The 121,987-nt window shown below is 39.8% G+C and overlaps 2 protein-coding genes across 2 annotated transcripts; both read right to left on the bottom strand.

Annotated features, from left to right (window-relative positions):
• Positions 1–9,274: 9,274 nt before the first annotated feature.
• Positions 9,275–11,430, bottom strand: C4H4orf19 (chromosome 4 C4orf19 homolog). The gene is made up of 2 exons (XM_050896712.1): positions 11,333–11,430; positions 9,275–10,226 (listed from the first exon to the last, which is right to left on the bottom strand). The coding sequence occupies exons 1-2, from the start codon at positions 11,428–11,430 to the stop codon at positions 9,275–9,277; spliced, it is 1,050 nt and encodes a 349-aa protein (XP_050752669.1).
• A 48,007-nt stretch (positions 11,431–59,437) lies between these two features.
• Positions 59,438–117,269, bottom strand: NWD2 (NACHT and WD repeat domain containing 2). The gene is made up of 7 exons (XM_050896360.1): positions 117,119–117,269; positions 94,056–94,144; positions 89,012–89,128; positions 68,580–68,783; positions 66,019–66,163; positions 65,124–65,713; positions 59,438–63,505 (listed from the first exon to the last, which is right to left on the bottom strand). Exons 1-7 carry the CDS (start codon positions 117,267–117,269, stop codon positions 59,570–59,572), a joined length of 5,232 nt encoding a protein of 1,743 aa, XP_050752317.1. The 3' UTR covers positions 59,438–59,569.
• Positions 117,270–121,987: the final 4,718 nt, after the last annotated feature.

Here is a 121,987-nt window from a genome sequence, read left to right as displayed (position 1 = left end):
CAGTGTTATTTCAGCCAGCTGGTCTCATTTTTAAAAAAAAAAAAAAAAAAAAAAAGCTGAAGCACAAGTGTTTTCCTGTGTACTTCAAGTCTGTGGATAGATGTCGCATCTATGTGCTTTCTGTAGAAATGAACCCAGGCTCCAGTGTTCCTGAAGAGTGTGTGTGTACAGCTCGGAGCGGGGGGCTCTCTTCAGCCTGCTGGAGAGAGATGGCTGCTCCTGGTGCTGTGTAGCAGAGCCAAACTGAAAGACACAGAAGGATGGAGATGGGCACTAAAAGCATGATAGGAAAAGACGGAAAAAAGGGTGTCAGATAAGTTTGGGGTTTGGTTGTTTGGGTTTGGTTTTTTTTTTTCCCTACAAATGAATTGAGCTTGTACTTACTGCATACTAATACAAAATGATGTGGGTTAAAAAGTGCCTTCTTATGAGATTATTCATCTCTTGATAGGAGGACATACGGTCTGTTCTGGTTTGGTAATGCTGAAAGCCTACTGTCTTGGAACATGAGACTGTCTCTCCTAAGGAATTAAGTTTCCCACCTATGCCCCAGATGTAGTTTGAAGTGTGAATCAATTTGTATCAATTAAACTAGGTTTCTGTGCACTTTAGGCCTGTTCTTTCCTTTTTCCTGCTAAGTGTGTAATACTACTGCTAATGAATAAACAAGAAAACAGAGTGGTTAAGCCTTGGCTATCTAATGTTAATGAACAACATGTAAGACTTGGACAGATAAAGATTGATTTAGATTTAATTTCTTTTCTCAGTGTTTTGTGAAGTCCTGTATTTCGGAATTTTGTTTGAGGGAAGTTTGCGGTTAGGCTGAAAGTACTGGCAGGTGCTGGATGCAATTTCCATTTCTCTCTTGTTTTCTGTATCCTTGTTGATTTTAAAATTTTTTTTCCTCTCCAGTTGTAGGGGGTGTGCAATAAGGTGCTGCTGGTCTGTTTACTCTTGCCATAATTTGATTGTATCTCTTGCTCTGGATGCACCATTTCTTCTCCTCTACACCACCTGTGGCAGGGCTGGCTGATATTTGAACTACCACTGTGCAGACCTGCAAGGCACCCAGTCAGCCTCGGAGCTGCGTTCCTGGCAGGTTAAGATCATCTGGTGAGGCAAAACTAATAAAAGGATATGTAAGGCTGGAGCAAGATGAGGAAAAGGAAGCTGAGCAGTTTGGGAAAGTAGGAGCCTGTTCCTCTAACTCTCAGACAAAAGGAGGTGGGAGAGATGCCAGGCCTGTAGTGCTGGAAGCATGAAAATGGTGGAAGCCTGTGAAGAGACATACCAGCAAGGTCTGAAAGCTGTCTGTGCTGTTAAAGTGAGTGACCTGTGAATTGTCTGTGACCGGGGGGGGGGGGATGAGTGGGTTGGTGGTATATTTTGCTAGTAACTTTATGTAAGAAGAGATACGAAGTCACCTGTGACATGGATGGGCCTTAGTCCAGAGCCTGTTATGTGCGTAGTGCTTGGCCATCTCTTTCTGGACATGCAGGCAAGCTAGCTTTGTCTTGGTCTGTGTAAAGTCTTTGCAGCGTAGGCCTGTTGTATCTTAACTGAAACATCTCTTCTTAAATTATATCTGTGCAGCCCCTAGTGCTGTAGAGATGCAATGGCATCAAGTTTAGCTACAATGTAGCTGTCTTGTACAAAGGAGGATGTATTGGCAAATGTATTTTTCTATCAATGTAACCTCTCACTTTTATACTGTAAACCGTCTGATCCCCCCCCCCCCCCTTCCCTTGTTAGCTGTCATTTCCTTGCCTGTTTTCAGTTAGTGATCCCAGTCTTGTTTCTTGTGGGCTGCAGAGTTGTTAGGTGTGCAGCAGTGGTGGATGGGAGGCACTTGTGCTTGTACTGCACGGTTGTGTTGATGGTCTTGAAATGGTGGTCATGGGGAATAGAAAGCATTTGCTTCAGTAAACTTTTCATAGCTGTCAGCATGCTCTAAAGCAGCCATTTTGCTGTTGCAAAACAGCAACAGCAAAACAACTAACAAACCTAGCTGATACCTGCTGGCACTGGTGGCAGAGGGGCAGGTATGGAGAGGAGGCAGCGACGGGAGTGTGAAAGACTTGGGAAGATTGGAGGAAGACTGAAATATAGTAGTGATAGTAAAGGCGGCAGCAGTTTGAGACAAACTCTTGTCTCTTAACTGTCCTAAAAAATTAGCCATTGCTCCATGGGTGTCGCTGTATGTCCAGCTAGATACCCAGGTAATATGGTGTGATTTTTTGCATTGAATAAGATACTATTTTGAAATTAGCATATGAAAATAGTATTTAACTACTGGCCTTCAGTATTTTGATTTACAGTCAAAATGATTATCCTTTAAAAGCAGCAATCTTAGGAGAGTGTTAAATTAAAATACCCATAGTATTTCCCAAATCTTATTTTTCAAGGATTCTACATACCTGTATGTGTACACACATACACACATGTATATGCTTAGAGAGAAAGAGAGAATGGGACGTTTTGTCCGCTGCGAGCAGGTTTTACACAGAGCAGCTGAAATATATTTTTGCTGGCAGCAGAGGGAGCTATTGAAGCTTTTATCGATCATTCAAAAAACTTTGGGAGCGTGCCAGTGTAAAAATAAATACATAAATAAAAATTTTTAAAAAGCCCTAATTTAATCGGAGATCTGAGGTGCCTCACTGTTTCTCTGCGATAGCGTTTTGCTGCCCTGGGGGTGAGTGGCAGGGCCTCCTGCGCCCCAGGAAAGGACAGGGTGAGGTAGGGGCGGCGGCGGCAGCCGGGCCGGCGCTGCCGGGGCTGGGGCAGAGCTGGGCCCGGCCGGCGGCTCGGCTCGGCTCGGCTCCTCTCCTGCCCGGCGCCCGGCCCGCGGCCTGCGAGTAGCTGCTGCAGTCATTACAAGGAACAACGCAAGCTTCTCCCGAAGCCAATTTTTTAATCGAAGCCATGAGGAAGAACAGGGTCTGTGTGGCGTATGTCAAAACAATAGCGGCGTGCGTCGGCTGGTAATGAACACTCGTGCATGACTCTGGAAAAGTAATTCCCAGTCAGGGTGGAGTCGGCTGGTAATGAACACTCATGCATGACTCTGGAAAAGTAATTCCCAGTCAGGGTGGAGTAAGTGTGCTATTTTGTAGGGCTTTTGATAATTTGTCTTGATTTTGATTAATGTTGGATCTTTAGTACAGTTCTTTTTTTGCAGATGCTGACTGGATGAGTTTCATATGTAAGTCTGCATAAACAGGAGATGAAAAATTAATGACAACCAAAATCAGACAGCGGCATTGTTCTGGCAAAGTATGCTGTATACTTGTTAGATTAACCCCTGTGTTGCTTTTATCTACCAAACTGAAATTTGTGGGGTTAAAAAAATCTGTAATATTTCCCCAGCTCTGGAGATGGATTCTGGAGAAACTCGTACCACTTTTGGCAACAGTAAAGTCTCTTCGTATAACACTCCTTGTATTGGAAATTTGCATGATCTTATTTTTTTCTGAAGATTGTATGGAAAAACTAATCTAAGGAATGTCCCTAAATTCATTTGATATCATCTTGTTTCTGGAAGAGGTTCTCAAATGAGAACTAAAGGAAAGTAAAGCTTTATTAAAATACCAACCTTTGGACATGAGATGGAAACAACCTAGGTTATTCATTCTTGGCCAGATCCCTACAGTTTGTTCTCATTAACAGTATTTTAATCTCATTCATACATTCATTTTGCTCTGTAGTCATCTTGCCTTTGTCACTTACCTTCCTTTCCTTTTGTGTAAGTCTAGGTAAGTTACTTGCTATGACTTGGTATAACTCCAAGTGTTAAGAGCAGGGGATAGCATGTATGATCACAGATTATTGAAAATCTGGCCATGCTTGAGGTTAAGGTGAATAGCTGAGGTGGTTGCCTTGCTCCTTTCTGCTTCTGCACCCTCATAAAAAATCAAGTTAATCTCTAGCTCAGAGTAAATAGAAGGGAGCTCAATGAGCAAACAAATTAAACTGCAGTCTTCATGTGACATGGTTTTATTGTGGGGTTGGTTCAGTACTTAAGTCACCTGCAACCTGACATAATATTGGGATGCTGTATTTCCTGAAAGACTTGGTTTTTTTCTGTTGCGCTACAGAATAAAGTGTTTTTTCAGTTGGTAATGTACAGTAATTGAATTATGAAGTACAGCAAAAACCTGTTAAGTCCTGTTTAATCCATAATAATTTCAATCAAGATTCAGAGCAGGGAATGGTGTAACCTCCACAGTTTTGTTCATGATGGTTGTGAGATGACTGCTTGGGATCTGTACTTCAACAATTGGATTAAAACCAAAAATCAAGACAGCCATTGTCTTTCCTGCTTCATTGAGAGAATCCTGTTCTCTGAATTAAGTTGTACAAGGGAATATTGCTTTTCTCTGGCTAAAGGAGGAAGAGGTGTGGGCTGGGGGAGTAAGTCTGTTTAATAAAGTTCTGTTGTGAAATTGGGTTAAACCATGTTAACAAAGTTAAAATTGTAAATTGTAAATTGTCTCTAGCTGTGTATGTTAATGCATGAAATTTGGAAAGCCTGGCCAGGGAAGGAGCTGAGGAGTTTCTGGTTTGATTTCATGATAGTAAGAAAAAAAATTGTCTTTGCCAAGGGCAATTCCTGTTGTAAAGACCAATGAAAAAGTCTTAATCTGCTTCTAACAATTACTCTTAAACATTGTGTGATATAGGTGTTCTAAAACCTAGAAAGACACAGTGTCTGAAACAATTCTGTTGCTAAAACTTCCTTTAAAAATAAATAAGTTTTTAATGTAGAACAACTTCGATAAATTTACTTTCTTGTGTATTCAGCATGTTAAAGAGGTTCTAATGTGTTTAATTTTGAAGTGATGCTCTTGCACAATTTAGATGGATCCCAATTTCCATCTACATGCAAGGAGAGATATCACAATTCAAGATAAAGAATCTATTAAGATTCATTGTTTCAATGTGATTAAAATGTACAATATAGGCATTTGAATAAATGTATGAAATACCATATACACAGGCCTTAATATATGGTGAGATAAATATTCTCATTTAGCAAAATTTGATACGTCGGGAAGAATTGATCTTTTGGAAAATTAAATCACATTTAGGAAACTGAAACTACAAATACAGCGTAAGGTCAAGATTAATTTTTTTATTTTTAAGTCAGTGTTTCTTGTTTCATGATTTAAATGTTGATTAAAAAAAGGTATTTTTAGATCACTTTAAAGCAATCAAATCTGAAGTATCTTTGAGAAAATAATAGACTTTCTATTTCTGGATTTTAATTTTTAATGGGAAGTCTCCATAGCAACACTTGCCCAACTGATTGCCTTTGTTGTTTAAAAGGAAAAAAAAAAAAAAATCCATGTAGAATTTATCTATTTCCGGGTTCCTGCTTTCTTGTTAGTTTTGCTTGCTGAACTGAAGAATTCTGCAGTATCAAATTTCAAGTTCTTCTGTTGCTCTGTAAACAAACTTCCCCCATAATGTTTTCTCTAGGAAATAATTCACTTCCTTGAGTTGGGTGGACTGGGCTGTCTTCCACTCCTGTTGTCGTATCTGGAATCTCTGCAGTAATCTGAATTTTTTTTTTTTTTCATAATCCAGTGGTGACCCACTGCTAAATGAGAAGGTGCTAAGCTTACTCTTACTTAATGTCTCTTTGCTTATATGCAGAAAGATTACCATTTCCCTTTAAGCTGTGTTACTGGTTTTGGAGAATAACGAGTAAAACATGAGCTTCCAAGATGCAAAATCTTTCATAGAAATACCAGCTCTTATAATAGTTTCCCATCCTGTTGCTTGTTCTTTATTGCTACATATGTCTTCACACTCACCTATATAGAATTACATCAAATATAGAAACATGAAAAATAGATATTGGCCAACCAGCTCCCTCTAATTCCTTTTGTATCAAAGGAAAACTGAAACATTTAAGCTCTACTTCATAAGTGAGCCCTCTGAATATAGGAAACATAATTGATTGGTATCTGAAGTTAATGGTGTTTGGGGTAAAGAGGAAGAGGTGTCTTAAAAGCTGTGTAGTTTTTGAGAGAAGTGTAAAAATACACAGTTCACTCTCGATTCCAGTAACTTTTTTCCTGTGACTTTCTCTGTTTTCTCAAGATACTAAATTTTATTCTCACAATTGTCTGAGCAAAATGGATTGTTCAAGCTGGCAGTGTTTGTGTTTCTTTGCATCAACATCTGAGGGAACTGAGTAAGACTTGGTTCTCACATAATTATTTAAAAGCTGATTTTTATGGAGGAAATTGTGTGTGATATCTAAAAATTATTGCTGAAATAATTGATTCTCTTTCACATTTGTTGGGAAAAGTGTACTGCAGTCTGAGAAATGGCTATGAATTCCTGACACTCAGCTGTGACATGGTAGAGCTGAAGGGAAATAAACACAGATATAAATATAAAAACCATATATCTATTTAAAAAAAAAAAAAAGGGCACAGTGCACTTTTAGATAGCAGATAAGAGAAGTCTGAATGTTGGTGATACCTCATAGGTTTATTTTCTGGAAGCTTTCCGTATCCTGCAGATTTGAGGTATGCATATGCGTGACTTTTTTTTTTTTGGTTAAGAGAAGCGTTGACAAGTATATTCACTGTATTGGAAATAACTAGCTTTATGCTGTTTTTTGCCTTTCTTATATTTAAGACAATGAAAACTTGGGCTGCAAGAAATGCGATGTTTGTGCCCCAGCTGATCTCTTGCAAAGGCTTTAAGTCTGGTGGTCCGCGATTGTGGGCAGTTGCCTGAAGAAGAGATGCCTGGTTTGGAGCGTCCAGGACGTCAGCTGGGTTTAACCATGCGTTCTCCTCTAGTGTATTTTAATTCTTGGGGAGCAAGATGAAAACTTGCTGTGATTTGCACTCGAAGTTCAGGTTGGAGTTCAGGTTAGAAAAATCTGATCGAGTGGGTATCGAAAAATCAGATAAGTTTCCTGGGGTGTTCGTTGCATTTCTTTCTTTAACTTTTTTTTTTACTCAAATCATTTTTCATGGTTCATGTCATGGTGCAGCAGGGGCTGGCGGCTCCCTGGGGCTGGGATGTGGGGAGCAGTGGAGGCTCCCCTGGGGGTGGCAGGGCTGGACCTCACAGCCAGGGCCTCTCCCACCGCCCCGGGCAGGCTGGGGGGCACCGGGGCAATGGCAGCCCCAGGCAGCAGGCACCTCTGGTGGGGCCAGGCTGAGGCTGGGCTGTCAGCCTGCAGGTAGGCCCAGCTCGGTGGGGCCTGTGGCCAGGCTGGGCAGGGCTGTGGGGAGCTGGGGCAGGGTCTGATGCCCCTGGGGGGGCTGACATGGGGTCTTGGGCCCTGGGCAGGGCAGGGGGAGCTCTGGGGGGTGGGCAGGGACAGTCAGGCCTAGTGATGCCATCAGGGCCCTCACAATATAAAAGCAGACATATGCTGTGTCCTGTCATAACCTTAACTAGTAATATGCAATGTGCAAGTAGTCTTTCACTGCCATTCAGTATTATAGTAAACTTTGATACAGAAATGTGCACATAAAACTTGTATGCACTTATGAAAATGCTTAGAAGGGCCTATTAAAGTAGGAAAGTGGTAGAGAAATCAACACTACTACAATACTTTAAAAACATATAAAGCTTTTTTATTTTACAGATACAATGTGGTGACTTTCATCTGTAGCTGAATATAGTTCTCTTGAAGCTGAGACTTTAGGTTTTTTTAATTGCTCCTAGGGGTATCACTAATGTTTTGAGAAATTGAAATCTTGATTTGGTTGTGCAGTATTTGAAGGAAAAGAGGGAACCTGCATTTAAACAAAAATAATTTAAATGTCTACATGTTACTTAAAACCCACCTCCTAATATTCTGATCCTTACATATGTTAATGGTTAGACTAGGATTCAGCATATACTGTTGGCAAATAACAGTTGGTGCTTTTCATGTATCTAATGAGGGATATATCTTATGGTACTTCTTTTATGTAACTTATATAATCAGAAAATGCATAAAGCATGAAAGCCACCAGATGATTTTTTTATATGATTAAAAAAAATTTATTAAGAGTTTATAACAGAAACTCAGAAACCACAAAATTTCAGTATAAAATGTCAAGCACTTTCTGTTTCAACCATTAAGATCCAACTTTTGATGAATTGGCAGCACCAAGTTGGTCTCTACCTCCTTTTTCTTCCCCACAAGAAAGGTTAACATACTAGTCTGAAGATCAGAGGAAGGGTAAACACTCCAGGAATGCAGCTGATATTTTCAGGTCTTATGCTTAATTCAACTTGGAAGCTCGATCCCTTTCCTGCTGTAAGTTTAAGGACTGCAGCAGACCCAGGGAGGGGTCCACACTGGCTCTTGCTGTTTGTATATAAACAAAACACATCTTGCTGGGGATGTTTGAGACACAACCTGTTTGCAAACTGTATTGTTAAGGCAAGTGATGTGTGCCTGGCAAATTTAGCAGAGTTGAGAGGTCTCAGTCTGTAGTTTTACAACAGTTTTAGTCTATCCAAACTGGTAGGACTGAGTTTTGATCCCTCTCCAGCACCTCTGATAGTGTGTGTGCAATTCTTACGTGAGCTACTTCAGCTCGTTAAACCAACAGAAAGTTACCCACTCTCTTGGATTTGGCTAGGCTCCTGCTGTTTTAATGAACTGAAGCAGGTCACTTGGGGTATCAAACAAAGTCCAGGGGAGGTGTAAGGGAAGAGATGAGGTTATCGTCCTAACACCAGCTGCACATGCACAGATTTAGGCTTAATCTGGAATGGAACCGTAACCACAGTGAAGTGCGAGCCAAGCTGCCTTCACTATTTCATACTTCATTATATCATAGAACTTTAGGTCAATTTTATTTTTTTGTGCTAACACAATGAAAATCTGTGGTTTCTAACTCCATGGCTTCTGTAGTTCTGTTTTAAATAATGGAAGTTTTCTGAACCTGGAACATGCGGTGTGCACAGACCCTCTTGAGGGTCAAAACCAAAGGAAATGTTTGCGTGAGTCCAGGTGAGGTGGGTATACAGCAGAGTATCCTGTGTGGAAGAAACGATGCTTTGCCGTCCTGGTTGGCCCCATGGAGAAGAGTGGTAGTATTACCATTAGCCAAGGGAGCACATCTGTACCTCAGGCAATAGAAGTTAAAAGGCTGTATAAAACAGCTGAAGGGACAGAGGTTTAGTCCCAACTCCTTTTATATATGCTGTTCGTAACAGCTGTCCACATGTGCTGTACATATGTTCATACAGATCCAGAAATAAAATCTGGATCTTACCCAGTGTATTAGAAAGAAACCTTCATCTAGTACTCATCATCATCTTCCAGGTCTTCCCCTGCAGTTGCAGCTTCCAGTGCAGCCAGAGCTGCTGCAACTTCTGCATCTTCCTCCTCAATTTCTCCATTGATGTCTTTATGGTGGGGGTCTGTGGGTGCCTGTGCTACTTTGGTAACAGCCACGGCAGTGATACCACCAGTAATGCTCTCTCTCAAACTTGTGGAGTCAGTTTTAAAAGGTTCAATACTGCTTTCCTTCATAGGCAAAGATGGGGTTACACAAAGGTCCTGGTCCTGTATTGCTGAAGGCCCAGTGTTTTGGTGTGAATGTGCACAATTGTCTGAAAAGCTATCTTTTTCAGCATAGTTCCTGGTTTGATTGCCATTTTGGGGATAATCAGTATCTGGCAGTTGTATGGCATTGTTTTGTGTCTCCAGTATTGCACTTCCTTTGAGAAAGATGCTGTCTTCTGCAGACCAGGAGTTCTCATCTTGAATACTGTTTGGCTCATTGCAGGCTGCCTTCCTCTGACTGCCTGCCTTTAGGTCAAATTCTTGGCCAGACCTATTTGATTTGGTGTAAAAGTCTGTATTGCTGGCTGAAGAAGCCTCTGACTGGCTGGAGGTTCCCTGTTCACTGGCTTCTTTCACTGGGTTTGTGTTGGGATTGAGCATGGAGTGCACTCCAGCACAGGAGTTGCCACCATTGACTGCAACATCAAGATTTGCAACACAATTCATAAGGCCATCCTCTTGAAAATCATTGCCTCCATGGTTCCAGAGAGTTTCTTTTGTGCTATTTACCTGATTTTTATTTTCTGTTCTGTTTAGCTCATCCTTCTGGAGTTCATTTTTATGTTCTTGAATTTCACTGTTCTCTTTGAATTTGGATTTATTGCTGCCTTGCTCATTGCGTTTATAGCTGTTTACTTCATGAATGCATCCAGGCGATTGTACTTCTTCTGGATCAAAAATATAGCTGGAGTAAGGAAAATTTGTAGAGGAAATGTTAATTATGCTGTTAATCAATATAATTAGAAAAAGGATTAAGCTTAATTTTTAAGCTGGGGATCTTGAGGAGCTGGTGTCACTGAACTTTACCTGGGGTCCTGAGAATGAGCTAAACTGAATGGAAATGCTAAACTGTGCTGTAGGCTGCTGTCTCCTGGGACTGATCGTAACTAACCCCTGTACTGAGGTTCACCAGGAGCATAAGGAGGATGTCACAGAACCTTGTGCTGGATGTTGCATGTTTCCAGCTTTATTTTTTATTTTCTCTGGGGGGGTTGATTAGCCAATGAGTAGTCATCACATACATTGTTAATTAATATGTCCTCATGTAGTTGCTAAAATCTCTCCCTTTTTTTTCCCTGGTGTTCTTCCTTTCAAGTCTTCTCTTTTTGTCCTTTTCTTTTTTATTTTTGTCCCCTCCTTTTTCCTTTCTTAAGTTTTCCTCTCCCTCCATATTTTCCTTGACTTATTTCTTCCAGAGCCTCTCTCCTTTCTTTATCTCCTCTCTTTCTCTTATAGCACCAGTTTTCTTTCCCACTTCCTTACCTGTTCGAGAGATGTGGCCAAGGGAAGGAGTAACTGTCAAGTGGAGCTGAAGTGTTGTCTTTCTAAAACTAACTAGTCTTCCTCTCCAGGGAGTATTTTAATGTAGGAATTGTTCCCACAATTAACTACACTTAAAAGCTATGACGGAAGCAAGGATCTGTAGTTCACTTTCATTGCTTAGGAGAGAGGAAGGATCTGACAAAATCTGTGCTCCTCGTTCTACTGAATTGAGGGAAGCTCATGCTACCTAAACGAGAAAAAGCTTTGCTAAAGATGAGTTTTCAACGCCACACAATTTTTCTGTGGGATAGGAATTATAGAAATGGACCTCAATTACAGTAAATCAAAAGGACATTCACAGGAAATCAGTATACCTATGCTCTGGCGTGACTTTAAAGATACTGTAAACTTTGGGAAAACTCCAACTTTGTAAATAGGTTTAATTTAAGCAACAGGTGTAGGGGAGCACAGACACATGTTTTAATGCATTTCTTTTATTCAGTCTAAGCAACTCTTGTTCTGTTGTACCTTTGTATCATTTTGCAGCACCTGCACCCCATCTGGATTTTCTTTAATCTGAAAAGAGAGAGAGGGAAGGCAAGGGAGAGGGGAAGTGAGTAAAGCATTATGAAATTAATGTATGGGCAATTGCATTGAAAATGATGCTCATGTTTAGAAGGGTTTTATTAGCTAAAAAGAAAGATGCCTACACAAGAATGGATACAGTACAGTTCAAGGTCTTTCTAGGTTGCTATCTTGCATTGGCAGTGGCCTTTAGTTGGGGAAAAATCTGGGGAAGAATTTAACACTTCTTAGACAGATACTGATGTTCTCTCAGAATATTTTCATAAGCATTTTATGACTTGGAGACTCCTAAGTCAGAGTAGTGGGGTGTTTTTGTTGGTGGTTTTTGTTTGAGAGGGGTTTTTTTGGCAGCTATTGATGGACTTCTCTTCCATGAATTTGTCCAGTTGTTTTCTGAACTCCAGTAAACTGCCAGCATCTACAGCATCCTTTACTTGGGAGTTTCACAGCCCAGCTTTGCCTGTGTGAAGAAGCACCTGCTTTGTTTGACTTGAACCTGGTTCTTACTAGCAGTATTTGATGCCTTCTAGTCCTTGTATTAGAACAGATGGTGAGCATCATGTCCTATTGTCACTATAGTACAGGTCCTGTACTGCCCCTTCAGTTCTGATATGCGGTCTGAAGAATCCTCATCTTTTTAAACGTTGCCCATACTGACGTTGTTTCATGCCTATAGATTGTCCTTGTTGTGGTTCTCTGGGTCTTTTGCATTTCAACATCCTTCTTAGATGAGGTGTGGGAACCACAAATGAAGAGTTCTCAAGGTGTGGGGAATCACAGATTTGTTCTTTCCTAATAACTCCTGTCCCCACTCAGTTGGCTCTGTGACAGCTACTGAGCACTGAGGTGACATTTTTGTGGAACCGTCTCTTAGTGAGACACAGACATATTGCTGGGATTGGCACTTTATTATATGCAGTGTGTTGCACCTGCATTTTACTACAGTAAATTCTTCAGAGTTTGACTAGAACTAGCAGAGTGTTTGTGTTTTGCTGCATCTCTGTATTTGTAAGCTTTTTGTGTATGTGTGTCATTGCCTGACTCGGTGAGATGCTGAGAGCCATCTATTACATGGTTCATATGCCAAAGTGTTTTATTACTGGAAGAAATAGTTTGCCAGTTTGGGCCCTTGAGAACTTTTATGTTCTGAACCTAAAGTGAAGACACAGATCTGAACATCCCGAAATCCTAGAAAAAACATTATTCTTTATAGGTTGGGGCTATCTTATTTCAAGTTAATCAAGTCAGGACAGGTTGTTAGTATGTTTTGTCCACTGTTATTCAGGCTCTTTCTTTTTCTTTTGATGTTCTACAACCTCACATACTTTTGCCATTGCCTAAGGACAGCAGCTCACTTCCTGTAAAACAGAAATTGATGATGCAAGGTCAGGGTATTTTCTAGAGTGATTTATTCACAAAACACCAAAGGAAAGTAGTATTGATTTATTCTTACCAGGCATGGCCTGAACTGCACACCAGTGATTATGCTAGCAGAAATTACAATCAAAACTCTCTGTTGTATGGGCTTATTGTCTCACTTTTTTTCCGCTAAAATCTGACTTCATCTGGTGTTAGCACTGAACAAAATGCCTGATGTCAAGCCCCTCATTCCTGGAGCCTCTAAGGGCCTACAATTGTTCAGCAGCTGGTTTTAGCTAGGGTATAGTTGCTCCTACCTATGCTTTTTGTCTTCGTCTGCACGTGAACTGTTTTGGAGCAGAAACTTCTATGGGGAGTAGCCAGAGTGCTGTAGCTCAGTTCCTGTTGGGATGGCTTGTAAGCCAGCTGCTTTGCTTCCTCTGTCTTGGTGCTGCTTCTCTCTCTTCCTTAAATGCACTCTTCCTTCCACATCTCTGCTGATCTCGTGCTGTGTGTTGTCATCCTCCACCCCTCAACAGCGTCATAGCAGGAATTCTGATACAGGGTTTTTCATCTGAAGAGGATGCAATAACTGGTGAGGTGGTCGTGTGTACTGACCCTCCTTATGTGAGGTGGTCGTGTGTACTGACCCTCCTTATGTGCAGTTGCTCTACAGTACAAAGGCATTTGGACAGGTTTGACTAGATATGGGTCTTATTTGAGCTGGATGATGTAGCCATCTTTTCCAGCCAAAGAAGAATTCTTAATACAATTTGCTTTGATCATGTTAAAAGCTGAATTAGCTGTAGCCCTTCTTTAGGTTAAGACTGATTTGAAACTAATTCATTTGAGCTAAGCCCTATGTGGACACTTGTTTTGGTTTGATTGACATCTTTAGTTTTAGCTTAAACCTGCTCATAAATTGAAAGAACAAAAACTGCATAAAATCTGACCAGCTGTTGATAGACTCAACCTTAAGTCTCAGTGGTTGGCAGGTTACCACGTGTTAGGTCACCATGTGAGCTCTGTTCATGGGAAAGGCAATGTAACTTGGCTTATGTTAAGCCTCTTTCTATACAGGCTCTTACCATCCCTCATGCTTGCCATGGGCTAAGAGTATGCAAATATTATTTCAACTCTGCTGAATCATGATAACTTCAATTGCTGTCAGTTGCCATGTGAGCCCACTGAAATGCCAACACGGCCTTTGGCTTGGCTTTAAAGTTTATAGGTTTGGTGAAACCAATCCCAGTTTGTATGTCGACTAGTTCTGAGAACAGATACTGCTTCTAGCTGGGTGTAGGCACTTCAGGTCAGGCTGCTTCTGTTTAAACTTTTATCTGACAAATTTCCTACTCAGTGCTTTTATTTATAACTTTTTGTGATTTTTTTTTTTTAAAGCACAAAGTCTTGCTTATAGGTTTTAGCAATTAGCACTTCCCAATGGTTGTCCTTTATTCTGTTGTAAAGATGCTTGTGATCATCATAGAAAGCAATTATAAATGGAAATTACTGTTGTTGTTTTCATAGGAAGCACTTTCCTGGTTGTTTTTTTAATTACAGTTACTGTTTGAATTATCTCTGCAGCTACTGCATTAAGCTTTTCCACTGATTAGTTACAACTAGATCTGTCCTCTGGCATGAATAAACTATTACACATGGAAAACACTTTATATTGTATTATCTTATAAATTATTTCACATCCCTGAAATAGGAATATGGTTTTACAATGTTACTGTCTGAACACTGGTTTGTTTTTCTCCCCTTGCCCTTTTCTTCCATATTTATAATAATCTTTCAAGTCAAGTTGGAAAATAATTCTGGGGAACAAATTGCTTTTATAGCATGAAAAGGCATGCTTTAATCCTACTTATCTTGTTTTAGGTACCTTGCTCTAAAGGTTTGTGTATTGTGTGATGTTCGTAGTTCCATTAACGGATAAGTAGTATTAATAAGCTCCTGTCTGGAGCAGTTTGAATGAAGCACATGCTACAGACTTGCAACAAAAAAGGGTTAGAGAGCTCAAGCAATGGATAATGATACTTTATCTGAGACTGAGTTTAGAAACATTGCATCCTTTTATGTTCAAACTTGTTTTGCCTTTTTAGAAGACGTTTATTCTGTTAGATATTCTGTGCTGCTAAATTGATTAGATAATTTCAGATGAAGATGACATGATGTGGAATGCTCCCTTGCAGAACACTTTGAGGGCGAGTTCTGCCCTCTCCCCCCCTCCCCCCCAAAAGGCTGCCTGTCTAAAGTGGCAGTAAAATGCTTGGCCTTAACATTTAGATCCTCAGAATTCAGATTGAACTGCCATTAATCCTAGACATCATTCTTTCTCAATCATGAAATTCCTGAAGGCCTGTAAATTTCTGTCACTGGTTATTATGCTGTCACTTAATCCTGAACACTAACACATCATCTGGCATTAAAGCTCTACTAAAATGGTAAGTACAGATTTTTTTTTTTTTTTTTAGACATGCACTGGAACACTTGGAGCACTTACAGGAAGGAGATGGAGCTGTTCAGGTGAGAGGAATGAAGAAGGCCTAGAATTAAATTTTTTTTACTCTGCTAAATTTTGAACTTTCACTTTCCAGCTTCGAGTAGCTGCTGAATATTCTAAAGTGTTTCTCTGAGGTTGAGCTTGTGCCAGTTTCTACAAAATAATCAGTCTTGCATCATGAGAGAGTAGGATAGCCTTGTGGTTTGCATATTCAGTGTCAGTGCTTGCTTCAGTTAGTTATGATACTTTCCTTCAGTGAAAGAGATGGAAGAGGCCCAGCGCTGTGTGTGTTTCTCCCAGGCACCCCAGCAGACCTTTAGTTGACCATGCAAAGGATAGTCTAGATACAATGTCCTTGCAATGTATTAAATGAGTGTTCACAGAGAGACCAGGAAGACCTGATATTATGAAAGAGTGACTTTCTTCCTTTAAAGGAAAATGATACAGAAGAGCAACAATTTTAAAATCAGTTGGAAAAAATCCTACTATGGAAGGAGGTAGTAATTAGACTTAATTTGAGGAGAGCAGAACACCAATCCCATCAGTAAAACAAATACTGAAAAAGGGGAGGCTGTTAAAATATTTTTATGGTGGCACCTGCTAAGAGAATGAAATGAGACTTTTCTTAGTGTGAGACCTTGCTGAGGATAAGAAGAATATTGTCTGACTCCAAAAACATAACCTGGCATTTCAAGCCACAATGTGCTTTAAGAGAAGTCTGCTTTGCTTTATCAGATTTGAGAAACACAACGTATCTGATTTTAAATTATGTAATAACATAGCTTCTATTGTCTATTTAAACTGTAGCTGTGTTATGAATAAACAAAAGACAAATGAAAGATAATGTCATGAAAAGGGAAGGAAAAATATTTTGGAGAAATAAAAATGGTTTGACAACCTTTCTCGATATTCTTGGAAGTTTACATAGAAACAGAAAAAGGCCAATCTTATTTTTGTTCATGGTGTGTTTTTTCTTCTGTCTTGAATTTTTTTTTTTTAATTTTTAAAACCCCTCCAGGAGCAGAGGCAGAAAGCTGAGGAGAAAGCATATTAAAATAGCTTTTCTAGTATGTCTTAAATTGATAAACTCTGGCTTGCTGACTTTCGATCTGGGTCATTCTTTTTAAGCCAGTTGGCTTTTTGTTTGTTTGGGTTTTTCCTCCCCCACACCGTGGTGCTTTATGAGCTTTTGCTGTTTCTTTGGCTTTTCTTTCTCCTCCATCCTTTCCCACTCCAGATTAAAAAGTAAGGAGTTTTTTCCTACGTGTGTATTATCTGGGCTGCTGAGCCTGAATGATGCATCTCCCAGGGGCCTGGGGCACCTCTTTCTGATGACTTTTTCCAGTGGAGGCATCTTTCAGACTAGACCCCACCGGGGTCTTCCCCATCAGTCTGCTGTGCTTTGCACTCCTTGGTGAAACCTGTCCATTCTCAGGGTACCAGCCTGAGCTACCAGTCTCTGCAATGGACAGAAACCCTCGCTCATCAATATTAAGCCTGGCTGCCTCACTACTAACACAAACACAATTTACTTAGTGGTTTTTTTTTTTTTTGCTAGTGAGGTCTCATATAGATGCCAAATGCTAACCAGCTAGGAGACATATTCACAGAAGCAAATGTGGGAAGAGAAAGTGTTGGCATAGAAATACGTACAGAGGGAATATAAAGAATTTGGGGTGGGAATAACCTTAGAGAGCTCTAGCACTTGGCAAGCTTCTGATGGGAGGTGCGGTTTGCCTTCTGTGCTGAGTTGGCATTCACACCTCTCAAAAGATTTCAGAGGCTGTCCTCAGCATGTGCCAAGGTCTGAGAAAGGGTCAGGTGTGTCTAGGTTGGAGGAGGGAAGTGCAATGTGTTACTGTGGGGTGGAGGCAGAGGAACAATTGATCTGGATGACAGATACTATAAAAGGCACAGAAAGATTGTGGGACAGATGGTAGAGCTGAGAAGAACTATATTTAGAAATTTAGCAAACTAGTAAACATACAGTAGAAAAAATCACCAGCCTGTGGTAGAGAGAGAGAGAGAGGATAACAGGGAAAAGGTTGTAAACGAAGAAAGAGCAGGGACATAACTTTGTTAGCCACACACTATGCAGGCTAATCACTACTATTGGATGAATATAATCTGTAAGAACTGTCTCACTTTGCTTAAAATACAGAGAACACTTCAAATCCTGTGGGTTTTTTCCCGACCTTAGTCACTATTCTGAGGCCAGAGGGCCTCCAAAGAGAGAGAGGGGAAAAAAAACCCCACAACATCCTGGGCCCAGAATAGTCTGAGCAACCTAATCTAGTTGAAGATGTCCCTACTCATTGCAGGGGGGTTGGACTAGACGACCTTGAAAGGTCCCTTCCAACCCAAACTATTCTATGATTCTATAATGCTCTGTGGAGACTAACACCACTGATAAAACCTTTGGAGCTGACAGATAAATGTCTTCTGAAAACTAATTACTTTCCTACAAAACTCCAGATCAGTTCTACTCCTGTACCTGAAAGTTACAGCCCAACTTGGCTGGAACAGTCACATTTAGCATATAGGTGAGAACCAAAAAAATTGTGAAAGTTAAAGTGGCATAGAATGCCTGATCTTTTTCATTGAGTCTCTAGAGTCTTTTGTAACTCTTGTCTTAGCGTAGTTGTTACGGAGGCAACAGTTTGATAACAAGTCTGTGCTTAATTCTGCATTGAGACCAATACTTAAAGCTGGACTGAAATCTATCTACTTTCATTTTTCCTGACTGAATCTTAGTCTGGAAATTTATTTTAAAAGTGCTTCAGGGAACAGCTGAATTGTCATATATAATCTGAAATAAATGAACTAACCTGAGGAAATATCATAATATGCTCCCTTATAGGAAGCTGGTCCCACCTCATGGGCTCTTTTTTTCTGTCTGTTTTTCTGTAGCTGAGTTGACTTCAGTCTCTTTGTTCACACGTTCTTAAGGTGCAGCACTGAAGTTTCATTTCTGTGCTTCAGCCATCTTGCAGTCCAGCCCTAGTGAGATACCTGGCTGTGCTGTCCTGCTGGCGGAGCATGACCTGCCGATTGACTTTGAGTCACCCTGCAGTCCCTGCTGTCTGCATTGCTCTGCAAGAAAAGGGAACTCTGCAAGTGCTTTTCCTGGTGCAGCTTGGTTTACCCTCCTGTTTTGAGGGAGGCAGGCTCTATATTTGGGAATAAAGAGTGTCAGAGTGTCTGCCAGAAAGAGCCTTATGCTCTCCTGCCAGCACAAGGTTATTGCCAAGGTTATCGTTGCCTGTCATCTTTTCATTTACTTTACAAACAAAGCTGGGGAGCTGCATAGGTCTACCAGCTACTTGTATTCTCCACTGAGGCCTTATTTGCCCACTGAACGGTTTGCATGCATCTCTAGTACAGCTAACCGTGAAGATAAGAGAAGTTGACACAGAGGGACCCATCAAAGACTGGTATAAAACTTCTTCAGCCACAGCCTAACTACAGTGGTGACTTACGGCAGTCAGCTTTGGATGTTTGACTCCCATTGCCACCCTTTGCGTGTTCCTTTTCAAATTGGATCCCCTGTTTTTCACAGATAAATGTCATCATTGCATGAATGCAAATAATCCTTACACTATCTTCAGTTGCTGAGAAGAATATTTCTGTATTTTTTTTGAAGATATTCTTTCCTTTTTTTCTCCCTGGCCAGGCTGCATCAAGCCCATGGATTGTATATTGTTTGAGGCAGTGGCCTGATTCTTTATGTGTTTTCGTGACTAAAGTGTCAAACTTCTGGGTGATATTACACACTGGCACTGTGTACAGACAATGGCTGTTTGTTTCAATGAGGGAAGAATTTGATGTATTCTGTGTGCTATTCAAGGCGTGAAGTTTGGGGTTCGTTTTGTGTGTCAGGACTTAGGGGTATAATTTATGCTTCTTCCCAATGAAGCCATGAAACTGATTTAGATTTGTAGTTTTTTCAAGGGAGAGAAGTGGCTTTAACCAGGGCAGGTATCAAAACCTGGAAGTTCTCATGCCTCAGAAGCATGTGTTGCTTGTTATCTGGGAATTTATAGAACTTGTTCAGTTATGGCTTCATAAATTTTGATGCTTTGTATTCTGACATAGAGTAGTTCTTTTGTTAGTGAGGCAGTAGCTCTGATATCACAACATGTTTTTGCTTCATCAAGGTAATGCATGACAGGATAACAGAATCCTTAAATGACAAAGGTATGCGAGCAGTCGTAGCAAGGGGAAAAGCAAACGAAGTGACACTTAAACAGAATTGTTTCTAATTAGCTGAATCCCACACTTTTCAGGAGATCACAGAGCAAAGTGATTTAATATCAAACACCCTAATAACAAACACTATGCTTTCCTGATGAACCATTAATACAGCATCAGCTAATAACCAAACTATGGCCTACTCACCAAATAACCCATGGGAGTAATGTTATCATGATTTTAACCTCTTATCTGTGTGGCGTCATCTGAAAATGTATGCATGTATTAAGTGTTTATCCAGGAAATGTGCAATAATAATAATTGACAAAAATTTGCACTTATGGTGCTCTTTGTCCCAGGATCACAACATTAGCAGTCAACACTAATTACTATGTACATGAAATAGTACAAACTGCATATTATATCTTTGGATTATTCATAACAGCATCCAAGGGAGAGTGCAGTCTCCTAGCTGAGAGGTGTGTCTACTGTGCAGGAGTCAATTAGGTCCTCTTAATTGTGGGTGTGTGCTGTGGCATTTCTCAACACTGGGGAAAAGCATCCTGCCAGTGTGATGTCCAGCTACAATCTGATGAGAAGCAACTCTGGCAGTCAGGATGCTCAGAGTAATGGAAATAGCTGCTTACATTCATATTCTCACTCAAGGAGCTGAGAAAAGGTCTGATTTAGCCTGATTCTACTGATATTAGAAAAATACGTGCTAATTATCTTACATATATGTAGTTATACTACCAAGAAGCTCTACCAGTATAGTTAGCAATGACAACACCTGCCAGTTGTTACATGCCAGTGTAAATACTACAGCTGGAATGGGGAGCATCTGAATTGATGCAAATGCAACATGAGAAACTGCTCCACTTCTTTACAGCTCCTCTCTCCCCATGCCCCCAGGCATCTAGCTATGTTTTTATCAGATCCTGATAGTATTTCTGCTCCTACCTTGCCCCTTCACCTTCTTGCTTTTTCATGCAGCTGTTTTGCACCAAACTAAGAGGCAGTGGTGGGGAGGTCTCAAGGCAGGGAAGCTTGAGCGTTGCCAGTGCAGCTTGAGCACACCTGCACTTGTTGTTTGCAGGTGTGCTGGCGGAAGGGGAAGGTAATGAAAAGTAGATGCTATCAGTTTTACAAAAGGTGTTTTGTTTTGGGTTGTAACTGTTGGTTATTGCCTAAGCTGATCTTCCAAAAAATGTAATAATATGCATAGCTATGTTAAGTCCTGCTAGCTCCTCCTCAAAGTGTCCTTTCCAAACCAGTAAGGTCAGCCAGATCTTCCACTTACCCCTACTGGCTTCCTGACAGTATTAGTCAGTATACGAAGTCCCATGTTTTATTCTCATCATAGATTCCTATTTCCACTCCGCCAACATTTTTTATTTTAAAGTAATTTTTGTACTATTTCATTCACTGACTAATCTCTCTGGTAGCTGTAGGCTTTTTTGTAAACACCTCTGAGAAAGTAAGGCCAGCTCACAGGGAAGGTGGACCTTTTTGTGAGGCCCTTATTATTGCAGTAGAAGTGCCCTAGAGGGCTACAACTTGGAGGTGATCTGAATGTGTCCTTTTTTCCGGTTACACTCTTTGCAATTGATTTTAAATATTTATAAGATACTTAAAAGGAAATGCATTCTCTCTGACTAGTTCCTCATCACTCACAGCACTAGGTCACAGAACATTTCCCTACCCCCATTATTTACCATACGAAATGTTTGTTTTATTTTTGATGATGAAAAGGAAGAGTGGGGCAAAGGGTAAAACTCTCACAATCATTAGCCAATTTGCACAAAGGAAAAACAAATACAGCTTGTAGCATAAAAACACTCATTTCCTCTTCAGCCAAGCTTATTCCCTACATTTGGTCTTCCCAAACTTACACCACTGTCTGGTGTTTACGTTACTGAAGTTTATACTTCCTGTCTTTTAAAATTGTTAATCCCATAAAATATAATAGCTTGTACTCTAGTGGGGCCTAAAACCCCGAATCATGTTTAGGGCCATATTGTGCAGAGGCAAACATAGAAATGCGCTCCTTCCCAAGGGATTCATTTCTAAATGTGTGACAAGGCAAAAAATGGATATGATAAGAAGATGGTCATGTATGTGTGAAAGAAGCAATCAGCAGAGAAACTATATTTGATTCAGTAATTGTGTTAGGCTAGGCCCAAGTGGGTATCTGTGTTTGGGAACACAGCTGGAGCCTCAAAATAGTTATAGCCAATTTTTATGTAACAAAGAGAGACCGTATCCAAAATCTCATCTGTCTCAGGAGGTTAAAGTGTCTCTTTGCAATCTTGTGCAACTTTGCACTTTGGAGAATGGATTCTTGGGTTACAACCTTTGGTCTGAAAAACCTTGGTTGTATCCAATGTCTTTTTAAAACACTTAACATAGAAACAGCTCTAGAATCAGGGGCTGAGATAGTGCTGCCGCAGGGCTACAATTCACAGGATCCTTTGCTTATGCTTTGCCTGGAACAGCTCCCTTCCCAGTGGCAGGCTTCAGCAGCTTTCTTCACAGCATGCCATCAAGGACGTGACTCTGATAGCTGTGAGACACAGCTTTGAGGCTGAGGGTCAAACTGAACCAGGGCTCCTAATTTATGAGGGAATTCTCTAACCCTTTGAATACTATATAAAATAATCACCGCCTCCTCTGTGATTTTGACTGGGAGTTGCTGTGGCTGCTGTGTTTTAGGTTGAACGTTGTGCTCTTAGTCTGTGTGAGATGTGGCCTTAATGCACCTGCCAGGCTTTGGAGCCTCAGCAACACCATGTGGTTTCAGGCCACAGGAAATCTGGTCTAGTCACACCCTAGGGCAAGGGGTTCATAAGCTCTCAGCAGACTTGGCTGGGTATCCAGCTGAAGTGCCTTGTCCCTCCTGGCATAGCTGCATGTGGATATTTGATTATAAATCCTTGCTCTTAACTTGGACTCCCTGTTCTATCATGTCTTTGGCTGGACAGCCTTTCCTGATTCCTAATACAAATAGTCTGCTTAACTTACAATTTCCAGATGAGCCTGGCAGGAGAAATTTTGCTGAGACCTGTCAAGATGGTAGGAGCTCTGGTATGTCCATCAAAACAGCTTTAGTCAGCTAGACACCTGGGCGGAAATGCAGTGTTTGTGGACTTCCAGAGAGTGCTGTGGATTTCAGTTTTGGGCTTGGGCACTTAAAATTCACCGAAGTGTCACCAGGACACTAAAAGTAGGAAATGGAATAAGAAATCTTTTAAAATGCCCTATTTCCCTGACTCAAAAGGCTCTATCCTGACCGGATGATATACATCTGTGCGATATACAATAGATTGGCCTGGGCTTAGTGAAATGGAAGCTTGAATAGGGTCTGAGAACAGGTTGTCCATAAGGATAACTTTTTTCTGCTATCTAGGCGTTACACCATAGCGAATCTGGGTCCCACTGGCATAGCAGTAGTACAGGTAGAAACAGCATTGGCAGCTGATTTGTGACTTTCCTCCCTGAGGACAGTGGAGACCTCATGTGTATCATATATGATGCAGTGAATCTTTTCAAGAGAAAAGCGTGACTCATTTGCCTCATTTGTCCAGTCTTGCAGGACAACTCAGATTCAGCTAGAGGAAGCGGCTTGTCGTCTTTATGCCATAATCTTTGTGATAAAGAAATGACATGGCAGGTGAGGTTGTAAGGTTGTATTTCTATACACATGTACCTCTCCTTAGGTGTCATACATGTATGTGTAGATAAATAAAAAGGTCTTAAACAGGGAATAGGTCCACAGTAGTCCAAGCAGTTTTCTCTTCCTGTTGGTACAATTGTCTCATTGTTTGCTCCCCAGCTTTGGAAACACAACTACTGAAGTCCCGGTTATAGATTTCAAAGGGTCATTGCTGTTACGCCTCAGGGACTTCTCAAGAGACTAGTAAGAAGACGTCATACAGAGAACTTGTTTGACTTGGTTGCATGAGGTTGCTGAAAGAAAAGTGCATGGTGATTGACATATGCCATAAATGTCCAAGTTCCAGTTTTTTGTGTTTATTTTAGAATATGAGGTAGCTTATAAAGATGTTGCAGTAAAAATAAAAGCTGTAATTTGGAAATTCTTTTCCATGTTCACATCATTTTAGTGTAGCTGTTAAAAGCTGTTATTTGCTCTTAATAATTTCTGAAATACTTGAATACTCCAAAATATTCCTCTGTTCCCTGTCTTCTCATATAGTTCCTGTTCTGTACTTTCAGAAGAGGCTGCTTCCTGGTTCTTGCTAGAAATATCTGTACTTTGAGGTGTTACCTAATGCCTCTCCTAGGTATTTCCCCTTGTCGTGTTAGCTGGAGGATCAAACCTAAGTTTGAACTGCTCTATCCTGCTTCAGTGATATTCTGTAATCTCGACCCTGTTCAGTGGCCTGGTCTGAGCATCCTGAAGACCACGAGCCTTTTACACTGGGTGCATCCATATTCTGTGTGCCTACTTGAGAAACAATCATATGCTGAAATCAGTGGAGGCATTTCAGTTTACTGCAAAAAAAATCTTGATGAGTCCCTCCATTGAGTGATTTCTGATTAGTCGTCTGTTTCACTGGGAACACTGAGGTTTTTATATACATATGTTTTTGTTGTTCTTTACACTTTCTTTTTACCCCTAATGGTTGAACCATTTCTCCTGGCATAAAAACTCCATACAATTCAAAATCTGGTGATTTTTTTTGTTTCCTCCAGTAGGTGTCTCAGACCTATCTTTAAAATATTAAGGAAATGAGAAAAACTAAAGGTCTTGCAATAGCTTTCTTACGGATGCTTCTAGTTCTGTCTACAGAGCTAGCTGAAGAAGTGAGATTTCAACCTTTGGATGAAAGATGAGGTAATGAAGAAGGACTTAACTTTACAGGACTCAATAAATTTAGGTCTCAAAGAGTAGAGAGAGAGGACAGAAGCATGCTGCTCGATCCATTGATATATTAAAGGCTTTGGTAAATTTTGAGGACTGAGAAAATTCAACAGTTGCTGAGAGGTCAAAGACATCTGTTAAAGATAGCAATAGTTGAAAAATGTTGCTGTCCCTGGTGAAAGATCAGATAGATTGAAATTTTAGCTGAATTTGAGGAAGGGCAGATGCTGAGGTCAGAAAGGTACATTTGAAGAAAACAACAATATGTCAGGGTCTGCAGTTGCATCCAGCCCTTGACAGATTTACGTTTGGCTATGTCCCTTTTTGGCTGCGTGTGAGATGCTGCTGAGCAAACTGATGAATCAGAGTGCCTGATGAGGCTTAGCTCGGGGATCTCAATACCTGTGTGTGACTTAAACATGAAGTAGCACTAAACTCAGGTACTGAGCTGAAAATCGGGGTATTGCTGTCACTCAGGTCACTGGCTTGAACTGGTATGGCGGTCCCTAAGATCCTGTAGCACTGCAGGATCCACGTGGCAATGTGAATACAAAGCAGATTCTCTCCTGGCCATGATGTGGCCTTAGTTTCCTGCACCCTCACTAGAGGGGACCAGGAGAATGCAAATAAGGACAGAATCTGCCTTTCAGAATATTTATTACTCTGGGGTTGAATGAGCCAGAAACTGCACAGTTCGATTTTTCTTTGCAGTACTGACAGGAATGCAAACAAATCCTTTAACTTGAATTTTGTATGTCAGCACAACTGGCTGTGGAGCTGCTTGTTTTCTGTCTTCTGGTTCAGAAGTCACTTTTCTTTAGACTTTCATTTGCAGAATCAGCTGAAGACTATGAGCCTGCTTAAATATAGAATTATTTTCTAGATGTGGATTGTTTCTCAACTGAATATATACTTATATATATAATATGAAGATATATAAAGGATATTTTTGTAGCCTCTTGGAATAATTTCATTTTTATTGTATCAGTTTTATGGATGCTGATGTCAATGAGAAATTCTACTTGGGACATTAGGAAAAGGGAAAGTATCAGACAGTGAGCATGAAGGCTACAGCCTACTGCCACGGGATTTAGTCTGTGAGAAAAACTTGGCAAGCCAGACTGGTTCCCAGCTATGTTATGTGATTATGCCATGTACACTGTCACATAGCTGCCACTAGCTTGCAGCATAGCAGCACACTGTACACTGCTATGAAATCAAGCTCTTTGTTGATCCTTCATCTGCTGGAACCTGTTGCCTCTTGTATTTGCCTGTGAGTTCTGCGCAGCAGTGAAAACCCAGAAACAATTTATTGGCCTTTTGCAGCAATTTGGGGGCTATAGATAGCAGAACCTTTAAAAAATTGCTGCTGAAAGACTTTGAATCTTTAGGTGATCAGGGAAACACTTTGTGAACAGAAGAAGATGGGAAAGGAGAGAAGGTGGAGACCTCATATGTTTTAGATGTCATAAAATTCTTGTAAGTTAAAATAAGAAAACAATAAAACCTATGAAAACAACAATTATGTATAAGTGCACTAAATAGTACAAGTTAACTCATGTAATTTTGGCATTCTGGCTTATTGAAAACTTCTTTTTTGTTTGCACATCAGTTTTGTGGATAGACTCAGGATAGACTCAGTGCTGCTTTGTTTCTCCCCCCTCCCCCCCCTTGAGTGTTTGGAAGTGGTCATGAAGAGACACTGCTGGAGTTCAGCAGGCCTTTATCCTTTAAGTATGCCATACATTTTCTTAAGGGAGCAATAGTCTGAAAGTAGGCTTGGATGTCTGTGGAGATTGCTTCAAATAGGTATTGGAGTTTTTTGCTTATGTGCCTTCAGGCAGGATTGAGACCAGGTAGGATATGTGATCTCAGCTGTGGTATTCAATTGTAGCTTTGCATCCCCCAAAATCATCTTGCCTTGAATATTTCAAATGCTTCTGATTTGTTTATATCATCTGAAATATTGCTAGTGGCAGGTATTGTGGTGGTGTACTGCTCAGAACATCAGCCTCTCTTAATACAGAGAAAATTGAATAAAGCCGTAAGGAGTTAGCATGAGTCAATGATTCTCTTCTGTAAAAAAAACAAACAAATGGATCAAGGAGCTTTCTTAGAATTGTCAGGATATTGTGTTTGATGACATAACCTGCAGCCTTTTGTAAGGGAACTGTTAGAAGTCAGCGTGCTCTCCCTCTCCAGCCAAATCAATCCTTATGTTTTCCAATTTGTTCTCCTTCCCCAAATCCCCCTTTTTCTTTCCCCCCTTGCCTTAGCTTGTTCTGCCCTTACCATTTGCCTGCATTTCCACATTTTGTCCTGCCATTTCTCACCTGTGTTAACTGACTTAGAATGAGTCAACTTTGTATTCCTGTATTTCTTTACAGTATCTTTTTCTAAACTTCAGAGTGGAAACTGGCAAGCTTTTATTTGTTACATCAGAAATATTAGGGGTTGGAAAGAAACACAGTTCAGAACCTGTTCTGTCACCAGTGCTTGTAGCAGCAAAGCATCATGATTAGAAAATATGGTGGAGTACTGCAGAGAGAAAAATAATCCAGTGATGTTCTCTGTTGTGAGTGCTGAAGTTACAATGGTGAATGGCCAGTAAGTTTTAAACTTACACAAGGAGAATAATAAAAAAAAAATCCTACCTTTCAGATTGTACTCCATCGACTGCTTGAAAGGTTTGGTTTAAACGTCTTGATCCTGCAACAGTAAAACAACACTTTGCGAGTGGTTTCTTCATGTGCTCACACAAGTAAGAGGGATACTCTGAGGTGTAGGCTGTCTACTGCAAACAATGTGGAAATATAACAACCTCCTCTTCATGCCATTGTGAATTTTTAATTTAGACAATGATCAAATCAGTTGAGTAGGTAGCTCATCCCCTTGAGCTGAACTGGAATGCTAACCTGCTTAAAGTGAGCATGAGCTTGCCTGCTACAGTGGATTAGGACTCATGTGAAGTGTTTATACTTTAAACAACAACAATAAAATTAGAAAACTTTCAAATATGCAGTATTATGAGATTTCTTTTTTTCTTTGCTGGGAGCCAGGATATTTATAGTATCAGCTAAAACTTTACCTTTACTGTATGCTTGTCAGAACTTTCTCCTTCAGATTTTCAGAAACTTTGCAACTTGAGAAATCCCTCTGGCATTGCAGTAATATTCTAGGTATCGGTAAAGCTATTGTTCTTTCAGATGTGTGTGCTCCAGGCTAAATGGAAAATTCAGCAAAATGTTTTCTATTAAGAATTTACAGAGAGACAGATAAATTAATGAGATAATGATAGAATTAGAATGAAACAATGCAGATGCTTTTTCTCCTTTAAAAATATTAATATTTTCTGTATTTCTTGTAGTGAGTGGAATGTGGGCATATGCTCATGTGGATCTGTGTGTGCATGCAAACCTGCAATGAATATTAATCACCAAGTCAAGCTCATTTCTGTGAAACGGGCAATGTATTTTGCTGTGGATTTTAGAATTTGGGCCATGTGCTTTCTTTCATTCTTGGCATCTCTCTGCTTGAGTGACAATGACTTGAAAAATCTCGGTGCCGCTTACATTACAAGCCACAAATCCAGATAGAGTTGTGCTTGCACCATTCTTGAAACCTGCAAGGCTTTTCTTGTAAGAAAGTGAGGTTTTTACTGTCCTTGAGATCCCTTTCAGCAGAACTCTCCTAGGATCTAAGCCAAGGCAGTTCATTCCTGAATTCAGTATCCATAGGGAATGGGGCTGGGGAGGGACAGTACAAGGCAATTTCATGGTCACTGCTGTTGCTGCTGTTTTTGCTACACTGTTTTTGCATATATATTCCTTGCAATTATACTTTCCAGAATTTATGGGTAAACTCTGAAAAGTTCTCATAAAATTTCACTGCTAGCTTTCAGGTTTGAAAGTACCCTTGGCTGTTAGGTAGTTTCATGGTTGCTGTTGGCCTACAAAATCAAGAAGACAACAATGCATAGTGTCTGACCTATAGGTGATATTTAGAAGATTTTGTATTAAAAGCCTGAAATATGACTGAAAACTAAATGCAAATTGAGGTGGCCCAGATATCTGATGTGACTCATTGCTAAGGAGAACCTGGGAACCTTTGATTCATTGTGTTGCTCTGTTGCCCTACAGCAAGTCACTTAACTTGTCTTGTATGCTACCATTTCATATCCTTCTCAGAGCTTAATGTTTGTGCAGCACTTTGGAGATTTATAGCCCTGTTCAATCTTATTATACTGTTGCAAAGGGTTGAGAATGTTTCTGTGCATCTGTTAAAGGTGCTGTCAGTACTTTAGGTGGAGTAAATAATAAAGCTTATGAAGAATGACTTATTGCATGTTCCTATTTTTATGCAACCTTTTACTGGGGTTGTCTTGTGTCTCTCTTTACCTTAATTCTATTCTTATTTGATATAGCTGTCATTATTAATTACCAAGTAGATTCTTCCATTTAATTTTTGTTTCAATCTAATTAATCTTTCTTACAGTATAATTCTGTCTTGATGTCCTTATTTGGTTTGTGTAAGCCATGGCCTGAACATTCATGCGTACAATGAAAGTAAAATGAAAAATAAAATCCATGGCCTCTTGCTCCATGTTGAAAGGACACAGATTTTATTTATAAATGTAAAAGATGTAGCCTGCTTAACTAAACCTTACAGTGCATTCTTATCTCCTGTGAATTGCTTTTGTCTGTTTTAACAAATTTTAAGTAGTAGGTTAGCTATAGGGTTTTCTTTTAATTTATAATTGGGTTTTGTTTGTTTATTTTAAATCTCCTAGGAAATATGTTTCTATAATTCCCTGGAAATTTAAAATGAAAATGCCAAAAAGGAGAGCTGATGGGAGTCATAGCTGTTGGTAAGTTGTAAGTTTACCCATTATATCATGTCAAGTGACAAATGATTTCACTGTGAACTTCTGTCTGATGCGGGTGACTGGCTTTTGACCCAAAAGTAGAGTGTGTTTTTTCTTTAAGGAAAAGGAAAAGCAATGAATTAGTGAACCTGTTTGCCTATAATGTTAAAATGAGTGCCAAAATCTCAGTCTCAAATGCTGGATAGTTAACAGAAGAATATGTGTAGAAGCTGGCTTTCAATTGAACCAATAGTTCATTTTCTCTGTGTCATACAGGATCAGGCATAAACCATTCTATATTTGTACTTAAACTTGAGTTAAAAATATCCCCTTTTCATTGTATTTGGAGCTTTTTCATCTTCTGCTTGGTGATAGTTTGGAACATAGCTGTTAGTCCTGCAAATTACACTCAGACATTCTTAATTAAATACTCTTTTTACCATCATCTTTGCTTAGCAACATCCCTTTTGAGATATTCTGGGAAACTTAATACTTGTCTGGTGTGTAAAACAGTGTTCGTAAATCAAGGAATGTTGCCACATCCTGCTTGCTTATGTTGTTTAATACTTTTTATATTACTCTTTTTGAGACAGAAACATGAAGCCTTACGCACCCAGTCACTCCAACTTATTGCACGACACAACTACAAGTGATTTGAGGCCCGATCTTTGGTATATGGCTTACCATGTTGGTGTAGATCATTAAAGAGAGTGAATAGTATCTACATGGTTGTCATGGATCCAAGTAGCAAGTACTTTTCACATTCCAAAATAACCTGGAATTTAAACAAAATCATTAGGCTCTCAGAAGCTCCTATTTGCATTTTCCATTTCATTTAGTTGCCGAAAAACATGCTATCTCAAAGTCATACAGTCAAAATCTAAATGCAATACCCTAAGCCTGCTTTGGCATAGACCATGGGTACGCTTCAGACCCTGGGTGTGTTTTGTGCCGGACAAAAGTAACCTTTTGGACACTGAGCAGTTATTTATTTCTGTATTTATCTTCTAGTGCTGCTGTTGAATCCCTTTCTAGGTTTTTGGGTTTTAAGGTTGTATTTGTCGTCCTCTCTAAGTGTGCATGGGATGCTGCTTTCTCTGCACGGGCTGGACAGTTGTCGCTCCGATCCACCTATTGTTCTCCTGTATTAGGACCTTCCACCCTGAAGTTTTCAAGTGCCATACACAGTTTCTCTGTTGTATAATGTGTGAAGTCGACTGACCAGCACTTTTCATAAGAGAAGAGCCTTGCTCACCCTAAGGATCAAAGAAAACTAACGTACGTTTTACTCAAACAATACAGGGTTTAACTCTTTCTTTCCAGAATTCATAACCTGGTCTTCCAAGCTGATCTGAAGATCAGTTGGTTGTAGACATTACTTGTTTTCCTTTGTTGGTCAAAAGTATTAGAACTCCATGCTGTCCCCGACAGTTTCAGAAAGTGTTCAGCTATCAACAGCAGTTTTAATTTATGCCCTGAGGTTTGCATTCCCCTCACAGTTTCCTTCCCTTCTCTAATAGCCTTAGCCTTGCCCCCTGTGTGTTTTTGTGGTATTGTTCAAATACTTTCTCTGCTGCAAACTCTGTTGTCCAATAGCTTTTTTGGGATCTTTTTGATCAGTCCAACTCTTCATCTCAATTCAAACTTCAGTGGAACAAACCTCTGATTTCCATGCATTCTTTGTGTTTCTGCCCATGTGTTTCACTATTATTGTTTACATATGGTTGTATTAATGTGCTCTTTGCGCAAGGCAAGCTGAGATGTGTTTTGTATGAGGGATACCCTATAAAATGTAGGCCCACTGCATACTGATGATAAAACTGTGATTGACCTTGCTAGGAGTGGAATCAAAGCCTTTAAGATTCTGTTGCAAGGTCATGAAAGGGAGAAGTTTTGTGGAATCAAAGCTGAATTTGAAAATCCTAAATTGTTTCTGTGAATGCTTGGAGTGAAGAAGTAATCTATCAGCTGTAACACTGCACACTTCTCCCCTAGGCTCTATAGGGATGAGAAGAAGTAAAAATGTAGGTAACTATAGCTGTCTTGGTTTACTGGAGGAATTGAGGAGGAAGAGAAATGAAGCCAGTTTTCTTTATGAAAAGTACCTAGGAAATGTATTACATTGAGGTTAGTTATTCTATCAATCTTTCTTAAATTCAAAAAGTTTTTCAAGACTTTTTATGTATTTATCAGTACGCTAGTTCTTGAATTCTGTCATTATGCTCCTTGTAAATATCAAACTTGTCACTAACAACATGAAGAACATAAGCAGTTAACTGAGATACCATGCACCGGTTAACATTTGAATGAACGCTGTTTAACAGTTCCTCCAGATCTGACCAATCTCCCCAATTTCTGGAGAGCCTGATCAGTAACTGAAAAGGCACGGGCTGTTTCCTGAGTAGTAAAAACAAGCTGGCAAAAGGAGAGATCTTGATCCACAGCTGAAAATAGGCAGTAATTGTCTGGAAGAGCTCTGTGGTCTTGCCAGTTCCTGGGTGCATGGACTGAACTTCCAGTTGCCACCTGTGTGAGCTGAGTTGTGCTCATTTTGCCATAAATTGAAAATGTCATAAACTGCTGGTGTGTTGGACTGTAAGATGTGGTATATTCAAATATGTACAAGAGATTTCTGGAGAATTACCACCTTTCCATTAGCTAAGGCAGCTTAGGATAGTGCTGTCTGTTTAGTTGGTCTTGCAGTCCATTATCATGTGCCCATTTGTGTCTAGATACAGGGTCTTAGCTATAGTTGTCTTTTAGTGAGGCCCCTTTGGGTCACTGACAGAAAGAGATATTTTTATGTTCTGTTTGTTCCACCACTTTTGTAGACCATGCTGGCTACTTTCTATTTCTTCCTGGCAACTAGTGATCATGAGCTGTTTTAGATGGTAGTATCCTTGTTCCTAGCAGGCTTTCAGCTGCCTGGACTATGAATCGCAACAAAATAAACTTGTCTTATGTTTTATGAAGTGTCATACAGAATCATAAAATAATCAATTGAAAGGGAGCTCCAGAGTTCATCTGGCCCAACCTTCCACTCTGTAGAGGTCAATATAGGTCTACAGCATGGTATGAGACATATAACACCCAGGTTTAGCTCATTAATGCATGGGAAGCTTTCATCTTTATTGGCAGTGTCTGCAGCAGCAGCATATGGCTCTGCTGGGCAGGTGATGCAGTGTCAATATACTCTGTCTATGTTTGTATAGTTTTTTAATTAGAAAAAATCTCCCAGAAGCCTAGGGTGAAAGTTCAGCATCCAAAATTTTCCACGTCTGTAACAGTTTCCTGTTCCTAGCTTGGGTGTTAAATGTGTTCTGATTGCTTACCTCCAGATTTCAGCCCAAAATGCTAGCAATCTGTCTCCTGTTCAAAGAACCTAGAAGAAAAGAACATACTGTTGTATTGCTGTATATTGCTATTTGCATATATCACTATGTGCTATGGCAATACAGAGACATTTACATTCCCTCTAGAAGAAGGTATTTGTGGCAATTTCCCTGAGTCTGTTGTTAAAAAGAGAATTTTTTGTTGCAGTAGATTACGCTGTTCCTCCGGTACCGCTTTCTCATTTTAAAGTTTTTGTTGTCAGGACAAGTAAAATAATGAGTAGATAAGAAATGTCTTATGAGTGGGACCTCTTACAGCTTCATCCTGCAAGTTGCTTGGGCACAGAGATGTTCACGTACCCAACTCCTGTAGACACTATTCAGCCAGTACTGAGAAACCATGACAATCTGACAGACAGTACTCTGCATGGAGCAGCTTCCTTTTCTTTGTTTGTAGAAATTGAGGACATGCAGCCTTTCGTATGATCACAATCTGAGAAATCAACCTACCCAGATGCTTAAAAATTAATTAAGGGGAGAGAGTGAGCAAAACCAACTCCTGGTTCCTGCAGCTGTCAGTGCCCATAAATCAGCTCTGTTTTTCCTTTTGAAGGAGGACAAGAGCATGAACATAATTAATGGGTTTGACTTGCTCTGGAAACACACAGTGGAGAAATCACCCTACCCACACCTTTTGCAGATGCTGTAAACATACAAATGTTATTGTGTATTTACTCATGAAAGCTTTCCAGCATCATTGTGCTAGATACAGTTGAATGCCTCAGGCAGGTGGCAAACCAATGACTGCAACAAATCCTTGTTCTTTGGACACCCAGATCAGAGCCACAAAGGAGCAGCAGGTTAGCTCCTGTTTTCTTGGTTCCACCCAAGTTCTGCTCAAGAAAGGCATTAATAATGGCTGCTACAGAAAACTCTAGGGGAAAACAAGAAGAGTGGTTTTTGTCTGTTTTCCATGATTGGGAAACTAATTATAATAGGAAAAAAAAAATCAAGTAGATTTATTCTGCCACTCTGTTTAAAAAAAAAAAAAAAAAAAAAAAAAAAAAGGCAAAAAGCTTATTCTTTTTAAAACTGTCCCTGCAATGGATCATCGGGAATATCTCTGCATTGTTTGATTTTTTTTTTGTGTGTGTGTGTATTTTTAATTCTACCTTATTATGCGTAAAGAGACACAGAAACTGTCAGGCTGGATCAGACCCCAGTTCAGTGCTGTAGTCAGCATCAAATACCTCAGAAGAAGTTGTGCAAACACCCCTTGGGGAGCTGGTATTATGCAACTTTTACATCACATCAAACATGGCTTAAGTCTCCGAGTTTGGAGACTTACATTCTCCTAAAACTTTTAACTTTTTAAAACTTATATTTGATTTTGTCATGTTCACTGTTGTGATGCTGGATAGTGTTTGTTGTTTTCTGTGGAAGCCTCATTACACTCTTTCCCTTGGTAACAAATTTATAGATAGCGATTGCCCAGACTAGTTATGCTGGAGGAAGAATTTTGTTTGCTCCATTCTGAAATAGTCCCTTTTTTGATCTGATTGAGTGTTCCCCAGTATTTATATTATATAACAAGATGGTTACACTTTCCTTTTAGTCTACAATGCAGTGTAGGGTTTCGCTGTCTAGACAGCTAGAGGACTTTGAAAAATGTATACTGAGAAATGCAGCTTTTTTAGAAGAAAGTGTTATTCAGAGCGTTATTTGAGCTCTTCTATATGGATGGGTCTTTTTGGTTAGCGTGGATGTCTCTGAGATGTGGAGTTAATCTCTAAGTAAATTGCAAAACATTGGTGCTTTATTCAAATACTTAAAAATAAGCTTGAAAACACCAAAAAAATGATTGAATGTTGCTTTATATTCCCTGTGTTGCCTACAGGTGTGAGAGCATTCTGGAAACTTTAGGTGCAGAATGGCATCCTCTCTCCTGTCATTGTTTGAACCCTGTGATGATGTACTAACAGTATCAGTTCTAGCTTTTTTTGTTGTGGTTGGTTTTTTTTTTTTTTTATTGCTTAGAGAGAGTTTTTGGGCAGGACCTATCTGGGTATTCAAGGAGAATCGGGCCTCTAAATTTCTGAACAACGTTACCAGACGTGTGGTGAGCGCATTTATGAATATCTATCTAGAACTTAAGATTCAGAGTGAGTGTTAAGAGTGCAAGCCACTGCACATTTTAAATCAGGCAGAATCCTCAGACCTCTCTTCCTTTCCCTGTCATGCTCATATCCTGACAAGACCCATGATCCTTGGTTTTTAAACACTTATGCCAAAACAAGAACATCTATAACAAATTTCAGTCAAAAAATACTTCTTCTTTTCTAAGTTTAAATATTTAAACACACTTATAGCTGTACTGGCCAGACACTGACACCAGTGATTCTGGGAAATGTTCACAAAGAGTGCCAGACACTGACTGACTGGTGCGCTAGATCTTTGTGTTTGTTATAAGAGAACATTTTTTCATTTAACTGTAGAATAAATATTTTAGCATTCTCATCTATATATAACAGCTTTAATCAAAAGACTTTAATAATTCCTTAAATTATTATTAAAGCTATACCTGGCAGCATTTTATGATGTAAAAAAGTCTTCATCAGCCTGATTTCATCAGCACAACTTCATGTAAAGGCTGTGTTGCATGCTCTGGGGTCTTACGTAGGGATGGCTGAAAAAGCACATCATCATCCCCAGCTGTTGGCCTCATCTCATTACTAGATAAGGCCATTTTCAGTGTAGGGAAGGTGGAAGAAGCTGCATTTCTTCTACTCCTTTTTACCAAGGTTCACAGCATGTATTAATGTGAACTGAAATTTATTGCAGTTTAGCCTTCATTGCTGCATGTTCTACCATGTCTTCTCCATGGCAGTGGGCCTTCCTCCAAGGGGAAGAAACTTGTGTGGTCCTTAAGCTTGGTAAAAGCTGGACTTGGGTGTTAGACTTAGCTCTGTGTTTCATTGCTTGATTGCTGAAGCATTTGACAAATTAAAGGCAGGGCCTTATCTGCAAGTCATGCCTTGCTTTTAGCTGTTCGACCTGTCTCTGCGTTGTGTCAGGAGCTTCATGGCGATGCACTGGGGGAAAGGCTTGTTTTCAGCCTTTTTGTGCTGTACTGGAAAACACTGAGGCTCAGTGCCTGGCTGTAATGCCGTGGTGTCACCTAACAGTAAGAGGTGATTTACAGCTGGGCAGAGCTAAGGACGTGCTGTAAGCCTGACCTCACACTGTTTCCCTGGTGCTCTGCTCCCTGCGGCCCCTCTCTGCAGACCTGCCGTGGATCTTTTCCTTGCTTGCACTTACTGGGGAGCTTGTGTTGTCTATATTCTTACAACAAATCATGTATTTACTGGTGGAGGGGAAGGGGAGATGTGTGTGCTGTGGATGTCTTTCTTCTCTTTCCACTAGCTTTTTCATTAAAACTGTCCGATGTGGCATGCACTACCTGATGCAAATGTATCCATGTGATTAGCCAGTCTTGCCAGCTTTTATCTGGGTTGCAGCTATCTTGTTTAGGACCTGGCTCTGTAAGCAGTATTCCCAGACACCCAGTCATCTCCCAGTCTCTGACTATTTTCAGGCAGTGGTGACAAAGCAACATCTAATTTAGCTACAAAAAATATGAAGGTTTCTGAAGAGTGTAACGCACTGTCATAAGCTCTTCTGTCAGCAAAGAGCCATGGGGAGCCACCTGTAGAAATGGGATTTCCCTCCATTCATGTTTTTGAGGATGTGGAAATGAATGACATTAAATCATGGGCTATAATTTAGACAGTGAGAAGATTGCAGACTGATTCTGTAAGTAGAAAAATCCCTTGAGGAAACACATTACGTCTATAATCCTGTCAGAAGATTAGAGCTTCAGTCAAAAACTAACTTATATAAATGGCTTAATAGTAAAGATTGTGCTAATACAGGTAAGAAATGTATTTTGCTGAAGGCTACAAACATTGGGGAACTTTGAGGAATGGTATTTCTTTTCTTCTTGAGTAGACGTAGTAGCAAAATGTTCTGAGCTATAATTAGTTGAATGTGACTCTTCTATTGCAACATTTGAAATAATTGTCATTACGTAGACTTGTGGTTGAAAGAATCCCAATGTGCTTAGCATTCACTTATATATTTGGATAACATGCAGCCTTTAAGGCCCCAACTTCAGAGTGGGACTTGTTCATTATAGTTCATAACTGTGTGAATATTACACTGACACAAAGAATGAACCATTGTGGAATAGAGGTGCTTCAGATGACATTGTGAATATTCAGTGCTAGCAAACACAGGCTTGGGAGCAGGTTTTTCCCATCACTTTAGTTACGTGCATATATATATATATATTCCTGCTTGCTGTGGTTAGTGTGTGGAAAGCCCTACAGTATCAAAGTTAGTTTTTAATAGTGTACATTCCTCTAGTTAAAAAGATAAGTGAGTCACAGTAGCTACTGCTTTCTCCTGATTTTGGTAGGATACATCCTCCTTTTGAAAATGAGTTTTTGTTGAGAGGGTGGAGCCAGGTTTCCTCTTGCTTAGGAAGTACGACATTGAGTGGAACAAACGATGGACCCTTATTTTATAGTTGGCCTACATTTATGTAGCTCATCTTACATCAGTAATCAAAATGACACATGTATTTGTTTTGCAATTTGTTATGAAATACTTGCAGTCACAGTGTGAACACCCCTGTCACATCTAGAGGATAGGGATCGTAGTCCAGGGGAGTTTGGCTGACAGCTTCCTGGCATCTGCATCTCTCCTGGAGCACCTAGTGCTGGACAGCCAAGGCTGAAGCTGGTGCCAGTGAGGTAAAGTGTTAGTACGAGGCTTACTTGAGGCTTAGTGCTTTTTCCTGAAGCTGCTCAACTTGTGTGAGGGAGGTGTAAAGCTGTCCCCAAAGGCTGGAGAGCCCCATTGCCAAAGTAGTCAACAGCTCTACCCTTTTCTCGTGCTTTCTACGCAGGCAGCATGCTGCATAAAGCAGACCAAGACCAGACTGCAGTAGGGTAGCTCCTCTGGCTGAGAAACTTAGGTGTTTTTCATAAACATTAATGTGCACATAAGGGCCTAAAAGGCACATAAAATCCTGCTGAAGCTAGCTTCTCCTGGTCCATTTGAAAGTTCTAGCTTTAGCGTTAGCAATTTTTTCATCCTCCAGCCAAATAAAAGCTCAGGAGGATATATCAGCAGTGAGTCTCTGAGCAAAGCAGGCAGTAGCAAAGATGAAGATTTTGAAAGTCTTCTAAGCAAAGCAGGCAGTAATGAAGAAGATTTTGAAAATGAAAACATTTCCCTAATGTGGTCTCTAACGCCCTTGCAAAGAGGGTAGCAAAGGGGTTTTTCAGACAAGCTACTGCAATTCAATTAGACTGACCTAATTTTTATTTCTTCTCTTTCTGCTACAGATTTCCACACTGATACAATTTAACTTTCTTAAGATCATGTTATGGCTTGAATGGGACTTGGGTTACAGCACCATTAATTGACAGTTTAAATATAGAAAATGTTCCCTGAATGGTTGCCTTGTGTGTATGCTCATCTGAGCTAAGAAAACTGAAAAAGGACTTTTTTGATTTGGGCAGATGAAACTTTTTAGAAGGAAAGTAAATGCTGTTGCAGCCCAGAGCAAATGCTACTGGGTATGACTTATGCAATTTATATACTTTTTTAATTAGAAGAAGTGGAGGTTATAGGCCCACTCTTCTATATTTATATCATTATCTTTGTGCTGACTGCTCACAGTGACACATTAAATGGCACAAAACTCTCACTAAACACCTATAAACTCAGTCATGTGCATCACATCCCACAGTTAGCAGAATTGGTTATGCATTTAAAGCAGCTTTATCTAGAAATAGAAATTCTTACTGAGCATTTCTTCAGCAGCATCTGTTTTCTTTATTTAACTTAATTAAAAGCTGCTTTAAAATGCATTGACGATATCAACATTTGGATAAGATTATGGAGTGATGGTTCTAGGTTCCAAGCCTTTGAAATAAATAAAAGTTCTTTTCAAAGCATGAAATTACTTTTTCTTGCAACTTATTCCTTAATTTAAAATTGCTAATCCTATGAGACTAACATTCCAAGCATCTACTTAAGACTGAAGCCTTGTTTGCCCACAGAAATGGCACTATTGTGAAGTAAGAGTAAACTAATAAAAATAAACTAATTCTAAATCAGTGCATCATTCTTACGTACAAAATTGCTTCAGTTTAACTATGCCAGTGCAACACCATACTTTTTTTAGAGCTGTGTGTGTAGTACACATTGGTCTTTCCATGAGCTGCTCTGAGCAATGGTTTTGCAGCTGAAGCAGTGCCACTGCAGCATTTAATACTGACTGGATTCTCACATCTCCTGTGCCAAGAGACCCCTGCAGTGCCCTGGTGTGAGACTGGCTGCCTTGGGGTTTGCCAGGTGTTGGTATTTACTTGCAATCTGCATATGCAGGATTGAAACCCAAGGGATAGTTTTAAATGGCGAGACACATCCTCACTGTTTGCAGTCTTTGATCACCTCATCTTTAAAGAAAGTCTCAAATTCAGGTATTTATTTTTCTGTTGTAGGTTTAACTTAACTAACTGGCGTGATTTGTATGTATTCCTGGAATTTTAAGCGAACAACACAAAGGTCATTGTTAATCAATATTCCTTTTGATTTTACACTAACAAATGCCATGTATCACATCTGGAATGAGCTTTACTTAAATTTTGGAGTTGCTGAGAATGGTTAAGTCTGTAGCAAAGACTTCCTTTTTCTGCAATGTAATCAGATATGACTGATATCAGTCCTTCAGTCATGTAATTTGATTCTTACAATGGATGGTTCCCCAGCTTTGACAAAACCTAGTTTTTTAATGTTAAAATCAGTTAAAATTAAAATCCTGGACCTCCATTATGCATCCCAAAGCCAATATTGACGCAGTGCTTTTCTTTTACAAATCGCCTTTAACTAGGGGCCTAAGTGATCTATGGGAACTAAAAATTAGTATTATCCCCAATAATAAGGACTTTTTTCCCTTCAGCTGTTTAAGTTGTTTCTCAGGTCCTAGTGGCAGGGACGTCTGTACGGACTGGGGACACTGGAGCCGGTAAGGGTATGTGCTGTCCCTTGCACTGCAGTGTTCTAGGTCTTTTGTTGTGGTGATTAACCATACACACTTCCCAACATTTTGACATCTAGAGACATTCACATTTATTGTATATATTTTTTGAAATGGCATGTGGTAATATGGATGAGTGGGGAATGGTAAGTCTGGTTTACAGAAGCCACAAAAAATGTAGCTTTGTTCTGGTTGAGAAAACACGCATTTTTGTTTGTCGTTTCTGTTTAAAATTCTCTGTGAAAAGACCATTTCCCCCTTAACTTTATAGGATGATCTTTGTGGTGGTCTTTCCCTATTTGAGAGAGTGTTGAGGTTCTTGTATCCCTGCAAAAAACATCAGGGCTTAGTTTTTGTGCTCCTTGTCAGGCTGCCAGTTTGATATCCAAAGACCGAGCTTCTTTCCTGGTTTGGATCACAGTGCTGGTAAGATAAGATGGTGAAGCAACAGGAAAGTGGTTGAGTTGCTGATGGAGACCCAGATAGCTGCTAGATTCTATCAAATCCTGCCTTGTTCATGTCAAGAAGACACCAGAGTTCATTTCAGCTAGGATGGACTGGCAAATCTGCATAAAAATGTGGTCGATGCTTTCCTAACCCTTCTGCTATCTGATCAAGCTTCAGTCTACATGGCTCATTGTGTTGAGGTGAGGAAGGGGTCTGAAGGAATAAGATATTTTTGTCCTTTACAGAAAAGAAGGCTTTTTCACACTGTGCTATCTGGCATATTATCTCTTGAAATCCTTTAAAGGTATCAAGCGTATATTTTTATTTTCTCTGTAGCAAAACTTTCTTCCAGCAAAAGTGACATGAGTGACTTGCAGTGTAGTTTTCTGTCACAACTAAATTTCTGTGATATTGAACTGCTGCTGAGAGATGGCCCTTTTCTCACCTATTCCTTGTGCTGTGTGTATGCAAAAGGAAAAAAGTGAATTTGAAGATTCACAATGAACAAAAGTCCTGAAAAAAAACCCAGTCTGCTTTGGCTAGAGCTTAATCTGAGCCCATAAAGTGAGAGCCTGTGAACCGGAGACCTCGACACCTGCTGAAACCATTGCATTGTCCTAAGACAGCTGGAGCTGAGGGTGTCTCAAAGGTGTCCCCTCGGGCACTGGCTCTGAGCACAACATCTCGTGGCCCCCAGCAATGAGGGGGAGAGGTTTTCCCCAGAGGTGAGAGGACAGGGAGGCAGCTCTTTGCCGATTTCCTCCTTTCTTCCTCTAACAAAGGAGTCTCCTTATTCAGGTGGTATTTAATAGTCAGAAACCAACGAGGGAGTTTGCAAAACAAGCCTGCTGTTTAATTGCAATGCCTGCGTGCTGCTGTGACATTGTCTTAAAACACCAGCCCTGCTGCAGCCTGCGTGGGGAGAGGGAAGTGGAAACTCTTCACTGTTGTTGCCTCTGGAAAGGAATACATTGCACATAATGCACAAAAGAAAGAAAGCTTGGCTAGCTCAAACTATTTTGAAAGATCCCCTGATATTGTATTTTTTCACTTATTACTTTTTCAGATAGTAGAAAGTTTTACAGGCGTGAAAGAAGTGTGGAAGCTTGGGTACTCAGGCTTAGGGAAAGGATGTCTCCATAGGCAAAGCCTAAGAAGGAGGAAACAGGTGGCAAACATTCATATTAGGGCAATTAGCTGCATGGTTTGGGTGGAGCAATGGTTGGGGGGGACAGCTTTGTGATTGAGGCCTGACTAACACCCAGCAGTCTGCTTGTGGCTTTCCTGCTGGTGCTGCCTGTCTGCGCTCTCGGTTGCCCCAGCGGTGGATGGGCTGCGGGAGTGGTCTGTGGGACACAGATCTGGCCCAGCTCCAGCAGTGGTGAAGTGCCACATCACAGCAGAACAATTCACAAAGGCTTCACCTAGCTGTGTGGGATATTAGTGCCTATTATGTATAAGATTTTGTCCTGAAAAATCTGTGTAGCTGTCTAAAGTCCTGTTACCGGGCTCGACAGCAGCACTCTTGTGGCGGGTACCCTTCTGTCTGAGCAAGGCGGCTTGACAGCCACATTGTCCAAATTAACTTAAGGTTCACAAACCTGGTGTTTCCTTGACGAGTCCCTACTGCTCTGGGTAAGCTCTGAGCCCACCTCATGCACAGGGCAGACACCAGAACCCACTGCTGTCAAAGCCACGTGAGGCAGTGGCCACCACACGTTGTGTAATAACCTCCTGATGTCACCCATCACTTCAGGTACCTGTGGTTAAGTGCCTCCTAAATCCAAAGGGATTAAAACCCAGAGCATTTATTTCTCAGGGATAGTGTATTCTTTACTTATAAGCAAGATAGGATTGGGTTATGCTTCCTTATTCTCCCTAAAGTAAGCAGGTGCCAGAAGTCTGGATCCAGTCTGGAACTGTCTAGGTAATCTATAAATGTTTCAATAGGGTATGTCTTATTAGGTGTCTCCATGACAGCCAGAGGAATGAGGCCTTTATTGCTTCTGGTGCCTATAGATGCTGCTGTAACACAAACAAAGAAATACTGCAAAAAACTGAAGGTAACTTAGAGGCAAAGCACCTACAGCTTCTTTATATGGGGAAATCCTGCAGGAAGGGAGGGGGCAAAAGCCCTGAAGTATAATGGGAGCTGGGTAATTGCATGCTGTGAATAACAAACACCTCAGAGTCTTCCAGGCATCTCACCTGGATGCTTCAAAAAGCCCATTCATGGAAAGCTTTGTGGCAATCAATTGCAATCTTTGCTTCCATAAAGCTATCTTCAGGCCTCCTGGAAAGCAAAAGAAATGCCTAGAGAAAGAATAAAGGTGAAGCCCAGGCTCTGTTTCAGGCATACTTTTGTTACCAGGTCTTTCAAAAGGGCTCATTGACAGGAGTGCTAAGTCTTGTTTGTGGTGTTTTTTGCTGGACTAGAAATACAGTGTTTCTTAGTGGGAGAAAAGTGTATTGGCTCAGTGAGGAGATTCTATCAAATTAGGATTTTCCAGGCTTTATGATGCTCTAGCCTTCATTTTTCACATAGATGTGTTATTTTTTCCATGGTAGGAAAGTAGCAAAAAATCTCTCTGTGTGGGAAGGTGGCATGGGAGGAGGGTGAAGCTAGTTCTGCAAACAGACTTGTTTCAAATACCACACTAGAGAGAGAGACTGCAGATTTTTGGAGACTGGGCTCCATGTGGTAGGTGGGAGGGGATTTCTGTGCTATTGATTAATTCCAAATTATGTGGGATTTTCTTGGCATAAATGAATAGAGTCTTTGCCAACTTAAGCTTAATTTTCATTATGTCAAATGAGCTGCGAGAGCTGTGTGATGAGGAAGTTTTGAGGATGAAGGACTCCGGAATCTGCAGGGCTAGATGGAGTTAACCTTTCCATTTGCTTGGGAGAGGGAGCGTGGCTTTTCCTCTGTGGTAGTATATTTACTCCTGTAGTTTCTTTTGCAAAGTTTCCAGAGCCTTATTCAGGAAACCCTGTATATCTCCTGGAGCACAAAAGGCTTTTTTATGATATCTTTGGATATTATGCTCCTTACCAGGGATGCCATGGAGATGAGGAAAACCAAAACAACCTGAATAAAGTACAAATCCTGCATGGTAACAATAAAGGCTTGCACAGATTGGGAAACAGAATGCCAAACCTAGAAAACAGGTGGCTCTTGATGGACTCAGTCCTTGGGTTAGAGAATTTGTGCCAGTATCTAGGTGAGCTGTTCAGCTGCATTAGCACTGCACTGCACAGTGAGCTCTGTGGACAGAAGAATATTGCAGGCTGTAGGAATGTGAGATAAAGTAGAATTGAACAGGCCAGGAAAAAATCTGTTTTACTGAACAAAGAAATCTCAGTCTATGATTAACTTTATTTCATGTCAAGAGTCGAACATACAAATCTAGGCTCTTTCGTAGCATGATACTGAACAATACAAGCCCTATAGCACAGAGAGCATACCACTGCTGGATTATCTGTCCTAAATGTACTTTAGAGAAACTGTCAGGTTTACTTTATCCTAACAAATACTCATTTAATGCAGCTGTTACAGCAGTGCAAACCACAGATTTGCAATAAGCCCTGCTTCTGGGGCTCATCTCAAATACTGGCCTTATGAAACAATTTTTTGCAGATTTGTCTTTTTGCATCAAGCTGGAATGATAGAGAGAATGGAAAATAATTTCATAAGATTAGAAAAATCAATGATTTAGAGACTTCAAAATCATGTGAAAAAGGCAATTTAACATGTGTGGCAGCTTAACAGTTTAAGGCAACTCAACAGGTTTGGGGGGAAAACATGAAACTTTAGGTCCTTGATGGGCAAACAGAACACACAGGGAAAAGAGTCGATGTTGGTTTTATTGTTTCAAAGGAAATTTAAGTAAATACAGGAAAAAAATTTTGTGTGGCTGTCAGACTGGAAAATCTTTTGGGAAGATTTCAAGTTATAACTGGATCTTCAAATTGGAATGTAAACAGAAGGAAAAGATACTGAAACCTGTTTATAAATAGCTTGAGTTTGCAAGAGTTACATCCTTGGTTTGTTACTGCCAGCCCAAAGTGAATCCTACACAGAGGAGTAGGTATGACCCACAAAGCACATGCTATAAATTCAGTGTTCAGACAAAACGTATATTTTCCTGGCAAGACTGAAAGAGAACACCATGAATTAACTCAGCCTCCTGCCCAAATTCACAGCTGCTAGCAGGTCTGAGAATCAGAAGGCTGTGCATAGGTTACAGCGTTTGGGCAAAGGCGTATACAGAAGAGGGGAGTGGGAGAAGTAAATGTAAAGCCTGGAGGACAATATACTTAGTGCAGATGAAAGATGGTTTGAAAGAAAAATTTGAATTTGCTCATCTTAAAAAACAAACAAACCTCAAACTCAAACTTTCATCATTATTCCTTATCCTTGTCGCTTTTTAATTGGATCACAACATGAAACCCAGATAAGTAATATAGCTTGTGTTGGGACACCTGAAGAAGATCCTTTCCTCAGCAGAAGAATTTGACATGTTGTGGGAGCAGAGTTGGTTTATTTTGTGAGCAAAATGGTAACATTGTTAATTATGTCAGATATTGGTGCTCCACAGTTTGGATGCATGCCTAGCGTGTAGGGGCACCAAATGTTTAGAATCAGGTATTTCAGTGAATGGTAAGGGTATGGTGGGCCTGGCTCAAGCAGTTATTTCTGAGATGATCTCGTAGCCTGTAAGTAGAACTGCTTAGACCCAGTCAGCTATGGGGATGTTTGAGAAGGATCAAATATATACACTAAAAATGGGAATCCTTCTAAAACAGTATAAGCCCTATAAATCAGTTTTTTTTAATCAGGATATATCTGTATCAGCTCTCAGATCAGATATAGCCTGAAAGATATTAATACACCTGATGATGCGTTTCTTTTTCCTTCACCCTTTTGGGTTTTTTTGGGGGGGGAGGAGTGGGGGGTGGGAGGGTGTCTTTCCCCCCAGTTTCATTGATAAAGATGCTCCCCCTACACAGTACTGCTTCTACATAACAAGCGTGGGAAACATACTAGGATGCATATTTTACCTCATTGTTCCTGAACATTTCACATAAAGAATGGTCAGCAGAGAGTAGAAAAGCAGAGGATTATTTGGGCCATAGTTAAAGTACTATGAAAATGGATAACAAACCTTTTAAAACAGAAAAATACAGAAAACACTAAAGTCACACTCAAAAATCTTCAAGAAAAGACTTTGATGCAATACCTTAATAAAGACCCTTTTATGTGATGTGACTTTTTCTCTTACATGAGTTCTTTTTGATTCAAGGGGTTTTTCTTTTCTTTTAATACAGCACTTAGATTAATGTGTAAAGCATAGAGATAATATAATCTAGAGCTGTTTAAAGTGTGGGTGAACTTTTCCATTTGGTTATTTTAAACCAATTTCCTTCACAGACATTGAGTGATGATGGGTGGCTAAGGGAATGATTAAACACAACGACTTTGTGAAGAAGAGAAAAGAGTTTTTATGTTATAATTACAATAATTATTTCTCAGAACAGGGCAGATCCAAAGTATTGACCACTGCATTAAAAAGGTCCAAATGTGGCTAAGACACAGTAATGGCGAGATAGCAGTGAAATAAAGCTGCATTTCTGTTGTATTATTGAATTGCTTATCTTGATTGCATTTGCAACCTTTTTCAGTCTCTCAGTAGAACAATACTTGAAAGCTATAGAAAAGTATTCATTGCCTTAAAAGACTTAGTGTTGTCTGGCAATCGAGCCAGCTTAGTAATCCTTTTGTTTTTTCTTCTTTTTTTTTTTTTTTTAAATCCCATGCAAAAGAATGGACTGTATTCACCAAAATTATCAATGAAAATTGCACTATTAGGTCTGACTTGCTGGACTGTGTTTTGGCGGTGAAGTTGCTCATGATGCTGTATGCTAACAACAGGCTGACATTTCCAGCACAACTCCTGGTTCCAAAGAGTTTATGCCATGACTATAAATGGTGTGTCTCAGGTAGCTCTATCATAAAGCAAATACCTGCTGCCTGTGTGTTAGAACTTTATTTATTGGCCAGCCTGACATATTGACCCATGACAAGAAAGTTACTGACACTGGGTTGGATTTTTAAAGGGTGTTAGTCTCTAGAGGCAGATTTGACTCTTAGAGTGTTTGGGAGACTTGGATTCAAATTCTGCCTCCTGCACAGAGCCACGGGGCTGATTTAGCTCCTTGCTTCTCAAACCTGGCTTTCATGCAAAATGTCGGTAACAGTATGTGCTCTGAGCTAAATAGGTACTCTCTCCAGGAGGCAAGTCCAGCCACATTGATTTCAGTGGTGCCACTGTAAAGCTTTATCATGGAAGGATGGCAGAGAAATGAAACAAAGCTAAGTCTGTAGTTTGATGAATGCTGTGTGCTGGTATTGGCTGTGAAAGCAGCAAGCTGACCCTCCCCTAGCATATAGCTCTTTGTCCTTGGCTTTGCTCTGTTTTCCTAAACTGTCTTTGGGGTTTTTTTAATCATCTGTGCATTAGCAAATCTGTATGTTTGTACTCTATAGAAACATAAAGTGAATGGAAACATTTTTATAGAAGGTAATTAATTGGATAATTGGACTTGGATAATTACACGGAGCATTAGTTTTTAATGTATATTGGTAAATATGGACTAGCCTTGTAGAAATCTGTGTGCATTCATCCAAAGCAATGGAAAATATTCCCAAGTGATTTTAATTTAAAAAGAGATGTTAAGGACAGAAATTGGACATTGTACATGGCTGTAGCTTCTCAGGCCCCTGGAGGCCTTCAGTTCAGGGCTAATGACTGTAGCTTTTGTTTCATTTACATTGCAAATGAAATCTTATGGTGTTTTTGGTCTTTATTCACATCGGCCTCTGAAACAGTGCCTGGCAGTTGAATCTGTATCTTTGCTGCACAGACATTGCCTATTCATTACTAATGTTCAGTGGAGACATACATGTACTCTGAAAACAGAAATACAGGGCTGATATCAAGCCGTGCAACATCTGCTAAATTCACATGGGGAAAGAGAATATGAAAACAAATACACAAAGGGCACAGCTACTGAGATGGTAAATATTGTTTTTTCCGTGCCACACCCAAACCAAAAATAGAGAGAGAGGGGCCCTTAACAAAGCCTTATTCAGGTTCCTGACAGCTGACAGTAATGGCTTGTTTTCCACTGAGCTGTAAGTGAACAAGACTGCCAGCTTACTGCAAAAGCCTGAATTTACCTGAGACTTATGCTTCTTTTATTATGAGTAGATCAGAAACAGATGAGAAGAATAGCTCGGTGGAAATTTGCAGTGTTCAAGTCATGCAAATGCGATTGCTATCAAGCTTGCAACGCCATAAGAGGAGCAGGAGCTAATAACACTTTCTTGGGGGGAAAGAAACTGCCTATAATGTGGAGCAGTGTGGATTTGCTAGCTGGGGAAGAGGAGCAGCAGGCAAGGGAGCCCCGGGGCTGGCTGCAGGCTGCAGCCCCGGAGCTGGGAGGTGCCCTGGCACGGCGGGCCTCGGGCAGGGCCCCCGCTGCACCCCTGCCGCTGTAGGAGGGAGCGCGCAGCCCAGGAGGGAGAGGAGGAAATTGCTGGGCGGCTGTCTCAGGGCATAGGTGGTGCTTTCTGCTTTTCTAGACCGTTGCACAAAGCTCAAGTGCTTAATGAGGTAGATAAAGCTGGGCACTCCCAAATCTACGGCTGATAAAATAGTGTTGCAAAGTGGCTGTGGGATGAAGGAGGAAGTGAGTGTAATAAATACAACCCAGTCAATAAATACAGTCATTGCAATAAGTACAGTGGGAAGGGTAGGCATTCAGAGGAGGAACAGAGCCGCAGCCTGACAGGTCCTCAGGCCTGTGGGAATGTGGCTCCATATGGCTCATTTGGGACAGTCCCCGCCACTCATGCCTGAAAGCTGCCTTCAGAGACTCTGCATCGCAGTGTATCATAAGAGGACATTAATGCCAACCTGCCTGGGCAAAGTGTCTTGACATCCAGATGCACCTGTCCTGAGTATGGGAGATGGGGCAGAAGTGAAATAAACTGTTTTGATACGGTCTGGAGCCCTTCTGTCCAGCACAGGCAAACCTGTACTGGTACCGTGCTGTTGTTTCTGCTGGCAGCAGTGTGCTGGGTAGCACCGGCACAGCTTGCATCGGCCTATTTCCTTCTCTCCAGGCCTCTGTTGACAGCATGAGGATTTGATACTATTCCCACTGCACCCAGTATGAAAAGTTCCCAGGGTGGACTTCAGGTTGAAAGGATTTTCAGTCATTGGGTGTGTGTTCTTCTTGACATGGGATACTCTTGTCCTTGTTACTCAGCTCTTTCAGAAAAGCAGATTGCCTGCTATAGCAAGGCATTGGACCTTGTTTACATAAAATCAGACAATTAACTGCTCTTTCATAGAAATACACAACTATATTAAATAGTTGGGAAATGATGCAAAGTTGAGCCAGGCCCAGTTGGTAACACCAAAACCAAGTAAGCCCCAAGGAGATGGCTTACTCCTTGCTATCCCAAATGGAAAAGTAACTTATGTGAATTAATAATAGAATATTCAACTAGAAATATTTTTCTAACCAGAAAGCATCTGTGGCTTTGCAGCAAACATCTGTGGTGGTTAAAGTGAAAAAATGGAAGTTAAATAAACTTGTATAAAAATTGCAGACAGAAAAATGTCACACAAAAAAGAAAAGTTGGGCCTTTTTTCCCTGCTTCCTGCTGTAAGTGATTAAATGTTTAGTTTCCAAACAATGTACTCGGCTCTTAATAAAATTTTAAAGTTCCTCCATATGTCTAAGTGAAAGTGACTCAGAGGAGAGCTCACAGGAAAATTGCTGCCTTTTTTTCCCCTTTCCAATAATCCCTTTTGACCTTTCTACCAAAACTCATTTATTTTGTCCATTTTGATATCAAACTTTCAATAAGTAAAACTACATTGTGTTTTATACCTATTCTCCTTAGCAATACATCCTGCTTGCCATAACTCTTCTGTAGCTCAGCAAAAATCAACGATTTCCATGCATCGTTGCTTGGGCATGAAGCTTTGATATTACTTCCCTAGTATGATCAGGTGCTAAGTGAGGTGCTCCTGGTTAAGGAGCAGTGGGGATTTGGCCTCCTGCTCTGCGTTAGCCGTGCCCTTCCCATGACAACTTCGTTGTGTGGAAATCACAGGCATACTCTGCTGACAGGTGACCATATATAATCCTCAGATAAATGGGGTCTGAAGGAGGAATTATATGTTCCAAACAAATATTTATTACCTGACTACATTTCATCATTTTTCAGCGGGTTGCGTGTGTTGAGTCCCCTCCGCCCCAAGTCTTTTGTGAAACGGTATCAGTGGAAGATGTAGACAATGCTGAGGCAGTGTTTAACTAGATGCTGTGCAAACACAGCAAAAGACCATCCCTTCCTGAAAGATGTGAAGAAAGCCTTTCCTTGGCTTTCATTCAGTAAAGCCTGAGAGCAAATACTTAAGTTTGTTTCTTTGAGATCAGGTACAAACAACTGTGTGGCTAGAGAAGGGCCTCAGCACTCACAAATGTTTACCTTGCACAGTGACCACTTTCAACTGGGCTTCCAAGGAAGCCGCAGTTCCCTTCGCTTTGCTCTGTCTTCCCACCTACCTAAAGCTGCGCAAAAATCATCAGGTTGATGATTTTCAGTATTTGCCTTAAATCTGGTGCAAGTTTCCTGAGATGTGCAAGCCTTTTGGAAGATCTGGATTGGCCTTTGACCAATGCTTGTCTTAGCTCTGGTTTTGTGGTAAAGAGAAAACTATTCCAAACTTCTGGTAGTGTTTCATTTTTTATGTTTGCTTGACTTCCCTCAAAATCCAAGTGAAAAAATCTCTCTGAGGTTTCCAATAATCTGTTTTCTTGTTTATGAGCAGGAATTATTTGATTTGTGTGTCCTCCCCATGAAACAACGCTACATTTGACTCTATATTGATGTGACAAAGCAAGACAATAGGTTGGATTATTTCATTAGGAAAAAAGGTAATAATTAAAGCAATTCAAATTCCTGTAATGAGTATAAAATTGTGGGTATAAAGAACATCTGAACTGCTAGAGAGCTAGACAGCAAATACCTCATTTGTATTCCTTTCTTTAGGAAAGGAGGTACTGCTCTCTCTCATTCAATGGCCAGTCTGTCTTTCTGGTCACAGAGTAACTTTAGTGTTTTTCCTACCTTCTACTCCACAAAGATACTTTGCGTAATTAACATTCAACAAATTTAACTACTGAGCTACTAAGTGCTGGTTTACCATGACACACCCAATTTGTACAAACGTTTCTTAAAAGAGACTGGCCATGGTAAGGCTGTTTCTAGAGTGTCAGGTGCAATGTTCCCCCTCAGTGAGAGCCTGTGTAATAGGATGGCTGTTTATTTGGGAACTGGTGCGTTCCTCTCACTCCTTTAAGATTTAAATTTAGCTTAGCAAATAAGGCCCTTATCTACAAGAGTTTCTAAATAGATTTTTGCAAATAATTTAAGTTCAGAGGTCAGGTATAGTAAATTTGGAATGGTTCTTTTGAAGTGTAGTGGCTTCTTGCTATATTCCCACCAGCGCAGTTGTGAGCTCCTCTGCTGGGAGGTTAGGGGTACAATTAGTTTGATAAAAAATGTTTTAATATCTCAGACTGAACATACTAGGCCATACTAGGGTCTCTTCTCAACGTTAGACCTACTGTGTTTTGAGATGGGCACCCTGAAAGTGAATAACAGTTTTCATTTTTTTTAAGCACTACTGGTAAACTTGTTGGGGCTCAAATTTTCTCAAATTTATGATGCAAATAAATAATACTGGTAATGATAAAATACTTTTTTTTTTTCAGAGAAAGTTGAGAGGTTATCTGAAGCAAGGTGCTGTAGGTATTATTATTCACCACTTCTTTTCAGTATCCCCTAGCGTTATGTGGGAAGAAGAAAAAGAGATGGGTTCTATGGAGTAAACTGAGGAAAAAATACATTGCTTGCAATCACCACCCAACCATTGTAGGAGTAAAACAATAAACACTGCTTGCTGCTTTTGTGCAGTGGGAATCCTCAGGGGGTGGAAATCTTACGATGCACTAGAGATCTTTCAGTAAATATGGATTCTGTAGCTCTATAGAATGTAGTCTCTAACTAAATTCTTATAAAGGGATTAAAATGCTGAGTATTTACAACACTGTCTGAAAAAAATTACAGTTTAAAGAAAAATTGTGATCAGAAAAAGATCTTTGTAATCAAAATGCTAATGCTGTACCCTGGAAAAATCCTTCAGCACAAGTAAAAAAAAAATGAACTCCTGCAATATTGCCAGCAATTGTCAGTGAAACTTTATCACTCCATGTGAAAATGGATATGCTTTAATGTAATTTAAATTCTTGATTAACTGGGTTTTAACTGACTTTCCTCTTACTCCCTATTTTGTAAATTTTTCTCCTTTTATGGAGCAGTGTAATACTCCCCATCTGCCTTTCATTTACTTTTGTAGGATTTTTTTTTTAAATGCACCAAATTCTAGGAGGAGAAATCAGAAATCGTGTAAGTTCAGTGAGGAAGCCACATCCGTTAAAATACACTTTGACTGAAGTAACTGAAACAATGTGCAATTCATGGTATAAGTAAAGTCAGAAGAATTTTAAATCCCTTTGTTTCAGACATCAAAGACATATTAACTCCCCCTTTGCCCCACATACTCTAACACGACCATTTCAATAACTAAGAAATCTTTAAAAATATTACTTTTTAAATAGATTTGGCTTAGAAAATTGTTTTGTTTGAATTTCCGCTGAGCCAACTGTGTTTCGGAGTATAAAACCAGTACTGACTCTACAACAGGTGGAACAAGTAAGGTCAGATATTTTCAGGATAAATCTATTAGACTATTCTGACAGCTAAAGAAGAAAAAGAGTGCAAAATATGCCCTGTAAACAGTTTCTCTTGAAAGCACAACGTTGCAAGTTTAAAGGAAGAGGAACTTTTCCTACCTGTAGCTTTTGTGCGGATCAGGAAGTGTAGCTTTTTCTGATTACAATCTTCCATGGCTTAGCTTGGCTTCTGCATTTGAATGTTAAATATGTAAGAATGCCTTGTTTAGCTTGGGAGTTTGCATGACCTCTTAATGAGACACTGGAGTTAGTGTCATTGGGTATTAAGGCATCATGTGACTGTAGATGAAAATAAAATCCTTTAAAGTTTGCATTTAATACTTCCTAGAATCTGTAACCCTTTACCTGCAAGCTGGATAAAAACCTGATAGAGCTCACTGTTTTCTGGTCAGGGTTAGAAAAAGGAGAAGAGGAAGAACACGTGCCAAATAATTCCTTTTCCTCCGGGACAGTCGCTTACAACGACCACAACAAAGTCTGAGCCCGTCAGTGTATGAATGATGTCATTTTCATATACTTAAAATTAAATCTCCCCATATCACAAACGGCGCTGGAGGGATTTGGCAGAAAGTCCCTCTGTTACATCAGGTAGTTTTGCCTAGCAATGACATTTAATCCCCACTGTTTTGGGTGATGCTCTGTGGAGGAACTCTGTTCTAAGGTATATTTGCAGGCACTGCATCACATTTACCTGTGAAAGTTGCTGACTTTCCTGGGATCATTTTGGTTTGGGTGTAGTGTTTCCAAAAGTGATATGAAAGATGTTCTGCTGCCACTATCCAGTTAGGAGAGTGTTCCCTGTGCAGAAGGAGAGATTTAACTTAGGCAATATCTGCAAGCAGCCGGGTCAGGTATTTCCCAGCTGTAATCTTTAACGTATATCGATGTACCTGGAAACTGTAAAAAAAAAAAACCTCCAGGAAAGAACTGGCACTAACACTGCATCATCTAATTGCATGTGTCACAGCTGGGGGGTCCAAAGCAGCGCTAACAGAGCCTACTCGATAGTACTTCGGAAATGTTCTACTAAATCCTTTGTTTGTTTGTTTGTGGTGGTAAGCCTCATGGAAGCAGTTATATGAGGTTCAGCTGCTGTACAAGTAGGTGTGCTGTTCTCACCCTAAATAATGGTGGATTTAGGGTTGCCTCCCTGCCTCGCGGGGATTGCATCCTTGCCCTCCCTGTGGAAGGAGCATGCTGGAGTCCTGCTTGCCTTTCTCATGCAAAGTATCCTCCTAAAATCCCACTTGAGCAGCGGGCAGGGTTTGCCCTGTTATGCTTCCCCTCGTATGCGCTGCAGTGAGCTAAAGATGAGACTGTCAAACTCATTTCAGCAGTGGGCTGAGGAGAGCAGGCGGGTCCCTGTGCCGGGGAGCAGAGACTCAACTGCGCCACCTAGCCCCAGCCTCCCTCGGCGGAGCCGCACACTCGAGCCTGAAACATTGGATGCCAGCAAACAAATTAATAAAAGCTGCTTTGGATATGCTTATTTTAAGCAGAGAGCTATGTCATAACGTAAAGGCCAAATATCATTTACAGTCTGTGAGCTAGCGAACTGCAAAGCTCTGCAACAGCTCTTTGGCAGATTTTAAATTTTTTTTCTCCTGCAAGCTTTTAGTGTTAGCTGAAAATGGACTTTGAGAGCCAGGAAATGTCTTATTACAAAACCTTCACTAAACTCTGCCGAAGGCTCTCTGGTCAGTAAGTAAAGAATTGGCAGGCTAACATATCCCCAAGTTGTTAGAGGAGCTGAGGAAGGCGGGAGATGCAAACAGCTAGGGGCTACCTCTGCAGCATGGAGCGTGATGCTGTGCGCAGACCCGTGCACAGCACGTGCTGTGTACCTGGCTTCCAGCCCTGCCAAGCCGAAGCCAGCCCCCGTGGGCCAGCTCTGCATCTGGTGGTATTTTGCCATTACCCTCATGGTGGTTGGGCTAATGAGCTGGGCTAATAGGCTGAGAAATGTCCCAGTCGAAAAGCTGTGCTGTAGGCCAGGAAGCCACTGGAAGTGACCTCGGGGAGGCTGCCTCCCCCTTTCTCCTGATACCGGGCCTTCTTGTCAGACCCTTTTCAGGGCTACTGTATTTTTGGCATTCCACAGACTATTCGTTCTTGCGGTTTCTTGAACCCACACCCAGTATTTCTGCAGTGGTAGAGAAGTTCTGCCCCAGCCCCTGCAGTCCGAAGTGTGCTGTGCTCCTATAGTACTGTTCCTGAAACCTAACATTTTCTATGAATATGTGCAAACTGCTGAGATCTTTTGAGGCTGATTGTTTGATCAGGTTTTCACAGATGTGTCCTGCAGGAAATGATCACTTGTCTCACCAATCCATAGTCCTTGTTCAAAAACACGGGTGTGACAACATTTTTTCAAAGGAAAAGTAGTTGAGACATTCAGCCTGCAGAAATCCTCTTTTTCCTCTAATCTCATTCTTGTACCTTAGTTGACTGTTTTGGCTGAGGTTTTCTGGAGAACATTCCTGCTGAGATGGAAGTCTGCCTTGAAAAATTACAGCCCAAAAGGTTAACTTTGTAACTTCAGATACTATTGTCAACATGGTATTACAGCGGGAAGTGGCGGGCAGTTTACTAACAGGCAATGGAATAATGGAGACAAAGAGCAGCAAATTATTCTGTTGCTTTTGGGATGTTCTGTTTTCATCTGTGCTACAGCATGTCCGGATTTTTGCATCACCTCTCACCTTGCAAGTGTGTGTATTTCACGTTAAATATGCTGAATAGACCTACTTTAGTCTAGAAGCTTTCTCACATGCACTGAAATACACGTGGAACCAGAGCTGTGGCATGAAAGCAGGGAGATGATTTTATTTCTCTCTGTTATATGCTACATAAAAGTAAGACCTGTGCTGGTGTGGCAGTATTGTGTGGTGAAAGCTGTGACTGTGGCAACATGTGAACGTGCCTTAAATCTGCTTTTGTACATTCCCTGCTGAGGCTGGAGAGGGGACCAGTGTGCTGCCAAAAGGGCAGGCACTGCAGGTGGAGAGTTACCATGGCTGGGAACACGTAAGGGGCTTTGCGGAGTTCGGATGGGAGCATCACCCACCCTGGTAAGCAGGAGCAGCACGGAGCTGGGATGATGGGGCAGCGGAGGCAGGGAGAAGAGCTTGCTAGGGGCAGATACTAACAGTCACCTTGGGAACCATTTGTGATTTTAAGAGCATGTTCTGCTGGACTGGACATCTTGAGAGAACGTTCCCTCACACTCTTCTGGTTATTGGCCTGTGTTTTCAAGTGAATTTCCTACCCTGGGAAGGATCGTGATGACTATTCCTTCAGCCTTTGATCTCCTCGTTGAAATTGAGAATTGAGACTATGATTTAGACCCACAATGAGAGCATCACTTCATGTCATGTAAGTCAGGAGACTACCTTCAGAATGAAGGGAATGGTGTTCAGTGACCAGGCTGGAAAGGGAAACCGCGGGAAAAATGTAGCTCATTACTCTCCCCGCAGCGACATGGTGTTCCAGGAAGAGATATTGAATAACGTCCTTAACAGGTACAAGAACTTTGAAGTAGGTCATATTTGTAGCATAAATGCTTGATAATGATTCTTAATAACAAATCCTTGGTAACCAAAACAATCCAAAGGCCTTAGTCCACATTTGGATGATTACATAATCAATTTTATGGTTACATAAAAAATAATATGTGAAAAAGTAAGATGTCTTTGGTTTTAGAATTAGAAGAAATAGATTTCAGGATTCTGTCCTTTTGCAGTCTTAATATTTATGCTAAAACAGGTATTTTTAAATCCTTAATCAACAAAATAAAACAATGCAGATGATTGTTGCTAATAGCCTAATGGTAATGACCCAAAGGACCCATTTTATGATGTATCATACAGACACACATAAGAAATTTTTGACAAAGGGCAAAATCTCAGGATTTTAAGCTGATCTGGGGCTGAAATAGTCCCCCCTTTATATGAATGCCATTTTAGTGATGGATTTTTGCTTTAAATTCCCTTTGCTAGATGGCTAAAACTTCTGTTTCCACAGGTTTATGTACAGGGCTTGAGTATGCAGCATGGAGAAATCAGGGCTGGGGAACCACTGAAACCTGAATGCCTTCTGAAGGCCTTTTCCAGGCTACATGTTAACTCACATTTTGATGTTATCTGATAATAATATGAAAAAAGTCGAATGGCCACAGGCCATATGAAATGAAGTCACGGGCCGTGCATTCCCCAGCTGTGGTGCAAAGGAAATGACTGATAAAAATATTTTTTCTAGCTGACCTCCGGCTTACCTTTGTCTGCCAAAGAATTTCCGGCTAATTCCCCTCTAAAGCTTTCTTGCAGCTACAGCCTATTCCTAGAATCTTCTGTGTCAGAAAATATGGACCCTATCTGAGCCTGTTTATTGATGCACTTTAGATAAAGAATAAATGAAAGCTTTGTTCTAGATATGCAAATAGTGCTCCCTAAAAGAAAGTAAATTGCTGTATTCCTCTGTAGGGATAGAACAGCACTTGGCATTTGGATAGCTCATTATTAGAGAAACTACTTTGTCCCTGTACCACTGCATAGATGTACTTGGGGACACATTTGTGAGGGGCTGTGGAGTGCTCACTTTTGCAGCAGCAAGTATTTGGACACTGAGCAGCCTAATGCCGTTCAGAAACCTGTGTCTGCTGCTTAGGCTCAGTGTGAGGAGTCTGACCCCTGAGAAATAGATTCAGAAAGCTGGAAAGCTGAATGAGATAGTTTATCTATTAAGACATCAATAAACTCTGAGGAGGGACAGGACTTAAACAGCATCTTTCAATGAAATTAGGAACCCAATACTTGGCTGAAAGGCTTAAGTGGATTAGGAGTCATGTTCATGTTCGTCTTCCTCATTGTTTTACAATTAAGAAAAATAGTAGTGCTGCCCCACTCTTGCTGTCCCTGGTTAGAACATAAAAGACTAAGGTTCAAAGCAGGACAAGAACACCCGTGCCTTTTTATATACAGCATCACTGCTTTCACGTGTCAGCCTATTGCTTTGACCAACTAGACAAGGCCTAAAATCAATCCCCTCTTTGGCCCGAGATGAAGGGAAGACTGCTCTCACTTTTAGGCCGATCCTCTGTTTTGCTGGGGACTATCTCCTGCCCCAAGGAGCCGTGCCACTGTGCAGAAGACCACAAAGTTCATTGAGCCAGAAAACAAGAGAAGCAAATCTGGGTACTCTATCCATAAGCCACGCAGCTGAGCTGGGACCAGCTGGGTTCTGGTAGTGCTTCCCAAAAAGGAAGAACATTTCTCTGTTTCTGTGTTTTGCTTTGTTTCTATGTTATAGTCCTTCACTACCCAAAAGTTAGCCACTCTCCTGGCAGATAGGAGATGTATTTTTACTCTTCCAAGATAATGAAGGAACTAACTTTCCAACATTATGCAGGTTATGCACAAGGAGTTCAAGGCTGAAATGCGTGAGTCATGTTCAGTGTTTGAAAGAAGGTGGAAGTTGCTTACCTTCAGGACAGGATCCCAGGAGGCATGGATCCCACAGCCCCTTCCCGTAGCTACACAGGTCTGAAGGGGAGTGGGATTTCAGGTGATCCTCTCTTTTCTGTGCGTTCTACTGGGTAGGTTACACAAGCCTTCGTGTCTGTTGACTTGCACACTGGCAGTATGCAATCTAGTCATAAGCAGCATCTAAGCATGCATTTTTTTGGTGAATCTCATTGTTTTTGAATGCTTGATATAGTTAACTGAAGTGGGAAAAATGTTGGAATTTTTCCTTATGAGTAGAGCCCTTAAAAATGATTCAAATACAGGCTAATAGGACCTGCAAATGCCTTGTGTCCCTCTGCCAGAGTGAAATTTCCGTGAAATTAAGGGACACACACAAGTTTGTTTCCATAGTTTATTAGTACAAACAATGCATACACAAGACTGTATATTGTTTGAAGACTGCAATAGGTTTCTAATTTAACAACTCTGTAACAAAATTTAACTAAATTTGACATTTATGAAAATATAAATCTCTGATCAGGTAGGTTTTCCCAACAATACAAAGTTTACATAAAAACATTCAATATGATCTATTAGTTGCAAACAAGTTAGGAAAAATCATTCAAGTCACTTAATATACTATATTGGCTTGTACATTGAACATTCACACACTACATTAAGTTCTAGCTTAGCATTCATTTCTTGGAAATTTGTGGCATGGAGTTCTGATTTTAAAAATAAAATTGTTTTGTTTAAATAATTTGAAAATATTTTCACAGGTGTGCCATCTTTAAGATATGTAAGGAGGGGAAAATCTTCTTATCCTTTCAGATGTTGTCCAGTTTTTTTTTTTTTTAACCTGGGCAAAATGTAATTTTTTTTAAAGCATTTGTCATTATTTCACAATTTCTGCCTTGAAACTGGTAAAACTGTACAAAAGGCTCAGAACAGTTCTAAAGCAGAAAGTGAAGCTTGTAAGTATGTGGAAGTAAGAAAAACCCATTACAAATTCGACCAATAAAGGACCTTTGGACAGCCTTTACATTTAGTGGAGTATTTCAGCACATATACAAGCAGTCCCAGAGTGTTTGGTCATCTGATCTGTATTTATCATGGGAAAGAACAGAAATGATAGTAAGGCAAATGTTATCAAGATAAATACATGGCATGTCTGAAAACATTCTATTATTTGGGGACACAGGAGATACTTTAGACTTTCTTACGACTAAATGAATAGCAACCTTTTAACATAAAGAAACTGATGTGTTTAACTGTTCATCTGTAACGCCCTTTCTCTTTGAAAAAGTTTTCATTACGACCTGTACTAACACACACTGCGAAGACGGAAAAATTCCCCAAACCAAAAATAAAACCCCAAACCCTATATTCCTTTTACAACCTAGGTTTTTATCATTTTTATCATAATACAGAAACCTGAAATCCCTGCATGCAATTAAAAAAAAAAATCTTTCAGTCCATTCATTGAGGTGTACAAATACTTATCACCTCAGATGTTGACATGTTTGCAGCTGACTGGCACCTACTCCTTTCAACCCAAAGATTAATCCCAATTAAAAGAAAAAAAAAGTAGGTATTTTTAAAATGATGATGGAATGTATCAAGTGTTCCAGGTTGGCAGGTGACATCTTGTCATTGCACCATCAAGCAGAAAACATATTTTTGCAAGTGGGTATAAAGTTGGCTGTTAGCTATAGACCCATCTAGGCGACTTGGTATATAAAATAGTGGTCTGACTCTTCTGACCAATCATGTGGAGCTTTAGTTCTAGTTAAAACAGTTTGTCAATCCCAGATAAGATCACCTAACTTCTGTAATAGCATAACAATTTTGATAGTATTGCTAGAAATTTTTAATCAAGGCCCTGGTGAAATCCTGGACTGAACCTTGTATTCCGAAATTTAAAAAACCCTGCAGCCCATTTGCTTTATGTTTGCTTTTATGTTTACATAAATGTAAGAATATTTGTCGAGGAAAAAAACAGCTGGTCTGCCCTCTGCTGTTTCTGTCTGTCTTCCAAGAAATGCACTGATTTTTACGTGAATTCAGAAGACAAATCTATGCATGTATACTATTATTCAGATAAGCTCGTCCAGATGGTTACTCAGTTGTCAGGAGCAAAACTGTGTCCTCTGCAGTCTATGGCTGAGCACACTTTCTCATAGCAATAGTTGTGTTTTTTGGTTGGTGTTGCTTCACTCACCTCAGGCTCTGTAACTGTAATGGGGCTATCCCTTGCAAATACTTCCGTTGATTCCCTCCAAATGCAGTCTGCAGTCACTTTGAAGCTATAATTGTGACATTTTGGCCTAATCACTTGTGTTGTGTTGTTGAAAATCTGACGGCTGTTTGAAGTAGCAATTTTGATTTTCAGTGCAGCGTCGACTCGATCCACTACAGTGTAAGTACCTATACTTCCGTCATCAAATCCAATAATAATATTTAAATGTCTCTGTGAGAGTGCAAGAAAAGTGGGAGTTTTATAAAGAGAACAGGCACCAATGTTTTTGCCATCCGCTAGCCTCATTACAATTAAGCTAGAGACCGCGCCATTATCATCATCTTCTTCACTACGAAAACAGATGTACACAAGATAGCGGCCATCACGAGAGAGCCTCTGCCGCCAGATGACACCCAGAGCGTGAACCACACGAAGTTTTCCGCTGTATAAATCAAGCACATTGATGTTCTCATCACCACGGGTTATAATTCCTAGCTTCCCATTTGGAGATATTTCAAAGTCTTCCAAATTTTTTAAGAAATTGGTAGGCAATTGTACACGTCTGCAGATGACTTCCTCTGTTAGGCTCCAGATGTTCACAGTTTCAGTAGATGTTATAAATACTATAATATCTGGGCAGTCTGGTATCAGCTTAATATCCACAATGCTTGCACCATCATCACAGCAAAACTTCTTGGTTATACTGCCTGTCCAGAGACTCACTGCCAACACTTTATTCTTTGCCATTCCGACTACGAATGTATTTGCAGTTGTTATAAATGCATTCTGTAAGGCAACTAAAATATTGCAAACCCTATGTCCTGTAGCCAGTCGCCAAACTCTGGATGCATTTTGCTCGCAGAGGGAGACTACAAATTGATCGTTATGAGTAATCATTAGCTCCGAGATTTTTTGTCCATTAATGCGAAAGATATTTTCACCACTAACCGTGTGCCATACGTACTGGCTGCATTTATCATCTGATGTAACCATTATCTCTCCAGAAGAGGTCAGCACACAGTTTTCAACAATACCTTCATGCTTGAACACAGCTTCAATAAATCCAGTGCTAAAGTTCCACTTATGGACAGAATCTGATCCATCCAATGTGTATATTAATTCACCTCTGGCTGGCAACACCAGTCTTTGGATAGGCTTGCCAGATTTGTCAATATTGGACATAGCAGTTATGATGTCTATATCCCAAATAGAAAGGACACCACTGGTGGATAAGGATAGCAGCATGTTATGATGATTTGATTTAATTAGCCTAACTATAGTTCCTGAGATTTCCTGTAAGCTTGCCATACACTGTCCCGTATCTCTTCTCCAAACAAAAATGGCTGAGGTATTTTCCATTGAAGCAATTATACAGTTGCCATTTTTGGACAACACGGCAGATATAAAGCGCTCATTGTGTTTAGCTCTAAACTTTTCGGCCACCTTCCACACACGAGTGTCAAGAAGTTCAATGCTGAGAGCCTTACAAATTAAAATTGCACTTTGGTCTTCAGAAAGCTCTATGCTGACAACTTCACTGTCTTCTCTCCTACAGTCAAAGTCATCCGTAAGCTGGGGATTTGTGATTTCCTCCGTATTCCAAACAGAGAGGCTACCCTCGTTGTCCACCATCACCATTTCTTGGGCTGTGTCCAGAATGAGAAGGAATTTCACAAATCCACCAGAAAATTCAGAGGTCACGGTGGCCAGCTTCTCTCCGCTGCCCAAGTGAAAAATGGTCACGGTGTTCAAATACTGTCCGCAGAACGCATAAACTCCGTCTGGAGAACACTGCACACAGGTCACTTCATACCAGCAGTGGAAGTGATAGAGGGGCCAACCGTAAAGCAGATCTATTACAGTAACATCTTTGCTGGCCTCCAGCCAAGCAAGCACATGGTTGACTGATAACGTAAATCCATTTATAAAACTGGAGCCCCCTGCAATTCCACAATGTTTTGACCCCTTAATTTCCACCTCAGACAGAAGACAGGAATTTATGTTATCGTATATCAAAAGAGTGTTTTTTGTTGTAGCCACTACAAGATACTTTTCATCACTAGTAAGCTTCATCCCTAAGATAACAGAAGGAGCTGTTGTAATCTGCCTTAGTAACTGGCGGGTCTCTACATCCCAAGTGCTGATGGAGCCATTTTCTAAAGCAGCAATAATTGTGCTGGGATTAAAAGTAGGCAAAATCTCAGTGACGTGCATGCAGCTGGATGACAGTGGCAGGCGCTCGGGGCTGTAAGTCACATCCATGGAGGAATGCAAAGGGACGATAGAGCAGTACTTGGGTCCATCCTTGTCACATTCTAAGAGGAGATGTCTGAGTTTGGGCAATGAACTTACTACTGGGAGAAGTCTCTGCTGCAATTCAGCGGAGAGCGAACCTGGGTATTTTACTACTTTGAACTTTATACTGCGGAGGGTACTGGCCAGAAATTTCAACTCCTTTTCTTGCGAGTAGGTGTAAGCCAGTTCTATGTCAGAAAGTGCTTTATCAAACTGCCCTATTCTAATCATGGTGTATAGCCAGCTGAAGTTCATAATGACTCCGTACAGAAGATCATCTGTTCTTCCACATCTTGTCAAGTGATGAATAAGCTCTGTCATTTTTCTGTGATTGATAAAAAAGATATCAGGCTCTAACGGATTACACTGAAAGACCCATGGCTGATCAGGTGCCTGCCTGTCAAAAGCAGTCTGATCCATGCAGTGCTTTTCATCCTCGTTCAGGCCTCTACTGTCACGGTCAGGACAACCATTCAGATACTGGTCATTGCTGTAAAAAGGTTTTCTTCGTCCACCTGACCAAACACCAAGGAAATACTCTGCCATGACTGTGTGCATTTCATGTAAATCTTCTTCATTGTGCAGGTACAATTTCTGGGCAATTAGTTGCAAGTGCCTATTTGCCCAAAGAAGCAGCGTTACATTTTTCACCTGTCGCTCTATCAAGTACCCCTGTAAGCCCTCCTTAAGCCTTGCAATGTATATATATGGAATTCTCAGTGGGTTACTTTCTCTGACACTCTCACTCAGTTCGTACATAACACTGTTGTCAAGGGCTAAAATATCTTCCAGTTCCATTTCACTCAGGCCAGATTTGGACATAGTGATGTAGCCAAGTGCTCTTGACAACAGTCTTGATCCACACTTGTTTTCCAGTGACCAAAACAGCTGCTCTATGCTTTCATGGACAGTGACACAGAGGGAGGACTCATCCACATCTTTGTGAGATCTCCAGTTCCTGACCTCTCTGAAGGTTAAGTTCACAAACATAGGCAGTGTGCACTTAGAGAATGCTTCATTGACGTAGATTTGTTGCCCTGATGTTACTTTTCTTTTAACTCGCAGCAGCTGATGTTTCAGTACTTGGCTACACATCTTTCTGTCCCTTGCAGTCAATTCAATGTAGTTGTCTTCTTCATGAATAAGGCACCTCAGTTTTTGCAGGATCCCATGCTTGTTTGGCAGTGTTGACAAAATTATCCGTACTGAACGGGGAAGGTGAATGGGAAGCCACCAGAGCTTCCTACCATCATCACTATCTGTTAGCTGTTCTAGGGCATCAAATATTATTACCAGCGGCCTGTGGAATGAAGACTCATTCAAGAGATTAATGAACAAGTCCCGAAGGTCATGAATCTTTTTTGGGTAACTTTGTACGAGGCAATGATAGTTGACTGCTAATTGTTCACAAATGCTTTGAAGTATATTCTTCAGATCTGTACTTGTTTCGGTGGATCCCAAAAATCTTATAACTACCACAGGGTCAGAATCTGGTCCCATCTCTTCTTGCAACCAGGAGTAGGACTAGAATATAGAGCATAATTTAGTTAATATCTAAATGAAGCACAGTAACAGATTTTATAAATAGTGATTGCCTATATATAAATAAACATTTTTAAATGTTACTGGTTGAATGGAAATGCTTTCACTGGCAGAGTTCAAGGCTGGTTTGATTTATGTGCACTGAATGAAATTCATATCATATATCATCTTTGTTTAGCACAGGTAATATCCCAAAACACTAAGACCCAGCTCCACAAAAAGGCTTACGTCTAAGGGGACATGAGTAGAATGTGGTCCATAAATCCCAGGGTATCCTTTGCAAAATCTGTGTCTCACTTCTGAAAGTCAGTAGGTAGATTCTCTTATTAATAAACTTGCTTAGACACTAAGCAATGTCATCCTTGGCCAGGTAGACCAGCTTGCCACCTAAACTTGTTTAACATCATTGATTCTCAGCTGAGTATAAATGCATGCCCTGACGGTTTTGGAGGACAAGGATCAGAGTACAGATTGCCCTTTACTAGCAGGTTACCTTAATTCCTGGACCACAGAAGTACACTCTGTCTTGGCTGGCCTGTGACTTTTGCTCTTACACACTGCCGCAAGGGGTAAAAAGTATCTTTTGCTGTTTTTTTGACTAGCATACTTTAAGCAAGTGAGGAATGTGGCTTTAAATCCTCTGTCTGTGCAGGCTAACACACTCAGTTCTCGTACTTGCTAAGTCTTTTCACATAACTTTAAGTCATTACAGAATATTTTAAAAGAAAAGCGTAACCAGAGTCTTTAGGTTAACTTATGTACTCAGATCTGAAATGAGATCTTGAGTTGCAAACCCCAATTTCATATACGCAACTAATGTGAATCTATAGGAAGTCACATTTGGGAAAGATATGGGATTTTAAACATTATTGGTCTCTTCTCCATTTTCTTCTGGCTGATACGGCTGTTTCCCAGCCCACTGTGCTAAATTCTCTGAGCACCCTGCAGGGAACTCAAAGTTGTGACTCCCAGCTGGAGAATTAGGCTTAGAGATGCCAGCTTGGTGTTTTTCTTTATCTGGTCCTGCCTTGCACAAAGTGTTTCACTCATCTCCCTGTACTACTCAGCTCAATGATTTTAACAGCATATGTCAGATAAATGAGTACAGGTATTTTTGCAGGTTATTACAGATAGATTTGTAGCAAGTGTATTTGTAGTAAGTGTATCAGACTAATTCCGGAATAATTTCTGATGAGAACATAAGATGGCATGACTTGGAAAGACATGTTGTATTTGTGAATAAGACTAAAACCAGCATATGATGTTTAGATGGTTCCAGATTCACAGGACCTCAGTGTAACAAGAGGGAAAGAGATCCTTCTAAAATACACGTTGTTAATTCAAAAATACATTGATTCCTGTTAGGTTTTTAAGAGCTCTGATAAAGTATTTTTGTTTGGCTAAGCACATGATACAGACACGTTATCATTGAAAGGTAAGTCTTTTTCTGAATATGCGTACAATAATATGCAGAATATACTTTTTATTATTTTTATTTTATATATTGAGGGCTGATACCAGATCTGTTGACAAAAGGAAGAATGAAAACTAAGTTGGCCCTTACACACTAATGCTCCTAACATCTAAAGTATTTATTTACCTTCTTCGCCACTTCGGCTAATAAAAGAGTCTTCCCTGTGCATGGTCCTCCGTATATGATAAGAGGGTTAATGTGTCCTATTTTGCTAGGTAGAACGTACTTGTGAACTATGTTTAATGCCTCACATCTGTATTCATAAAAAGTGGAGTACGTTTTACATAGCGATGAGTGTTGAAGAACTTCATCATACAGCAAGTCTGTCTCGGTGTCAAAATTCTGCTGCACTGTTGCTTGGATTATATCAATCATGTCTTCATAGAACTGTTTACCAAGTCCTTCGATGTAATGGTTCTCCACTTCTTGGGAGTAGCCCAGTTTCATGTCACAGTGAGTGACGGACGTGTACACTCTCAGATTGGACGATGCGACGATGGTAGGAATGAATTCATCCCTGAGCTTGATCAGTTTCTCATGGGCTTCGGGATCTCGTAGAAACTTCCCAGCTGTATGTACCACATCCATGTATTTTCCCATCTCTGGAATTTTAACAAAACGCTCGATGTTGGCAATTTTCCGAATGTAGCAAACACACTTCTTTAGGAAAGCTGGTGTTTGTTTACCCAAGGCAAAATCAAGTTCATCTTCAATAGCTGAGGATGAAAAGAGAACACAGAGTCTCTGTTATCTTTTCTTTATAAACAGTTCAAGAATATCCCCCACCCCCAACATGCAGACTCTTAAATGTTTGCATCTGTTTTCTGTAAAAAACAGAAAAAGCACAGAAAAATCCCTGGGTGCTTTTGTATGGGTTTTGGTCTCAAGCAAGCACAATGAACATTTTTTTTTCTCTTGAATTATATGAGAAATGCTGACAGAAATATATTTTCATGTTTGTGAAAAGGTTGATAGAAAAGATAATAAATTAATAAATAGAAATAGTTAGTCTGAATTTTACCAGAAGAAAGATATCTCTTTGCTTGGCTGTGTTTCATTTTTCCTTTCTCATACAGCAATTTCACAGCAGTCTTAAAAATCTTCTTAATCTCTTCTGATATATCTTGCCATTTGCTCTCATTCATAGAGTTTGAAGAAGATTCCATCTGTTAAAAATATCCATAGTTAAACAGTAGCTGTAATACACACATCTACAACTTCAGAAAGTAAAAGTCTAATATTCAAGGTCATAAATAACATGGTAACAGAGAAACACATACACTAAAAAGAAATAAATAAGAGTTCAACTTTTTATACTGCAGATAATCATAATGTATTCCATTTTAGAATTATAAAGTTAGCTACTTTGAGTATTTTCTGAACTCCTACTGTAGGCAGCTAATGCAATATTTTTCAAGAATAAGACCAATAACACCTGTATAGAAAAAGGGGTTTGAGAACCAAGCCTGAAATAATGATAATAAAGCAGCAGTAATACTGCTAAAATTATTGCTCCTTTAATGAGAAGTAATAATAATAATTTCAACTTGGATCTCAAAACTGAAAATGAGGTTCCCGGTACCTGTAATTAAGCCCCTCATATTAGCTACCATATTTGAAAAATACAGGATTATCTCTGACATTACTTTCATTCATTCATTGCTATAGTAACAGTAATCTTACTGTCATCAGAGATGGACTGTAATATAAAGTCACTAATCCTTTCAGATGGTATCTTGCAGATGCCACGATGGAGGTTTCTCTAAGGCAGCTGGTGGTCACTGCTGCATTACTTACTGCAGGTGAAGTGTTTAAGGGGGCTCCAGTTTTCCTGGAGGGTGTAATAGGAAAAAGAACAGCCTCCAGGACACGCTCCCTAGCAACTCTTTCTTGACACGTTCAGAGCTGTGTATCTTTTATTACTTTCTGTAAGTTTATGAGATGTAACTCTATGTTAGCTTTAAGTTATGAACATCTTTTTACTTACTCCTGTGTATCAGTAGCTTGAGGAAAGGTACAAAGTTTTAATAACAAAAAAGCCAAGCTTTATTCAAAGCGATACTGTGGGTATTAGCAAAACAATACAAAGTTACAAAACTTGCTTTCTCCCTTGTGATGAATACTTAAGAATTAGCCACATTATACTGTCTTCAACTCATTAAAACTCTTTCTGTGTCTATGTTTTTCATGTTTTCAATGTTTTTTCATGCAACAGAGAAAACATTCTGCTACACGACAAGTGAATGCAGTATAATGGTTTAATTTCATTTTCTGGTATAATACAGTATGCACTCAAAATTAAGTGATGTGCTGGTTTCAGCTGGGATAGAGTTAATTTTCTTCACAGTAGCTAGTATGAGGCTACGTTTTGGATTTGTGCTGGAAACAGTGTTGATAATACAGGGATGTTTTTCATTATTGCTGAGCAGTGCTTACACAGAGCCAAGGCCTTTTCTGCTCCTCACCCCACCCCACCAGCGAGTAGGCTGGGGGTGCACAAGAAGCTGGGAGGGGACACAGCTGGGACAGCTGACCCCAACTGACCAAAGGGATATTCCATACCATAGGACGTCATGCTCAGCATATAAAGCTGGGGGAAGAAGAAGGAAGGGGGGGACATTCGGAGTGATGGCATTTGTCTTCCCAAGTAACCGTTACGTGTGATGGAGCCCTGCTTTCCTGGAGATGGCTGAACACCTGCCTGCCGATGGGAAGTAGTGAATGAATTCCTTGTTTTGCTTTGCTTGCTGGCATGGCTTTTGCTTTACCTATTAAACTGTCTTTATCTCAACCCACGAGTTTTCTCACTTTTACCCTTCCGATTCTCTCCCCCATCCCACCAAGGGGGAGTGAGCGAGCGGCTGTGTGGTGCTTAGTTGCATGGCTGGGGTTAAACCACAACAAGTGAATACTCTATTAAGGACTTCACTTTTTGTACACTGAAATCTGTCCTTGGGTATATTGGATGTGTAGGAGGGTAGAACTGCGCCCTGGATAATATGCAGTTTTTATTCTCATCAATTAAAGACAAATGCCTGTTTTAAAAATTATAATTAACAGTGTTCAAAAATCTTCTGTTAGAATACAGTTAATAAGTTAAAAGTATGAGATCTGACTTGGGACAGCACTAAGCACTTGTTTGATGGTTAAAGAGCTTTCTTGTATGGGGACAGAAGGGAAAATGTGTATTTCCTCTGCAAATCCTGTTCATTGAACTCTAGCAAAAGCAAAATACCAGGGCAGGAGAGCCTGAGCTCTCCCTATTCCAACATCAGGGAAGGGAAGAGAAACCTGTACAACTGTCCCACTAGTCCCAACAGGTCATGAATGACTACAGTCCACTTCCTCTAGCTGTTATCAGAGAGCGCATCAACGCAGGAGCCATGACCCATCGTGTTCCTTGGTGCTTCGCAGCTGCTCCCTTCACCATGTATGGGAAAGGAGCATCACAGCACCAGTTGCTCAGGTGTGCACAGGGCTGTAGAAGCTAATTCAGAGACAGCAGCAAGTGCCTGGCCCTGGGGACTGCCCACCACTGTAACTGACAGAGAAGAATTTTGTAAGGAGGTGCCTATGACTTACCGTATTCTGGTAGTTCTTCAGCATTTCAGATTTTGGTCTGAGGTAATATGCTGGTGGCACCGCATTCTCATCCCTGCAGTACCACTCTTCTAAAATCCTTGTCTCTAGCTTGGCCTCTACAGCAGCATCCAGGATCATTTCAAATTCTGCTGACTCAACTTCCCCCGGTATTCGGATGTTCCCGTACTTCTCTCCCAATAGGCCCTGTGTATTTGCAGGAAAGTAGGGATTAAATTTTTCTTTTTAGTGATGCAAAAACCCTCCTCAGGATCTGAATTTCATAAAAGTCAGTGTGTTAATAGTTTAACGACTTTGAAATTACTAGGAAGGGAAACAGATACAGTATAAGATGAATTACTGTTGAGGGTACTGTACTGAGCTGCATCCTACTACGATGACTTGGTAAAATTTCAAGTAGATGCATTGTCTTTCTTAATATTAACTGGTAATAAAAATACAAAGGCATTCAAAAGAAGAAATTAAAAAATATCCAACATACTTTCTTAGCACAGTATTGACTCGTGTATTATTGATTCCCGTTAGTCACAGGTTGGCATTAATCTCACATGCAAAAGTGAATGTGGAAATCCTTTTCTCTGAACTCAGGATAAGGATGCATCTCTGGATTTCTTACCTCTTGGCTTTACTCTTAGTTTCCACAGTAATGGAACAGAAGATTTTATGTTCTGTTTGATGAAAATTCACATGATGTTATGTACAGCTCATATTGGTATTATTAAATATGTGGCTTAACCAGCAATACCAAGGATCAATGTTGCAGAACCACAAGCTGCTTTGCTGTGTCATATTCCTTTGTTGCAGAAGTGTTCAATGTCTTTGCCCCCGTAGCTGTCCACTGAATGAACAGTGGAGCAAGGGAAAACAGTTTTGATGAAATACCAAATAGAAATAGAAATTTTAGTACTTAAATGCACATATTTGGTATATAGGCAAAGGTTTGTGGAAGTCAGTGCTTAAACTGTGGCATAAGAGATTTTTCACCTTCAAAACTGAGGATTAAAATATTGGTTGCGATGCTCTGAATACATTTTTTTTAAATTTATTTCCATAGTTTGCAGTCCATAAATATTTATAAAAAAAGGATTGAGAAAAACTTTATAGAAGATAGAGTTGCAGGAAATTCCTGCATTCTTTCGACAAAATTTTTCAAATTTGTGATCATCAGCTTAATTCTGCATTCAAATCTTGGTGGACAGAAGTTAGTGAGAACTCTCACTTCCTTTAAAGTAGGATTTTTTATTTCTTTCCTCATTTAAGTGTATTCAGTAAAGATATTGAGTTATTGAGGAGTACTTAATGTGGACAGGAACTGACAGTATCAGCATCTTGATTTGAATCAGAAAGATCTCTTAGTAAAGTAATGCTAATGCAAATATAGTAGTACCCTAAAAATGTAAACGACCTTGTTTGTAAATAATTAAAACCTAAATATTCATTATTTTTAAAGCACTCATCATAATGAGAAGCTGTTTTAAACTTTTCCAGCTGTAACTAAACCCTGAAAATCAATAACTGATGATGAAGCCTGCGTCACTGATTATAAAAGCATGAAGCTGCAGACCCCTTTTCTGAATTCAGTTGTGTTGGCAGAAGGTACTCAAGTGGCTCATCATGCTAGATGATGTAGCCTCAGAGCAGAGACGTCAGAGCAGTGCATGTGAACACTTCCTAACCTCTTTCAGGCAAACCCACCTCAGTTAGCTCAGACCACAGTTCACACTGTGTAAACTAACGTGGCCGATTTTTACCTGGAGCAGATTAGGAAGAGCTCACATGAACTACAGTGCTGGCTCTGATAGTGAGCGGTTGACATCTTCCAACAGAGAAGTAGTGACAAAGAGCTGGTGGACAGGAACAAGTCAATGTCTGTCCACTGCTTACGAGAAATGAAGGAATGTAGGAATTGTGATAGTTCATACAGTCCAGGTTTCAGTCTCTGACAAGTCCCAGCACCCAAGTCCTTCAAGAAGCTGCTCCAATAGAGAGGCATCAGGGGAAAGATGGGTTTGCCTGGCTGCCCATTCATATCCCACAGTGGCTTCATTCAGGGTGCACATCAAGGAGTCAGGAGAAAGGAACAAATGTGTCCAGTAACTAGAATTAAATAATAATCACTTTAATGAAATGATCCAGTATTTTTATTACGTGAATTTTTTTTTTCTATGATGTGATCATTCTAACTACTAGCTCCCCACATAGAGAGCGCTACGTTGCTTCACATAATGAGACAACCGGGGAAAATTTCTAAGTTTTTACTGTTCTGATCTATTTATAGAGCCCTATAATTTTGGAATTCTGAAGCTGCAGAGGTTAAATGAAATATAATATTATTTTCCTTCTTTACTCAAGTGAGGTTAATAACTCATATCATGCTGAATTGCAAGCCTTTGCACATTCAGATTGATGCAGAAATCTCATAAATTTCTCTCAGAGGAGCTTTGCTACGCAAATTTTGCAATTACCTTGTATAGCAATTATTATTTGAAATTCATTAGGCTACACTTTTTCTGAATTTAAGTCCAGTGGATTCAATAGACAGTTGCCCAGGCAAAGATCAATAGCTGGGCCCTTCATTAACAATACTAAAATGTCAACATTAAAATGTCTGGTTTTAATGTACTGCATTTAATCAACTAAATTTGTTTTGGAATTATTCTGTGTACTTTTCTGCTTCTCTGGTACAGTTTGTGCTGTTCTCTCTCCACTGTACTATAGGTAAATAACAAAAGGCAGTACTTTAAAATGAAAAGATGGATGTTTTTTTCTTGTATCTTATCTGTCATTGCAACAGACATTATGTAAATAATCCTGTATTAAGGATCATCCTCCTGGGTACTAGAGCAAAACACAATAAAAAGGAACTTTGACGTGATCAGAATACTAGAATCACTGTGGATGACTGTATCACGAGCTTTTAAATAAAACGGGGGCCTATGCAAATACTATTTGAAAGCCTTCACATTTTTTAAAAACATGTTAACAGTAGAGGACATACATTTATCATGGTGTACCTTGCTGGTATAGATGGCATTGCTAATATTTTGCTAGAAGTCTAGCATTAGTTGAGGGAAGAATAGACATACATAGAAGAGGAATCACACAGACAAAAGAGTGTCGTCCATTTGGGATGATGGCAGTGAGCATCCATAAAGCTTAATAAACATCAAAATAAGCCTTGTATCATTTTGCTTTGAGGTATTTCTCCTCTTCTTATTTGGTTGTGGTTTATGGAGAATTTTTAAGGTTAATCTTAAAAGATGACACATGCATAGTGCTAGGCAGAAAAGGAATGAGGAAGTGTGGAGGAAAGAGAAGACTGAGCAAATATACATTGCACTGCAAGGTGGAAACTGAGTCTAGCTTGTTATCGTTGACATCGTGTTTAGGAGAGCCTGAAGCTAACAGCTGTACCAAGAAAGGAACACATCAGTTGAACATCATGTAAGGATCTAAATATGCTAAAGCATTTAGTTTTAGAACTTAAAAAGTGGACCATGGCAAAAAAGAAGCTGCAGAGGCCATGCCAGCACCCCACTGCCACGTGTTTTTTCCCTGAGAACTGCTCAGGGAACAGCAGGCAGCACGGTGCCAACTAGTCTTCTGTAACTATGCCCACTGCACACCTGAAAACTATGGTAGGGATTGTGGTAGAAGTCCTTCATACAAGCTGCATGAGTTGGCCAGGCTCAGAGCACACCTCTGAAACTTGGCTGTGTTTAACTCAGGAATGCTGCTTCACATGGCTGGTGTGAGCAAGGACTTCATGTTTTAGCCAAAACTTAGGCATTTCTGCAATTAAAGCAAAGTTGAGGAGCAGCTGAACAGAGATTCTGAGGACACTTGTGGCACCTACTTGGTGAACATGTGCATTTAGAAAGGCAATTAAATGAGTTAGTGTCTTTGATGTTCTAATACAGTAGAATTAACAAGTAAACAAAGAGAAATAGAAATAGGAACAGGATAGGGAATAAAAAGAGCAGCACTGGAATGAAGAAGGGAATTGATTACACAAGTAGAACCAGCAAATTGTAAATAGTGTGCTGAGCAGGTCTATCATTTAGAGCAGGGCAATCCTAGGCGCTGCACTGCAGCTGTGTTCCTCTTAGTCCCCCAACAGAAGTTAGCTGAGGTTCTGGTATTAGTACCTGACTCTATGTAGCCATTTGAAAAATATTCTGGTAAAAAATTTTATGTGGTAGAAAACTCTTCATGGAGTCATTCCAGTGCTTTCTCATAACTCCAGACTAGCCTCTGTCTACAGCCCAGTTTCACTGGCCATTTAACTGAGGTATTGAAACACAACTTCTTATCATTTTTCTGGAGAGGACAAAAGTAACTGACACTGTTTTTCTAAAGGACTGCGCTATCACACCCCAATGCTGGAAGCAGGAGGCACGCTGAGTAAATGCAGCTGTTCTCTACTGAGACACTGATGCTTGAATGCTGGGTTACGTCACATAAACACACCAGGTTCCTGGGGAACAGTTCTTCACCTAAACATACCTTCCTCCAGATGCACTGCATGTTTTCCATTAACAGTGGTCACTAATAATAATAAAAAAAAGACTAAGGACTATAAACAGACTATATGTGTTTGCTGGAATCTTAAACTACTTGTTTGTAAGGCTACATGACAGCCTTAGGATGGGTGCATTTGCATGCACAGGCTGTGAAAACTACATCTTCCCATGTTTAGACACAGAGGTGAGGCTTGGAAGTATCTCCTTCTAGCTTGTACCAGGGAACGGCCACCTCCCCTCCACTCTTTTGGTGTCATTATGGTTAAATTTATATCTGGCTGTATAAGTGTAGTCTATCAGGGTACCACAAAACCACTCAAACCTTTAGAGGCCTAAATGAGAAGCTCATAATTGCACTTTTCCTCCAGGGGCTTCAGTGTCTGAACTGCATCCATGCCAGAGGCTTGCAGCAGCCTCTGGAAATATCTGCCTCCCTCTCCATATTCCCTACACATTCAAGTAAATGCAAATTTCTTCATAGAAAAATGAAGAAAAATGAAACAACAGAATTGAAAGAAAATATAATTTCTCACAACCTTCATGCTGTTTCATACTAAGTCTGCAAATAAGAATACTGTTATTTCAGATGGTTATGAAAAATATCACAGTACTCTACAGTAATAACCTCAAACTTCAATTTGTGATAACAACATTGCAGCATTTTGATGACTATTATAGGAAATTATTTTTAAAGGGAACAGTAATGTTTACATTATGTTCAGTACCAAGAGACAGTTTTATATGCAGACTCGTGAATCAAAATCTCCCACCTGATGAGTCATTTTCCTTTAATAGTAAAACAACAAATTAAAGATTCATTAGATTGAAGGTGATTGAACTGTTTAAAGCTACCAGGCTAGCAAACATGTATAAAACCCTCAGTAACCATTTGTATCTAACAAAACTTCCTAGAATTAACACAGAGCAACCTCAGCAGTAGTCTTGTTAGCTTTGTTGAGCCCAAGGCTGAAGTTACTATTAAATGAAGATGAAAAAATTACTGTTTAGATCCAGATGGGAAATATCTTTCCCTCTGATATTCTTGGTGTGGAAAGATATTAAAATTATAGGCACAGTCACAACAATGACCAAAAGGAGGAAACTAACCAGATTTGGATTTGATCTTGATATGATGGATTCATAGTATATCTCATGTAATTAGTTCAGACATCATCACTAAAATGTTCATGAACCCTAATACCATACCTTTTATTAATACAGAACAAGTTGAAATTTTAGATACATTTAATTCCAACTGAGATATTTAGTGGTAATTCTAATAAAAACAGGCTGCCAAATAACAGCAAGTTATATTAATTACTGATTGGTTTCATTAATCTGTTTTTTTTTTAATTATTTGTTAATATCTGCAAACCAAGTCATTTGAAAAGTCAGATTTGTAATGTTTTGTGAAGTGATTTCAGATACTTGTCAACTGAAAAGCAACAATTTTTTTGCTGTTTTGCCAACACAGAAAGCTTCAGATTCATTGAAAATACAGTTTTGTAGCTGGTGAATGATCTGATCCAATGATCTTTTACTGGGCTTCATGGGATCAGTCCTACCACTTCTACTTCTTGGTCTTTGTGAAGTTCCACATGTGACACTGAAGTGCATACGTATATCCTCTCTGCCCCTTCTCAGAGCACCCCTGGATTGCCAACTTTTTGAAGAATAAGCATTCAATAAAACATCTTTGAAGGAATTAGATCTAACCACAATTAATTTTTTATAACCTATCATACCTCTGTGTGTCCAGATCTAAGCACCTCTTGAACAATTTGGTTTTGCAAGATCCATGAGGGATTAGGAAGTGTTATTGTCCCCATTCGACAAGTAGGTGCAGGGAATTAAGCCTGGGCAGGGATTCAGAGCTGTGACAGGTATGCAGTGGTTAGCTATAACTGGGTAGTGGAAGTTGTTGTTCCTAATTCTCAGCCCTGTCCTTCTTACAGAAACTGCTCACTACTGAAGGAGGAAAGCCTTGCCCACTCATGAATTATGTCTTGACTGACTCACATTTCAGCCTGCTAAATTAATGTAAGCTTAAACTGAGATCACTTCTTCAAAGTAGAAGAGCTCCATTAGGAGAAAGACAGTATCTCACATTATTGAAGATGCAGTGAATGCTTCGTGCTCTGGGCTGAAAATTGCCTGCAGGCACCCAACATCAGCATTCAGGTGCCACTGAGATGCACCAAGTGGTTCTTCAGCAGCCGCTTGACTTGTAGGGACTTAAGTGCTGTTAAAATGCCTTGGGATGTTATGTTGTTCATCTGTTGCCAAGGGTTGGGAAATGCTGCTCCCACTGATGTCCCAGAGGTGTCCTTCTGCCATCCTCAAGGGAACTGTGGATTGCAGTCTGGTAGACACTCGCGCCACGCCTCACCAGGAAGCCTCGGCCAGAAAACTGGTGAGGAGCAGGCTGTAGCTAGCGGGTCATAATCTAAAGCAAGGCAGGTAATGAGGGAGCTCACCCGTGGAGCAAGAGGCCTGTTTCAAAATCTCTCCTGAACTGGAAGAAGGACAAGTCTGTGGTCACCAGGTATGTACTCTACTCGTCAGGCTTCTGGGCATCAATGATGTGGTAACAGTAGCGTGTCAAAGCTCCTGCTAGCGCAGCTCCCCTCTGTATATGAAATTGCATAGCTTTGTATAAGTAATTGTAGCAGGAACATGAACCTTATCTTTCCACAGTTTGTGTGAGTGCCCTAATCAAGGGCTACAAAGTCAGTCCTCTGGATCCCTGTCTCTCCTGTGGTTGCTTGCTCTTCACTGCCTTCTGTGAATCCTGGGGTTAAAGACCTAACTCCCTGCTTCCTCAGCCTGTACTTCTAGACTTCCTTCCTCTTGTAGTTAAATCTTTCTTATCAAACAAAAACTTTTTTCCTCTTTAAAGCCATACATATCAGTCAAATAGCCATCTTACTCAGAGAAATGTGTTTTTTGCACAACTACTTACTGTGATGTTAAAATATCTATTAGCTGATAAAAAGTATGTTAGTAATAGATCAGACTGCTATAGACAAAAAAGACACATAAAGAAAAATACAAGTGAAAGATTGATGTATCTATTTAACTTTGGTTTTAAAAGACCTCCAATTTCTTATAAATGTTTTGTCTAAAAAGCATACTTATTATAATCAGATGCTAATATCCATCAATTTCTTTCAATTGATATATATGTATGTTCGAATTGAAGACAGAATCACTTCAGCATAACTACAAGAAATGCTCCATTGTTTTCAAACCTTACTTTTTATATGTATACTGGCTACATTCTATGTCCTGTCTTTCATATTGAATTTGAATGTGCTAACACAGTGCATTTGCATGTGCAAACCTGCCTAGGTGGCACATTCAAGTCAGGGAAGGCACGGAGAATTTGTAACATGTGGTGTATTTACCTTCCTGGTCTGCAGAAATGTGGACTTAACTGACATAACCAAATATACAGGTAAATCATGTCTGCAAAATCTGGAGCAAATGGTCAGGATACCAATTTTTAAGGGCCTTTTATTTAACATCCCATTCAAAGAAATTTAGTACAACTATAGGTCTTTTTGGTTTGTTGCCAGTATATTGTAACTCTATTGTAACAGTATCCTATAGAAATTACTTATGCGATATAAGATTTTCAGGCGCAGCCAGGGACATTTTGGGCAAAAAAAAAAAACCCAACAAAATAACAGGATTAGCTGGAAACTTGTTTCTGAGAAATAAATATGATTTCAATTGAAACTGAGAATTTACTACCAGAAACAAACAGAAAATAATGTCCTTTTTTTTTTTTATTCCTTAAGGCAACAATAGCCAATTCTTCTCAAACTCAAAGCAAAAATGCTAAGTTCTAAACAACAATCATCTGAACTGAAACTAGAAAAGTATATTTACTTAAATTTATTTTCAATGTACTAATGATTTCAGTAAGAAGAAAAACAAATATATGAATTAATTGAAAATCTCAATGGAGTATATGTGTTATGCTTGTTAGGGTAAACTCCAAGCCATTAAACTGAACTGAAGTGAACAACTGAAACCAAGATGGAGAAAGCTGTAGTAAGGCACTTCATCTAAACCAAGTTTTAGGAAGCTGGAGTTCCAGAGTAGCTGGTGCCCAAAAGATGTCTTGAAAACAGCTGCTTCTACTCCCTTTTTTCCTTCTAGCTGCAATGTGCTACAGTGTGAGGGCCTCCTGATACACGCACAGAGAGAATATTCTTCAGTTAAATACATTTGACTGCTTTTCTTGACCTATTCATGGTAGTGATCAAAGGACAAAAGTTACGTTGCATTGGAATTAAGTGTCCCCAAAATACCTCCATTAGAAATCAAAAATATGAAAAAAAGGCCAAAAAAGTTGTAACCTGCGATTTCTAGGATGTACAGGTCAAAGTGCCTTCAGAACAGCATTTTCTTCTACTGCCAACAGTTGTAGGGCAGTGCAACTTAGCAGACAGAGCTGGTGCAGAACTCTTAAATCTTCCTTCCACTTTTGCTTCATCTCAGTATGGAAACTGGTAACTTCCTGATGCTTTTGCCACTGCCTCAGATTGCCTATCTATAAAATGAGGCTAATGATAGCTTGCAAAATAAGCATTTCTATTTTGAGTGTTGATATGCAAAGGATCTTGTGTATTTATGTATCAGCAGGGATGTTGCTTTACATTGCTTGTGCTGTTTAGTTTTTAAGGGGAAAATGATACCATTGAGCAGTATCAAACATTTTCATTTGATTTTTCTCCATATCTAGGTGATAATAATAGTGTCCATACCTCAATCCTTTGGTTGAAGCTTATGGGTAAATAGATTTAGTTTTAGAACTTCAGCTGACTGTACAAAACATAAAATAAGAAATATAATTTTTAATTGAAATTATTGAAGTGAGTAGAAAACTGAAGGCATAATAAAGACATTTTTGTGCTGAGAAATAGATTTTTTTTTTTTTCCACCTGCCTGGATATGCATTTATGTTCCTTGGCTTGAGAAATGTTGCTATGCGTTGTTTCACAGAGCCATGCCCTAATTTCTCTCTTCCTTTTCTCCCTGGAGGTGCTCCAGAAGTACACTGGAGGGCTATAGGTATTTCAGAAACTTGAGACAGGTATTGGTTTCAGTTCCATGAAAAACAAAAAAGCGCTGTTGAACTACCTTGTAAGAAAACTGACTGGAATTGGGACTGGAAGGATGAGGTGCAAGTGCTGAAGTCTTTTGCTGTGAGTAATGTTCCTGACATAAGGTGTAAGAAGAAAATGATGGTGGAGTTACTTGATGCTTAACCTGTCTTTCAGAAAATTAAAGAAAGCAGCTGAATCTAGCTGTAAAGGAACGAATTCCCTCAACTCTGAACTTCACCCACAGTGCAATATTTTTAAATCTCAAAGCTTTTCCCTAGTGGTAGGGAGATATGAAACAATAATGAGTAATTTCTCAGGACATAGTAGGTAGGAGCTAACAGTCCATCATGCAGAGTGAATGTGCTTTCTCAGAAGAAATTCATAACCTACTTCCCTGATACACTTTGCTTCATCAGAACTCTCCTTTCTCCTGGCTGTGAAAGTATCAATGGTCTTCCTCCACACTCTTTCTCCTGTCTTCTACATGATCATGAAGCAACCAGTTCATTTTGTTGCCTTTTCTTTCACTGTTTGTCATTGCTGGGTCTTTGATCTCCCTGAGCATGGGTGCAGGTGAGAAAATCAGTCAAAAAGAATAAAATTAGGAAAGAGGTCTGTGAATAAAGGTAGGGTAGAGGAAGGACTGGAGAAGATTTTGCCTGTCTCTGGCTATAGATTTGAGCAGCTCACTCACTCTGATTCTCCTCTAAACAAATGTATCATTCTCACTTTGCTCTTTTTTTGAAATTGAGTGGGAGATTTCCTGACAGGCACGTACATTTTTCCTCTCACATAAAGCTCAGGACCTTGCAGGTAACTCCTACCACAGTCCAGATTCCTGTCAACTCTCTGACAGGTCCCGTAACACTTTATAATGGTGGAGCTGGGTGAAAAAACAAACTACAAGGGCTAGGTTTAATAAAAGACTTTAGCACCCAGCCCAGACTGGAGTCAATAACCTTGTCTGTGGAAAGCACTATGCTACTACGTATCCTACTACGTATCCTACTACGTGGGAAACGTACCTTTCCTGGAAACAGCAAGGAGATCAATCTTGTCTTTTAGAGGAGGGCATGGTGGTATAACCTCCCCTGCTTTGTAAAATAATCACAACACTCACCCAAGCAGGGAGGAACTGTGAAAGGGTTTGAAATCCTGTCTTGCATCTCATAGGTGAAGGGTAGCTAATGGAGAAAAGCTTCTCCTACTGTTGCTGTTTAATGATGTGCCTTACTGAGCATCCAGGGATACAGGCATCACGGAGCCAGAAAAGAATAAGCTACTCTGAGCCTATCAGTGTAGTCAGCTGGGAGGACAGGGCACTGGCTTCTGGACACCAACCCCAGGAGTTAAAAACTAGGGCTCTTCTGCATCCTTACTGCCCTCTTTGGGATGCTTCATATGTGAGAAAGGATGCTGCCTCATGCTGCACCCATGCACTCTCTAAAAAGAAGGGGCCATATCTTTGTTTTCTGGGAAATATGATCTTGCTAGTGTTTATCAGAAAGGCTGCTTAGTTTCTAAATTCCCATTTTGTGATGGTATTTAAGTGATAAATGATGAGCCAAAGAGCTTAGATTAAGGTAATGTTGAGCATGGCAAGAAGAGATGAATTAGGCACCTAAGGGATTAACAGAGGCGCATCTAATCTGTAGTCACTGCCAAAGCTGCAGCAACTGAGGAGGGGTTTTTAGGTCTGCAAAACCTATAGAAATCCTACTGTAAGCACATACACACACTCTTTATTGGAAATAGACCTATATATTTATGCTTTTCTGTAACATAGTTAAGCTGTGTTTCTCAGTAACATATATAGCCACTATGAAGGTATTAGAAAGCGTTAATTAATGAGCATTATCAGAGGCAGAGATCACTGATGGTATAGCAGAGTTTTTAACACCCCTCCCGACTTTAGGAAGACTGAAGCTAGTTGTAACATGGTATGAAATTTCACTGCAAATTTCTTTTTGCTGTTTTTTCCCCCTTCTTATTAGAGCTAAACAGATTGGTATTCATTGAGTCTACAAACAAAAACCTAATTTTGTAATTAAATGTCAAGAAAATGATTTCACAACTTGCATAGAATAATACAGTCCCCGTGAGCCTGATATGACCCATGACTGTGTAGTGTGTAGTGAAGCATCTAAAACACCATTAATAAACATGTTTTGCAGGGATATAAAATAAATGAAGGCCCAAAGGCAAATTCTTAGTATAAGGGACATTAGCTCTAGCAGATTATAATGCTACCTCTCTACAGCACCCAGAATTTAGTGTTTATCACAGTATGCAAAACAAGTAGCATAACGTAACATCAAATCTGCTTTGCAAGTACACGTGGAATGGCCTATATTATTTATTTTGACTAGTTCCTGGATTTTGATGACTTTTATTTGATTTCTGTATCCTTATGTGCCAATTGTAATGAAACATTCTTTTCTCCAAGCCACCTGGCATAGGTTTCAGGGCTTGTTATTTGCGACAGTTGGTAGCTGGTACTCTCTGAACAGATACTTTATCAATCTAGTCCTTCAAAGATGAAAAGAAATTATTAGCTAAGTCCTTGCACAAGAAGAGACACTTATAGAAAGTATAATTTTCCTTCCTGAACAATGCTAGCAGTATGATGGCCCAGTAAACTTAAGACTGATGTGGAACTATCAGTCCCTCCTGTATGTTCTTAAATTATTTGCATGTATTCCCTACTTTTCACATGCTTGGAGGGGAAGAACCGTTTTTTCTGGTTTATTAAAATATTATAAATTTGTAGGAGGCTAGAAAGAACAGTGGCATAGTTGCAGAATGAAAGGAACTAATTCCTATGAAAGGAACTAATAGTCTAAACTGTAATAACAGTTAAGGAGAGAAAGAAAAATGTGGAAGGGATCTTCAAAAAAGCTGAACTGAAGGAAAAAGACTAAAGCAAGCACTGTGATAATAGAGATTAAAGCTTTCCTTGGCTTCATAAATGACACCCCTTACACAGTTGACAAAGATTGCGGCTGATGAAGAATAGCATTACTTAAAGTATTCAGAGTGTCAACAATCTTTACAGTTAATTCACATCACCAAATATTACAATAAGAATGCTAACCCTAATAATTTAATTTATATTAAATATAAATCCATCTTTTCATAAAGGCACCTTCAGAACTGCCACATTTCAAAAACTATTGTTCTTCAATACTACCCAGTATTAGTTTTCCATTTATAATATAGATGAAAAAAATCACCTTTATAAATCCTCTTAGCTTTCACTTACCATTCTTCTTCAAGAACGGAATAGGTTAAAATAAAACCTTACCTACAGTAGCTTTCTATTGGGATATCTTCATGCCTTTTCTAACACTAATTTTTAACTAAAAGGTGATCAGACCTAAAATTAATAAGTGCACTAAATACTAAATACTGCCTGCAGCTAATAGGTCAAGTCATTAGCTAACTGTTCAAAAATTCTGTAGCAAATCCCCATGGGAAACAAATGAAATATAGCAAAGAACATCAGGTCATGACACTTCTCTCAATAAAAACACTGTCGTGCCTATGCCATGCAATGGCATGACCGAGAGGCACAGTATATGCTCTACAAAAGTATGTGGCCAGGCGATGCGCTGTTTTTCCAGCCATGAGTAGCACTACTATTCCAAATTCTTTTCAAACAGTTTTAAGCATCAAAGTAATTTCTATACTATGCAAAATAGTTAACAAGAAAAGAACGTGTAGTTTATTCATAATAATTGTGGTCTCCATAGCATTCTAAGCAAATATTCTCTGCTTCATTTTTTCAAGGTGGAATGGAATAAAAAGTTACTCTGTGAGGTTTTCCAGTTATGAAAGAAAGAAGCATATGATAATTAGCTGCTACATGGCATGCTAACAGAACAGTAACTCCAAAAAAAGCACCTTGCACTGAAAGCAGATATTTTAAGAGAAAAGAGGCAATACCTTATGGATGCATACCAGTGTCACTATGAAGAACACTGACACTGTCTCTTATTTTACTTCTGTTAATTAGTATCTTTCATTGAAGAAAAAAGGATCTTGTGAAATTATACACTCTGATTATCTTAAAAAACCAGACCCAGCTACTGCTAGCTGGATTTAACAATAATGAGACTGAAAAGTGAACGAGTTACTTTGTGGGTAGGTGTTTGTTTCTGGGTCTGTTATTGGAGAATCAAAGGATCCCTGAAGTGAATCTCTGTATTTGAGAAAAGGGAAGGTATATACCCTAGGTGCAAGCAATAGCATTAAGAGTTCTCTTTGAACTTATCAACTGCCTGCTAAATACTGTAAAATATGCTCTTTCTTTATGCAGAAATAGAATTGCAAGGTTTAGGATCTTTCCCCCCTCCCCTCACTTCTGCAGAATAGCCAATGTTGGCTTTCTGATCTACAGTTTCATCTGTAGAACAGACCATTACATCTAGCTGATTACAGTACTACCTCAGAAGATGGTTTGGTAAAGCTCTTGAGGGTCAAGAGAAAATAAATCTCATGAATCTCATGCAGCCTATTTCTTCGTCTACACATTATACATAGAATGATGGAAATTTGAGTTCATGCTAATCTTGTTCTCACTAATATGGTCATTTATATTAAATATAATACTTAACCTTTCTGGAAGGTAGCACCAAAAATTCTATTTATGTCAAGAAAAAGAAATACAGTGACTTAGCAGAAAATATGTACAGTCTTCTGACTGTCGCCTGAAAATGCAAGCTATTTTAAGACTACATCAAAAAACATGCAGTTTCTATGTTCCATGGAAAAGCTGCCTGATGAATCTTGTAGTTATTTTCAATGGGATACATTTAAAAAATGGGTAAGCATTTTTAGATCCTAGATTTTAGATTTAGAGAATCAGAGATGATTCACAGGAAAATACATTCCCAGCCCTAAAGCAGATCAAGGAACTCACTTAGAATAGCTTAATCATATAATGTCACCCTGTGCTTGATTCCACTCTGTGTGTATATCTGTTGTGTGGAGACAAACAACATGGAAAGGGATATACACCCTTTGCCTGTTAGTCTGGAGGCTGTGAAAGAAGACCAAGGCTTGCTGAGGGGAAAGTTGGATATTATGTCTTTAAAATTTAATCACTTTATCTGTTTTGAAGGGTTTCAAAAAATATACAAAGCTCTACTTTGACATTCACAGAAAAATCTTTCCTGTTGGCCAAGTCCATCTAAAACAGGATTAGTGTCCACAGACATATACGTTACTTCAGATTAATGCCAACAAGTCCTATGGAGCCATTCCTGGTATGTTGTATGACCCCAAACCCACTTATGTTAGAAGGAGTTCTCATTTGGACGGGTTTTGAATCAGATGTCGAGTCAGAAGAAAATTCATAATTTGATATTTGTTTCTTGGAATATACTTTATTGGGAGAGGTGGGCTGTTGTGCCATGTCTGGTTCCAGCTATTTCTCCTCATTCAGTTAAAAACTATATATGGAGCTGCTTCCTTGAGGAAAACTAAATTCTGAAATGTACCAAGCACGTGTAACTTCTGCTGAATTCCCAAAGAGCACTGGGTGCTTAGCATTCCCCCTAAACTGGCTGTTTTAATATAGACACATTTGACTGACTTTAGCCTTCCTAACTTAAAATGTGTGGCAATTTTCCCAGGAGAGCAAAAGCAAAATGTAACTCAGGTGTTGCAGAACCTGTATATATTTGGTTTTAACATTAGGAATAAAGCCTAAAGTAACACCAGAACTGAAATGGGAGTTGAGGAGATTCAGTAGAGCTGGAGTAATATAATTTGGAATTTTCTCTAAGCTGGAATGTGCTCAGAATTAATTATCAACCATTTGTACTAAGCAAAGAGAACCAAGTAGCAGTGTACTTCATGGAATGATGAAAGCATGCATTGTACCGTAGGAACAAAAAGATCCAAAGATGAAAAAACATTTCACTCCTCAATTTACCATATTTCATCTTCAATTTCAGGCTGATTTAAGGACATGCCAAATATTGTAAATTGCTAATATTCTTTTAAAATCCTACTGGAATCCCAATTTTATAATGCTAGGTCTTTTTTAATGGTCCATTAATGCTGAAATTAACAACAAGCTGTCAATAATTTGAGAGAGATAATGTAAATTACAATGGCTGTTCAGAGTAGGTAGAAAATGTTTTTACTATTCTTTGGACCAGATGATTGAATGATGGGTCTTACGTTTGTACAACATATTTAATTGAGCAAATTGGTACAGGCGACAAACTATTTCATTTCCATTTCTCCCTTTCATTTTACAGTTTTTCAGGACGTAGTCATGCAAGAACAGCAGTTCAGGCAGAGACTGCGTGGTGCCGCACAGATGGAAGAGAGCACCCACGTGTTATAACTTGCAGGGTGTGTTTGAAGAGAAGTGCAGAGAAGCCTGCCAGTTCTCTCATCTGTCCTAAGGCATAATCAACAGCAGGTTAGTACTGGAGTATTAGTTAGGGAACCCCGATAAAAGGGCAGTAGACTTATTCTGCAAATAATCACTATAGACTAATGACACCCTAAATAGCTCAAGGCCTTAATTGATATCAAGCACTGTACACTGCTAAATTAGCAGTCTAACTCCCTAGTGTCTCCTTGCTGTTAATGGAGAAACAGTCATCCAGAAGATGACTCAGATATTAGTGGAGGTACCCATATCTTTCTACTAGTTGTTAAAGGTGTCGAGACTAGATACGTAATAGATGAATCCTGTTCATGATCAGTACTAGTTGTGGGATATAATATAACCTTTATTGTCACTTTACCATCCTGTCCGTATTGCCATCTCTTATGAATGTACTAGGAAACATAACCCAACAAAATGTAATGGTTTCAGTGATGCACTGAATGTATTTTGTCTTTGGTATCGTTATGCAATGCAGAGTTTAAGCAGTTCACAATTTAATAAATATACTGCATTTCAATCTCCCCATGTAGATTCCAGAGACAACCAGTATGATTTCTGCATAAAATTTGTATGGAAAGTATTTTTCCCACAGAAATAGTACTTTTCCCTCATAAATAAATCTTGATAAATTATTCTGTAGATCAAAAATAGCATGGTATGTATTTACCTACATTAAAGGCTATGATTTTTTAAATGATCACGTATAATAGGCACTGATTTTACACAGCAAAAAAACAACCAACCAAAAAAACCCAACCTAACCAAAAAACAAACAAGTCTCCTCTCCCTTAATTGGATCACGTGTTGACAGAGCTCAGGCAGTAGGTAAGAGTACATTCCGAAAGAAATTGTCACAGGAAATGAATTACCCATTTTTTTCAGAATGGCTTCCTCCTTTGTGTTTATGAATATGTGTTCATTTGGATTTTGTTGTTTCATATCTGAAGAAAAGCTTAGGGCTTCCAACTTACACACTGCACTGATTTAAGAACGGAATTTCATTTTCTCTCCACCTGATATCACAATGCAGGCACAAAGTGCCATAAAGAAACACTTTCTAAAATCAGTCCATATCTGCTAGTTAATTCTGAATAGTCCAATTTAATCCCAGATTTGTGTCTGAATTTAAAAAGTGGTAAAAGTAAAAAAAAATACCCAGCTGAATGGAAGTGGCACATTTTATAGAACTTTCTCAAGAAATGGGAAGTTGCCCAAAGCCTGCAGTGCCAAAGTCAGTTTTTAATTATGTTACTATAAATTAAAACTAATTATGCTTGTTGGAGTAGAATCATCTTCAATTTGTGTTGTAAATGAAATAAACCCCATCCCACTAAGGTACAACAAAGCAAAAAACAAATGTGCATAAAGAGATTTCTGTAGTTTTGCCAGTCTAGTCATTGGGAGAGCTATTACTCTGGCCCATACTTGGAAAACCTGGAATAAATATTGAAGTTGTCAGCTCACTGCAACCTCTTTACTAACTTTTTTATTCTGTTTAAAATTTCTAATTTGGCTTGATTTCTTTCCTTAGTAACAATATCAGGCAGGCAGTTCTTAATAGCTTCAAAATTCTGAGCTGCTAAAATATGCAGCAATGGCACATGACGAGGTTTTCTTCACTGTCAGAGATTTTAGAACATCCATGTCTAAGGACACTTGAAAAACCCTGAAAACTAAATTTAGTCACGTAAGATGGAAGCTACCCAAACTCTCTAGAGATCTGTGCCAGTGTGTCCTTGTGAAAAACAGTGTCGTGACAGCATCAAACCCAGCCCAGACTCAGTACTCCACGCGCCAGGCTCTTTTCGGTCAAGCGCTGAGGATGGCCTTTGTTTCCCAGGGCTCTGAAGCTAAATAACAGTGAGGCAAGCAGGTGAATGAAACAGAGCCAGCGAGATGGTTGTAAGGGTGTGATAAAAGTACAGAACAACACATGCTACAGCTTGCTCTTTGTCTAATCTTTGGCATGGAGAGAAGTGATCTCCAGCCTTCACAGCAGGCAGTGCTTTGTATCCCTTCCGTCCCCACGGGATTCTGTGGTTTCAGTTCGCTAAATCTTTAAAATCCTTCCCTTAAAAAAAAATAATCAAGGACTTGCAGTTTTTTCAGAATTCTTCTCTGCCTTATTATGACAAATCTAAGAATTAGAGTTCACTTAGCTACGTTTAGGTATAGAGAAGAAATATACCTTTTCTAAATTATTTTCTAAGCAAATATATTACAGAAAAGAAAATTTGGAATAGCAAAGACATGGTCTTAAATTGTTTTCCACTGAAGTCAAACATCAAAACACAGGTTAATAAGTTGGAATTAAAGCTGTCAAAAGAGAGTGGCAGGTGTCCTTTGATGTCTGAACGACAAGCATTTCCACTACCCTTCCAGTTGCAATAAACAAGTAACTACGGAGAGGACAATCAGTAGTATATCAGTAGTAAACAGAAGCAATGTTTTTTTACTTTCAGACCAATCCTTGAAAACTTGTAATAAAGACATGCAACAGCAAAATGCTTGCAATTTAGTAAAACTTACACTAACAATTAGTATAATAATTGACAAAATTAGTTAAGTAGGATTAGGTATGTTTACTTGAAAACATTCAGCCTGATGGATAGATACTGAACGAGTCTGTCTTTTGCTCGGTATGCTCTGGTACTTCTACAGCACTAGAATGAAACTGAATTTATCTAATGTAGGCAGGATATCTATTTTTTTCTCTGCAAGCACTTTGTCTTAAAATAATGTTGGTTGTCTTCTTGAACACAAATGAAGAGTTTCATAGAGGTTAATTTGAGACTTATCCTAATATCTCTGCAGTCCTACAACTATGCATAGAAAAATAATTGTCATACATCCCCCATTTATTTCTCACAAAGATGGAGCCTCAAGACAGCTGATAAAGAATTAAATATGTTTTGGAATAACAGAAATATTTATCTTTTAGAGAAGTATCCTTGATCATAGCAAATCCTACTCGTGGCCATTTTTGTACTTTCACTGAAGTCTCCCTTGCACATAGTACTTCTCATATACAAAATAAACTCACATTCTTCCCAAATCATCTTGTCTTTTGTTTTGATGATTTAATAGATGCTGTTAAGTATATAGTATATACCACTGAATAGCCAATCATCTCATTAGAGAGATTCTCTATCTAGATTTACTCAGAAAGTTAAAGAACAGCCTTACTCTTCACAGATAAAGAGGATATGCTACTCTCTAAGCAGCTGGGAAAAGGCATTTATCAAAAGTCATATATTTTTTGTCTATGCACTGAAAACTAATACAGTCAGCATACCATGCACTAAACTCGTCTTTAAATATTTTTCAAGTTAACTATGTTCATCTTAAAACATGGTACAAACCTCTCTAAGTGCAGAAGAAAGAGAAAAAAATGCACTACTCTGAATTGTATATTTAATATAAAATCAGTGAAAGCAAAATCTATTGTATATGATTCATTGGAAGGAGGAAAAGCATACCTGGCAGGACTTTATATATACAGCCTACTCCCAGTGCCTTTCAGCTATTAGAACCCTACACAATGTTTGGCATGACTTCATAAATTCATACTGCTTCAGCTGTAAAAGCTGTGAGGGACAGCTGAAGATTGTTGAGCTTGGCGTAAAACAACAGGTTCATCTACAGAAAAAGACCTCTCTGACATTAAAAGAAATATGTAAAGCTTTATAAACCACTCCTGTAAAAGTGTTTCAGTCTCTCCTTTAGGCCTAATAGGAAAAGCCAGTGAAGATGTATCTTTTTTGCCAGCTTTACTGACTCTTGAAGAATCCTAAAAGCAACGCGTGTTCTGGCAACAGTAAAGAGAAGACAGAGAGTAGGAAAACCACAAAGACTCAGACCCTCCTCAGGTCGTCACCGACCTGCAGTCTTTTCACGCTCTCATACCTGGCATCCTAACTTGTCCTGGCTTTACAATACAAACCAGCAAAACGCAGGTCACGGAAGACAGTTCTTTGCTGCTGCTGTGCTTTTGTAAGTCAGTCCTTCTAGGCCAGCCAATAATGCATGTGTGAGAAGTGCCAAGAATTAATTAATGGTGGCCTCCTTAAACAAGTAGTCCATACGTCTGTTGTGATAGTAATACAATCACACCTTGTAGTTTCTAAATCCATCTTGCTCTGGGGACTGATCATGAAAGATCCTTCTTTCCTCTCCACTAATACTGAATAATCACTGTTAATACACAGCGTAGGGAAGCATTTGGATGCAGTATAGCAAATGTACAGTGAGGAATATAAAATATTTTAGAAAGAAGAAAAGAATACATTTGTTACTGAATCATGCATGTTAGGATAGCTAACGTTATACGTTTGTTGTAAAGTAAAACATTATTTTTATACCCACAACAAAACATGGACCTGCTGAACTTTTCAAGCAATCTTCTAACAGCTTCATACGAGTCTTTTGCAGCTCAGGACTGTCCCATTCATCTGCTTCAACTCCCCAGTATAAGTCTATGACCTGAAAAATAGTATGCAACATTGTTACTTTATCATATGCCCTTTCTACCTATCAAGTTAAAAATCAGCTTTGTCAACATTTCGTGTACTGCTAAGCGTTGCTCTGCAGTGCAGTAAAAGGCAATGAGGTCTATATCCAGTCCTTACACAGACTGGCAGGGTTTCCTTAGGTAAATGACAATTCAAGCCTCTTATTTTCCCTCCCAGATAGTCCCTCCTGGGACTGTCTCTCATTTCATATTCATATTTTTGTGCAGAGATTAGCATGACAAGGTCTTGATTTGACGTAGTCTTTACTTGCTACTGGATTGCATATAATGGATAGATAAGAATAATGACAAAAGCATTGATAAAATCCTGGCTCCATGGAAATTAATGGGAGTTCTGCTGTGGATCACAGTCAAGACCACGACTTGACACCCTGTGTCACTTGCATCCACAGGATATAAACTCATCCTGTGCACATGGCTCAAAAGAAAGAATACGTGCAGTTCTGTAATATCGTACTTCTTTTGTTAGCTGGTCTTTGTTACTTTGGAAGCGGAGATTGTATAGATATGCAGTGGCAGACAGATTGCTGTTCAGCCTTTCATCTGTAGCTACAGCCTCAGTTTTGTGATGGTAATTAGTTGCAAACAAACTCCTGGAAGAAACTGGAATATGGATGTTAAACTTATTTGAAGAAATTAAGTGATGAAGTGTGATTTCACTACATATTTTAACTAAAAGGCTGAATTCTTACTGTGGGAAATTGAATTTAAAAGAATAGGGATCATATGTATGCATTTCTTTTGAAAGAAAACTTATGGTACATGCTACAACTCTTTCATTTAAGCTACTATTGATTGTTAACATCATGTATGTACCTTGAACAAAAAAAGTCCAAATGGATAGTTCAAAAAAATAATCAAAATTGTATTAAGACATGAATATATTACAATATTGTTTATTGTAATATTATTTGTACTGTGGAAGCACTCTGCTGTTTCCATAAGAAACAGAACCACAAAACTAGCTGTTGTCTAAACAGATCATAAAATCAGCCTGAAGACCTAATATAAGAACTATTAATGGGTTGATGTAAAAGTAAAATTCACCAGTTTACAGCTGGTTAATCTCCTTGGGAAATTTCTCATAACAATAAATGCCAAGGTTTAAGACCTAATCCTAGAAGCATTTATGCCTATGTTTAATTTTACTACCAACAGTCTCGTCAGTTATTTCTGCCAGAAAAGTTTGGGATGTGTGTCAGTGTTTTCTGGAGTGGGCACACTGTTGCCAAACACAAGAGGTAATGTACCATCTGACTGACAATGAGTGAAATAGCCCAATGTATAAAAGCCATTATAGCTTACACTGCCAAGAAAATACACTTAATATCTTTATTTTTTACAGAAACTCTGTTTCAAAATTTTGCTGGAACAAGCAGCTTCTGCTTTACTTTGCTGGAACAAGCAGCTTCTGCTTTACAAAGCTGCATCTCAAACAGCCTTCCTACCTCCCTCATTTGCACTGATTTCTTCTCTGGCTTCTTCTCTTCTAGTCTGATTAGGAAAAAACTGTTCCCTTCTTCCTCTCTCCTGTTATTTATCTATATGACTTCATTATTGAACTTCACATTTTATTTAGCTGTCTGATTACTTGAATGATGTATGATAGAGCTTAAGTATTCCAGTCATAAAATTAGAGCATCTCAGCCTACAGTCAAAAATATTTGAATTACTGGTTGAATGAATTTATTGCGCTGCTCAAGTTCATCTGAAACATAAAAGCAATTTCTATTTTAATTAACTGTTCAGAAACCACGCTAACTCTGTAAATGTGAAGAGGAAATTCTCTGGAAGAGCAGATATTGTATGGGTTCAGTGGCTGCCTTCTGTGTGTTACAACGTTATAGATTATTTTTATTGGGTAACACAATTTTGATGCATAGTATCTTAACATGTTATAATTTTGTCCTGCAAGAAGAAATATTTTAGCCATCAAACCTCTAAAGGCACCAAGAATTTCAAAATGAGAGGCTTATCAGTTATTCTTTATGCTAGCTAAAATAAATAGGGTTTACAAAATTGAAGAAATGGAACAAGAAGACAACTGTATCTGATGTTGAAGTACGTTTTTACTTACACTTGGAAAAAATGTGTGACAAACACCTACTCTAACTTTCAGTAAGGCTGCCAAGGTGAGATGACAACCAGTGCTCTGCGCGAGAGCTACTTACACACAGTGGACTGACACTGGTCTAGTTCAGTTCCACACTAGTCACCTAACGAACGGAGACTTCTCATTCATAATTCAGTGTTTCCTGTTGCTTATTTTAGCTTTTGTCCTACCAATCTTACAGTTTCACAGGTTTTTCTAAGGAAATGAAATAATTTTATCTTTATCGCTTCCAAATGCTTAAAAAAACACTAAAAAATTTCATTCATGCAAAATTCCACTTTCCTTCTAACATGTATCACGTGGTGAAAATGATTTGAAACAGTTTATTGTTTCCAAGAAGAAAAGAGTATGCTGCTAATTAACTATCATTAGTTATCCTCCAAAAATTTTCTGTTACAACTACTTTCTTTAACCTCTCTGTCCTCCCATAAAAAAAATACTGTATTTCAGGTACAAAATACCATGCACTCTGGAAGTCTTTTTCTCAGCTTACTTGCTTTCTGTCTTCACCAATACCTGTTTTTCAGAAATATTTTCAGATTCAATGGAAAAGGAAGTCCATCGAGCAAACAAATTCATAGAGTGACTGAATATATTCAGTTCTGCTTCCACACACATGGTGGTTATGTTCCCTAACAGCTCCCACCAGCTTGAGGACGCCTGACAGATCTCATGCTTTGCAACAACTGAAACACTTACCAGTGCAGCCAGATGACTCAGCAGAAGCTGGAGCAATGAATGTACTCAAATGCATCTCATTTGGGTCATGTTTTATCAGGAAGAGGGCATCTTCAGGATACCCTATATTATAGCGCATTTGTGGTAGTCACACACAAGGTAGTTCTTGCTTGGTCAGTAGAAGATTACATATCAGGATGAAAAGTTATGTGTTCTGCTCTGTACAGGGAAATATAAATTTATCCCTGTGTCTGAAAAGTACATAATACTTTCTTGACACCACTGCACTAAAACCTGTAGTCTTGATGTTGCATGCTAACCTAAGAACCTCAGTGTATCAGGAATGGAAAAGACAAGAAAAAATGTTTTGATAAAGGCTACCTCAGAGCCTCTTCCAAAATGCTTTACTACTTTCCCTTGGTAATTTTTTGTACAGGTTTTCCTACTTTGCTTCCACAGAAATGTGATAGCTTTCTAGCTGTTTTCAGAAATGTGTCAGTGGAGCTGTCTCTCAGACCTCGTATCACATACGGATGCTTCTGGTGTTGAAACTATGTAATAAAATAATTTGCTTCCATGAATATCAAGTAGAGTAAACTTAATTATTCCTCCCCTAGAGACTACATTACAATCCATTTGAAGAAAGACATGTTTCCTCTCACAAAGAATTCAGTGGATTATGATCTACTTGGAAGAGACATTTCCCTCCTGTCACTGAGATGTCTCCTCAAAGATGACTGAGAAATAAAGAGTTTATATTTTACATTAATATCACATGGTAGTAACAGGAGAAAAATGCTTTATTATTTCAATATCTTTTGCTATTCCTTGCATGTACCACTGCAGCTGGGACTTCCCAATCAGCTGATGAACTAGGACCTTCAGATGAAATTCTTTTATAGCCATAATCAAAAATCACTCTGGAATTTACCACTATGCCGATTCAGCAACTCCACTGTGACTCAGGGAATTAAAACCAAATATCCTAATTTAAGAACTTGTTATTTTGATTAAAAACCAGCTGCATGTGCATCAAGAATAATACACTGGGAGGAACAGGATGTTGCATAAAAGGCTTTAGCTGTTTCCAAGTAAGCTACACTCTGGAGAGCTGAGTTTTTGGGGTCACTAAGATGGGAGGTTAATACTAGTGTGTGAGGAAGGCTTGAGGATGTAGAAATAGAATTTTTGAAAAATTGAACAACATTTTTACAACATTGCATGCTGTAATTGTTTCTGTTAGCAGAGAGCCAGTTCCAGGCCTGCTGACATATATGGGACTTTACTGGATGACTTTACTGGACTGTGAATTAGGATATACCTAACTTAAAAGTACCAGTGACTTTAAGTGTGACACCAAACTCATGTGTTTTAAGTCAAATGCAACTGTATTTATTACCAATTGCCTCTTACCAAAGATGTGGATGGGTCTATGTCTTCCATAACACAAAGGAAAACATGAACTGACTGAAGCAATGGGAATTTTACAATTGACATTAAAGGAAGCAAATTCCATAGTATATAATCCCAATAGAAATGTTCCACATTCAATTCATTTTGGTAATCAGTTTCAATATTCACCTGGTTAAATTATTTTCCAAATTACAGTGGAAGACAAACCCGTAGTTAGAGTAGATATACTATAACAATTATGTGAATATACAGATGGTGCTACTTCAATGATGATTACATGAAATTAAAAATAGGTTGCATTAACTTAACTATGGTTTCTAGAAGTACTACACGGTAATTCAGATGTAACGTTATTTCTTCCTAAATACTCTGAATATCCAAAATAGAGGTGGTTTCATTAAGTTTCTAATGTGAAAGTTGTCAGTTTGTTGCCATATTGCTTTTACCACCAGTGCAATGTTGCATTGTAAAACTGTGTCGTTTTTTCATCTATTCAGAATTTACCTCAAATCTGCCTGTAAAATAATTTAAGTACATCAATTCAGTACAATTAACATATGAAATACATTTTTTGCAATTTTCCATTTTACCAATGATACTTAAAAATGTTATCTGTTCTAAATAGAGTTAATTTCAAGAAAAAGTAATGCAACATTCAACACAACAAAACCTACCTGAAATTCCAGCCCATAGTTTTCCCTGCAGAATTCTCTCAGCTTAGGATACACATGTTCTCTTAGGGCGCTCCTTTCTGCTATTGTATCTGTGTTGGGAAAAAAGATGTTATTAACAATATTTATATGAACTCTGTTCTTTTAGTCAGAGATATAGATTTATCACATAAAAAAGAGCGCTTAACATCCCCCCACACATCCCCCCACACTCCCACCCCTAATGAAAATCAAGTGCTGGGATTTTATCTCCAAACTGTACGTTGTACAAACACATAAATGTGTTTGCATGTGCAACATTAGGCTTCATACACATCTTAACATTGCAGCATATTTCAATACAGCGCAGCTGAATTAATTTTGTAATTCAGCAGTCAGAATTTGTTTATCAGTCTGACTTCTATCTAATTTTCAGGAAGCTGAATCTTACAAATTAGAAACACCATGGAACAAAGAGATATATCAAAGACGAAAGAGATCTCTATACTTAGAAATAAATCAATAACGTGAATTAATGACATTGTGTCAAACACTATCACTTTCTTCACCATCTTTAATCTGACAGTATCTTAAAAGGAAGAAAGCTGTTAATAACATTATTGATGGTATCTTTTGGTCCAGGTGATTCCTGCTATCATATTAAATGCACCGTTCTGACATCATGTTATTCTTACCATGCAAAATGACATGTGTTTTGATAACAAAGTACAATATGGCAATGACACCAAAATTATTAATTTCTGTCTGTCCAAGTTAATCTGAACACATTTATATAAAACATATCACTCAAGAAACATACTGTCAAATGTGAAGTAAATTTGGTTAGTACTGAAATCTTGTATAGATAATAAATTTTATTGTCTTTCCCAATAAGACTAAGATATGTGATGGATTTTGCTAGGTCTAGATTGTGACCAGTGTCGACTGAGTTAAGACACAGAAGGATGACACTGTTGCTAAGTTATTTTCAAAAACGAAACACAACTGTTGTAAACCACTAGATCCAAGTGTCATGTGATGAAAAATAAAGTGTTAATTTATGAATGATGGAGAACATCTACTGCAGTTAAAGCAATATTTGTATAACTGCACTGAAACAAAACAATAGGTTAAAACTGATTTAACAATCCCCATATTGTTGTAAACCAGATATGCATGCAAATCTAACAATGTTTTGTTTATCAGTGTCCCCATAATAATATTATTATTATATTTCATTATTAGTATTGTTAGTATTATATTTTACTTTAGTTATTAAACTGTTCTTATCTCAACCCACAAGTTTTACTTTTTTTCCTTTCCTTTCCTCCTCCTCATCCCACTGGGAGGGGGAGGGGGAAACGGCTGCGTGGTGCTGAGTTGCTGACTGGGGTTAAACCACGACACAGAGTCACAGCTGATGATACATGTAAGTCAGAGGTCTGTTCATAGAATCATGGTCACAGATTTATAATATTTTCTATTTTCACAATTCTAGGAGAGTGTGAAATCCATAATTTAATTACACCAAATTTGTAATATCCTTCTTAATATTTAAATATACTTTTGAAATATTACACAAATGTGTGGTATAATTACCATTTATTTTTATAAACAGAAAGCAATCCAGAACACCTCCAGAGAATTATTTCTTGTGAAATCTTCATCAAGGTAAAAAGGCTATACCACAAAACCTCAAAAGTACAGCCATGAGCTTAATCCAATTTATCTGAATTACCACAGCTCTTCCTTCACAAACTTTTGATGGGGAAAAAAGTCAAAGGCATAGTAGTTTTCATAAAACATCCTCTCTAAGTGCAACAATATTATGTATTTATGATTTCATGTTTTAAAATATACTAACTATGCTAATGTGTTCTGAAGACAACAGTCCAGAAGCCTTAGTCAAGTCCTTGCTCCATCGCAAGCTTTCTATTTGACTGTGGGCACACCACTCAAGGCGAGATCCTAAATCTGAAGTGCACAGCTTTTATATATCCAATTTGAACACTGCAAGTAAGACAGACCGTGCTCTGGGCTACATTCGGAGGAGTGTGGCCTCACTCCCTCTCTCCTCACTTTCCTCTTGGGAAGTTATTACCCTCCTCTCCCCGGGACTGAAGAGGCTGCACCAGGAGTGCTGTGCCCAGCTCTGGGCACCCCAAATCAGGAGGATGGGGAAGAAACTGGAGAGGCTACTGAGATGTTCAGGGGCCAAAAGAACATGGCCTACAAGGGGAGACTGAGGGATCTGGCCTTGTTTAGTCTGGCGAAGAGTGTAAGGGAGACCTAACTGCAGCCTGCAACTACTTCTAAGGCATTTACTTACAAAGATGATGGAACCAAGTTCTTTGTGGCAGTGTCAGACAGTACAACAAAGGCAACGACAATGTATTACAGCTTGGGAAGTACAGGCTGGACACTAGGAGAAGCTCTTCTGTCCTTGGAGCTCTTCAAGACTCGACTAGACAAGTTCATGGTTGACAAAGTTACTGTTGGCAGCACTTCAAGAGGGAGGTTAGCCCAGATGACCTCCTGAGTCCCCCTTGAAACCAGCAGTGATCCTGTCTCTCAGAAGAACCTGCAGGTTTGGCTGAGTCATCCAGGCCCCTCATACAGTGCCTGGGAAGACTTTTGCTACTGTGTGGGCCAGTGGGAGCAAAACCGTAGAGTAAAATAACTGGTGCCAAGGATCCAATGTCCATGCCATATGTATTTCAGGAGATTTAAATTTGGATTGGGCTTAACCCCCACAAACATTTGGACTGCATTAGGTGAGATCCTGGAGTTAGTTATCTTCCTGTTTTTCATCCAAAAGAAACTCAGTTCACGCACAGCAAGACTGCTCTATGATGTGAGTCAAAGTATATTAGATAGTGATGATCAAGAGATTCACCTCAGAAATGTACTCCAGATCCGGATGAATACAGACACATTCTACAAGTATTTAGGAATGGAGTGCAAAAAACAACGCTCTCAGCCCAGAGCTGCCTGAGTTAGTACATAAGGAATCGAGGGACAGATGAGTTGCTCCCTCCTTAGGATCCACAGTCATTCATTTTCTCTCATACTTTAGTGCCTAAGTCGACATTTTCTTGCAGAATGTAGTACACAGCTAACAAGGCTAATTAGCCAGAGGGTTGCACTGTGCCGACGCAGTAGTATTATTTTGGCTCCAAAGCAACTTTTCTCAGTGCTAGCTTGGAGTCGCTGTACTGCACGGTGTTGCTGTACCTTGTGATAAAAGCTACCTGCGTACTTTGCTTCATTTGAAATACTTCACTTTTTTTTTTTACCTTCACAGTAACTGAGGCCCTTAGATCCGTCAGTGATAGAAGACTATACATTCTATATTTTTTGCCTTAACACAGGTTAATTTTGGCATGCAAGTCTATGAAAACACAGAGCATCATATCTTCACAATTGAGTAGAATAAACTCTGTTGAAAATCAACTTACTAGTTACTGAGCTAAACCAAAATGATTCTTGCCTCTCTAAATGGAAGTTAATCATGACTACAGCTTTGTTATTAAGGAAGCAACAATTCACAGTTACTGTTTGCAGTTACTTAAATGATCAATGTGACAGTGGACAGAACAGACTTACTAGGGAACTAAAATAGGCTAAGTTGCAGGAACAAAAAAAAATTATTGGAAAAGGGCAGAAGTTAAGAGTAAACATGATTAAATGATAAATGGGAAATATATTGTCTGAGGTATACAACAGATAAAACCGTATTCTGCTGCTTTCCATTTATGCCCATAGGATTTACACTATAGAGCCCCACTGGCTCTAGTTTTAGAACATGGTGCTTTTCCCTGCAGCGTAACTTGTAGAGTCTTGTTCAGAAAATGAAACAACACACTGCAAGAGTAGTGCTACATTTCTAATACCTTATAAATGAAATAGAGATAACTAGTTCAACTAGTACTGTGTTCTGGATAAGACACTCAGCATACCCATCCTGTATTTTTATTCCTACCTCCAAATCTAATGGAATGTGCTTATCTAATTGGAATTTGAGTCTGGTGCTTATATTAATGAATTTTAAGAATTCCTGTATTTGTAATAAGTTGTGAAACTTTAAGGAAACAGAAGTGCATATAGTTAAGATGAACTACAGTAATTAGTATGGATGGCAGATAAGCTGGTTTACTTAAATAAAAGCTAACCTGATTTACAGTGACAGCAAATCTGTGAAGCTGGCAGATCCTAACAACAAAAATGTCACACAGGCAAATTCCACCTTCCAGGCTGCTGCTGCAGATGAACAGATTAACTAAATGACATTCTTCTAGCAGCCAAAATGAGACAGTAGCTGTGAGATGAGCTTTATACACCTCCTAATGCTAATTCTGATACCCTGAAATCCAAATGATAGTCCTCAATAAACTGTGGGAATGAAACTACATCTGCAAAAATGTAAGAAGACAAGACTTAAAAAAAACCCCAACCCTAAACTTGTCTCCAGTATTTAAATGAAACCAAAAAAGCAAGACCGTGACTTGCTGAATGCACATCTTCCATACAAGTGCTAACTCTTGCAGATGGTTGCCTCCTAAGCCAGTCCATAACCACACCATCCTGCCCACCCCTACACTTTGAACTGACTGAGAATGCCATCGCAGCCCTCCTTCTCCCCGTGCATCCCCAGTGTAATGCTGAGGACTAAACTGAATTAGCTACATATGCATCTATGGCCCTTCTGCCAAATAATAGGCAATCGCTGTTTAAACACGACTGTTTGTGTGAGGTGTGATTTCTGAAGGCTTGTAGCTCAGTCAAATCACTGCCAGTTTTCATTAGAGTACTCCAAGGTGCTGCTTCTCAGCGTGAACTACTTCCATGCCAAAGTCTGACCTTCAAACACAAGCTGTTCTGCTACTGAAGGAGCTTATTTTATTTTTAATAGGGAAAGTACATTTTACATCCTTGTGTTAGTAAACAGATGATGTGTATTTACAAATAGTTGCCAAACATTAATCTCTGGGATAAAATAAGTCATGGAAAATAGCCTAGTTGAAGAAAATTTCGAAACGTATATGCAAGTGAACAGAAAGAGTTAACACGGAAGCCCAGTGGAAATTGCCCATTTTCAAGCACCAGTTATTCTGCCCTAAGACCAAACAATTTCTTTTCTTGCTGGTGGTCGTACTGGTCTGAATTCAGCCACAGTGATGGGAATGGCTGTTTCACGCGCGAGGGCTGCAGTCACACCACGACTTGTATTCAACCGAGGCATGACGTAGCTGAACAAGGAGGCTGCTCAGCCTCATCCTGTTATCATGTGTTGCACAGGGGGTGCCAATGTGGGGACAGTGAGCCCCACTCGACCACCCTCAAAAGAGCAGCACATTCAAATTGAGAGTCTGTTCACAGAAATGCAACCCATGACTAACCTTACCCAAGCATGATGCAAGCTAAGGCCCTTAAGCAGGGGAAAGTCCTAAGTAGGGAGGGTGTTTGCACTGCCACAGTTTGACTGACAGAGGAATGCGGCATGACCCAGCTCGCGGGAGCTGGCAGGAAAATCGTTGACTGACATAACAGGTTGAGGCAGGCAGCTGAACCTGGAAGGACGAAGGCAGAAAAGGAAGAAGAAAAAAGCTGCCCTTGCAGCTGTTCAAGGTACCACAGAAATGAACGTCATACAGGGTCACAGAGCTGCCTGCAGGTTTCATCTCCAGCCCGTCACCCAGGAAAAAGCAGCTCCCTGTATGCAGAGAAGAAACAATTTCTGTATCACCCCCCTGTGCTTGGTGTTCCCGTGCTTTGCAGTGGGTCAGCACAGAAGCTTGCTGGGGGGTCTTGACGTCACCTCTTTCACAGCTTACTTCTCTGCTAGCTTAGTCTCCTGCACAAATGCACACAGATATGTTTATTATCACATAATGTTGGAGTCTTCTGTGCAACTATGGAGGTCTGAGGCCCTGGATGAGCAGAGAACATCTTCTAATCTAGTCCTGAATGCATATCTACTAAGATACCCAGCTATTTGCTTCCTCTAAGTATTCTAAATGCTTAGATTTGATGGATGGGTAGGACAGATTCTTGCCATACGACTTTTTTTAATGCATTGCAATAGTAAAAAATATGAGTATTTTATAACCATTGTCTATTAACTGCAGTGAGAATTTCTGCACTTGAGTTATCCAAGGATATGATGCAAACAAGGTCAAAAATTACTTAGCAGCAATACCAAGTAAGGAAGTGGCTGCCAAGCCTCTTAATGCTAGTACGTTCTTGTCACATATGACTATTCAACTGAATTATTCCTTTTAAACTGCCTTTTTTACTAATAACGCACAATAGCATTGTGTATTACCCCTGCTACTAAAAGCTTTGAATACCAGTAGGTAACAAATGTTCCTAAATATTATGGAAATCTTGTCTCTGAAAATAATAATAAGTCATTTGCATTTCTATAGTGCCTATCATCTGAGAATCTCAGAGCATTTTGCAAGCAATTAGTTTGAATCAGGTAGCTGGTAAGAGAGGGAAAAATGACTTGAGCTACCTAGTACCCTTGCCTTCCTAGAAAATTAACTCCATAGACTCTGTTATCATTTCCTTCCCTTGGGGTTTCTGTGAGTAGACAGCATCAGAATAAGCATCCAAGGCTTCCCAAGACTCTTTTTAGGTAGACTGGGAATGGGAACAGAGTGGTCTGGGTCACTTCTTCCAGTGTCCCCTCCCCAAACAACACTGCCAACCTTCAGGTCTCTACTGGCTCTCTAAGAAGGCAAATGAGAAACTGGACAGACCGAAGGCCATTCATTAATTAAACTACAACCCATAACTGACTGTAACCCTCCAAATAAATTCTGACTAGCAACGTTACTGTGATGTACACAGCTGCGTGTCCTCACCCAGCCTGATAGCAGGAGCTCTCTCAGGAGATGTGCAGAAAGTGTGCGCGACTCCTGGACTAGGGAGGATTCAGATCGCAGTCCTTCAGCCCAGAGGTTAGCGCCCTAGCGCTCTAGGCTGTTGTATAACAATATTGGTGGCATCTCCCCCGCCTCAACCTTCTCAGTTCTTAAAAAAAATAAATACAACAGTGGGCTGAGCATTTGAGCCCAAAGGAATAGCTGCTTGGCATGAAAGTCAGAAGAAATAATGAAAAATAACATTAAAATAGTACGTAATCCTGAAATGTGTCTCTTGATTGTGAAGAAATGATAGGATGTGACTACAAATTTGTGGTCTACACCAGAACATTTAAACAAACACAGTTTCAAAACAAAAGACCTAACTGTCTGAGGCAGGATTCAAAATGTAGGGCATAATTATAAGCCTAAAACTTCTAGTTGCAGGAAGTTTTTAGCCCCAAATCAAACAATATCCGATTTAAAAATGAGGTGTAGTTTTAAAACCTATTTCTCTGAAATGTTCCCTACTGTCAGTTCTGTAAGATAACAAATTTAAAACAACACATATAGAATATGTATTTATTATTTTTTTAATTATAGTGTTTAAAAGCTGGCCACATTTCACCGTGACATCTTATAAAATACCCTGCATCTTGACTGTTAATATGATTAACCAGTGCCACCTATTGGCTTAACAACAACACCCAGTTGTCAATTTATATACATAAAAAAATGAGGCAACTAGTAAAATCAAAGGGGTCAAGACCCATGTTAAAATACAGAATTTAGGGGAAATATCAGTATGGAACTGACATGACAGAAGGGAAAAGCTGCTCCTATATCCCAATATCAAGATTCAAATTTTCATTATTCACACAAGACTGTGTTTCCAATTTAAAACAAATGTTTTAAATGGTTAACAAATGGTTTCTGAGAGTTCTGAGTTTTGTTATGTGTACAGTATGCTTACATGAAACAAATTTGGAGTCCGATCCAAAGGTTGGTGAAGTTAATGGAAAGATCTGTTAAAATCCACAGTTTTTAAATGAAGTTCTACATTTGTGGCACGTACTGAAACCCCGTGCCTTTTGATGCCTTACTGACTTTTACACAGAGTTTGAATAAAATCCTTCAATCCATAAATAAATAGATAAACAAACACTACATACTCATTAAATCTAGTGGGTACAGTTTGGGTGGTGACCCTGAAGCAGAATTTTATCTCATAATGTATCCTAATAACTAACCTCACATTGCCCCTTGGGAACACAGCACCCTTACATGTCGATGTTCTTAAAGAAAAAATAAGAGTTAGGTTGACCTGGAATCCTTTCCCAATCCTGCAAATGGCCCCTAGATTGCAGCTTGGGTGCCTAGGCATCCTTGCGTCCCTTGACTATGATTTGTGGCAAACACTGCAAATGCCAATGCATATGCATCTGCATGCAAATGCCAATGCACAGTGGGAGCTTTTGCGGCACCATGGGTTGAAGACGGAATCTCTACAGGGGGAGAATTTTGCTTTCTGCAAACTGCACAAGTGGAAGAATTCAACAAAATCTAATTCTTTCATTTAATAAAGCAAACTAGGAAAAGCTCTTGAAAACATGACAATTTACAAACAATTATTGTCATACAATTAAATGATGTGACAGGAGAAACTGAAGACACAGCACATTTAGAGACACCAAAGTTAAGTCAGAAAATTATCTCTGCAGAACACCAAAGCTTATTACAACTAAGCACTGGAAAACAGCAAAGCCTGCAAGGACAAGAATTTGCAGCTATAATCAAAATTAATGTGAAAGAAAAACTTCTTGTGAAATCTAAAAGAGGACTTCTGAGTGAGCTGTGCATAACAGAAGAAATAAAAAGGGCCAGGGCAGTAACAAAGATACGTGCAAAAATCCTACTAATTCATCTAGAGGTGTCAGCTCACACTTCAAAAAATTATGGAATTACCTAGAAAGCAGAAAAAAAGCTGTACAACACTGGAAAACGTTTTTAACAATTAAGTTGTGTGTACTGCAGTAGCTTTACTATTTTTTTTCTGGCATCACTAGACCAAAAAGAAAACAATCAGGGTATGTTACTAAAGCACTTGAGGTAATGAGGCAGTGGCAATCAATAAAGCAACGGGATGTCACAGACATTTTGCCTCCTAACTGAACTGCAGATTCAAGTGCTGGAAGCAAACAAAGTAGTATGTTGTAGGCTTTGAGAAGGCATAAAGCAGAGGCGAGCCATAAAAAAACACGAGAAAGCAAGGCTCGTAAAAGCACACAGGTATTTCACAGTACGGGCTGGCGCCGGCCCATTAAATACACCTCGTTCTGAAGGAATTCCAATAAACACTCCTATGTGACTTTACATCTGGCAGTGCTGCAAAGCTATGGAAGAGCTCTGCAAGCACTGTTGGCTCTCCAGTAAAGTTGCCCTTCCCTTCTCTAAGCGTTCTATTTACGTTCACAAGTCAAAAAGTTCTAATCCAGGTCGTATCCTTCCTTAAGTTTGGTGGAACGTGGCCATGGTTTGGGTCACTACAAAACTGCTGAAGTGAGCCGGGCCAGCTGGAAAAGCATGACTGATAAATGTAGCCTACTGTATGGGCTTCAAGTGAAAGATGTGAAGACTTTTATGCCAGAAGATGAAAAAGTCTTGAATCTGACACTTGTGGGTGTGCAGAGACACCCACAGAAGCAGAGAGGTGCTGCGTGCTATCAGTGCAGTACGTCTGCATCAATGAAGTAGTTTTCTTTGCAACAGACTTTTTTTTTTTCTTGATGCTAAATGGAGAGGACTATTAAATAACATCACTGCACAGTCAGAATAGTTCTTGGCTGCTGTAGAAACAGTTATCAAAGATGAAGAAACTAAATGACAATCCCAGCAAAGGAGAGCAGCTGCAAGAGAGCACTAAGGCCAGAACAACGGGACTACGTGAGGGAGGGATGCCAGAAACTCAACCACGCCTTGCCTAAATAAGAGAGTCTCAACTGATTTCTTACAGGCCTGTTTCACATACCGACAGATAACTTCTACCTAGCTATAACCACCCACCTACAGGCACTGCAGTACAACAGTTTTTAAAACTGAGAATTCCAGGTGGAGTCTGTGCTAAAAGTCATTGAACATGACCAAATAATTCACAAAACTGGCTCATTTTGATGGATTATGTAACGTCTGAGAGGAAAACAGTGACTGACATGTAAAGGAAGAGTGATTTATCTTACCTCCGTTCTCCCTTACCCTTTCCAATTCTAATGATTCATCTAAGCATTATTTTTAGTGAAGATTATATAATCCAGTTGAAAAGTCATTTTTAATAAATTGTATAATGTATCTGTTTTTATGAGTCAAATATTGTTCTGATGCCTTGATTTTACTAGATATTGTTTTCTTGTTCCAGATTTTATTAATTTCTTCTGCTTGCTAACCACATTTGATTATATATATTAAGGTAATAGTAAATTTGCAGTTTAACAATCTTGAGGAGTTAGTAATTGAAAAAGGACAATACATGTTCTAGTCACTTGCTCCATTTGAGAAGCAGTTGTAGCTGAAACAACTAAGTTCAATTTCTCACAAATACCTTTCACAAGAGTGATACAGAAAATAATATTTGAAGAACTTCCAGAACTGGCATACCAATTTAATCAACTGGTGACTGAACTACAGACTGCCTTCCAAATTAGTACTTTCAAATTACTTTAGCCATCTTCCCCAACTCTTTGTTCTTATTTTCACAATAATGATACCCAAATGAGTTACAATTACCTTTAAAGGAGGATAAAGATCTTCTATGATGCTATACTCTCAACAGCAGTGTAGAAGATGGCTGAAAGGGTGGACTTGACTTCATTTCCATTTCTTGCACTGCCAGACACTATCAGTCTTTCTCAGTGCCTGTGAAGGTATTTGTCCCTTGGCCACAGAATAGATAAAAACATGTGCAAGCCATCTTTTACCTTCCACACCTACATACAGTTAAACACAACTGCATCCACAACTGCGGATCTCATTTCTTTTATTTGAAACGATTTTGAATTTACATAATGACTATGAGGAGCTGACTGTGGTATTAACACTGGAACAATACACCAGCAAGGGAATTGCTCAATAGAATTATATAGTATTATACATGGTTGATTACAGAAAGTATAAAATAGAACATTCATAATTAAAACAAGTGGAGTGTAAGGAGATCATTTGCATTTTTAGCTGTTTTCTAAAGAAAGGAGGAATAAATGATGATCTGTGTCTTCCACATGTCTTCTGCTCTCTTTTGAAAAATATTTTTAACTCATTGACTGACATTAAACAAATCTGACCAAATGATATTAACCTCAAATATAATGAATATCTTACATGAGAATAAATCACCAGGTAAATAAGAGAAATCCTGTTAATGAGTCTCCTCCTCCCATTCATAAATAAATCACCAAAGGAAAAGCTGTAACATGAGCTATTAGAGATTTCATAAGTGCCTCATTTTCAGGAAAGCTTCACCTGAAACAAGCAGGCCACTGCAGGACATACATCCATGGTAAAATAATCTTTATGGGACTTTATTGCTTTATATTATTTATCTTTTGCATGGATGCATAGATAGGCTTCCTGACATGGTAAAAGGATGAAGAGGCAGAAACCGGATTTGAGAAATTTATGAATAATGACATACACTAGTGAAAGTTACTGAAACTCATTCTAAGCAGGGAAATTTTCAGAAAATTTTTTACCTTTGGTCATTTTTATTGACTAATGAGCTTATTCTGTGTCTGTGTATGTTGCTGTAAGCACTATCGGTAGTGCTATGGAAGACATAGTGCAGCAGTATGCTGTACAGTCTGTTTCCCTGTGTATTTTCTTATCTGGTTTGGGGACAGCTCATGAAGAACTAGACAATCTTCTGTCAGGAATGGCACAGGTATGTTTGATCCTGCTTCAGGCAGGAGGACAGATCCGAAGGCCTCGAGAGGTCCCTTCCAGCCTTCTGGGCTGTGATTTGCACAACAATAAATAACTAACTAATGAAATAACTGCCTAAGGTCCCTTGGACTTCTGTTACGGCCACATACACCTGGTTTAAATGGCATGTCATTTAACTCAATGGCACTCATTTTGCTCCCCACAGATTGCTTAATTCTTTATAATCCCATGTTGTAAATGACTTGCATTTCAAAGTAAATCATACAAACTTTGCTAGTGTCTTGATATACCAAATTAGGGATCACATAAACAGGAATGTTTCAATAACTTGCTTCAAGAGCATTGCATAATTCTTCATCACATTTAAATGTAATCCAATAAATATATAAGTAAATCAAGACCATTATCAAACAATAATATGATTTTATCATTTTCCTAGTGTTTTCCAGTAACCACTCCTAAAAAGAGGATCAACACTTACTGCTCACTGCTCTCGGGATCTGAGCTATCAGAAATATTATAGGGTGGAAAATGAAGGAGAAAAATAGTCATTTTCTTCAGAACAAATAATTTTGTCTTGCCAGAACAGTACAGACTATGAATCTAGCCACCAGGACTATTATCAAGGAAGAAAATATTTTTCCTCTGATCTCTTTTTCTAGACTTTGTGGGGCCTTTATTAAACAACAGTAGGTACGAAAAAATAAAAAGATTAAGAAGTCCTTCATTTTAAGAAAATCACTTATAAAGCAGTCATATATGATTTATGTTATGTTTGATTGTGACAGTAAAGCAAGAACCTCTAGATGTGTCATGCTGGCACAGGTAGGTGTGGAAAATTCTTGGTAATAAAATAACTCTTAGATTAGAGTCCTGCACGACACACTGGACTCCTTTAGATTAGACTCCATACCTTAGGCTCCTTAGATTACTGAACATTGTCATTTCCTTATTTATTTCTTAGTATGGCTCCATTTTAACAAACCCACAGAAATAAGGACATTCAGATAACTAGGTCTTCTCTTTCTATATACAGATAGACAAAAATGGATCATTACAATGATGGTTTTGGATAAAGTTACTCTTAGGGAGATCTGCTTTTAGGTACCCCTACTCCACAGGTATTTCCACTTTTGGTTTTTGAGATCTTTTCTTTGGCTGAATACGCATGGTCTTGTTCATACAAAATTCCCACTGAAGTTAGCAGGATTAGGCATTTCACTGGGCGATAATCTATCTCAAGACTTGGAAAGGTTGTTACAAGTACCAAGACTATTGACTAATTACTAAAGCAACTCGACAGATTCATGGAAGCAAAGGACCTCACAGATTATTAAACACAAAGATATAATCTTTATAATTTTGTCCCTGTTGTGATCTGTTACTCTTTCATCGTGCATTTGAAACTGCCAGGGTGTGAGGAGGAGTAGTGGGCTCCTTTGGTCTAACTCACTAAGTCCGATCTCACTGCATTTGCTTCTCGTTTATCTTACATATAATAGCTGATGTGCATAACTCTACAAATATGGATAACTCCTCTCATCTAAAAGTATTAAACCCACATGGTTATTTGATGGTTCTCAATCATTTAAAAGTAATCTTAATCTAATAAAATCCAGTCAGTGAGATCACTTGTGAATAAACATTGAGTGTGAGCTCAGGCAGCGTCGGGGCTTCTGTTACATATACTCTTGTCCTGGTTATGGCTGGGATAGAGTTAATTTTCTTCTTAGTAGCTGGTACAGTGCTGTGTTTCGGATTTAGTGTGAGAATGATGTTGATAACACTCTGATGTTTTAGTTGTTGCTAAGTAGCGCTTATCTTAAGCCAAGGACTTTTCAGTTTCCCATGCTCTGCCAGCAAGCAGGTGTGCAAGAAGCTGGGAGGGAGCACAGCCGGGCAGCTGACCTGAACTAGCCAAAGGGGTATTCCATACCGTGGAACGTCATGCCCAGTATATAAACAGGGGGGAGTTGGCCGGGAGACGCGGATCGCTGCTCGAGCATCAGTCAGTGGGTGGTGAGCAACTGCACTGTGCATCACTTGTCTGTTCTTGGGTTTTAATTCTCTTTTTTTTGTTATATTCCTTTTCACTACAACTATTATTATTATTACTTAGTAGGATATTTTATTTTACTTCAGTTATTAAACTGTTCTTATCTCAACCCACAAGTTTCACCTTTTTTTATTTCCCTCCTCCCCATCCTACTGGGAGGGGGAAGCAGCTGTGTGGTGCTTAGTTGCTGGCTGAGGTTAAACCATGACAACTCTAAAGTGCCAGTCATTTCTTCCTACATTGCATGGTCAGGCATCAATCTTGTACAACACAAATAAACAATACTAACTAACAGATAATATATATTGAAACCTCTGTGCTAAAAGGGGGTTTTGGAGGGTTTGCAGAAGCCATTTATTTTGCCAACGATTTTTAACTTTGAACTTCTATATGCTTCTGAGTGTCTATTTTGTACTTTTATGAAGTGCTGTAGCTTGTAAGAAATGCAAATGCTCTTTAATAATACAAACACATCAAAGGATTTGGCTTCAGAAATGCCTGCCAATAGCAAACACTACAGTTGGGGAGCTCTCTGAAACTAATGCTGACCAGATAGGGCTCTTTCTTAGTCATTAATTCTCATTTCATCTTAATGTTTTGTAAAATGTTACTAATTAGAGACTCTAAATAATAATTTTACAAATAACATTGCTATGTATCATACATACACTATAATAACTACATGTGTCAATACCTGATACAGGTAACAGATAGTCGGAGGACAAAGCTGGAGATTTATAAAGCATAGGTGAGACTGCGAAGGCACTCAATTGCTAGTAGGGTAAAATGGACTCTATTAATAAAGGTTTTTGAGTGTTTAATCATACCACAGAGGCATGTTACTATACTGAAGACTGCAGCTGTGCTAGGAGCGTTGTACAACACAAATTTATTTGTCAGGCTCTGACAATCTGAAATCTGTTTAGCTATCTGATCAGTCCCAATGACTGATATTTGGCAACAGCATGACTCTGGATTAAGTCCAGTGTGGAAGTCCTGCCATTTGCTAGTCTTTCCAGTTTCTGGCACCAAATGTATTTTGAACAGCCTGATAAATCTAGTCTGTAAAGTCTAGTCTAAGTCTAGTCTGTAAAGGCGACTTTTTTTCTCTAGATCCAGATTCTGTACAAGAATGACTGTAGCTGGTCAGGCATAAGGTCTGTCCAGCACAGCGTCTTGTCTCCAACAATGGACAACAGCAGATGCTTACAAAGGGAGTTTAAGGCCAGGTCAAAGATACAGGCATGTAATTATGGTGGTGATGGGGTGGCTTACAAGAATTGTATGTGGTACATCTCCTCCTTGGCCAACGCAGCAGCATGCACATGGTACTCTGCACTGACTTGGGGCTCCCTCCTCCTTACCTTGCTACACTCCTTGTTTTCAGCTACCTGTGATTTAGCCCTACTCCCCTTTTGACTGAAGATTTTGTAAGTAAAAGCCTCTGTCTGATACAAAACCTAAATTAATAAGAGTAGCATCAGGCCAGTGGAGTTATTTTAGAGTTGCACTGGCACAACCATGATTAAATTGGGTTCTCTAATTCAATCTATTATTATCCTTCTTTAATTAAAATTCCAGTAAGGGGATAAAGCAGTTGTCTTGAACAGTGCTGCCTATATTAAAAACTGCCAGATTTCTCTGTATTCCATACACACGACTATCTATGACTACATTATATTTATATCTACCACCTTCAATATATTAAAACCTTAAATTACTGGTAGCTAAATATTACTAATGCTAAATATTACTGCAGCCTGAAAGAATATCTTATCACAAAATACTCTTTCAGCAGATGAAATTCAAAGAAATTTCATTTGTTTCAGATGAAAAAAATTGCCACTCAGGCACTGCCATCATATCTTGAATTAGAAGTTCAGTAACTCCTTGATCTAAAGTTTTCTTTCCGTAATAAATATTTTAAAATTCTCCAAACAAAACTTAAAGTCTACTGTAGGATTTTCTCTTGTGTGTTTACACATCTGCAGACACACGCATATGCCCACATAGTCACATATGTAAGTTTCTCAAAAGGAGTTATTTCACCGCATAAGCTTAGAGGTAGGATGCCAAGTTATGTACCCTTTGCACTGCACTGTTCTTACGTGATTACACAAATCCCACCACAGAATACACGTGGTCTCCTTGAAACACAGCCTTGGAAATCCTCATTAGTTTGCTGCACAGCAGACTGTTGCTCAGCTGAGAGGTCATCCCGCTGCCCTTGATCAGGCAGGAAAGAAGCTCCCCTGTGTTGATGGGGAAGGCACTGTAACGCTGCCTACACGGTGCTGCCTCTCATTTCAAGTTAGGTCTCATACCTTGCTCAGGGAACAATTCACAATAAGGACTCGATTCAATACTGCTGCTGTCCATCATCTAACATATTATTTGAGAAATTAGTATCACATGGAATTTGCACAAGTGTTTCATTGTCCCTCACTGTACTTAGAAACTGTGTCAAGTGTACAGGGGCCACAAGCTCCTCTTTGTCTGTCATTGAAAGGATGGCCACTTTGTGCAAGAACAAGGCACGCTCCAGTGTCCTACGCACATCTTGACTGCTCTGTATTTCTAGTTTAATAAAAAGATGCATGCATATATATGTATGTATATATACATAAACGACAATATATGGAACCAGTCTAGCGTGCAAATACATCTGAAGAAATGAAGCAGTATTTGCAAAGTTAGAAAGGAAGAAAAGAAATCGTAGGTTCTGCTCTGTTTTAATATTATTTCTTCAATGCTAAGAAAACCAGTCATAGAACCTAAGCTGCAGGTGCATACAACCCTGAATGTTTACAAGTTTACTTGTGGATAAAATCTAAACTCCTCTGTAAAGCTTTTACTTTTACTATAGCGTTTAACAAAACCTAGGCTCTTCTTCAGTAATGCTAGAATTACAACCTTGAGTGATGCCTTTTGAACATAAATACTAAGTTCTCACAGGGATCCCAACAGCAAGTTTGAAAATAGTCTATGACAGTGTGGCTTGAGTTTTACACATCCATTTATACCATTTTATATAGTTTATTTTATATATTTTAATTATAAAACATAAATAAAATATAAACTTTTTATATATTTTATATAATTTGTGTATATGTGTGCATGTGTGTGTACACACTATAGACTCATATACAAAAATTATATAAAAATACAATTTTAATAATTTTTTTAAATTAAAAAAGAATGGTCATGTGGTTAAAAATTTTAAGTGCTGTTTTTTAAGTAGATAGGGTAGACACCTAATCCAAACTTTTGGAGCTGATAATTCCAGATGCTGCTTAGCGGGAAGGTGACTGGGTTTCAGGTAATTTTTCTTATTTCTAAATATCAAGAAGAAAGAACAAAACCAACAAACTAAATAGCTTGCTGTTTTACTAAAAAAAAAAAACAAACCACACCTCTTGATCTTAGTCTTGTTCCCCAAATGCACATCCTACCTTTTGAGTACGTGAATGAAAAATTTTGTGGAAAATTAAACAAAAGTTCTCAATGTTTCCACTTGCATATTTGGTACATTTAGAGCAAATCCTCAGCCCAGTCCCCAGGCTGCATAAGCAAAGAACCCACAAAAAGAAGAGGGGGACATGAAGAGCAGGTCTTTTCATACAGTTTCTCAACAGTTTCTCAAGTTTATCTGTCCGTCAGAAAAAACTTCAATCCAATTCAGTCTCCATCCTAGCCCAAAACTATCATTTCCTCTAACAGGAACAAAGGTTTGAGGATCTGCTCAGCAAAAAATAATCTCATACTGGTTCTGCTTGAGATCTACCGGCCCTGCCTTGCAAAAAAAGTTAAAGCCTACATGAGACTTGGTCATACAGTCTCAAGGAGAGTCACATCTTGCTTTCTGCTCAACCACACCAACAGAGTTGTTCTGTGGCGTAAGAGGAAAGAGAGAAAACTTCACATAGAGGCAGAAATATTGAAAATGGCAGGCTTCTTTCCAACCTAATGAACTGTAGGTATCTCTGACCTCTGGGCCTCCTGAAATAAGACATATTTCAAATCAAGGCCCATACGAAACCCAGGTACTTGAACCACGTTGCTCTCCCATACTCTGAGATACCCAACTTTATCTCTAAAACTATTGAACTTCTTTTTTTTCCCTAGTGTAGCTTGGTTTGTAGCTCTTAAACACTACAGTGATGTGCGTCACATAAAACCATAAATAGGTACAAAGTTAGGTAACCAGAACTAACACTTAGCATTAAAAAAGTCCTGGAGTTATTTGTCTCCACATCTCCGCAACACCTCCCTTGCAATTTCATACACTTGAACATCTGTGTTTTCCTTTAGCTAAGGAATAAATTCCACCCAGATTATATAAAATTGTCTTTATGAAAAGATCTTCATGCAATGTATCCAAGTAGGGACACCATATGGTATTTCGGGACTGGCCAAAAGGGACCATCGTTAACTAAGCATTATTCTGGCTTTTGAGTATTTTTCCATATTAACATTTCCTCAATTATATTTTTCTTAAGGGAAACAACATTTCAGGTAAAAATAATACAATATACCTGGAACATGCTAAGAATGCAAACTTATACCTTTCTCTTATCACATATGGCAATAACTTCGTAATTAAAGCAATCACAATTCTTCATCTGTTATGAGTTATCCACCCTCATGTTCAGTAGCACTAAAGTACAAATGCACATAACATTTTTTTCTTTCACGTGTACATCAACATGCATAGAAATACACGTAATTCCTGCAAAGCAGCCTACAACAATAGGTCCAAACAAAAACATTGGTAAGACCCATTTCTGCAATCATTATTTATAGGAATAATCCTTTTCTAGTCAGCAAAACTAACTGCAGGTGAGAATTTTGCTTTATGTATCATGAGAAAACATGTAAATTGGGCATCAAAACATTTGTACCTTATTAGAATCGAGTGTTTTTCAAATTAATGCAATGTTCTGGATGATGCATGTCAATGGAAATAAACTAAGTTGAAAAACTGTATAATAACTCAAGAAAACTCAAACTCATTCAATAGTGTAAGACCAGGAAATCTCACTCAGGCAATCTACGGGGAAGCTGGTGAAGTTCTAACTGTACAGGTTAGTTTTACACCGTGCTTGTACAATGGAGGCATTGAAAGTGGTGGTAATATCAGTAGTATCTTCTATTAGAATAAGATCTTCATTTTACATTCCTACATGTATACATAGGACTTCGTACTTAAGATCATTAATCATGCCAAAACTAGTATTAGTTAGGTTTTTTATACGTAGTTGGTTTTATAATTTTAAAAAATAGGTACTGGAGGCACAGAAACCATGGGGAACATAGCCTTTCTGTATTAAAAAGGGCTGTTAAAACAAAGCTTGTTCATGATCTCATAACAATTGCTTCTGTTTGTACAACAGAAATGTTTTCAATGGGTAAAAAATGGCGAAAAAGTATTAACTGTCAAGATCCAGTAAAAGCAATCCTGTGTTGGAACTTAGGAAGTATGCAGAGGTGCTGCACAGAGGAAAGCCAGCAGTATGCAGCTGAAATAATGGATGGGAAAGGGAGCGTCCTTACCATGTGAAGTGCTAAATGCAACCCTGTTTACACTTTGAGATAAGACTGGCTAACACCACCTATGTCAGGACACGCTCAGATGCTATATAAAGGTATTATCATCCTGTCTTCAATGGAACCACCCGTGTGTAGCATTTGGCTTTATACATATCCCTCGTCACTGCATTCATTTGTCTCTGCAAAATTGCAGGCATGAAAGGCACCTTCACAACTAAAACTTAAAGAGCTCAGAGTAAAAAATTATCCATGTCTTAACTAATCAAAGCAATAACAAGACCTTAAGTCAAACTAGCAAAGGGCTAACTTCCCCACTTTCAGAAGAGCCAAGAGAATTTAAAATTACCAGAGTTTTGACTGTATGTTCCAATTCACAGGATTTCATTTTCAAGACACATTCCCAACTCCAGTTAAGGCATCAGTTTCAACCAGGGCTTGTAATATTGCCTTATTATGACCACATAATTTCTTGAAATAGCAAACTTTGCAACTCAAATAATTTTCTGTTTGAAGTAGTGACAAGAATCATTGGAATGTTTTGAACCTATATAGGGCTGATGTCACAGCTCCATGTAAAGGGACCGTATGGAAGTTTATACCTGTTGTATTTAATATGAACTGTATGTTAATGGCAGGCATCTATACAGGCACTATTGAGTAGCAGAGAAACTGTCATTAACTGATTGTTGTTACAGTCCACAGGTTTCTACAGGAAACTGTAAAAGCATTTATTACAATCAGGTGAATATAACTTACTTATCACTTTGAAACAATAAAAATATCTTGAGAAAACCAATAAACTATTTAAAGCAAAATCTTCAACCTCTCTTAGCCAAAATACATATTTAAAATATGTCTGATTGCTTATATCTACTGAAATGAGAAAACAGACTTATTTATATTCAAATAATAAAGCAACTTAAACGTTTCTAAAGATCCAATCATCTTCAGTGATATGAAGATTGATTAATTGATATCAACAATTTGAGCAAGACAATACTGTTAACTACTAGGGGAAAATACAGTTTCACTTATCTACAAAATTTCCTCTAGAAAACAAGAGACTGTAAAATGAAGCAATTTTGTTCCTATTACCCATGCTCACTGTCGCCACTTACTGTTCTTTTTAGGGATTTCTGTTTAAGAAATTTTACAAATAATCACTTTCCTAGTTGCATAATAAAACCATAATATATATCAGTCATACTAAAGTATGTTTGTAAAGAACAGACCAAGCACTGATTCACCAGAGTTCTCCAATATACACTTATTAAATTGATATAATTCAAGAAAACTGCTTTTAAGTTTGTACACTTTAAGTTGTAGATAAAGTTTTCTTGTGACTGCTAGCAGGATTAATACCTGAGTTTCTCTGGTGCCACGGTTCTGATACGTACAGAGCACAGCCAGGGGGTATTCACTTCTACCTCTGGGAGTTTGGGGACTCACCGCCCCTTTCAGGAATGCTCTGCACCAAGAACAACAGGTATAAACTGTATTGATAGGCTGAAAATTAACAAGGCCTTAGTCGTGCAAATATACATTGTGGCTGGGGGCTTAAATATCCTAAATAGTTTACTAAATTGGAAAAGTTTAACCTTTTTTCCCGGCACTCTTGCATTGTGAACTCTTCTAGGTATTTTGCAAACAGTATTTTTATTTCTAGGTACTTCACTAGATGATATCTAAATCCTATTGTAGGCTATTTTTTCTTGTTTATCTATATATTCTTTTTTTAAGGTCATATGCAGTTAGTAATACTTCTGTCAGTGATATCACTGACAAACGGTCATGGTTGTTTCTCATCATTTAGAGTCCCTAAACGTTCATAATCAAAATCTGTAACCACTCTGAAATTTCTGTCCCAAACTGCCATTTCTGAACGCAGGAGCAATGTTGCAGATAAAATTTTGGACATGAGAAGTGTTAATCATTGTGATCATGTGATCCTACAAAGAAGCTAATATAAATGATCCTAAACCGACTGATTTATTTTCTTCCTCTTAGTGTTTTTATTAAAGCTGAAATTTTGAAATAACAATGCCGGGGTAAAATCCTGCAAACGGATATATACGGCTTCAAAACCCAACTTTTAGAATGAGTTTAGTGGTTTGGGTTTTTTTTTATTTTAGCAAATATCTTGCTAATATACCAAGCTATCCTGATGATAAATGCCATTCACGTCAAATACGGAGGCATCAGTAGCTCCACAGTTAAGGCGATGCTGGCAGAAATCCATTTCTAATGAATAACATATCTGCTAAAAATCCACACCAATTTTCCTTCAGAGCCAAATAAACATTTTTTCGATTATCGCTATTTATGTATCGTTGCTTAGACTGCAACAATAAACTGCAAGTATTTTCATGCCCTCCTTAAAGAATGGCATCTTTTTAAACAAATAGGAATGTCGGATGTGAGAGCTGAGAGTTTCCTTGTGTCGAGAGCAACTCGGGAGACCTGGAGGTGTGGGAATTCTTCAAGGCAGCGCTATGCCCACTTTTTTGCTTGTGAGCGCTCTTTCTCATACTCCCGTAAGTGTTGGTGCCAAGACAATTTTCACTTCAAAATTCAAACTATTTTGTCATTTCAGGCATGATTTTCAGATCTCTGATGTTTGCATAAAAGGTGACAGTATTGTTGAATTAGAAGCGTTGGGGGGAAGGTGGTGGGTGGTGGTGTGAAAGAGAATTATGAATACAGTGGGCTCATTTTTACAGACAAGAAATGTCATAGGTGTGAACGCTTAGTTTATTATTTCCGTGCTTCAAGTGGGAATATGCTTCAGCAACTTAAATCTTACGAGTGGGAATGACACCTCCTGAATGTATGCAAATTCCTCGTATCAAAGGGTAATTTTAAAAATAGGCTTTAAGTAGCAGGATGCCTAATTAGTTCAGATACCGAGTATGCGATCCCGACTTTATTAAGCCGAAACTACAGGTTTCAATGCATGCTTCCTTGGAAGCCGAGTATGGACAGGATCAAAGGACCACATTTGCTGTAGCCTCAGCCGGCTGAGACCTGCTTTCACTTTGCTATGAAATCAATCGGAAACTCTATTAACCAGCCTTCCCAGGAGAGCTCCACAAAACATCCCCCCGGAAAAGCTTCCCCTTGGCTAGAAGGCAGCCCGTTTCCATGTCCGGAGCCTCCCGTGCCCCGTGTGCCCTGCCGCTCCGACACCGCAAAAAAAGAGCCCCCCCGCTGCCTTTCAGACGTGTCAGTTATAGGCACAAAACTTCAGGAGCGCAGTATACCGGCCCCTCCAAATCCCCTCCGAGCTCGCACACGGCGCTGCCACACGCCTCGCCCCGCCATCCCCCCCCCCGGCCGTCTCGCCCCGCGCCCCACACCGCCCGCCCCGTCCCGCCCCGCCGCCCCACACGGCGCCCGGCGGCGGGGTGGAGCGGCCCGGTTCCCGGTTCCCCGCTCCCCGCTCCCCGGAGCGCGCCGCCCTGGCGGCCCTCGGGGCGGGCTGCAGGGGGAGGGACGAGGCGCCGGTCTCGGCCACGCCGCGGACGCCCTGAGCGAGGGCGCCCGGCGCCGCCCGGGAGCAGCGGAAAGCGCTGCGGCGGCGGCCGGGGCCGGGGCCGGGGCCGGGGCCGGGGCGCGGCGCGGGCGCTGCGGGCGGCAGGGGGAGCTGCGGGGAGCGGCGGGGCCCGGCGGGCCGCGGTTACCTTCGGGGTTGGCGCTGATGAAGACGCGGACGCTCCTGCCGCTCGGCACCAGGTGGGACGGCAGCGCCGAGAGGTTGCCGGAGAAAGCCGCCCGCCGCAGCGCCGCGTCCCGCGGGCAGGGCAGCCTGCCGCCCGCCCCGGCCGGCCACATCCCGCCGCGCTGCAGGGCGATCTTCGCAGGCGGCCGCCGGGCCCCGGCTCAGGGCAGCCCCCGGACCGTCGCGGCGGCGGCGGCGGCGGCAGCGGCGCTCGCCACCGGCTCGCCGGCAGCGGCCATGCGGACCCTCCGGCTGCCCGGGGCCGCCGCCTGCCTCCTCGGCGGCGGCGCGGCTGGGGCTGGAGCCGCCGCCCGGCGCCGGAGCGCGGGGGCAGCGAGGAGGCGAGGCGTCGGCCGCCCCCCGCGCCGCTCCCCAGCGGCGGCCAGCGGCGGGGAGGGCGCGGGAAGAAAGTTTGCGGCGGAGCGGTGCCGGGCGCGGCGGAGGCGGCGGGACGGCGGCCCCGCGGCGGCAGCCCGCCCCTCCAGCGCCGGCCGCCCGCGGCCCCCGGCCGCCGCGGAGAGGAGCGGGAGGCCGGACGCCGGGAGAGCCGCTGCGCGGTGGGGCCGGCGAGTCTCTCGGGTTCCCCCTCCGCCCACGAGGGTTTGCGGTGTCCAAAGCAGGGACGTCTCCGGCGAGGCTGACGGCGCCTTCCCTCCTCCGGGTGTGTCACAGCCCCGGGATCGGATTTTTATAGGAAAACTGCTGCCGGCTCATCCTTCGCGTTCTGAAGAGTTCAGAGCCCTTCTTGTGTTTTGTTCTGTAATCGCCTGCACAGGAGTCCCACCTGCTCAGATACAAAAGAGATCCTCTTGCTGCTTTTTTCTTTTTTTTTTTTTAATCAGTTATTTATTTATCGGAATAAATGAAAGGCCCCGGTTTGAAGAATGAAAGAGGAAGGAAGCAGCGAGACCAGCAGCCGGCGGGATGCGGTCCCTTTGCAGCAGTCAGTGGCGGGGCATCCCGTCGGGCAGCGCCGATGAAATATTCAGGAGGGCGGCGGGGTCGGGCCGCGGCTCCGCCGTGCGCCGGGGCGGGCGGGGGCGGCGGGCCGGTCCCCGCTGGAGGGTGGCGGCGCGGTGCGGTGCGGTGCGGCGGCCCCAGCCCCGGCGGGCGGCGGACCTTGGGCGAGCCGCAGAGTTTAGAAACCTCCCAGGGAGGGGCGGGCAGGCAGGGACCTGGCAGCAAAGCGGAGAGGAGGGGCTGGGGGGGCAGGGGAGGGGTGGGCTCGGGGCCTCAATTAGCCTGATGGGTCTGCTGGCCGCGGGAATACCTTCTTGGGAGGAAGAGGCAGACTTCTACAGAGGGGTTTGCAGGCGTTTCTGCATGCTTAAAAGGCTGGAGATAAGTCTTTAATGCGGGTAGTATCTATATGGGCTATTTCATGTGCTATATCTGATGCAAAGCTGGTCTGTGTATTTACACATATTAAATACATAATACACTATGTATAATGTATACAAAACAACCTTATTGTGTATTTATACAGAGCATTTAAGAGCTGAGGTCTTTCTCCCCCCTGTCCTTTCGGTACTTGCTTGCTTTCCCCGCTGCCCCGCTGCGGTCCCTGCCGGACGAATTGCCCGCTGTGGCAGGCAGTGTCAGCAACAGGGGACGCTGAGCTGCCTTTCAAGGAGGTAGCACTACTAAAGTAGGCAAAAGCAAACTGCTCAGCTCTGTTTCAGAAACGAAGGTGACAGCCAGATGGGTTCCTTAAGTATTGCTGAGCAGATTTTTTTTTAATCCTGACTTCTTAAAGAGATAAGACATACGCAAAATTGCACCCCTTGTGTATTTGCATGTTAGCATAAGGGAGTAATTTTGTTGCTCTTTGCTTGCTGTTGCTTTATTGGTTCTGCACCCCATAAATTTTGGGCTGATTTCAACCAAATGAAACAGAGGGGCAAATTTTAAGATATTAATTCTCAGATAACATTTCCTGTAAGTTCTGTGAACATAGCTGGGCAGGGGAGACTGTGCTTATCTGCAAAGAGGAAAAATATGCAGCGTACATTTCAACCATTAATATTGAAATGTCAACAGTGGACAGAGAGGTTGTGCCACCGTGTTGGGAACTGAATGCCTAGGAATTGGAAAATCCCTCTTTCAATCAAAATGTGGATTCCTGTAGGATTCAGTGGTGTCCAATAAAGGGCAAATCTCACTTGAAGCCTTTCATGGGAGACATGCGTATTTCTCTTCTCTGTGGATTCTCTGATGCTCTGTTTAAGACAAGCCTGAAGCTTTGGTATAATTTGGTTAAAAAATCTGACAGTCATGAGATGCAATTCCCTAGGAAATGAGGCTTCATATATGTCACTGCTTACAAAACTATTGGTCTTATCTGCACTTCACTTACCCTTTGTATAGCCAATGTGCTTAGACGCGCCTTTTTCTGGCTTGTGTCATGAACAGGTAATTTCTCTAATACAGAGCTGAAAAGCAGCTCCTTGAGGCTGCAGACAGTTAATGAATGCACGAAGGAAATGATTTATAGTGTAGGCTGAATTACGTCTTACGTACTTTGCTGGGACTAACTCTCAGCTGGGCTATCTCCTTTGCTTCTCCAGCATAAAGTACTAGGCAGTTCTTAAATATGAATTTGCTTGTGGAAGTAGCTCCTGGTAAGGATGCAGAGACTCTCACTTCATATTGCTGCTGACTTAGTGTTATCATCAATAAATTTCTCAGACAGCTTCTTTGGAAGATGAGGCTCATTGATCTACCCCTTTACCATACTAGCCATAATGCAGTGGTTTTTTAAGACTCTTTTTGGCAGTCATCTTTACTAAGTTGAAAACTTGAGTTTGCATAATTTGAATTCTTTTGGAATTTTGTCTTTGACAGCGTTGACAACAGCATCAGCTTTAACTGGATATATTGTCTCACGAATCCAGGCTGAATGAAATGGGACCAGGCCTATCATTTCCAACAGTTCACCCTGTCTGTTTGTTGCCTGGGTGTTACCGCTCTTGCGGCAGGCGTAGTTGCATTGCATATGAAGCAGGTAGTCCGTGCAGCTTGCAGGCTCCCACTATGCAGTTCAGAACCTGTGCTGATCTATATTACTAGTTTGATCTGTAAACTGGATTGCCTTTATGCATGACTCAGCTTCTGTCACGGTAGCTGCCACCTCTGCAAAAGCTGAACTGGACAGATGCCTCAGAGTGGTAATCTCTTCAGCTGTCCGGCTTCAATCTGTCTGCGCTTGGGGCTCAACATCCTCCGATTCAACGCCTGTGAATATAAAACGCTGGGAATGAAGTACAATGAGGCTGAAATGGAGAGGATAAAGAAATGATTACGGAGAAACTAATTTATTGCTTTACCTGAGACTTACTTACCAATATGAAAGCACTCTGGGTTAACTCAGTTTGGAGGTTAGTTGGTAGCTTTTCTTAAATAAAAAAGAATTATTTTGTTAATTCAACAAGAATAAGAAGACTATCAAAGAATGTTAGGTAAACCCAAATACAAATCATAAAGAGGATACTGCTGTGTTCATTATAAAGCATACATCAAAATTACCCTGTTTCATGTTGAATGACAAATTTTGTAAATTTTTCATTTAGGAAAATGTACTACTTTAGAAGTGATATTTTAGAATCAGTGTCTGTATTTGAGCCCCAGACTAGTTATGTGGAAGCCGCCTGAGCAGAGATTCTCATCCTGTAGAAAAGATTGCGGAGCATTGCCTGAAGGCATGGTCCCCAAACTTTCACACTGACTTTACTGTACTTGGAGCAGATCTTTAGTGTCTGTCCTTAAAGTTAATGCAAGAAGTATCCTTGTGCTGAACATGAATAAAAACAGTTCTGTAATTCTGCAAGTGACTTCATATAAACATGGCTAGTAGCTTGATCCTGAAAAACCATAAATCAGTAAAGTAGCAGGGAATCTTTACTCATACACATTCAGTATACATTTTTTCCCTTTTATCTGAATGTTTCTTGGTTATCATTCTGGCCTCATTTGCTCCAAGTTCAGATATATTTAAATGAAGCTACAGAATGCATCCCTTGGTAAAACACATGAGTATACCCAAGCTATTCCTGATGGCCTGATCCTGCTGTAATTCAGACAGAGTAGCGCTTTACTTCTTGAGCAGTCCCACAGGAAATGGTAAGACACTGGAGGTATGAAGTATAGCTCAGTAGTCCTGATCCAAATCCATGGAGATGAGTAAAAAATGCACCAAGTTGTTTGGCATAAACCCAGCACAAATAAGAGTTTGCAGATTACAACCAACTTTGAGTTGAGTTTTGTGTAAAAATGAGCATTATAGATCAGCTCTAATAGTCTGAAGAGCCTGGGAAGTAACCCGAGTGATACGCTATAGGCAGTGTTGTGAGACAAACTTAACTATGAGAAACAAATTTACTCTGTTAGCGAGCTAAATTTATGTTCTTGTTCATACGTGCTTTAATACTTTAATACATATTGTGGGGTGTGCAAAAATGCTCGGTAGTGTTTTAATTTCAGTCTCACTGCAATCAGTGGAGACATGCTTAGTAATTTTCTTGAAGTGAAGGCATACCTGTAGTTAGCACTTTTGGAAATCCTATACCAAGTATGTGACAGGGTCATAATAGCTGAGGGTTTTTTTTAATATCTTTCAAGTAAAGTGTTTTGCCCTGCACTAAAATACAGCCACTGAGGTATGACCTAGGTACTTAAAATACCCATCAGTTCTCCTCAGATATTTAGAGCCTGGTTCTGCCAGAGGCTGCATGTTCAGCCTTCCTATTGTCTTCTTTCCAAAACAGTAGCTCTTTGCAGGAGTTGGGAAGGCAAAGTTTTAAGATCAGGTCAGAAATCAAGGTGTAAGGGTTAA

The sequence above is a fragment of the Gymnogyps californianus genome, chromosome 4, assembly GCF_018139145.2.
Source record: "Gymnogyps californianus isolate 813 chromosome 4, ASM1813914v2, whole genome shotgun sequence".
Taxonomy (NCBI): domain Eukaryota; kingdom Metazoa; phylum Chordata; class Aves; order Accipitriformes; family Cathartidae; genus Gymnogyps; species Gymnogyps californianus.
The sequence above is the reverse complement of the archived record's forward strand: the minus strand, read 5'-3'. Positions and strand labels throughout refer to the sequence as shown.

Excerpts from the sequence above, each read along its gene's own strand:
- C4H4orf19 (XM_050896712.1), bottom strand. The coding sequence starts at position 11,430 with ATGCTTTACTCACTTCCCCTCTCCCTTGCCTTCCCTCTCTCTCTTTTC. Across the intron at positions 10,227-11,332 it reads TGCTGCAAAATGATACAAAG|CTATATTTTTGATCCAGAAG; the intron begins GTACAACAGAAC and ends TCCTTACTCCAG.
- NWD2 (XM_050896360.1), bottom strand. The coding sequence starts at position 117,269 with ATGTGGCCGGCCGGGGCGGGCGGCAGGCTGCCCTGCCCGCGGGACGCG. Across the intron at positions 66,164-68,579 it reads TGAAGAACTACCAGAATACG|ATGGAATCTTCTTCAAACTC; the intron begins GTAAGTCATAGG and ends TATTTTTAACAG. Across the intron at positions 63,506-65,123 it reads TAGCCGAAGTGGCGAAGAAG|TCCTACTCCTGGTTGCAAGA; the intron begins GTAAATAAATAC and ends TCTATATTCTAG.